General features: G+C 42.2%; 3 protein-coding genes and 1 long non-coding RNA gene across 7 annotated transcripts; 3 read left to right on the top strand and 1 right to left on the bottom strand.

The window, feature by feature from the left end:
- The first annotated feature begins 8,374 nt into the window (after positions 1–8,374).
- LOC106612712 (uncharacterized) lies at positions 8,375–42,467 on the top strand. Of its 2 annotated transcripts, none has more exons than XR_006771133.1 (5): positions 8,375–8,659; positions 30,075–30,247; positions 37,202–39,874; positions 40,532–40,830; positions 41,779–42,467. It is a non-coding gene; the product is annotated as an uncharacterized lncRNA (long non-coding RNA). The 2 variants fall into 2 exon arrangements; XR_001330353.2 differs by having other exon boundaries at positions 8,378–8,659; positions 40,746–40,830.
- An 11,186-nt stretch (positions 42,468–53,653) lies between these two features.
- Positions 53,654–69,360, top strand: LOC106612713 (HHIP-like protein 1). Its single transcript, XM_014214147.2, has 9 exons — positions 53,654–54,238; positions 58,512–59,158; positions 59,354–59,497; positions 65,558–65,886; positions 66,067–66,193; positions 66,422–66,567; positions 66,972–67,053; positions 67,467–67,549; positions 67,675–69,360. The coding sequence occupies exons 1-9, from the start codon at positions 53,951–53,953 to the stop codon at positions 68,799–68,801; spliced, it is 2,973 nt and encodes a 990-aa protein (XP_014069622.2). The 5' UTR covers positions 53,654–53,950; the 3' UTR covers positions 68,802–69,360.
- A 2,861-nt stretch (positions 69,361–72,221) lies between these two features.
- Positions 72,222–87,059, top strand: LOC100380764 (protein YIF1B). 3 transcript variants are annotated; one of them, XM_014214151.2, is made up of 8 exons: positions 72,222–72,392; positions 84,314–84,534; positions 84,647–84,751; positions 84,919–84,997; positions 85,100–85,157; positions 85,267–85,422; positions 85,604–85,697; positions 85,827–87,059. In XM_014214151.2, the coding sequence occupies exons 1-8, from the start codon at positions 72,350–72,352 to the stop codon at positions 85,980–85,982; spliced, it is 912 nt and encodes a 303-aa protein (XP_014069626.1). In that variant the 5' UTR covers positions 72,222–72,349; the 3' UTR covers positions 85,983–87,059. The 3 variants fall into 3 exon arrangements, with proteins under 3 accessions (XP_014069626.1, XP_014069628.1, XP_014069624.1); XM_014214153.2 differs by having other exon boundaries at positions 72,241–72,402; XM_014214149.2 differs by having other exon boundaries at positions 72,242–72,422.
- A 17,243-nt stretch (positions 87,060–104,302) lies between these two features.
- On the bottom strand, positions 104,303–116,527 carry LOC106612714 (uncharacterized). Its single transcript, XM_014214154.2, has 2 exons — positions 116,318–116,527; positions 104,303–106,401 (listed from the first exon to the last, which is right to left on the bottom strand). The coding sequence occupies exon 2, from the start codon at positions 106,362–106,364 to the stop codon at positions 105,051–105,053; it is 1,314 nt and encodes a 437-aa protein (XP_014069629.1). The 5' UTR covers positions 106,365–106,401; positions 116,318–116,527; the 3' UTR covers positions 104,303–105,050.
- Positions 116,528–144,179: the final 27,652 nt, after the last annotated feature.

Below are 144,179 nucleotides of genomic sequence, written 5' to 3'. Positions count from 1 at the left end.
ACTGTACAACACACTCTTTTCATCTTTGATCTCCAGCCATGCAACAATATGGCACAAGCTGGAGCAAAACACTGTTCAGTGCCATATAAAGATGGCATTTTGAACTTAGACAGAAATGTGGCCTTCCCAAGTGTCCCCTGCGATAGAAAATGTACATATTTACCTGGTTTATTTGATATTAATGGTTAACAATTAATATGTAACTAATAGTAAGACATTCTTATAGTAAGACTTCCTTACATCTGGGAAACTAAGTCAGGGGGGGGTTAAGACCTACAGGATGCAGATAACATGCAGATAACAACAGGATGAACCCAGAGTGGCTTATGATGCTCCTTGGTCTAAATAAAGGGGGGTTGAACCAACCATGACTGAGCATTGTTAGTGTCAGCTATATATAGTACTCTGCATTTGTGTAAAGGTTAGGTTACTCGGTCCTACACTCAAGGGTGGGGGGTTGACCAGCCTCATTATTGCAATAATTAATCGATGTTGAATAAAGATGATTGTTTGAATAATTGTCCAAGTCCTCCTCAAGAACCTCCTCAAGCACTTGTCCCAGTCCAGACTCGGGTGCGAAGGTGTAGCGCTTTCCTGCAGTCAAATTACCTAATGAGCTCATGGGTGGAATGTTATTAATATTTTTCAGAATGAATAAACATTCTTTCAAAAAAGCCGCCGAAAAGCTGGTGTTTCTACGGCAAACGGTTTTGTTTCAGTCTTCTGAGATGTGTATGTAAAGTCTAATATTTGGATGCAAAATCAGTATTTTATACATTTGAACTCTATCTGACATGGTACAGGTGTCTTCTTTTTTTTAAAGCCCATAAGCATGTGTGTGAGGTGTATACTTTTGTTTCAAAGTAGATTTGTTTAAGACTACCAAGAAACACTTTTGTGTGACCCTGATTTAGCCCACTGCAGTTAAAGGTTAAACATCTGTTGGCTAGGGGAGTGTGTGGTGATTGAGGCAGGTTCGTACCTATTACGGTTTGCCTGCCAATGTATGTGTTTAATCATATGACGCATAAGCTGCCGGGCATCCACGCATCCCACACAGTACCATTATGAATGCTGTGACTGTGATAGAGTGCAGTGAGGTCATCCCCTTGGAGTCTAGTAATTCATGACATACAGTAGAGAGAAGAGTTGTGATTTGTTGTCATATACTATTGGTATAATAATATGTGTAGTACTGTAATAGTACATAAGGAGCAGCACTGATACACATTATCTATAGTACTACAGTAGTACTAATAGTAGTAGTTCATTCGTATTGGTGGGTGTAACAATGTGTTTGACTAAATAGGGAATATGTACTAATGAAAACTCAACAAACAGTATATACGGAATACTACTGTTTGCCAAAGGGGAAGTCCATCCTAATTTGCCCTGTGACGCTCACTCCTACTTTAGGGATACAGTGCCCTTGGCACAGAGCTTAAGGACAGATATCGATTCAGGTTTTAATGAGTTTGACCCGAATCCCATTCATCTTAGACAGAAAGGGAGATACAGATGATGGCAAGAGAAGAGGTCTAAAGCTGTGGCTGACACACTCTGACAGACTCCATCTCAAGTATCTAAACATTGGCAAAATACTGTATTTCAATTGGATGTCAAGACTAGAAGCAGCAGCACAGTGTGTTACGTGTGTTACAGGAAATTGAAGCGAATACTTTTATTTTGGCTCTATACTTTTGATCAAATGTTACATATGAGGAGACAGTACAGAATGTCCAATTTTTGGGGGGTGTTTTCATACGACTAGTTCATTTCCCTAGTTAAATAAAGGTTAAATAAAATAAATAAATAAATCAAATACATATCTGTTTTACCATTTAGAAATGAAAGCACTTGATGTATCTAGTCCCTCAATTTGAAGAAGTCATAAGTATCTGGACAAATTCACTTAAATGTGCATTAAAGTAGTCAAAATTGTAGTTTTTGATCCCATTTTTCTAGCACTCAATAACTAGATCAAGCTTGTCTACTCTGCAAACTTGTTGGATGCATTTGCAGTTTGTTTTGGTTGTATTTCAGATTACATTGTGGCCAATAGAAATGAATGGTAAATAATATATTGTCATTTTGGAGTCACTTATATTCTAAATAAGAATAGAATATGTTCATGTGGATGCTACCATGATTATGGATAATCATGAATGAATTGTAAATGACTGAGAAATGCTAACCTTCCCTGTTATTGGGAATGATGAGAGGTTAGCATGTCTTGGGGGTATGATCTTTGTGCCTCTAACTTTCTCACTCATCATTATTCCCAATTCTTTTAGGATTATCTGTAATAATGGTAGCATCCACATGAATATAGAAGTGTTCAAAATCTTATTATTGTCACGTCTGCTCCTGCTCCTCCCCTCCGGCGTACAACGTTGCCAGAGTACTAACCCCCGGTCCTGGGATTCATCATTATGCACACATGTACTCCATTACTTTCATAATTTCCTCCCCTTTATATGTCACTCTCCCATGTTCACTCATCAGTTGGTATTGTTCTGTGTATCAGGCGTACTGCCTTATGTTAGTGCTGTGGTCTTGGTTTTGTTGTTTTATTAAAACGTTGCACCTGCTTCCGACTCACCGCTCCATCATTACAGAATACCAACTCAAAATATGGAAGCAGCAGGACAACCGGACATCTCCCAGATGATCAATGAACAAGGTGACCTTCTTCATCAACACCATGATCAGTTGGCTCAACTGGGGACTGCCATGCAAGATGTTCTCCTCAGTCTACAACGTCTCAACAGCGGAGGATATTCTAGAGCCAGTCTACCCAACGAGTCAGCACACCAGCCCATTCAGCAACCCGCTCAGGTCAGCGACGCCCGTCTATCCCGCCCGGAGAATATGACGGGACACCATCCAAATGCCGTGGCTTCCTCCTTCAGTGCTCCCTCTATTTCGCACATCAGATGGGAGCTCCCACCACGATAGGTCTAAGGTTGCCACGGTTATTTCTCTGCTGACTGGGCGAGCATTGGAATGGGCTACGGCCGTCTGGGAGAGAGGAGGAGCTTGAGTCTTATAAGGGGTTCATGGCTCTATTTAAATGAATGGATTATGCCTAGTTAGTGGCGCAGGTTTTTGATGTCACTGTCAGATGGGGGGGAGGGGGGGGGCCTAGCTACATAAAGTGCTTTAGTTTCTAAATGGTAAATCAGATATGAACAACAATGCCCTCCAATGAAAGGGGACATTCTGTGCTGTCCCCTCTGATGAAACATTTGATCTCAAATCCAAAATACTGGAGTATAGAGACAAATGAAAAGTTTCATCTTCACTGTCCAAATAAATACGTAGGGTAGTGTAACTTCAATGTGTGTCGTTCCTGGTATTTGCTCAGTGGAGCATCACCTGCACGAACAAAAATGACAGTGACATCAAAAACCTGCGCCACTAACTAGGCCAAATCCATTCAGTCATCGTGATCTAGTGTGGAGATTCTGTCGCTTAATCATGAACCTTACCTGGAACGAGGAGATAGACCGTGGCATGTCACCAAGCCATACTAGGCCTACCGGGAATCAGGTCATTGAAGTTACAGTAGTTCTGAGAACATGCGACATTACCTTCCAAACCTTTCTACCAATGCCAAAGGGGCCAAATTTACACATCACACATCAAATCAAATCAAATGTATTTGTCACATACACATGGTTAGCAGGTGTTAATGCAAGTGTAGCGAAATGCTTGTGCTTCTAGTTCCGACTATGCAGTAATATCTAACAAGTAATATAACCTAACAATTTCAAAACAACTACCACCTTATACAAAGAAGTGTAAAGGAATGAATACGAATATGTACATAAAAATATATAAATGAGTGATGGCCGAACGGCATTGGCAAGATGCAGTAGATGGTATAGGGTACAGTATATACATATGAGATGAGTAATGTAGGGTATGAAAACATATAAAGCGGCATTGTTTAAAGTGGCTAGTGATACATTACATCAAGATGGCAAGATGCAGTAGATGGTATAGCGTACAGTGTATACATATGAGATGACCAGCTTATTGTTTGTTTTTGATTACCATGTATTCTTGTGGGAGAAGCATCTCATTTGGAAGTGAGAGAGGCAATCTATCTGCCAATAAAAACATTTGAGTGTCCTGGCAGTTTTTAATAATGTTCTGTTCATAGATTCAGTCAGGTGCCACATGCAGCGTCCTCCTCTAATAATCCAAAGTCAGTCAATGCTTGTCCAAATCCAAACATAAATCTAAAGGTACAACTTATTGAGGGCAGACATGACTAATAAATTGCTAGAGGTGTAAGCTCTTTCTGAAGAGAAACTCTACTAATATGTCATTGTGCGCTAGATGGACAGATCTGTTTTTGAAAATCACTGAAGCATTCACCAGTTTCCCTGTGGACAATAATAGGATTCATGTAAGAAATATTTTAGGCAGAAACGGAGAGGCTTTTTATGACCAATTTCTCTTTTGAAATGAAAAGCTAAGGGGGGTGAATGAGTAAAGACTCCTTTTGAATAGCCACTGAAAACTGTACACTGGGCATCTGGGCTTCAGGGAAGGTGGCCATCATTATTATCTAACGTGGAGGCAAGTGCAAAGGGGGTGAAAACAACAAAACAAAAAAATATTACTATATTTAGGCGTTGGTTCATGCAGTGATAATTTCAATTCAGGAAAGTTAATGGGTAGCTATTACGACAAGCTTTGTAAGTTACCCAAGGCTTCTTTTTAAAACAATTCCATTCCCAAATTGAAAAGTTGAATAAGAACAATGACTACCCAAATGTTAAATCTGTTTTGAAAGGGTGATATGCTTCTGAATCTTCAGAGGATTTCTCTAGATGTCATCATTTCATCGACAGGGGAAAGCTTTACCCTCTCATCAAAGTAACTCCAAGAGGAATGTTTTGTATACTCAAGAGGTCATCTTTCTCTTACCTTAGTGTAGAGTGTGATTCCTCATGAAACTCAGACCAAATAATACCATGATTTTCACAAAATGTAATGCATTGAATAGTCCTTTGGAGGTAGGAGTGTTGACATATATCTGACATTTTTGTATCTAAACGCATAATTGAGAAATAATCGAAGTTTGCACATATATTGCATTTTGACTTCATAATGTTTCATCTTTATCTTTAGAATAAGAATGAAAATACATGTCTATTGCATATATACTGAAAAATATAAACGCAACATGCAACAATTTCAAATACTTTACGGATTTATAATTCATATAAGGAAATCAGTCAATTGAAATACATTCATTAGATCCTATTCTATGGATTTCACATGACTGGGAATACAGACACTAAATAAACTTCAGTTAGTGCTAAATACGGCTGCTAGAATCCTGACTAGAACCAAAAAATTTGATCATATTACTCCAGTGCTAGCCTCCCTACACTGGCTTCCTGTTAAGGCAAGGGCTGATTTCAAGGTTTTACTGCTAACCTACAAAGCATTACATGGGCTTGCTCCTACCTATCTTTCCGATTTGGTCCTGCCGTACATACCTACACGTACGCTACGGTCACAAGACGCAGGCCTCCTAATTGTCCCTAGAATTTCTAAGCAAACGGCTGGAGGTAGGGCTTTCTCCTATAGAGCTCCATTTTTATGGAATGGTCTGCCTACCAATGTGAGAGACGCAGACTCAGTCTCAACCTTTAAGTCTTTACTGAAGACTTATCTCTTCAGTAGGTCCTATGATTAAGTATAGTCTGGCCCAGGAGTGTGAAGGTGAACGGAAAGGCTGGAGCAACGAACCGCCCTTGCTGTCTCTGCCTTGCCGGTTCCCCTCTTTCCACTGGGATTCTCTGCCTCTAACCCTTTTACAGGGGCTGAGTCACTGGCCTACTGGTGTTCTTCCATGCCGTCCATGGGAGGGGTGCGTCACTTGAGTGGGTTGAGTCACTGACGTGGTCTTCCTGTCTGGGTTGGCGCCCCCCCCTTGGGTTGTGCCATGGCGGAGATCGTTGTGGGCTATACTCGGCCTTGTCTTAGGACGGTAAGTTGGTGGTTGGAGACATCCCTCTAGTGGTGTGGGGGCTGTGCTTTGGCAAAGTGGGTGGGGTTATATCCTGCCTGTTTGGCCCTGTCCGGGGTATCATCGGATGGGGCCACAGTGTCTTCTGATCCCTCCTGTCTCAGCCTCCAGTATTTATGCTGCAGTAGTTTATGTGTCGGGGGCTAGGGTCAGTCTGTTACATCTGGAGTATTTCTCTTGTCTTATCCGGTGTCCTGTGTGAATTTAAATATGGTCTCTCTAATTCTCTCTTTCTCTCATTCTGTCTTTCTCTCGGAGGACCTGAGCCCTAGGACCATGCCTCAGGACTACCTGGTATGATGACTCCTTGCTGTCCCCAGTCCACCTGGCCGTGCTGCTGCTCCAGTTTCAACTGTTCTGCCTGCGGCTATGGAACCCTGACCTGTTCACCGGACGTGCTTGTTGCACCCTCGACAACTACTATGATTATTATTATTTGACCATGCTGGTCATTTATGAACATTTTAACATTTTAACATTTTGACCATGTTCTGTTATAATATCCACCCTGCACAGCCAGAAGAGGACTGGCCACCCCTCATAGCCTGGTTCCTCTCTAGGTTTCTTCCTAGGTTTTTGGCCTTTCTAGGGAGTTTTTCATAGGGAGTTTTTCCTAGCCACCGTGCTTCTTTCACATGCTTTGCTTGCTGTTTGGGGTTTTAGGCTGGGTTTCTGTACAGCACTTTGAGAATATCAGCTGATGTACGAAGGGCTATATAAAAATAAATTTGATTTGATTTTAGAGATACTCTCAATGATTGGCTATGAAAAGCCAACTGACATTTACTCTTGAAGTGCTGACTTGTTACACCCTCGACAACTGTGAATATTATTATTTGACCATGCTGGTCATTTATGAACATTTGAACATCTTGGCCATATTCTGTTATAATCTCCACCCGGCACAGCCAAAAGAGGACTGGCCACCCCTCATAGCCTGGTTCCTCTCTAGGTTTCTTCCTAGGTTTTGGCCTTTCTAGGGAGTTTTTCCTACACCTGCATTGCTTGCTGTTTGGGGTTTTAGGCTGGGTAGCTGTACAGCACTTTGAGAGATCAGCTGATGTAAGAAGGGCTATATAAATACATTTGATTTGATTTGATTTGGCCTGCAATTTCTGAGGCTGGTAACTCTAATTAACTTATCCTGCAGTAGAGGTAACTCTGGGTCTTTCATTCCAGTGGTGGTCCTCATGAGAGCGTTTCATCATAGTGCTTGATGGTTTTTGGGACTACACTTGAAGAAACTTTCAAAGTTCTTGAAATTTTCCGTATTGACTGACCTTCATGTCTTAAAGTAATGATGGACTGTCATTTTCCTTTGCTTATTTGAGCTGTTCTTGCCATTATGGACTTGGTCTTTTACCAAATAGGGCTATATTAGGTATTACCCCCCCCCCTCTTGTCACAACACAACAGATTGGCTCAAATGCATTGAGAAGGAAATAAATTCCACAAATTAACTTTTAAGAAGGCACACCTGTTAATTGAAATGCATTACAGGCGACTACCTCATGAAGCTGGTTGAGAAAATGTAAATAGTGTGCAAAGCTGTCGTCAAGGCAAAGGGTGGCTTCTTTGAATAATCTCAACTATAAAATATATTTGATTTGTTTAACACTTTTTTGGTTATTACATGATTGCATATGTGTTAGTTTTGATGTTTTCACTATTATTCTACAATGTAAAAATCCTTTGAATGAGTAGGTGTTCTAAAACTTTTCATGTAACACGTACTTTTGGGTGTCAGTGAAAATGTATGGAGTAAAAAGTACATTATTTTCTTTAGGAATGTAGTGAAGTAAAAGTTGTCAAAAATATAAAAAGTAAAGTACAGATACCCAAGAAAACTACTTAAGTAGTACTTTAAAGTATTTTTACTTAAGTACTTTACACCACTGCCATCAACATGTTTTCTGTCTGAGTTAGAATCAGGGGCGGACTGGGAGCAATAAGAATCTCTGGCATTTCTGACAAATGGGCCAATTCTTTCCCCCCTTGAGGCCCCCACACTGGCCCATTTTGTTCCTTGAGGACCCGATTATTAGCCAGATAATGATCATTTTGTGCAAAAAAAACAAAACAAGTTAAGACAGGCCTATTAGGCTAAAAATGGAGCAGCCCATCTGGCATTTGCACGAAATGCCAATGGCCAGTCCAATCCTGTTTACAAGGGGGAATAACAGAGCTTGCCTATCTTGTGTCAATGAACTCAAACATAAATACATAATTCAAGTATCCATCTCCAATAGAATGTCCTCCCCTCAAAACATATGAGGGAAAAGAGGAAGGGGATGTAGTGAGTAGAAGTGTCAAAGAGTTTAACTGTCAAAGGCAAACTTGCATCAATAATTCTGCAAGGTTGCCTTGCATGCCTGCAGCACGAATCCACTGGGTGGGCTTTTCCATTAAGTGCGTTTAGACGAATCAAGATCGTGCTGTTCCAGCGAAGCGTAGTAGTGTGCACCACGGATGAGACGTCGCTGAATACGAAGCTTTCGTACTCAATCTTACATTTTACACACTGTTAGTGTATTGAATTTTCTAACAGCCTGCCGATTTCCGAACCCCATTAACCCAATGATGGAGTTATCCTTGATGTCAGCGCAGGTAAGAAACCTTCAACGACATCACGGTTTTAAGGCTACAATTACGCTAATCAAGTAATGTAGTGAACACTTATTATGAGATTTCGGACAGACTACTGTTTTTCAAAGTATGCTACTGTTTTTCAAGGTAGCCTACGTCATAGCACGTGTGGCGCAACAGTAGCCTGCAGTGTCTCACTTACTTCAGCACAGGTGGATGGCATTTGGATGCAGACAGGTGACCAACATGGTGCGCGCTGTTGTGTCGGGTAGGCTATCAGGTGCAGCATAGGGTCTGAAAGGGATTAGGCTATTTCTTGCTGTTGGTAAATTAATGACTGCGGAAAATGATCACCTCTGGCAAATTGTTCCATTAGGAATATTGTGCTTTTTTTGTTGTTGAGTATAAACCTGGTAACTTAGTACTTTTACTAGCCTACCTCAACCTCCACCACTACTAATAACAGCCTAATAATAAGCATAATCATTGTCATCCATTTATAATGAGATGGAAATTATAGCCTAATTATCATGCAGATTTGTCACTGAGTTTACCTTTCACTGACATCCATGTGTGTACATACCCAGTGCTATTGCATTATTCCTTTTAAATTGAGAGGTTTCCTGGACTCCTGCTGGTTATTGCAACAATTTACATTACCCACTTCATCATTTTTTGAAAGGTTATGTACACGGAACAAACATAAACACAACATGCAACAATTTCAAATATTTTACAGCATTACAGTTCATATAAGGAAACCAGTCAATTTAAATAAATTCATTAGGCCCTGATCTATGGATTTCACATGAGTGGGAATACAGACATACATCTGTTGGTCACAGATACCTTGAAAAAAGAAGTAGGGGCGTGGATTAGAAAACCCAGTCAGTATGAACCTTATGCAGCGTGACACATCTCCTTTGCATAGAGTTGATCAGGCTGTTGATTGTGGAATGTTGTCCCACTCCTCTTCAATGGCTGTGTGAAGTTATTGGTGGGAACTGGAACACGCTGTTGTACACGACAATCCAGAGCATCCCAAAAATGCTCAATCAATAGGTGACGTATCTGGTGAGTATACTGGCCATGGAAGAACTGGGACATTTTCAGCTTCCTGGAAATGTGTATAGATCTTTGCGACATGGGCCCGTGCATTATCATGCTGAAACATGAGGTGATGATGGCGGATGAATGGTACGACAATGGGCTTCAGGTTCTCGTCACAGTATCTCTGTGCATTCAAATTGCTTATGCCTGCCCATACCATAACCCCACCGTCAGCATGGGGCACTCTGTTCACAACATTATCTGCAAACCCCTCGCCCACACAACTCCATACATGCTGTTTGTCGTCTGCCCAGTACTGTTAAAACCTGGATTAATCCGTGAAGAACACACATCTCCAGCATACCAGTGGCCATCGAAGGTGAGCATTTGCCCACTGAAGTCTCTTACGACGTCGAACTGCAGTCAGGTCAAGACCCTGGTGAGGACGACGAGCGGGCAGATGAGCTTCCCTGAGACGGTTTCTGACAGTTTGTGCAGAAATTCTTCAGTTGTGCAAACCCACAGTTTTATCAGCTGTCCGGGTGGCTGGTCTCAGACGATCCCACAGGTGAAGAAGCTGGATGTGGACGTCCTGGGCTGGTGTGGTTACAAGTGGTCTGCAGTTTTAAGGCTGGTTGGACGTACTGACAAATTCTCTAAAATGACGTTGGAGGTGGCTTATGGTAGAGAAATGAACATTAAATTCTCTGGCAACCGCTCTGGTGGACATTCCTGCAGTTAGCATGCCAGTTGCACACTCCCTCAACTTGAGACATCTGTGGCCTTGTGTTGTGACAAAACTGCACATTTTAGAGTGGCCTTTTATTGTCCCCAGCACAAGGTAATCAACTTCTTGATATGCCACACCTGTGAGGTGGATGGATTTTCTTGACAAAGGAGAAATGCTCACTAACAGGAATGTAAACAAATTTGTGCAAAATTTGAGAGGAATAAGCTTTTTGTGCGTCTGGAAAATTTCTGCAATATTTTGTAAAAACAAATATATATACTACCGTTCAAAAGTTTGGGGTCACTTAGAAATGTCCTTGTTTTTGAAAGAAAGGCACATTTTTTATCCATTAAAATAACATCAAATTGATCAGAAATACAGTGTAGACATTGTTAATGTTGTAACTGACTATTGTAGCTGGAAACGGCTCACAAGTCCTCAACTGGCAGCTTCATTAAATAGTACCCGCAAAACACCAGTCTCAACGTCAACAGTGAAGAGGCGATTCCGGGATGCTGGCCTTCGAGGCAGAGTTCCTCTGTCCAGTGTCTGTATTCTTTTGTCCATCTTCATCTTTTCTTTTTATTTTTTGGCCAGTCTGAGATATGGCTTTTTCTTTGCAACTCTGCCTAGAAGGCCAGCATCCCGGAGTCGCCTCTTCACTGTTGACGTTGAGACTGGTGTTTTGCGGGTACTATTTAATGAAGCTGCCAGTTATCATTTATTTTCCTGAGGCCCCTTTTGTCATTGAAATGTTCATTCTTATTGTGTGGGCGTGTTGATAAAAATGTTAAATACTTACATAAACAGCCCTGATTTGCAGATCATCTAGACTCTACAGCCTACCCCGCTAACCCCTTCAAAGTGGGAGGATACATAAGCAAATAAAAGATGACTGGTCATTAGTCAGAATAATCAGATCTGATTGGGATGTCATGCTGTGGGTCAAAAACTTCACTCCCACCTAAACAGTCTGAAATTCCAGGCAAAAAAAATGTAATAAAATATCCTACACTAAAAGGGCATTATCATAATTTTAACAATTTCAGTGTTATTTCAACCTCCTAGTGCGGAAATATCGTTAAAAAAGCATTGACTGCACTGCTCATACTTAGGCCTATTGCATTCTCAATTATTTTCTTTGAATCACATTTCATGTTAGATGCTAACATCCTAAACCGATAGAAAGGCACGTCATTTAAAAACATACTTTGTTTTTACAGCTTTTTCCTTAGTTTGTACATGTACATTCTACACACATTTTTACATTCATGGCACTTTTTTGATTTTACGGTAGTTACAGCAAAAATAAAGTATTTGATGTTTTGATGTAATGTACATCTAGATATGACTGAAAACATGATTTATAATGTATAAGTACTAACTATTATACAGTGCATTCAGAAAGTATTCATACTCCTTTTCCACATTTTGTTACATTACAGCCTTATTCTAAAATTGATTAAATATTTTTTTTCATCATCAATCTACACATAATACGCCATAATGACAAAGTAAAAACATTTTTATAAATGTATATAAAAAAATGAAAACACGTTCACATAAGTATGTATTCAGACCCTTTACTCAGTACTTTGTTGAAGCACCTTTGGCAGCGATTACAGCCTCGAGTCTTCTTGGGTATGGCGCTACAGGCTTGGCACACCTGTATTTGGGGAGTTTCTTCCATTCTCTGCAGATCCTCTCAAGCTCTGTCAGGTTGGATGGGGAGTGTCGCTGCACAGCTATTTTCAGGTCTCTCCAGAGATGTTCGATTGGGTTCAAGTCCGGAATTATGTATTCCATTTCAGAATAAGGCTGCAACGTAACAAAATGTGGAAAAGTCAAGGGGTCTGAATACTTTCCGAATGCACTGTAACTTTAACCCATTGTATATCAGATTCTCTAAAACTTGAAATACTCCAGGTATTTATATATAAATTCTAGTTGTACTTCAGAATCTGCTATGAATACCAGACCTGGTTCCCTAGAGTGATCTATTGTTTCAAGTACTTGTCTTATATTATCGTCAATGTATCTTCCATGTAAAAAACCTGTCTGATCAGGATGAATAATATCCGACAACAACTTTTTTAATTTGATATGCTATGCATTTTGCGAGGATGTTTGCATTACAACACTGAAGTGGCCTCCAGGTGTTTTTGACTGTATCTTTATACTTACCACCTCCGTACTGTTTCAGTAATAGTGAAATCAAACCTTCTTGCTGAGTACCTGATAGTTTACCATTTTATAGCAGTGGTTAAAACATGCTAATAGTGGATCTTTGAGTAGATCAAAAAAGGTTTCATATATCTCAACTGGTATGCCATCCAGCCCTGGATTTTCCCCTGGCCTAAAGGCTTTAATTGCATCAAGAAGTTCCTCCCCTGCAATTTGGCCCTCACACAAGTCTTTCAGTATAGGTGTTAATTTTACACTATTATTAGGAAAAAAATCCTTACAGTTAACTATAGTTAGTGGAAATGGAGGAGGCTGAAAAGAGAACATATGCTTAAAGTACTTTGCTTCTTCTTTTAAAATAATTTCTTGCTTTGATAAACGTTATGTAAAAGTTTAGAATTTTCTAAAGTTAACCTCTCTGGGGTTTGTAGGATGCTCGCCAACAGCCAGTGAAATAGCAGGGCGCCAAATTCAAAACAACAAAAATCTCATAATCAAAATTTCTCAAACATACAAGTATAATACACCATTTTAAAGATAAACTTATCGTTAATCCAACCACAGTGTCCGATTTCAAAAAGGCTTTACGGCGAAAGCATACCATTAGATTATGTTAGGACAGCACCTAGACAAGAAAAACCACACAGCCATTTTCCAAGCAAGGAGAGGCGTCACAAAAACCAGAAATACAGCTAAAATTAATCACTAACCTTTGACGATCTTCTTCAGATGACACTCCCAGGACTCAATGTTACACAATACATGTATGTTTTGCTCGATAAAGTTCATATTTATATCCAAAAACCCCATTTTACATTGGCGTGTAATGTTCAGAAATGTTTTGCCTCCAAAACTGCCGGTGAATGAGCACATCAATTTACAGAAATACTCATCATAAACGTTGATAAAATATACAAGTGTTATGCATAGAATTAAAGATAATCTTCTCCTTAATGCAACCGCTGTGTCAGATTTCAAAAAAGCTTTACGGCGAAAGCACACCTTGCAATAATCTGAGTACAGCGCTCAGTCACCAAAACAAGCCATACAGATACCCGCCATGTTGTGGAGTCAACAAAAGTCAGAAATAGCATTGTAAATATTCACTTACCTTTGATGATCTTCATTGGAATGCACTCCCAGGAATCCCAGTTCCACAATAAATGTTTGTTTTGTTTCGATAAAGTCCATATTTATGTCCAAATACCTCCTTTTTGTTCACGCGTTCAGTTCACTATTCCAAATGCAAAATGCGCGAGCACTAAGTTCAGACGAAAAGTCAAAAAAGTTCTATTACAGTTCGTAGAAACATGTCAAACGATGTATAGAATCAATCTTTAGGATGTTTTTATCATAAATCTTCAATAATATTCCAACCGGACAATTCCTTTGTCTTTACAAATGAAAAGGAACTCAGCTCGCTCTCATGGCCGCATGCGTGACTGAGCTCATGGCATTTTTCCAGACACCTGGTTCAAATAGCTCTTATTCTCTCCCCATTCACAGTAGAATCCTGAAACAACGTTCTAAAGACTGTTGACATCTAGTGGAAGCCTTAGGAAGTGCAATATGACCCCACAGACAGTGTATATTGGATAGGCAATCACTTGAAAAACTACAACCTCAGATTTCCCACTTCCTGGTTGGATTTTTCTCAGGTTTTCGCCTGCCATATGAGTTCTGTTATACTCACAGACATCATTCAAACAGTTTTAGAAACTTCAGAGTGTTTTCTATCCAAATCTACTATACTATACTATACTATACTATGCATATCCTAGCTTCTGGACCTGAGTAGCAGGCAGTTTACTCTGGGCACGCTTTTCATCCGGTCGTGAAAATACTGCCCCCTACCCCAAAGAAGTTAAGGCATATAAACTCAAACAATCTCCTCCATTATTTGGATTATTTTACAGCTGAGTGAACTTGATGGAAGGGCATAAGCAGCTGGTAATAGTTTAATTAACTTCTTTATTTAGCATTTTTTTTAATCAAGTGCCAGAATGAAGTAGGGCACAGGCTTGCATGTACTGAGCATCTCCTCCATTGCCAAGCTGGTATAGTTATACTGTAGAAACACAATGTTTGACAGTAAAAGCCATCGAGTGCTATGCTTATTAAATGTCTATAGACACAATTTCAAACTGATTTAGTATATAGTCCTCAATCTTGAACTGGAAGTGAGGAAATTTTTAACAAGTTTTTTCAACATGTTTTTCTCCACGTGTGCACACGAGGAACAGTGGCATTGTTTTGTGTTGACAAATTGTGCTTGTATTGACAGATCATGCCAAAGTGTGATGGAAGGAAGGAAGGAACAAAGTTGAGCCAAAGAGTTTCACCATAATGTCTGTGGCACAACAAGGCACACAGTAGATAAAGGTGGAGGATGATGGTAACTGACAGAGACTGTCAAGTGCAGCGACTCCACTGCACTTGAAATGTACTAGGTCATCCTCTTTCAAGAGATTTACTGTCACAGGCCAACAATCCCCTTCAGAATGTGCGTGCGTGCATAGATGCTTGCATTTGCGTGTATGTACATGCATGTGACAAAATAAGTGCGTGAGAGTGCAGAGCATATGTGAGTGAGGTTGAGTAAATAAGAAAGCAACAGTGAGGATGTGTATGTTTCAGTGTGCCCTTATCTCTCGGGTTTATGTGAACTTCTGGTCAGCTTCATCTGTCGTTAGTTCTCAGTCCTCTGGCCATCGCAGCAGATGGAGAGTCAATTATTGTGGCTTACAAGCATTGGACCAGACATCCCTGTTTTTTTGTGTGTTTTTTTTTTTACCATATACATCCTCTGTCCAGACTGTAATTCCTCTATGCTCCATGGACTTTTGGATGGGGGGCATAATTGAGAGGGTGGGGGACTGGGGGTGGAGAGGGTGATGAAGCGTTAATAATGGAACAAAATTAGTCACATTGCAGCTGAGAAGGATTGGGATACATAGTGGCTAAACTACTGTTATCCTAATGGCCATGTAACCGGGACTCTTGAGTTAGTCATAACACCTAATACAAATGCATCAGGGGGTGGGTTACAAGATCATAGAAATGTTTAGTGTCCACATTAACAGTGGAAATGTTCGCTTGTGGTATTATCCTACTTTAAAAAATAATAATTTATTCTTCATGGTCCAGTTTGACAACGACACATCCGAGTCTCCATAGAAAGTGTAATTGGTTGCACTTTAAATGCTTCCGCAAGCTAATCTCATGCAAAATGACTCAGATGTTCCTATAATAACTTTAGTAAAAGAGAGCTTTGCTACTTTCAACTCGATTTGGTTAATGTCTTTGTTTTCTGGGAGCTGAACCAAGGCCATTTCCAATTTGAATAATAATGAAAAGTAAACCGCTTACGGCAATCTAACAAATCAGCCAATACAATTTTTATATTCTACCTTTTGGGAACTGTTTTATCTGAGAGTTTAACGTCTCCAGAGAATTTGTAGTGGATAAAATGGTCAGATAACTTCTTAAATCGAAAAAGAATGTCTGAAAGTTGTGTATTATCCACTGACTCGCTGGAGAAGGGTTGGGTAACTTTGATGGGAGTGGGGGGCCACAAAAAATCTGAACTCGTCATGAGGGGCTGTAGTGGCTTGCTAGTTCTGCGTACCCACATCCATACCCACACATGCTGTCAGAGCCAGCCCTACCCTTTTGGGGGCCCTAATCCCCAAGAGTGACCAAAAAAAATGGGTTCCCCCAGTCGGTAATTCGACCATGATTGCTACAAGTTTAGATTAGAGGTCGACCGATTATGATTTTTCAACGTCGATACCGATACCAATTATTGGAGGGCCAAAAAAGACCGATACCGATTAATTGGCCGATTTTTATATATATACAGTGGGGAGAACAAGTATTTGATACACTGCCGATTTTTCAGGTTTTCCTACTTACAAAGCATGTAGAGGTCTGTAATGTTTTATCATAGGTACACTTTAACTGTGAGAGACGGAATCTAAAACAAAAATCCAGAAAATCACATTGTATGATTTTTAAGTAATTAATTTGCATTTTATTGCATGACATAAGTATTTGATACATCAGAAAAGCAGAACTTAATATTTGGTACAGAAACCTTTGTTTGCAATTACAGAGATCATACGTTTCCTGTAGTTCTTACCAGGTTTGCACACACTGCAGCAAGGATTTTGGCCCACTCCTCCATACAGACCTTCTCCAGATCCTGCAGGTTTTGGGGCTGTCGCTGGGCAATACGGACTTTCAGCTCCCTCCAAAGATTTTCTATTGGGTTCAGGTCTGGAGACTGGCTAGGCCACTCCAGGACCTTGAGATGCTTCTTACGGAGCCACTTCTTAGTTGCCCTGGCTGTGTGTTTCAGGTCGTTGTCATGCTGGGAGACCCAGCCACGACCCATCTTCAATGCTCTCACTGAGGGAAGGAGGTTGTTGGCAAGTAGTTAAAGAGCAGCAGTAAAATAACAATAGCAAGACTATATACAGGGGGTACCGGTACAGAGTCAATGTGCGGGGGCACCATTTAGTAGAGGTAATTGAGGTAATATGTACATATTGGTATAGTTATTAAAATGACTGCATAGATAATAACAGAGAGTAGCAGCGGCGTAAAAGAGGGGGGGGGGGGGGCAATGCAAATAGTCTTGGTAGCCATTTGATTAGATGTTCAGGAGTCTTATGGCTTTGGGGTAGAAGCTGTTTAGAAGCCTCTTGGACCTAGACTTGGTGCTCCGCTTGCTGTGTTGTAGCAGAGAGAACAGTCTATGACTAGGGTGGCTGGAGACTTTGACAATTTTTAGGGCCTTCCTCTTGCACCGCCTGGTCTAGAGGTCCTGGATGGCACAAAGCTTGGCCCTAGTGATGTACTGGGCCATACGCACTACCCTCTGTAGTGCCTTGCGGTCGGAGGCCGAGCAGTTGCCATACCAGGCAGTGTGCTTGGACCATGTTAGTTTGTTGGTGATGTGGACACCAAGGAACTTGAAGCTCTCTAAAGCTCACTAAAGCCCCATCGATGAGAATGGGGGCGTGCTCAGTCCTCCTTTTTCTGTAGTCCACAATCATCTCCTTTGTCTTGATCACGTTGAGAGAGAGGTTGTTGTCTTGGCACCACATGGCCAGGTCTCTGACCTCCTTCCTATAGGCTGTCTCGTCGTTGTCAGTGATCAGGTCTGCCACTGTTGTGTCATCGGCAAACTTAATGATGGTGTTGGAGTCGTGCCTGGCTGTGCAGTCATGAGTGAACAAGGAGTACAGGAGGGGACTGAGCACGCACCCCTGAGGGGCCCCTGTGTTGAGGATCAGCGTGACAGATGTTGTTACCTACCCTAACCACCTGTGGGTGTCCCGTCAGGAAGTCCAGGATCCAGTTACAGAGGGAGGTGTTTAGTCCCAGGGTCCTTAGCTTATTGATGAACTTTGAGGGCACCATGGTGTTGAACGATGAGCTGTAGTCAGGGCAGTGTGGAGTGCAATAGAGATTGCATCATCTGTGGATCTGTTGTGGCGGTATGCAAATTGGAGTGGGTCTAGGGTTTCTGGAAAAATGGTGTTGATGTACAGTATATATTGTTTTCCCTTTTTTGGGATTTTGATCCGCGGGCCAACAAAAGGGGGGCATGGCCCGCAGGCCGCCAGTTGCCATCCCTACACTAGAGGAACCAAAGGAGACATGCAAAGTACCTTCCTCCCCTAAGCCACCCAGTGAGAAGAGCCCTGTACCATCTTACCTCCAGGGGCACTGGCGCATCCGAGTTTGACGGATCCTGTCACTTTGGGATCCAAACAATGGCAATCAAATAAATGTGCTCTCTCATGTCATCTGGGACGATAGCATGGCAAACCTGTCCAATTAATAGGGGATAACATAGAGGAGCAGATGAAGTTACTTATATAACCCAGAGCCCTGTTTTGAGGAGATGACAAACCCCCGTGTTAACAAAAATAATCTACAGTTAATTCCCACACGAAAAAAGGGATCATCGTCCACACACACACCAGATAATCTGACAGTGGTGAAGTAATGGACACAATGCTTTGTGCTGCTCACTGGGATGAGAGGAGAGATGGAGGATTTAAGAGCTATTCAGGCGTTGAAAAGATGAGGGTGCATTAGGGGAATCTGATGCCCTCAGAATGGACATTCTATCCCAGTGCTTAATACTGACCATAGGTTTACATACACACCAATAATCGAGGAGAGCTACTTTAGTACAAGAGAATCACCATGGTTATCCACCATCACATGGAACAACAATTGGACATCATCACATCCTCCTTTTGAACGCACAACGCCTCCTGACCTGAAATCAAGGGACTGTAGTGTTCCGTTCAATTATGACTAGATGAAACTCAAAACGATGCTTGTGTAGCGGCCTCATCTCCCACCAATGAAATGTATACATGTATACAAATAAGTTTCATGCTGTCACGACTTCCGCCGAAGTCGGCTCCTCTCCTTGTTCAGGCGGCGCTCTGCGGTCGACGTCACCGGCTTTCTAGCCATCGCCGCTCCATTTTTCATTGATCCATTTGTTTTGTCTTGTTCCCTGCACACCTGGATTACATTCCCCAATCACACTGCATGTATTTATTCCTCTGTTCCCCCTCATGTCTTTGTGTGATATTGTTTGTGTTACATGTTATTTGTGACGCGCTAGACTGGTGTTCTTATATTCCGTGTTGTTCACGAGGTATGTTTATTTGTTAAACAATATTTTTGTGACTGCGTTTTTGCACTTTTGCCAATTGGCTGGAGGTTTTGACGCTGTTGCGTCCGTCTGTTGGTTTCTCCTGCCTCAATAAAGTGTGTGCCTGTTCACAACCCTCTGCTCTCCTTCACCTGATTTCGCTACCAGTACGCACACCGTTGACACATGCGATGCTCTCAACTCAGCAGTTCTCTCAAGCATGATGAACATGCATGTGTGGAAAAGCTTAACAGTGCTGACATGTCAATTCAACAGAGGAGGGTGTAAGCAAATTGAGCTGAATAGACCATGTTCAGGGCATGCATGATCAAAGTGAGTGGAAAGACTGTGTTTGTGTGCGTGTGCAGAGAGAGTACTGTGAGTGTGTGTGTGTGTGTGTGTGTGTGTGTGTGTGTGTGTGTGTGTGTGTGTGTGTGTGTGTGTGTGTGTGTGTGTGTGTGTGTGTGTGTGTGTGTGTGTGTGTGTGTGGGTGTGCAGTTGAAGTCCACTGTATAGCACAGTGAGTTTTTAGAAGTGGGGTAAAGCAAGTCAGACAGTTAGCACTGTGTACCCCTTCCTTTCTCCCCTCGCTCCAGGCCAAATCCAGCCACTTTTCATGTTCATAGTGCATTTCTCTTCAACTTGTCAGGGGCTCTTCAATAAAAGAGAACACACGTCCATTTTATTGTTTTTGTCAATGAATGTTCTGAAAAGAAATTGCAGACAATATGGCTCACTACAAGAGTAGGCCATACACAAGACATAGACGGACATGCCTTAACAGTGAGTTTGGACTTTAAGTGGATGGGGAGACTGGTGTGATGTAGAAAAGCCCATTGTTGTGTCTGTCTGTCACCTCATGAAGACAATCTTTCATCCCCAGGGATAATAAGATGGACAATTATAATCCCCCCAAAATCAGTTTAGATCAGAGTTGGAAACTCATCACTCCGTATAGTACTTTAGACTTGTGATCTGGGGTAATCTATCTGAAGGAAACGTTGTTATGAATATAACTTCTGTTCCCTGAAGTAGGGAATGAGGTACAGTATAACATATTATGGGAAGTCAACGACCAATCATATTCACCTGAAGATGGGCCAATGGATGCCGAGCCCGCCCTCGGAAGCCCCATCTTCCTGGCCAAACCCCTTGATGGTGCGGGGCCAAAATGTGTTATACCTCATTCCCTTCAGGGAACAGTAGTTATATTCATAACTGATGTTCCCTTTCAGTTGGTCACTCTGTATAACATACTATGTGGACATACAATCACGCCCCATGATGGCTCAGAGGCTACCAAACTAGGAGGCCCACGGCAGCCCAAGCACACACAGTTTCCACCGGCTCCAAAAAGGGTTTTACAGAAGACACCTTTTTCCCTAATACTCACCCAAGAAGCCTGAACTGTCAGAGCCTCATATAGGGAACCAGAACCTGCTGCTTCATGGCTATACGCACTGACAAGCTGCCAATAGACCCCACTGTTCCAAGAACATTACTTACCTCGCGAACCGGAAATGTCAGAACTTATACAAGGAACCACAAGTCCAAAATAACAGAACTCCTGACTTGGTGAAGTGCACGGCAGCCCGAGGCTCAAACCCACTGGAAACCCACTGGAAACCTGCAGTAACCCAGAAACTGTGTACTCACACGTTGCCACGACAGCCCAAGGCTCAAACCCACAGGAAACTGTGGTAACCCTGATAATGCACACTTTACGCTGTGCCGCACCTCAAGTCAGCCCAAGGCGCAAATCCACAGGGAACTGTGGTAACCCAGACAAGTCCGCAACCTGGACGCTGCCTAACACCCACTTCCGGACTCAGCCATAAGAACACTATGAGCCACACTGGGAGCAGTTACATTCAAGCGATAAAATCTCACAAAGGTATGTGGGGGATCACCAATCGTCAGGCCCCTGAACAATGCCCAATAAGCCACCACACCCCAAGTGGAGTGGGCACGCACACTGCTAGGCAACCTTTGTCCTTTGCTGTCACGTGACAGGGAGATAGCCTCCACAATCCAATGAGAAAGTGCCCTACCCCGAGCTGGATTAGCGAAACAGACAAAAAGCTGGGCACAAACGTAGATATCCTTGTTCCTATCTATATACATGCGTAAAGCGCTCACCGGACACAGGCCATGCAACCTCGGTTGTTCACTGGAAGCAAACGGAGGGGTGGGAAAGGGAACATCTTGACAGTCAGGGACCTGTAAGACATAGCTATAATCTTGGGAACAAAAGCTGGATTAGGAAGTAACATCACTTTGAAGTTGCCAGGCGCGAACTCCAAACAGGAAGCGTGTACTGATAGTGTTGAAATATATGGAGATTCCCAACGTTCTTGGCCGACACCAAGGCCATGAGCAGGGCAGTTTTGAAGGAAAGGACCTTTAGGTCCACAGACTCCAATGGTTCAAACGGAGGCTCACACAGAGCGTCCAGCACCAAAGCCAGGTCCCAGGTCAGTGCCATAGGCTTAGACACTGGTCTGAGCCGACGAACACCTTTCAGAAACCAGACCACCAGAGGATGAGTCCCTGGGGTAGAGCCATCAAGCCCAGCATGACACGCCGAGATGGCTGCCATATAAAACTTCAATGTGGAAAAAGAAAGGCCCTGCTCAAAAAGCTCTCGCAAGAACGTCAACATTACCACCAAAGTGCTCTGAAAATGAGAAACGCCTTTAACCTAACACCAACCCTCAAACGTGCACCACTTTTATATAAATACTAGCCTCTCGTAGAGGGTGCGCACGTTGACTGTGTAGCCTTAATCACATTCCAGGGTAAACCCATAGCCATCAAATTCAACCTCTCAGGGAAAATGTTTTTCTGAGAGTTTTATGTCTCCAGAGAAATTGTAGTGGAGTAAATGGTCAGATGACGTCTTAAATCGAAAAAGAATGTCTGAAAGTTGTATATTATCCACTGACTCACTGGAGCAGGGACGGGCAACTTTGATGGGGGTGAGAGGGCCACAAAAAATCTGAACTGATCACGAGGGGTCGCAGTGGCTCGCGGGTTCTGTGTACCCACATCTATACCCACATATGCAGTCAGAGCCTTTTGGGGGCCCTAAGTGGGCAAAACCTTTTCGCCCCTGTCTCCTGAGGTGAGGTTGACAAAAAAATATATATATGGGTACCCCCCAGTCGGTAATTCAACAATGATCTCTACAAGATTAGATAGCTGGCTAGACTAATTTTCCAATCTAAAAATGTTTTGCTGACATAAGCTAATAGAGTGACTGTTAGTGGCAACAAGAGAAACTGCTGATACACAACCAAATTTCGATATTGAACCTGTGCGTTCTGCTATTCTAACTCTAAGTAAGTTGAGACCCCAATTTAGCTTCAATAAAAACATTTATATACTCTGTGTGTGTATGTATATACAGTACCAGTCAAAAGTTTGGACACACCTACTCATTCAAAGGTTTTTATTTATTTTTACTATTTTCTACATTGTAGAATAAAAGTGAAGACATCAAAACTATGAAATAACACATGGAATCATGTAGTAACCAAAAAAGTGTGAAACAAATCTAAATATATTTTAGATTCTTCAAAGTAGCCACCCTTTGCATTGATGACAGCTTTGCACACTTGGCATTCTCTCAACCAGCTTCATGAGGTAGTCACCTGGAATGCATTTCAATTAACAGGTGTGTCTTGTTAAAAGTTAATTTGTGGAATTTCCTTTCTTAATGCAATTGAGCCAATCAGCTGTGTTGTGACAAGGTAGGGTTGGTATACAGAAGATAGCCCTATTTGGTAAAAGACCAAGTCCATATTATGGCAAGAACAGCTCAAATAAGCAAAGAAAATTGACAGTCCATCATTACTTTAAAACATGAAAGTCAGTCAATCCGGAAAATTTAAAACACTTTGAAAATTTCTTCAAGTGCAGTCGCAAAAACCATCAAGCGCTATGATGAAACTGGCTCTCATGAGGACCGACACAGGAAAGGAAGACCCAGATTTACCTCTGCTGCAGATAAGTTCATTAGAGTTACCAGCCTCAGAAATTGCAGCCCAAATAAATGCTTCACAGAGTTCAAGTAACAGACACATCTCAACCTCAACTGTTCAGAGGAGACTGTGTGAATCAGGCCTTCATGGTCGAATTGCTGCAAAGAAACCACTACTTAAGGACATCGATAAGAAAGAGACTTGCTTGGGCCAAGAAACACAAGCAATAACATTAGACCGGTGGAAATCTGTCCTTTGGTCTGATGAGTCCAAATTTGAGATTTTTAGTTCCAACTGCCGTTTCTTTGTGAGACGCAGAGTAGGTGAACGGATTATCTCTGCATGTGTAGTTTCCACCATAAAACATGGAGGAGGAGGGGTGGGGGTGCTTTGCTGGTGACGCTGTCTGTGATTTATTTAGAATTCAAGGCACACTTAACCAGCATGGCTACCACAGCATTCTGCAGCGATACGCCATCCCATCTGATTTGCGTTTAGTGGGACTATCATTTGTTTTTCAAAAGGACAATGACCAAGAAGGAGAGTGATGGAGGGCTGCATCAGATGACCTGCCTCCACAATCACCCAACCTCAAACCAGTTGAGATAGTTTGGAATGAGTTGGACCGCAGAGTGAAGGAAAAGCAGCCAACAAGTGCTCAGCAAATGTGGAACTACTTAAAGACTGTTGGAAAAACATTCCTCATGAAGCTGATTGAGGGAATGCGAAGAGTGTGCAAAGCTGTCATCAAGGCAAAGTGTGGCCAGAATCTAAAATATATTATCATTTGTTTAACACTTTTTTGGTTACTACATGTTTCCATTTGTGATATTTCATAGTGTTGATGTCTTCACTATTATTCTACAATGTAGAAAATAGTAAAAATAAAGAAAAACCTTGAATCAGTAGGTATGTCCAAACTTTTAACTGGTACTATATATATATATATTTTTGGTGGCCTACAAAAGGGGGGCATGGCCCCGGCCCACCACTTGCCCATCCCTATACTCGAGGAACCAAAGGAGACTTAGATCCCTGTAGTCTTATTGAAAACAGTCAGATGATGTGCTCAGTCCCTAAGCCACCCAGTAAGAAATGAAGAGCCTTGTAGCATCTTACCTCCTGTGGCACTGGCGTATCAGTTTGATGGATCCCATCCCAACAATGGCGGGGCGAATTGACTCTGCTTGTTCTCATTGGATTTGCATGGCAATAAAATAAATGCCCTCTCTCATGTCATCGGCAAACCAGTCCAATTAATAGGGGATAACATAGAGGAGCAGATGAAGTTACTTATATAACCCAGAGCCCTGTTTTGAGGAGATGACAAACCCCCGTGTTAACAAAACAAATATACGGTTCATTCCCACACGTAAAAAAGGGATCATCCGTCCACACACACACCAGATAATCTGACAGTGGTGGAGTAATGGACACAATGCTTTGTGCTGCTCACTCGGATGAGAGGAGAGATGGAGGATTTAAGAGCTATTCAGGCATTGAAAAGATGAGGGTGCATTAGGGGAATCTGATGCCCTCAGAATGGACATTCTATCCCAGTGCTTAATACTGACCATAGGTTTACATACACACCAATAATTGAGGAGAGCTACTTTAGTACAGGAGAATCACCATGGTTATCCACCATCACATGGAACAACCATTGCAACAACCAAATGCAGTAAAATCTATAGTATTTTGCTCTGACTACATGTTCAGAACATTTATTATATTAATGTGAGGCTTAGGTTTTAGTGCTGTAGTGTTCCATAAAAAATGACTAGATGAAACTCAAAACGATGCTTGCGTAGCGCCCTCATCTCCCACCAATGAAATGTATACATGTATACAAATACGTCTCATGCGATGCTCTCAACTCAGCACTTCTCTCAAGCGTGATGAACATGCATGTGTAGAAAAGCTTAACAGTGCTGGTATGTCAGTTCAACAGGGGAGGGTGTAAGCAAATTGAGCTGAATAGAGTGAGTAGAAAGATGTGTGTGTGTGTGTGTGTGTGTGTGTGTGTGTGTGTGTGTGTGTGTGTGTGTGTTAAGAGCAGTGGTTGAAAAAGTATGTTGGAGGTAAAGATACCTTAATAGAAAATGACTCAAGTATAAGTGAAGGTAATCCAATAAAAAGTCTAAAAGTATTTGGTTTTAAATATACTTAAGTATCAAAAGTAAATGTAATTGCAAAAATATACTTAGGTATCAAAAGTAAACGTAAAAGTATAAATAATTTCAAATTGCTAATATTAAGCAAACCAGACGACACAATTTTCTTGTTCTTTATTTATTTACGGATAGCCGGCGAGACACTGCAACACTCAGACATAATTTACAAACAAAGCATTTGTGTTTAGTGAGTCCACCAGATCAGAGGCAGTATGGATGAGCAGAGGTGTTAATTTGATAAGTGATGAATTGGACCATTTTCCTGTCCTGTTAAGCATTGAAAATGTAATGAGTACTTTTGAGTGTCAGGGAAAATGTATGCAGTAAAAAGTACATTTATTTTCTTTAGGAATGTGGTGAAGTAAAAGTTGTCCAAAATATAAATAGTAAAGTACAGATACCTCAACAAAATACTTACAGTTGAAGTCTGAAGTTTACATACACTTAGGTTGGAGTCATTAAAACTCGTTTTTCAACCACGCCACAAATTTCTTGTTAACAAACTATAATTTTGGAAGGTCGGTTAGGACATCTACTTTGTGCATGACACAAGTAATTTTTCCAACAATTGTTTACAGACAGATTATTTCACTTCTAATTTGCTGTATCACAATTCCAGTGGGTCAGAAATGTACATACACTAAGTTGACTGTGCCTTTAAACAGCTTGGAAAGTTCCAGAAAATGATGTCATGGCTTTAGAAGCTTCTGATAGGCTAATTGACATCATTTGAATCAATTGGAGGTGTACATGTGGATGTATTTCAAGGCCTACCTTCAAACTCAGTGTCTCTTTGCTTGACATCATGGGAAAATCAAAAGAAATCAGCCAAGACCTAAGAAAATAAATTGTAGACCTCCACAAGTCTGGTTCATCCTTGGGAGCAATTTCCAAACGCCTGAAGGTACCACGTTCATCTGTACAAAAAATAGTACGCAAGTATAAACACCATGGGACCACGCAGCCGTCATACCGCTCAGGAAGGAGATGCATTCTGTCTCCTAGAGATGAATGTACTTTGGTGTGAAAAGTGCAAATCAATCCCAGAACGACAGCAAAGGACCTTGTGAAGATGCTGGAGGAAACCGGTACAAAAGTATCTATATCCACAGTAAAACGAGTCCTATATCGACATAACCTGAAAGGCCGCTCAGCAAGGAAGAAGCCACTGCTCCAAAACCGCCATAAAAAAGCCAGACTATGGTTTGCAACTGCACATGGGGACAAAGATTGTGCTTTTTGGAGAAATGTCCTCTGGTCTGATGAAACAAAAATAGAACTGTTTGGCCATAATGACCATTGTTATGTTTGGAGGAAAAAGGGGGATGCTTGCAAGCCGAAGAACACCATCCCAATCATGAAGCACGTGGGTGTCAGCATCATGTTGTGGGGGTACTTTGCTGCAGGAGGGACTGGTGCACTTCACAAAATAGATGGCATCATGAGGAAATAAAATTATGTGGATATATTGAAGCAACATCTCAAGACGTCAGTCAGGAAGTTAAAGCTTGGTCACAAATGGGTCTTCCAAATGGACAATGACCCCGAAGCATACTTTCAAAGTTGTGGCAAAATGGCTTAAGGACAACAAAGTCAAGTTATTGGAGTGACCATCACAAAGCACTGACCTCAATCCTATAGAAAATGTGTGTGCAGAACTGAAAAAGCGTGTGCAAGCAAGAAGGCCTACAAACCTAACTCACTTACACTAGCTCTGTCAGGAGGAATGGGCCAAAATTCACCTAACTTATTGTGGTAAGCTTGTGGAAGGCTACCTGAAACGTTTGACCCAAGTTAAACAATTTAAAGGCAATGCTACCAAATACTAATTGAGTGTATGTAAACTTCTGACCCACTGGGAATGTGATGAGAGATAAAAAAGCTGAAATAAATCATTCTCTCTACTATTATTCTAACATTTCACATTCTTAAAATAAAGTGTTGATCCTAACTGACCTAAAACAGGGAATTTTTACTAGGATTAAATGTCATGAATTGTGAAATACTGAGTTTAAATGTATTTGGCTAAGGTGTATGTAAACTTCCGACTTCAACTGTAAGTAGTACTTTAAAGTAATTTAACTTAAGTACATTACACCACTGACTGTGTGTGTGTGTGTGTGTGTGTGTGTGTGTGTGTGTGTGTGTGTGTGTGTGTGTGTGTGTGTGTGTGTGTGTGTGTGAGTGTGCAGTTGACATTTTTAGAAGTGGGGTAAAACAAGTCTGTGTACCCCATCCTTTCTCCCCTCGCTCCAGGCCAAATCCAGCCACTTGTCATGTTCCGAGTGCATTTCCCTGGTCAGGGGCTCTTCAATAAAAGATAACACACGTCCATTTTATTTCCTGTACGTTTTTGTCAGTGAATGTTCTGAAAACAAATTGTGGACAATATGGCTCACCTCAAGAGTAGGCTACACACCGAGACATGCCAAATCAGTGAGATTGGACTTTAAGTGGGTGGATAGACTGGTGTGTTGTAGAAAAGCCCATTGTTGTCTCTGTCACTTCATGAAGACATCCTTTCACCCTCAAGGATGTTTAGATGGACAATTATAATCCTCCCAAAATCTGTTTAGGTCAATGTTGGAAACTCATCACTACATATAGTACTTTACACTTGTCATCTGGGGTAATCTATCTGTAGAAAACTGGGTCAGCGCTTTTCCCTATTTGTTTTGTGTATACTTTCTGTCACATTGACAGTTTAGACAACAGAACGCCACACTTTTCGCCCCACGGCTCATCTTTTTCTAGCTGAAGCTGCATGAAAACATACAATATTTATATTCCACATTTATTTTTTTAACAATAAATATGCCCAAGACTCTATTGTGGACTGATGCCTTTTCTCTTGCTGATGCTCTTACCTTTTAAATGTGTCCACCACTTTGTTTTGAGGTGTACTACTAAAATGGGACAAACAGTAAAGTTCTGCAACTGATTACCTATCGCTCAGACAGATGTTACAGAGGGGAGAAACATCTGCAGGGGAGACAAGCCACAGCCCCTTCAATTTCTTCTACATAACAGCACTTTAGAGCTGGCTAATTGCACTGTAAAATGTCTGGTCTCGGTAAAAGGGCTCTGTACTGTAACAAATTGGGCTTGTTTTTGTGCTTGCCGATGTATTTTTAACACTCGCCCTGTCATAAATGTATGACGGGTAGAAGGAGCTGTGATGATGCTGTTAACATGTGAGAGAGTTGGTCCATTGTTTCCCAACGTAGAATGTCATTACATAATTGGTACCTTGAATATTTTAGCTTCTTTGTGACGGCATCCATAATTCATGTTAATGCAGGCGCAACAGGCTGGTGGTTACATGTAAAAGTCCTTATTTTCCTTTCTCTCATCTTTCCTTGTTTTTCTTCTCTCCCTCTTTTAAACACAATGCTGACTAAATAATAGTAAAATATTTACAAAATACAATTAAAATGTACCCTAAAGCCTAATGTATCAAAATAAAATACAAAATACTTTTGCAAGTACAGTAACTATTTTCAAAATATATTAGCAATTTCCCCCCTTAACCTCAAAAACATTCTCAGTAATGGTAACAAAAATGTTTGACTTGCTATGACTGTGATCTGTGGTTGTTTATCTACTTTAGTTGAATGCACTGAATGTAAATCGCTCTGGATGCTAAATTACCTAAATGTAAAAATGACCACTTGCAAAGCATGTTGGGTATTATTATTCTAATGAGCTCCACCCCCAAATAAGACCACGTTTGAATGACTAGAGATGGGCAAAGATAAATCTAAATGTATCTTATAAAATACCGTAAAGAACGATACATTTTTAAAATACAGAAAATATATTTAAAGTAGACAACAACAAAAAAAGAGAGACTATTTAAGTAAAATATCCTCTGCAGTTGTAAATGGTGTGAATACCATTTTTTCAATTTCAACTTATTTTATAAATAGGCCATATATAATTTTTTTTATCAGGACTGTTGAAAAGTTTTTAGAAAATACGAAATACAGTTCTCTAGAGTATATTGTTACAAAATACACTGAACTGTAGTTCAAGCCAGTGAAAGAAAAATTGCAAAATACTCAAGTTATTTAAATACGTATTTCAAATACATGTAGCATAATACTCCCAATCTCTGATAAGTATGACCCTTGGTTAAGATGAGCTCCCTTCGTCCCCCGATTCACGATCGGCTCTTTTCATGTGTCTCCATCTCCTCTTAACCAAGTAATAATATCATAATGCAACTACCGCTCCATTGCCTGATTAGCCACCTTCTCTCCCCTTCCCTGAATGGAGCAGAGAGTTTAAACTTATTAGTCCATCAGAGCCAAGGCCCACAGCAATGTCAGGATTCCATCGTGTCAACTGTCTTTGCAGGGCTTTACACATTAGTGTAATAATGATATTATTTGCAAAGGGGGTGGGGGCTGCTGGGGAAATGGTGACTTAGTGTGGCTGTACACATGTCAGATCCAAGGTTGGGACTGGGACCAGGTGGACTGTGTTTGTTGGGGCTTTAGATTCCCAGAGAGTTAGCTCTAAGCGACCACATCATTGTAGATTGACCTTAATCTGTTTACTGAAATCCCACTGCTAAATGATAGACTCACCCCTGTTCCTCTGCATCCCTTGCCCCTCCCTCATGCAGACCAGACCAACACAACCATGACTTAGTCTCTCTGCACTGGTCCAATCGCTGCTCAGTGCCGTCTGAGTCCAGCGCTCTCCTTTTAAATCCCCTCTCTGTGGTGAATCAGCACTCGCAGCGCAGCCCTCCGGTGATACAGCAAGTGGTAGAGAAGTCTACTGAAACAGCCTACAGTAGGTACTCACTCCTTCTCTCTCTTCTTTTTCCCACTCTCTCCCCCTCCTCAAATATTACGTGTCGTCCCCATCACCCGTTCCCCTGGGTCGACTCTCGACTTTGTGTGTCTTCCGTTGTCCCTGCATCCTCTAACATAACTCAACTTTGTACTTTGCTTGTTTGGCTGACAGCGTGGCATATGCGGTTCACCGTGCAGTCAGTTTCACTTGAAGCGGCTCTTGCGCTTTCAATCACTCTGCCTAGTGATTGTAATGCACATTGAAGCACGGACACATGGGCAGAGCATGTTTGGGACATGCTAAACAAAGTACGATTGGTGCATGTGAATTGTGAAATGCATTGGAAAGTTAGTGGTGCATGGCAAAATGACCTAGGCTTTTAGCCTTCTGAGCTGGTTGACTAATGACCTGACTCTCATGACTTTACATGGTGGTATTACCATTTAAGCTGATATAATCATCACTTTCATTTTGGCTGGGTTGACAACGGTCCCATTTATGTCAGTCATTTCTCTCCCGTGAGAGTGGAGACGTGGTAAATAAATCATTAGACCAGGGATTGCGTGTTGATCTTTAAATGTTGTTCTCAGGATTATTCTGAGACATCCCTATGTCTTAAGATGTTTGGAATTAGAGGCATGACTTTGCATACAAAATGTAAACAAACAAGACCAACAGGTCACAACTGCTAGCTGTCTTACTCATTGATGTTGGGATACAATGCGGGGTAATGAGGATAGATAGTTAAACTACAACCATATATAGATATTTAGTTATTTCTGCCTCAGTCTTTACTACGAAAACAAAAAGGGGAACTACAGGCACTCAAATCTCTTAAACGGCCTTCCTTTATTCTCAGAAAAATCTTGGCATTTTAATAAAAAAATACATTTTAAGAGGTTTATGGAGATTTCTTTGCTTTTTTACAACCAATTCAAAATGTTTATGTAAATGGTATGTTATACAAGGGTCCAAAAATAGTTTTTTGCAATTTCACTTGTTTTTGAGAAACTTACCCACAACCAGCAATACATTTTCTCTTCCTCGTTGTGGGTTATGGGGGCTCTGAAAAAACATGAACAAAGGCTCCAAAAACACCCAAATACACCTCATTCAAAAAAGCTCTCAATATAGTGATGCAGGTCTTTACATGTTGTTCACATTAAATTGTGTCATTCCAAACATTTTCCGCAATGTTATATCCATTTGTGCGACGCAAGCCGTTACCTTTATCCAGCTGTCCATTCTCAGAGTAACCTGCTGCTACAGGTAACTGCCAAAATAAAGGAAACACCAACATGAAGAGTCATAATACGTTGGGCCACCATGAGCTACGTTGGGCCACCATGAGTTCATGGGCTATCAGAACAGCTTCAATGTGCCTTGGCATCGATTCTACAAATGTCTGGAACTTCCTGTGTGGATGCGCCTGCTTTTAATATACTTTGTATCCCTCATTTACTCAAGTGTTTCCTTTATTTTGGCAGTAACCTGTAGACTGAATTGAATATAACGTTGCGGATAAGGTTTGTAATGACACAATTTCATGTGTACAACATCTAAAGATCTGCATCACTATACTGAGAGTGTTTCCATTTCTAAAATGACGTATTTGGGTGTTTTTGGAGCATTTGTTTATGTCTTTTCAGAGCCTCCGTATATGAGGAAATGAATCGCTGGTTAGGGTAAGTTCCTGAAATACAAGTGAAAGCAACAACAACAAAAAGTGTCTGGACCCCTCATTTACTCAATTGTTTCCTTTATTTTGGCAGTTACCTGTAGACTGAATGGAGAGGTATTGCTCGAGTCCCAACAAAAATAGAAATGTGGTAGTGAAAAAGCAAACGTCTCCTTTAAAGGTTGCTTAGAAATGATTGTTCCTAGTCTAAATTGCATTTTAGTTCTTCTTCTTCCCTTTCATCGCTATTGGAAGAAAGAGTATCTGGAGCATAGCTTTGAGTGGAGACAGATGATGAACCTCTGTGCTAAGAGATCACTATGACGTTCAGGATGTTTCATAGATATGTTCCGTCATCCTTCACACAGGCCTCCTCTGTGTGACCATGTGAGTTGATATTTTCTATTCTCTCTTAGAAGATGACACCTAAACCATCCAACCACCATATTGGATTATGGATATCAAGCAATCCATATCGGATATTGCCTTGGATATTATCTTGCATAATACAAATAATTTTCCACTGTGAGAAAGGTCCTTGTTTAGAACTTTCGCTTTGACACCATGGGCTGTACCCGAGCCTTAAATTAGGTTTCGTTATCTGCACTGATAATTGGTGAGGTGAGGGTGACTTTATCAGACCTACTGATCATTAAAAGAAGAATTGAACGGTGAACTCTCACCCTGCCTCCACTTCAGTGACAACGTCCTCGGACAACTCTTCAATCCAAACGCGACAGGGAACATCACCTCTGGTTGCTTTTAAACCAAGTTAAGGAGTAAGGTCTTTAGGACCTTCATGTACAGTATATAGCTCATGTATGGATGGAATGACACCTTCAGAAGCCTCCCTGGAACCTAAGCTGGTTATTATCTCTGCTGAAAGGAGTTGCTATGTATATCCAGTGTCCTACTCTTTATGGGTTTCTGAATGCTGTGGAGTATCACCAGAGCTTTATTTGGGACCCAGATGTTTGTTGACTGTGATATATGTTTTGGTGGACAGTTCGTCTTTAGTTGCCTCAGTGGAACACATTTTTGACACAAACTTCAGCACACCTGATACCATCAACTGTAATCAACTGTAATCACACTGCATTGCAGTGCTAGAGGCATCACTACAGACACTGGTTCGTTCCCAGGCTGTGTCACAACCGGCCGTGTTCGGGATTCCCATAGGGCGGCGCACAATTGGCCCAGCATCATCTGGGTTAGGGGAGGGTTTGGCCGGGGTAGGCTGTCATTTTAAATAAGAATTTGTTCTTAACCTTTATTTAACTAGGCAAGTCAGTTAAGTAAAATCATGCAAAACAACACAGCCGCGGGGCCTGTATGTTATTAACTTCAATATTTATTGTCCCTGTCATGACACCACACCTCTCTGGTGGCCCTGGGGTGCCCTTACCTGTGTGTTCCTCCCAGGGTTTAATAGCACACTGAAATAGAACTGGAATGACACATTCAAAGACATGATTTTTATTTAGCTGGGATCTCCTCTCGTGTTGTGACAGGAAACAGAAGCTTGTCAGTTAGGCTCCCCAGCCTGCCAGTGAATGCTTGGCTCTTTTCCCATTGCCTTGTTAGAGAGTATTAATTACAACTCCTAACAGCGATCGCTATTGATGAACCTCAAGTCTTAATTTTCTCCTTCCTTCTGTCTGTTTCAATGGGTTTCTCATTGGCCTCTAGGGACAGACAGAGCTCATTGTGAGCCAATCAAAGTAATTTGTGTCATTCCCTCACTGGGCCTGTGTCTCTGCAGTCTTTCACAGTAGCTCAGTGCCTTAGACACATCCTCACCATTGAGAGGCATTGGGCAGGTTTCCATTAACCCAGGTTTATTTGACAAAAGCAATCATTGCGACCTGTGTAATGGAAACGGCAGATATAGGAGACATTTTCTAAAGATTGACAACATTTTTATCCTTTCCACAGGGGTGGATTTGTTGTCTAACTATTTATTGCGACAAATTATAATGGAAACTGATTTTCGAATAAATGATGATTGTCAAATACTTTTGAAGGTAGGTTGGGCATGTGATGTCATAACATAATTATAAGCAAATTTACCAGATATTGAAAACCAGTCAATATCTGGTGTGACCAACATTTGCCTCATGCAGCACGACTCATATCCTTTGCATAGAGTTGATCAGGCTGTTGATTGTGGCCTGTGGAACGTTGTCCCGTTCCTCCAAATAACAACAGGGACACTCGTCTGGTGACTCCGTTTCAATGGCTCTGCGAAGTTTCTGGATATTGGCGGGAACTGGAACACGCTGTTGTACACGTCGATTCAGAGCATCCCAAACATACTCAATGAGTGACATGTCCAGTGAGTACAGTGGCTTGCGAAAGTATTCACCCCCTTGGCATTTTTCCTATTTTGTTGCCTTACAACCTGGAATTAAAATGTATTTTTGGGAGGTTTGTAATCATTTGATTTATACAACATGCCTACCACTTTTAAGATGCAAAATATTTTTTATTGTGAAACAAACAAGAAATAAGACAAAAAAATTGAAAACTTGAGCGTGCATAACTATTCACCCCCCCCAAAAGTCAATACTTTGAAGAGCCACCTGTTGCAGCAATTACAGCTGCAAGTCTCTTGGGGTATGAGTCTCTAGACTGAAACAGGTTTCCCCCAAGAATTTCCGTGTATTTAGCATCATCCATCATTTTTTCAATTCTGACCAGTTTCCCAGTCTCTGCAGATGAAAAACATCCCCACAGCATGATGCTGCAACCACCATGCTTTACTGTGGGGATGTTATTCTCGGGGTGATGAGAGGTGTTGGGTTTGCTCCAGACATAGCGTTTTCCTTAATGGCCAAAAAGCTCAATTTTAGTCTCATTTGACCAGAGTACCTTCTTCCATATGTTTGGGGAGTCTCCCACATGCCTTTTGGCGAACACCAAACGTGTTTGCCTATTTCTTTCTTTAAGCAATGGCTTTTTTCTGGCCACTCTTCCGTTAAGCCCAGCTCTGTGGAGTGTACGGCTTAAAGTGGTCCTATGGACAGATACTCCAATCTCCGCTGTGGAGCTTTGCAGCTCCTTCAGGGTTATCTTTGGTCTCTTTGTTACCTCTCTGATTAATGCCCTCCTTGCCTAGTCCGTGAGTTTTGGTGGGCGGCCCTCTCATGGCAGGTTAGTTGTGGTGCCATATTCTTTCAATTTTTTAATAATGGATTTAATGGTGCTCCATGGGGTGTTCAAAGTTTTGGATATTTTTTTATAACCAAACCCTGATCTGTACTTCTCCACAACTTTGTCCCTGACTTGTTTGGAGAGCTCCTTCGTCTTCATGGTGCCCCTTGCTTAGTGGTGTTGCAGACTCTCGGGCTTTTCAGAACAGGTGTATATATACTGAGATCATGTGACACTTAGATTGCACACAGGTGGACTTTATTTATCTAATTATGTGACTTCTGAAGGTAATTGGTTGCACCAGATCTTATTTAGGGGCTTCATAGCAAAGGGGGTGAATACATATGCACCACCACTTTTCCGTTTTTAATGATTTATAATTTTTTTAAACAAGTTATTTTTTTCATTTCACTTCACCAATTTGGACTATTTTGTGTATGTCCATTACATAAAATAAAAATTAAAATCTATTTAAATTACAGGTTGTAATGCAACAAAATACTAAAAACTCCAAGGGGGATGAATACTTTTGCAAGGCACTGTATGCAGGCCATGGAAGAACTGGGACATTTTGAGCTACCAGGAATTGTGTACAGATCCTTGCGACATGGGGCAATGCTTTATCATGCTGAGGTGTTGGCGACAGATGAATGGCACGACAATGGGCCTCAGGATCTCGTCACGGTATCTCTGTGCATTCAAATTGCCATCGATAAAATGCTATCGTGTACTTTGTCCATAGCTTATGCCTGCCCATACCATAACCCCATCGATCATGGGGCACTCTGTTCACAACGTTGAAGTTGATTCATCCTTAAAAAGCACACTTCACTAGCGTGCCAGTGGCAATCGAAGGTGAGCATTTGCGCACATAAGTCAGTTACGACACCAAACTGCATTCAAGTCAAGATCCTGGTGAGGACAACGAGCACGCAGATGAGCTTCCCTGATACGGTTTCTGACAGTTTGTGACAACACTACACAACTTTAATTGTTGTTCAATTGAAACTTTGGTGCACACCAAGTTCTCCCTGATCACTCTTCCTGATAGGAGGTGTAGTGGAGGTAGTCCGGTGGTTCCTCCTTGTTCCTCTCTCTTCTTATCAGTGGCAGATGGGAGTAAGAGAATGATGACAGTGTCCCCTCCTGATGGATCGAGCCTGTCCCTGTGGAGACGGTGGGGGCAATGAGGCGCGGGGACAAGGAACAGCTAAATGATTGAGCCATCACTACGTGCAGTTGTCCCGTCTGGCTGGTCCAGCCATATGTTAAGAGCTGGGTGGGCCAACTCAGACTTAGCTGATAAATGGATGTGTGTTTTAAGCCAGGCAAGGTGAAGAGGGGTGAAGAAAACAAACCTGTCCGTGTCCTCCGAACGTTCCTCCAAATAACAACAGGGACACTCTCGTCTGGTGACTCATTTAGCTAGTTCAAGGCTGCACATTTGCAAGAATCACAAAAAAAAAGCCACAGCAAATACATTTTCTTATCATATTGTATGTGTATGTGTATGTATGTATGAAATCCTTTAGGTGGTTAACTGCACCTTTTAAATTGTTCATGGGTTTTAATCGTGAGTATTATAGTTTGACTCGGTAAGTTATTTGAGGACATCTTCTGTACAAACACTGGTGAGTCCCATAGGAGAGAGGGAGACAGTGCCTGACTGTGTTGTATAATATAGGTCATGCAGCTGTGATCGTCAGAATAGGACACAGGGTAGAAACGCCACAGTGACTAACCAGATGCTCTGGATTGTTCTTGTTCCCCCGGCTGCCCTCACAGCACTGAGGGTATTTCCGTTCACATCATACAGTTCACGTTGTACATGGGATGTTCCCAAGTACCTACATGCACATGTCTCTCCGACGTGTTTCTATTCTCATCTCCCTCTATCGATTCCACTTGATATACCCTTTTAAAACACATTTAGTGTTCAGTACTTCATTAACTGAGTGGTGGACCATTTTATCAACCTTATGATACCTGTTACCCTCCAGATGCTGTTTTTAGACAAAGGGTTTACAGAGCTACTGTACATATAGTCTATCTCTGATATGCTATTATCCTGGCCTCGATCCAAGTCATCTTCTCATCTCTCTCCTTCTTTTGTCCCTCAGCATTTTCCGGCTGTGAGTGGGGCCTTCATGGATTCCCCGTACAATGGCAACACGTCCCTCCAGACCTCCACCTCCAACCTCAATGCCAACTTCTCCCGGCCGACTGAGGCGGAAGAGGAGGGCAAGTACTCCAGCGACGCCATCTGGCTTTGGGTAGCCGTCATTGCAACCATCGGCAACATAGTAGTGGTAGCAGTGGTTTGCGCCTGTGCCTTCTAAGACCCGTTAGTTACAAGCACACAGCCGAACCTCCCTCTTGCCACCTTTTTCCCCTCCACTTTAACCTATCCCTGTATTCATTTTCATCTTGTATGTGTCCATCCATAATATTAAAGCCAAGGCCCTGTTCTGAGGGTCAACGGAATATGATAGTGTAAATATAGGGATTGGTTTAACTGATGTTCTGTAGGACTGTGAATGCGTTTATAAGTCTAGGAATGAGAGAGAGACAATCCTCTGGAGTTACCATACTGTATCTTACCTAAAGCCTATGTCTCTGTGTTACTATTTTTTTTAATGATAAACAGGGAAGTGAGCTGATGTGGGCTGTGCCTTTGTATAATGAACATTTTGTAAATGAGTTATGGAAATGGACATGATCTAAAGCAGCTGAGTGAGCCTCCCTGATCACCAGAGGTCAGTTTAAAGGATTAGTGTACAGCTGTGAGATCCCCTCTGCCTATGAACCTGAACAGAACACCACACCATATATCTTTGTCTGGTTGATGTCATGTGACTGTTTGTCTGGAATGAATGTGCTGATGCTGCTGTCTTGGTCCAGGTCTCTCTTGAAAATTCGATTTTTATCTCAATGAGACTAACCTGGTTAAATAAGGGTGATATAATTAAACACCAAATCAGCAGTTCTCGTTGTGGTTGGCCACTGTCTCGGAGACCAGTAGAGAGATATGTGACAGATGGTGGCTGGTAGGGGCGCCGAGGGGACAGCGGAGGGGCCCGGGGCAGACTTGGCAGTACCCCCAGTACTCGGTGTTCTTTCCTGTGACTGCTGCACCCCTGCACTACCATTCACCATTACTGCTCTGTCCTGTCCTCATCAGCCTCTGTGATAGAAATCTCCCCAAGCACTTTATAAAACCCAATAAACTGGGGAGTTTTCTTCCATTTTAACTGCAGTGTTCAGTGCCCACCTGTTGCATCTCTGCAGTGGCTGTAGACCTGTGCCAGTTTAACTATGCAGTGATGACATCCCACTGAGCACACACTGGTTGAATTAAAGTTGTTGCCACGTCATTTCAATGAAATGTTCCCAGTGGGATAGCTGTGGATAATGTTTATAAGTGAGACCGATGTATACAAACACAGTATCACCCACAAGCCAAATGAGGGAATTAAGTTGTCAGCACAAATCTTTTGTTATACCACCCCTGCTGACATTATCTGCAATTACGGAGCCACCAATTACATCGCACTAAATCATTGAGCCGCCCACCATAACCAGACTATCCCAAATGACCAGACCGCCGCTACGAAGGCCCCAAGCTGTTGAGCTAGCAATTAAATGATTTTGCTCCTGTCATAAGAAACCCCATTGCGGTTAACGTTAGTTTTTTGTTGTTGTTGTGCCAGGCAGGCAGAATCTCACATTCACCTCAGATTGTCTCTCAGTAGACTAGTGTGTGTAAGTGGCAGCAGCCCCAGTAGTTCTGTGCTGTGCTGTCTCCCATGCACCCAGGGGAGTGGGGCCACAGACTTGTCAAACGGCAGGGCTGTAATGAGATGTAATGCCTCTCTCTCTTTCCTAAAGCGAACACTGACCTCCCCGTTGCGCTGCGGTGATCAGAGCAGATCTGATCCCTGCTGCACTCGGCTGCACTGAACAAAGATAGTGCTTCAAAGTGCATTTTTAGAGTGTGACTTCCTCATTTAATCAGCACCCGTTGTGATTGAAAGGGAGAGGAGGGGGAGAGAGGAGTGACTGCATGGGATTTGATTTATAACAGCCAACTTCCATGTCATCGCTTTGAATTACAGGACTTTTTTTGAAGTACAATGGAATCTTTTTAATTTTTTTTTATTGAAACCAACGAAGTGGAATAAAAGGTTTTAAGATGGAGAGATTTAGGATCAAAAGTCTGGCTGAGACATCACTCCACACAGCTAATTGCCCTGATCTCACTGTACAGTAGAGTTAATGAAAACAAGAGACAGATTCATCATGGCATCTCTGAGCAGTCCTTTTCAGGTTCCTTAGAGAGCTTAGTCAGAAGAAACCTGTGGGAACAGTAATGCATTGTCTCTTACAATAAACAACAACAAATTAAAAAAAACGTTTTTTTTTATTGCACAGTATGGGGTCATAAGTATCTGCTGGCAATAACTCAAGATGACGCTAACAAGTTAGTATTATACATCCTCACTATATGTAGTTGCTTTAATACAGTAACTATTCTGAAGCAACATTCATATGAACTAGGTGAGGAATCCCAGTTAGCTACAATATGAATTTCTTCTACCCTTGTGTCGGCTGTGTGCTTTGACATGGGACTGGTTAAGGCTCAGGTGCCCACTGTCTACGGCTCGAATTATGTGCCTGAACTGACTTACACAACTCCTACCCATCAACTGCTTATTGACCGTGGACGCCCCTTGACCACCATGGATGATGGTCCTCCTACACACGACAAGACGTCATCACAGCCTCAAGCCCAGGTACCGTATGAACCAGTTTGCAACGTCACTTAGGCGCGGTTCACCGGACACGGACGAATAAAGCTAATCCTGGACTCCAAAAAAAAAAACATTCAGATGGAGATTCTCTATTGAGCCTAATGTTTATTCCAAGACTAGGCTTAACCCGTGTCCGGGAAACTGCCCTTTACTGTTTAAGATTTGTTGTTAATTACCGCCTCCAGGTAAAAAGTGAATTGTTGTGCTATACAGTATGCATCTGCCTGTTAAAGGAAACAGTTATTTGTTTTAGTATTGGGGAACCTGGAGGGATGCTTCATTCATAATCATATTTGTTTTTATGTACTGTTTCTTTATTTCTACAAGTCAACATTACTTCATTCGTACTAAGTCTACTGTAGATCTTGAGTTTAAACATTCCGTTAAGCATGTCATCTCCTTATTCGTTCTAATGGATTAATAGTACCTCTCAATAAGGTGTTAACTGAGAGCCTGTGTAGACTTGTCATGTATCCTCTACTGCATTATGATAAATGTCCCATTCATACAGAAATACTACTATGACAAAACTCTTGTAGACCCCGCCAGTTACAGCTGTTAAATGGGGGAGACGTGGCCATAGGGCGCTCCCTCCACCAACAGATGTATTTCACCACGTTTGACTTCCTCCCTCCATAGGCCCAGAGGGGACTGCTTAATTACACCCCATAGAGCACTGCACGTTCCATCCTCCTTCTCCTTTCCCCTTTTCTCTCTCCTTCCACCCCATCCCCCATCCCTCCATCCATCCATCCATCCATCCATGCAGAGCACTAGACCGTGGTGTCTGCGTTGGCACTGACCTCTGACTCGAGGCAGGGCACCTCATGCCCACATGCCTCTTCCTTCCCAGGCAGCAAGAAATAGTCCGGCCGTTGCTGGGGAAATGGACGAGTCACTCCTACGAGAGGAGAATTGTAGGAGCAAGGAGCAGCTGGGTATATAAGCGAACACACACACAATGTAAATGTGCCTTTCCGTAACATGGTTGTGATGACAATGCTATGATGTCATTATGTGCTCTCAGGGTTTGTATTTGTTCGTATCTTTCAATACATTTTAAATGTTTTACACCATTTTTCTCACCATGGTTATAATTAGCAAATGAAAAAAATGTATAGGGGCCATTAAAAGTGGAGCTAGTCTTCCTGGGCTAAATTACTTACGCTTCAATTTTGGGCTCTATTCAATCTTTATCTCTGAAGCGGTACAGATTGCGCAATAGAAATGTAAAGGTAATTTCCATATGAGCCGACGTATGCAGCCTTTACCAAGAATGCAGTCTCCACTAACATTGCCTTTAAATTTCAATCACACTGCAACGCTGAACTTCCTCGATACGGATTGAATAGAGCCCTGAGGCTAATATTCTCTCCAATTACACTAGTTATAATTTAGCTTGAATTAATAAGCACTGTATTGCCTAATGTCATAGTTATTCACACACTAGACTATGTTACATAAATATGCTGCCCCACACTAACTTGGAAGTTCTATAATTCATAAGCATGATAGTCTTTGTAAATATTTAATAGCTTATGAATGCAACATTTCACATATTGTGATATACCCATGTATGAATTGACAAATGACCTAGCGGGGTAATAAAAATATAGTCAGACTTCCGTGGGTGTCTCTATATGTTGTTGCTATGGTAACACCCTCCATAGATCACCTCACTTTTGTGGTGTTCTATCGCTCTGGGTCCTAAGCATCCCAGCTCTCGGCGGAGTGTTGCATTACGAGGCTACGCTGCATGTTTGGTTAGTCGGAGATATGAGAATGCTTCTTGACTTTAATGCTGCCGGACATCATATGCACTCCCTTCCCTCCTGATTTACAGCGGCTCCCTATAACCCGTGGCTTGTTTGTGTTTGTCTCTGCAGACTCCCAGGAATTGTCCATCCTTCCTCTGCCCCCAGGAACATATAGGCTCATTAAAGCAGACTTCCTGTATCCTCAGTACAGCAGAGACAGTATGGGTGACTAGGGACTGTGACTTTTATAAAAGCACCTACAGGGAACACATAAAGACTACATGGGGGCTAGGAGGGATATTATGGAAGAGGTGGGACTTGAGAGGTAACAGACATCGTATTCATGACTTCAACACATAATATCATATCTTATCCAAGGTTACTTGTAGTTGACTTTATTTGGAATGTGCTGTGACTCATAACACTCAAAGAACATAGAAAGTGAAACCACACTAGGAAAAGAGCAACATCCTTCTGGAGTCCTGTACGTCTTGTTTCGAAATGGATTTCTGACAGCGATTCACACATTCATTGCAATGAATGAATGGATATACATCGACTTTGTTGACTCTGAACACTTGGATTCTACTTTTCTGTGCATCCAGTTGCAGGGTTGTACGTTCTGATACCTCCCTGTAGGTGTCAGGGTTACCGCTATGAAATACTGATTATCAAAAGGCTATTGGCTAAATACAGTCACCGTGTTAGTTAAATTCATTCTCAATGTTCATTCACAAAAGCATTCTATAACAATTACTTCATACAAAATACTGCACAGAGTCACATTACTGCAATGTGTTTTAAATGACATTTCTAGGGGGGGGAGATACTTATTGTCTTGACTTTCCATAAATATATGACCTACATTCCTTGTTTAAAAAAGGAAATGAAACATTTTGGGATTTCTTTTCATTTCAGTGTGTGTAATCATGATTGCAGTGTACAGTATAAGCACTATGAAAGTTATTGAAACCAGTTTTATTTTGAACCTGATATTTGAGGCTCGTTATTATTTTGTTCCCATGCTAGATTAACCAAAACACACACACACACACATTGTGGCTTGCATTACAGGAGCCAGGATTCAATACGTGTACCTTATAAGGATAATGGTTGTGTACACGTCAGTAAATTAGACCAGCTCTGTTGTTCATATGCTCCTCATTAGTCCCAACATCCAAGCCATGTGTGCATGCTCATTGGAAATACATCTTAATATGGGAAACACTTAAATGCAGCTGGTGCGAGACCACATGACAGTTCAACAATGATCATTTTCTTGTGTTTTCAGTTTCTATTGTGATATTTTCATTTAGTATAAGCTTACTTACCTAGCTTGTTTGCATGTGTTGGATTACTTCCATTCCAACATTTTGTTAGTTGACTACTCTGCAAGCTGCGTTCCAGTAAGGGATAAATAATGTAAAATTCATGATCTTATTTTATGGAATATTGCTAAATGATTATTTACTTTGTACATGAACAAATATGTAGAACTAATGTTTATTCGTTTAAGGAATATTTTCTTGTAAACTTTTTATCGATCGTGTACTTTTTCCCCAATGTTTTAGTAATTCAGTCAGTGCAGAAACATTGCTGCTAAAAGTGTTGATGTATTTATTTTTTATTTTTACACACTCTTGCAAGCGAACAGAAAAAGCTTAGAAGTAAACGTGTTTTTACCTGCATAATAAAAAATCTATATTGTCTGTTAACCTCATGATTTACCATCCTTTATGATTCAATTAAATTGCTAAGAATGAAAATGATGGGCTGTCCTGTCAGGTTATTATTCTTCATTTGAATGTGAATGAATAATATTATGCTATCACAAATCTGTCAATGTCATGCTCATATGGGGTTGAATCCACAGTGGACTAATTTCACCCTTTGAACAAATGTTTTTCCCCAAACTCATTGGAATGGTTTACTCATCAGAATTTAACGAGGGGACTTTCTCTTGCTCTTTCAGAATTAGCTCTGAAATGGCAACTCCAGTTCAAAACTGAAATCAGCTTATTCATTCTGGCACATCCACACTCAAGTGGCCTTCTGGAGATATGGAGTGTTATAATGCAATATGAAATTAATGTGGCTTTTTCGATTTCTCATATATACAATTAAAACGGCAATCAATTAGTGTCAGTAGCAATTTGACTGAAAATTAAATCCTGGGCTTTTTCATGGCCATTTGTGCATTTGTCAAATATTTTTTCTATGAGAGCAACTGGGGTAAATCACGAGGTAAAAGCACTAATCCAACTGAAGTTTTAGAGCTGGAACAACCTTGGATTGTGGGAACTAACTTTGCTTGGCTGATATGTTACATAATATGTCAGGAAATGGATTTACATAGGAATTAGGAATATTAATGTAAAAGTATTGGTGTCGGCCTGATCCTGTTAGTACACTGGAAAACCAGTAAATCATCAGGATAAAGGCTAATATTAATTTGGCAACAATATCTCGATAGGTGGTAAGAATGTACAGAGTGTATATTAGATTTGAAATGCATGCTTGGATAGTTTTATAGTATGGTAAGCAATTGATGTGTATACTTAAGAGACACTGGGTGTGTGTTTTGTACTGTTTGGGATGTTTTGGCTCCTGGCAATCCATGATATGATATATGTAGTCACGCCATGATGTGTCTTTGGGGAGAGAATACGCACACATTGGGAATACCCCTCTCTGTTAGCCCACTGGGAATTCTAAAGCTTAACAAAACATGTTCATTTGCTGCCATCCCCATGATGTCACAGCAATGTACTGTAGAGTGCCATCCTCAATCCTCAATACAGTCTCCACTGGTCCACAATGAAATATCTGTCCTTTTATTGATTTTACCACTGAAAGATACCTTGTAATTCAGGTCAGAGTATTTGGATTGCTATAGTCTACACAGACACAGTAAAACCATATGTAGCTAAAATGTTCAGTCGCTGGAGCCGGGTTCGAGTCCCTGTCGGAGCTACTCCCGAATTCGCTACATTGATGTCAGAAGTCGGGATGGTGCCTGGGAGGCCATCGCAGAGGCGTGTTCACGTGAAGGACTTGGTATAGAGAAGCGTGGGGACACAGTCTCTGGAAGGAAGGGGGGGTAATGTAGTATGATTGATCGACACAAAAATGAACTCTAAAGGTTAATACAGTCAGTCGTCTCATACGTTTTTATCACCACTTTTATCAAGTTTTGGAATTGCGTAACAATCATGCAGTCACTGTTAATCAAACCAAAATGTAACTTCATAAGAAATAATTCTTAGTGATGCTAAACTAAAGGGTGGATTTGGCTGTGTTTCATTCTGAAAGAGCAGCGCAGTATACTGGTTACCCCTGAACGACCCCAGACACTCATGACTTTCCTGTGCGAGCCGAATGCACCCTCTCCCTCCTTCACTCACACGGTCTGGCTCTTAGGTTGGAGATGGAGGGAAGCGTCAGAGCATGAAATGCACTGCTCCAGCGTTGTCTCCGGAGTTAATGGATACTCAACCCTGAGATGATACTCTGAGGCAGGCAGGCAAGGAGAGGAAGAGGGCGATAGCAAGATATAGACTGAGGGTAGAAAACATTAGGAACACCTTCCTAATATTGAAATGCACACCCTTTTGGCCTCAGATCAGCCTCAATTCGTCAGTGCATGGACTCTAGAATGTGTTGAAAGTGTTCCACAGGGATGCTGGCCCATGTTGACTCCAATGCTTCCCACAATTGTGTCAAGTTGTCTGGATGTCCTTTGGGTTGTGGACTATTCTTGATACACACTGGAAACTGTTGGGTATGAAAAATCCAGCAGTGTTGCAATTCTTAACACAAACTGGTGCACCTGGCACCTTCTACCATATCCCATTCAAAGGCACTTACATCTTTTGTCTTGCCCATTCACCCTCTGAATGGCACACATATACCATCCATGTCCCAATTGTCTCGAGGATTAAAAATTCTCATTGTTTTACATTTTTTTATATGTTTATTATTTTCCAATAGATTACCGGCCCAAAAAATCCTTCTTTAACCTGTCTCCTCCCCTTCATCTACACTGATTGAAGTGGATTTAATAAGTGACAATAAGGGATCATAGCTTTCACCTGGATTCAGCTGGTCAGTCTATGTCATGGAAAGAGCAGGTGTTCTTAATGTTTTGTACGCTTCAGGGCAGTTTTGAGCCCCACCTGTTTAGCAAAAAAATAAAACATTATAATAATAATTGTTTACCTGTTATTTTGCCATTAATACGTGTCACATATCAGTTTGCAAACAATGAACATTGAGTTAATAAAGCCGCATACAAACTTGGTCTCTTTTTTGTTTTCTTGAGTAAGGCAGCTCCAAAATGGCGGTGTTTCAGCCTAGCTCAGTGCTTTCTGTGGTTGTGGGGCAGCCAGCGGAAAATATGTAGTGTAGGGGTTGGTAAAATTCTCTACTTGCGCCGTGATTGGCTCAGTATTCTGTCACTCATGGGGACACTACATCACCGTAAAATCTATGTGTAGAGCTAAACAAATTCAAGCAAATTCAAGCCCCACAGATAAAATGATCACATTATAACTACAGTAGATTTGATTGGAATGATCATGTCAACATCATACTTCCAAAATCTTAGCTAGCAAGCTACCAGTTATCATGAATCAAGTCAACAATCTACTGGCAAATCCTTTTCAATCCTTTTCATATGATGAGAAATAATTAAGTTAAATGATAGATAAAACGAATCCGTGCTTATCGGCCATTGAACATAAACATTACACAAGTTGGAAATGGCAAATTCAACAATTAGTGGTTTGGAAGGAATCAGTGGCTAACTGCAAGCATCGCAAAGCAATTACTAGGCTGCTTTTCAGTGCAGTGGGTGTGTGGTCCAAGTCTGGGTTTAAGGGTCTCTTTTCCAAGCTTAAAAGGAAAAACAGTCAACATTGGCCATGCTGTCAATCCAGCATGACTTCTGCCTCGCTCAAAACAACTGGAAACTCAGAACTGGGAAATGTCGGACCTTAGTGAGTTCAAGACATCTGGGAACTCTGAAAAAAACGAGTTCCGACTGGGAAAATACGTTTTGAACGGTCATCCAACTCGGAATTGCAAGTCGGGGACTCGGGCCTCTTTCTAGAGCTCTGATCACTGACGTCATCATGATTCAACCTTGTTTTTTTCAGAGTTCCCAATTGTCCCTGCCTTTTTTACACCCCCCTTTGTTGCTATAACAGCCTCCACTCTTCTGGGAAGGCTTTCCACTAGATGTTGGAACATTACTGCGGGACGTGCTTCCATTATTCCTCCTCTACCAAACTTTATAGTTGGCACTATGCATTGGGGCAAGTTACGTTGTCCTGGCATCCGCAAACTTAGATTCGTCCGTCGGACTTCGTCCGTCAGACTGCCAGGTGGTGAAACGTGATAAAACACTCCAGAGAACACGTTTCCACTGCTCCAGATTCCAATGGCGGCGAGCTTTACACCACACCAGCCGATGCTTGGCATTGCACATGGTGATCTTAGGCTTGTGTGTGGCTGCTTGGCCATGGAAACACATTTCATGAAGCTCCCGACGAACAGTTCTCATGCTGACCTTGCTTCCAGAGGCAGTTTGGAACTCAGTGGTGAGTGTTGCAACCAGAGACAGACAACTTTTACACACTACCTGCTTCAGCACTCAGCAGTCCAGTTCTGTGAGCTTGCGTGACCTACCACTTCGTGGCTGAGCCATTGTTGCTCCTAGACATTTCCACTTCACAATAACAGCACTTACAGTTTATCAGGGCAGCTCTAGCAGGGAAGAAATTTGATGAACTGACCTGTTGGAAAGGTGGAATCCTATGACGGTGCCATGTTGAAGGCCACTAAGCTCTTCAGTATGGCCATTCTACTGCCAATGTTTGTCTATGGAGATTGCATGTCTGTATGCTCGATTTTATACACCTGTCAGCAACGGGTATGGCTGAAATAGCCGAATCCACTAATTTGAAGGGGTGTCTACATACTTTTGTGTGTATATACAGTACCAGTTAAAAGTTTGGACACACCACTCACACCTACACATTTACTATTTTATACATTGTAGAATAATAGTGAAGACATCAAAACTTTGAAATAACACATGGAATCATGTAGTAACAAAAAAGTGTTAAACAAATCAAAATATATTTTATATTTGAGATTGTTCGAAGTAGCCACCCTTTGCCTTGATGACAGCTTTGCACACTCTTGGCATTCTCTCAACCAGCTTCACCTGGAATGCTTTTCCAACAGTCTTGAAGGAGTTCCCACATATGCTGAGCACTTAAAGCTACCAGTGTTCAATGACTATGTACAGTGCCTTCATAAAGTATTTACACCGTTTGAATTTTGTTGTGTTACAGCCTGAATTTAAAATCAAATAAATACAGTATATCACAAAAGTGAGTACACCCTTCACATTTTTGTAAATATTTGAGTATATCTTTTCATGTGACAACACTGAAGAATGTAAAGTAGTGAGTGTACAGCTTGTATAACAGTGTAAATCTGCTGTCCCCTCAAAATAACTCAACACACAGCCATTAATGTCTAAACCGCTGGCAACAAAAGTGAGTACACCCCTAAGTGAAAATGTCCAAATTGGGCCCAATTAGCCATTTTCCCTCCCCGGTGTCATGTGACTCGTTAGTGTTACAAGGTCTCAGGTGTGAATGGGGAGCAGGTGTGTTAAATTTGGTGTCATCGCTCTCACACTCCCTCATACTGACTGGTCACTGGAAGTTCAACATGGCACTTAGGGGGCAAAGAACTCTCTGAGGATCTGAAAAAAATAATTGTTGCTCTACATAAAAATGGCCTGGGCTATAAGAAGATTGCCAAGACCCTGAAACTGAGCTGCAGCACGGTGGCCAAGACTATACAGTGGTTTAACAGGACAGGTTCCACTCAGAACAGGCCTCGCCATGGTCGACCAAAGAAGTTGAGTGCACATACTCAGCGTCATATCCAGGGGTTGTCTTTGGGAAATAGACGTATGAGTGCTGCCAGCATTGCTGCAGAGGTTGAAGGGGTGGGGGGTCAGCCTGTCAGTGCTCAGACCATACGCCGCACACTGCATCAAATTGGTCTGCATGGCTGTCGTCCCAGAAGGAAGCCTCTTCTAAAGATGATGCACAAGAAAGCCCGCAAACAGTTTGCTGAAGACAAGCAGACTAAGGACATGGATTACTGGAACCATGTCCTGTGGTCTGATGAGACCAAGATAAACTTATTTGGTTCAGATGGTGTCAAGCGTGTGTGACGGCAACCAGGTGAGGAGTACAAAGACAAGTGTGTCTTGCCTACAGTCAAGCATGGTGGTGGGAGTGTCAGGGTCTGGGGCTGCATGAGTGCTGCCGGCACTGGGGAGCTACAGTTCATTGAGGGAACCATGAATGCCAACATGTACTGTGACATACTGAAGCAGAGCATGATCCCCTCCCTTCGGAGACTGGGCCGCAGGGCAATATTCCAACATGATAACGACCCCAAACACACCTCCAAGACGACCACTGCCTTGCTAAAGAAGCTGAGGGTAAAGGTGATGGACTGGCCAAGCATGTCTCCAGACCTAAACCCTATTGAGCATCTGTGGGGCATCCTCAAACGGAAGGTGGAGGAGTGCAAGGTGGAAGAGGAGTGGAAGAGGACTCCAGTGGCAACCTTTTTTGTTTGTTTTTACGTTAACCCAAGAGGGTTAAGGCAGTGCTGGAAAATGATGGTGGCCACACAAAATATTGACACTTGGGCCCAATTTGGATATTTTCACTTAGGGGAGTACTCACTTTTGTTGCCAGCGGTTTAGACATTAATGGCTGTGTGTTGTTATTTTGAGGGGACAGCAAATTTACTCTGTTATACAAGGAGTACACTCACTACTTTACGTTGTAGCAAAGTGTCATTTCTTCAGTGTTGTCACATGAAAAGATATACTCAAATATTTACAAAAATGTGAGGGGTGTACTCACTTTAGTGATATACTGTATATATATTTTTGCCACTGGCCAACACACAATACCCCATAATGTCAAATTGGAATTATGTTTTTCATTTTTTTTTAAATAAATTAATAAAAAATGAAAAGCTGAAATGTCTTGAGTCAATATGCATTAAACCCCTTTGTTATGTCATGCCTAAATAAATTCAGGAGTACAAATTTGCTTAACGAGTCACATAATAAATTGCATGGACTCTGTGTGCAATTATAGGGTTTTACATGGTTTTTGAAGGATTACCTCATCCTACCCACACATACAATTATCTGTAAAAAATATATATAGATATTGAATATCCCTTTGAGCATGGTGGAGTTATTAATTACACTTTGGATGGTGGATCAATACACCCAGTCCCTACAAAGATACAGGCGTTCTTCCAAACTGATTCGCTTGAGAGGAAGGAAACCGCTCATAGATTACACCATAAGGCCAATGGTGACTTCAAAACAGTTACAGAGTTTAATGTTTGTGATAAGAGAAAACTGAGGATGGATCAACAACATTGTAGTTATTCCACAATACCAGTGGTTTAAAGTACTTGAGTAAAAATAATTGAAAGTACTACTTACTAGTACTTAAGTGTGTTTCTTGTTTTGTTCATTTATTTATTAAATGTATTCACTCCCTGAACTTACTTCCTGGCTCTCTGCGTACATCGTTACAGATGTACTATTTACTCCATATATTTTCCCTGACACTCAAAAGTGCTCATTACATTTTGAATGCATAGTTGGACAATAAAATGGTCTAATTCACACACTTATCAAAAGAACATCCCTGGTCATCCCTACAACCAATTATCTCGCGAACTCACTAAACACATTTTATTTTTATTTTTTTAACACATGCTTTGTTTGTAAATTATGTCTGAGTGTTGGAGCATGCCCATGGCGATCCATAAATAAAAAAAACAAGAAAACGATGCAGCCTGGTTTGCTTACTATGAGGACTTTGAAATGATTTATACTTTTACATTTGATACTTAAGTATATAATACTTTTAGACTTTTACTCAAGTAGCATTTTACTGGGTGACTTTCACTTTTACTTGAGTCATTTTATATTAAGGTATCTTTACTTTTACTCAAGTATGGCAATTGGCTACTTTTTACACCACTGCACAATACTAACCTGATTGACAGAGTGAAACGGAGGAAGCTTATACAGAGTAAAAATATTCCAAAACATGCATCCTGTATGCAACAAAGCACTAAAGTAATACTGCAAAAAATGTGGCAAAGCAATTGACTTTTTGCCCTAAATACAAAGTGTTATGTTTGGGGTGTCGTGTCTTTGGCTATGCCGGATTAAGTGATATGACATGCTAACCTATAAAATTCTCTCTGTAATTAATATTGCCTGATTAAGCTAATCATGTAAATGTAATTAACTAGAAAGTCGGGGCACCACGGAAGAACGTTTATAGAGCCGTTATCTTCCGAATAAACTCTTAAAATACTTAGTAATATTTTACATCGATAGCAGTCAATATTAACCCTTATCTTATTTTCAGTCTCATAATGAAAGTTGTAAATTCTTGGCTATCTTCACGAACCCTGGCTAACAAGTTGAATCAGCAATACAAAATTGGGTTTAATTATTTATTTACTAAATACCTAAACTAATCACACAGAATTACAAATACACAGAATACAAATGATGTCATACAGAAAACGTCCCGGTGGACGGAACAGATGTGACGGCTGGTTACACAAAGGAAAGGGGGTTGGGCTTGAATGAAAGAGCGGGAAGACTTAGGAACAAACAAACAGCAGCTATGCTATCGTAAATTCATTATCTTATGCATTCTAAATTACCGCCCATTTGGAAAAGGAAAATGCAATAAATATTTACTCTGAGCTGCGCTTCGGTAGATTGGTCGTAGATGCTGGCCGGGTTGGCCAACAGATCTTCCTGTCCTCGGAAGAATGTCTCTGGTGGTAAATTGGATACGTGGTGGTATCTTCGTCCGTCTGTTAGACTGGATCCGTCGTCCGTCCTTTCCTAGCCCACGTCTACAGCGGCCGCTGCTAACTCAACAGCTAGGAAGTATCACTTCTGTAGTGAATAAGCTCAAAGTTCATACCATTCGCCACCAAAGCTCACGCCGAGGTTGGCTTAGTTCTGTACTTGACGTGTGTCCTTCTAACGTAGAGGCTGCATACCTCACGTACTGGAACAACGGTTATCTTTTCGTCAAAGGCTTATATAGTGGAGAGGGGGAAGGATGTGTTTCATCGTTTATAACCCCTGTCTCTTCACAGGGGTGGGCCACTGATCAAGCAGGGCATTTTCCTTATGAAAACCCAATTCTCTCATTTGGAAGCTAAAATTACATTTAATCTCCTAACAAACAATTTCAATATCAAACATTTCAATTGCATAACAATTCCATGTTACTCTGATAACTAGAGGGTGTATACTTTCTCAGGTACAGTTTATGTCGTCCTGTCATCAGTCATAATGTCTCAGATGACAACCGAACTGACATCCATACTCATTACGTTCCCAAGCATATTTCCAACTGGTTTTATTACCAAAATATGGTTCCTTTTCCCCATTTGTTTGATGTTCCCAGACTCTCTATATTTAACACAGGCTATTCAAGTCCTTCAGTAGGGTCAGAAAGAGAGGGGAAGGGAGAAAGGTATTTATGGGGGGGTCATAAACCTTACCCACAGGCCAACGTCATGACAGGGGCAAATCCAATAAGACACATTACTGAGTACCACTCTCCATATTTTTATTAATAGTGGTGGCTGCATCATGTTATGGGTAAGCTTGTAATTGTTAAGAACTGGGGAGTTTTTCAGGATAAAAAAGAAACAGAATGGAGCTAAGCTCAGGCAAAATCCTAGAGGAAAACCTGGTTCAGTCTGCTTTCCACCAGACACCTTTCAGCAGGACAATAACCTAAAACACGAGGCCAAATCTACACTGGAGTTGTGTACCAAGAAGACTGTGCCTGTTCCTGAGTGGAAGAGTTACAGTTTTGACTTAAATCTGCTTGAAAATATATGGCAAGACCTGAAAATGCTTGTCTAGCAATGATCAAACAACCAATTTGACAGACCTTGAATCATTTTGAAACGAATAAGGATGAGACATTACTTTTTCTCTTTCTCTAAAAATAGCATACTGTAGTATTTAACTAATTACCAGAAAGCAGATGAACTCACTTACTCTGGCTCACAGCCGTTTCACCTCAATAAAGCACTAAACACGGACAACAATGCAAGATCTGAAAACATCCTAGAAGGAATTAAAAATGATAGCGATTTGAATAACCAATATTTGATTAATGAGCTTGTTATCCAGACTTTCCTCTAATAATATGGGGCTGTATTTATTTCTTGGGATGCATATGGTTAAATATCCATATTTTCAAAATGTGTAATTGAAAGAGGAAATATAAACAGTTCCTAAGTTGTTACCAGAGTGTGCTCTGCAATGTGTCACATCTGAAGCCAAGTACATGGGAGGGAGGTGGTTGAGTCGAAATGAAAGACATACGACAGTGGTATTTGTATACCCTGTAGGTCTAGGACACAACACTTAGGAACTGTAGCAAGTCAATTCAAAGGCTGTCATGCCTCTTATCGTTCGCCTCAATTCACTTTAGGGTGGATTTTCAGTTGATCTCTATTGGTTTTAGAGACATTTCATATCACCAAGTGGTTCACAAATGCCTGTTGAATAACGGCAGAAGCCTATATCAAACAGCGTTATCCATGTGTACTCCATCGTATATATACTGTTTCGTATAGGCTATGCCATTGTTTGTGGTGTGTGGAGGATCCATTGCTCTCCTCTTTCAGCACAAGGTCCTGAGTCATTCAACCACACTCACCCCTAGTCTATTCCCCTCAGTGAGGCAGGGTAGAGAGGTGTGTGGGAAGTAGAGAAAAGGCGGAGTATGTCGAGGGGGAGGAGAGCTTCAGCAGGGTGATATAGACAGGCTGCAATGGGAAAGAATGCCATGTGTCTGTGGAGGACAGACAGAGAGCGAGGGAGAGTAAGGGGAGGAGGGAGCAGAGGGAGGGAGCAGAGGGAGGGATGGGAATAGGATCTGAGTGGAGAGTGGAAGCAGCGTGGCTGGCTGGGGCTGACTGCTGAATGAAAGGGCCTGTTGCTCTCCACCACCGTTCGTTTTTTGTCCCACAAAAGAGCACATGTCCAGAGCAAACATAGGAAGGCTCTCCAACAGTCAAGCACCAGGGGGAAGGGACAGAATCACCACTATACACTTGGAATTCTGCATCACTCCATTACTTAGCCCTACAGGTGGCAGGGTGAACTACCATTGCTATGAGCGGGGTAAGTGTAAAGGGAGTTGAGCTGCTGTCCCAGTGGCTGTTGGTCCTACTGGTCCTACTTGCACCCCGACATGGGAACACACACCCCCAGTGCTTGGATTACAAGCCCCCCTTCCAGCCACGGGAGCCTCTGGTCTTCTGTAAGGAGTACGCCAAGTTTGGTTGCTGTGACCTGGAAAAAGATGACAAGATCTCCCAGAACTTCTACAAGATCATGGACTACTTTGACTACTCGGGTTACGTGACCTGTGCGAAATACATACGCACCATCCTCTGTCAGGTAAATTGAAGTCTGTTAGTAGTCAGATGTTAGCTAATGACTCCTTATCTTAAACAGTCCACAAAATTGCAGGATATTTGTAGAATGGATTATCTTCTTGCATGGCTTTAAAACCTTTTCACTTGTTATAAAATTCTAATTCATCACAGGACATAAAAAAATGTATACAGATTAAGCTATCACATTTCATGAAACTATATTTCATTCAGATTTGTACACCCCTGCACTGCTGAAATGTACGTGGACATCATGATAATGACATACCCCAGGCCTTTCCAAATGTGCGTGCTGTAGATTGGAACAAATTATAGTTGGAGGTATTATGGAAGACCTTGACTTGACTGTTCGAGCATGAGATACGACAGCACTGTTAACAATGGTGGATTTTGGGTCGTGAACCACAGTACCACAACATCACTACTGTAAATGGATGGCTTGGTTCTCCTCTCCAATGATGAGAATCGCAGCCCATGTGAATGTGTCCTCAGCTTTGTTTGGTTTTGGATCCAGTGGAAGTCACAGGAGGTTGGTGGCACCTTAGCTGGGGAGGACGGGATGGTGGGAATGGCTGGAATTAGTGGAATGGTATCAAATACATGGTTTCCATGTGCTTGATGCCATTCCATTTACTCCGTTCCAGCCATTATTATGAGTCGTCCTCCCCGCAGCAGCCTCCGTTGGTGGAAGTGAGCTGTTGTGCTCGGCTCAGCTCTCCTATCAGCCATGCTGAGATACAGGCAGTGTGGTCAGTGGCTGGAGACCCAATGCCTACGGCCACTTAGCCAGGGTAAACTCTGCTCAATGATGCCCTTTGTCAGAACAGTTATCATAGATACAGGGGGCTGCTTGTGATCTGTCAAGAGGTCCACTGACCACCAGAGAAACATTGATTTCCTGTCTGGCCACTGAACAGGATATAGAGTATCATATTTTCACTGGAGGGAGGGAGGGCAGGGAGGGAGATGGAGGTGAGGAGTTGAATCCAGCCGAAGTAGTTGAAGGAACTACAACTTCTACTTGTGGTGGGATTAAGGCTGACTATTGGGATAAAAACCATTAGTATCATTGATGTCAACCATTTAACTCAATATAGCCTATCCAATACCTCCCTCCCAACGTTGGAAGCTGATAAGTCTCACATTTACATTGATCATGGCAATGTGGAACTCTGAAGGTTTGTCCTATACGATGTGGTACATGTGCACTCTCTCATTACCGCCCACCCCTTTTGGAAGGAGGGCCTTTTTAGAGTGTTCTTTGAGTGTATTTATGTTGACTTTGGTGACTTATGGAGGAAAGGAAACCAACACACACAGCTTTAACCCTACCAGCTCACCTTGCACTGTGTAGTTAACCTTGTTTACAATCACAGTGTTTGTGGGTGTGCTAGTCTAGGGTTGTTTCCACGCTACACTGTACAAATTCTAACACCACATCTGGTTGCCATTTCTGTGAACAAAAGGCACATGGATTTAAGTTTGACGGATTGCTGTTGTCGGAGCTCCCTATCTCATCCAACGCCAGCCTAAATTACAGTATTTCCAAAGGATTTAAACAGAACGTTATAGTTGGCTAAGTGACTGCATTATCAGGGCTGCCTACAGTAGAGGCCAGAGGAGTCAACACCCATTTGATAAAATGAGATGAAACAGGGCAAAGAACAATGACCAGGGTGCAGTTTTTCAAAAGTTACCTATCTGGTTTAGGATTACATGTATAGAAATAGAATGGCTAGAACTGTCAAATCATTGACTTGAATGTGGACTCCCGTTCTGCTCATTGTATTTTATATGCATTGAATTTTTCTATATGCATTTAACATTTTTGAAAAACTTGGCCCTGTTGATTTTGGGCTGAATTACACAATAAATTATATGGTTAAGGGTAGCGCTGGTATGTTTATTACAGACGGTCATAGAAGGGTAATTGCCACCTAGAGGTTTGTGTCTACAGTGCCTTGCAAAATATTCGTTTTTGGCGTTTTTCCTATTTTGTTGCATTATAACCTGTAATTTAAATTGATTTTTATTTGGATTTTATGTAATGGACATACACAAAATAGTCCAAATTGGTGAAGTGAAATTTAAAAAATGATTTGTTTAAAAAAGAAATGAAAAAAATTTTAAACGGAAAAGTGGTGGTGCATATGTATTCACCCCCTTTGCTATGAAGCCCCTAAATAAGATCTGGTGCAACCAATTACCTTCAGAAGTCACAATTAAATAAACTCCACCTGTGTGCTATCTAGGTGTCACATGATCTCAGTATATATACACACCTGTTCTGAAAGGCCCCAGAGTCTGCAACACCACCAAGCAAGCGACACCATGAAGACCAAGGAGCTCGCCAAACAGGCCAGGGACAAAGTTGTGGAGAAGTACAGATGAGAGTTGGGTTATAAAAAATATCTGAAGCTTTGAATATCCCACGGAGCACCATTAAATCCATTATTAAAAAATGGAAAGAATATGGTACCACAACAAACCTGCCATGAGAGGGCCGCCCACCAAAACTTACGGACCAAGCAAGGAGGGCATTAATCAGAGGGGCAATAAAGCCCAGACCTCACTCAAATTGAGAATCTGTGGTATGACTTAAAGATTACTGTATACCAGCGGAACCCATCCAACTTGAAGGAGCTGGAGCAGTTTTGCCTTGAAGAATGGCAAAAATCCCAGTGGCTAGATGTGCCAAGCTTATAGAGACATACCCCAAGAGACTTGCAGCTGTAGTTGCTGCAAAAGGTGGCTCTACAAAGTATTGACTTTTGGGGTGGTGAATAGTTATGCACGCTCAAGTTTTCTTTTTTTTTTGTTTTTCACAATAAAAAAGATTTTGCATCTTCAAAGTGGTAGGCATGTTGTGTAAATCAAATCATACAACCCCCCCCAAAAAATCTATTTTAATTCCAGGTCGTAAGGCAACAAAATAGGAAAGGGGGGTGAATAAATTCGCAAGCCACTGTATGTTTGGTGTAGTTCAATAGCATCTTACATTCAGACTCAGAGATTCCCTTTTTCACCTTGGGATGCAATTTAACCAAATAAGCATGGCATGATATCAATCCTGCTTTACTTAGCTTCACTGAACACTGGGCTCTTTTGATACAATTTCTCTGGATAGTTCCATTACATGTACAAAGGAAATGGGACTCAGCATGGCTGGGTTTGTTTGTAAAGACTTGAAAGGGGTGGCACCCTGCTGGGAGACATCTGGGAAACTATTTAAGATCTGCAGAAACAAGTGAACCCCTCAAGAGCCAAATCTAGATATTTTAAGATCTAACAGAAATGATGTAAGTAAAAAATAAACATTTACCCCAAGGTGCTATGATGTGATATATCTTACATTTTGTATATAATCAAGGCATGTCATGCATGCTTTTATGTTCTTTTTAGTGGCTATATGCCCACATTTGTCAGCTCTTACCTACTAGTTTTTACTGTACCCCCAACTCAGACACATAGTGTGGCTGTGCATAACACATACCACCTCCAGATTGCCCAATTTTTGTTTACATCACTGCCTAACAATCATGTGACTGCATAATCCACCTAACAATTTATGGTCAGCAAAGGATTTCAGCCCAGAGTTGGCCAGTGCTGTTGATGTTAAAAGCTTTGATGTTGAGTTTTTGAGCAGTGGTTTGATGGTACCTTTGAGAGAGCATATCCCAGATTTAAATATAAAGAAGTAAAAAAAATACTCAGAACTCCAGAACACATTATGCTCACTTTGCCTTAGACTTGGAATCGTATATATTCTATATCATTAATCAGAGTCTTTGTAACAGAATTGTCTTTTTCAGTACCAGTCATTACAGTGGTTTATATGTTTTGCATAATTGTCCCAACGGTTTACCAGTGTCAAAATGAGTGTAATTTTGTGTCTTTGACTTAATAAGGGATTGGACGTTCCAAGATGCATTTAAACAGGCCTTATTTATTTCTAGAATAGTTATTACTAGCTGATCTGGTTAGTACTGGGATGAGAAGATGACATGCTGAATTACAAATGTTTTCAAGCTTAGGGAGAGTACATCGTGAAAATAGCTGCACAGTATCATGAACAGACATGGCATAGTATTAACCTGTGGACTATACTTTTGAAGATTATATACGACATTACACAAATCAAGTGGCTATAGCCTACAGCTTAAGTGGTAGCTCATTATCAGCCGATAATGTAGGTCTACTGATCATGAAGTTTTGCTCATAGGCGTGTGTCGTCCGAGCCCCAAACCTTTTCAAACAAGGTTTCCTTATCCTTACAGGAGTGCTCTCCCTACTCTGCCCACCTGTATGATGCTGAGGATGCCAACACGCCCATGAGGGAGCTGCCAGGCCTGTGCGGAGACTACTGCTCTGAGTTCTGGCACCAGTGCCGCTACACCATTAGCCTGCTCACCGACAACAACGCCACGGCGGGCATAGAGGAGGACCGCAATAAGTTTTGTAACTTCCTGGAACTCAAAGACAGGGAGTACTGCTACCCCAACGTGCTCTCCGACGACAAGCTCAATGCCAACCTGGGAGATGTTTGGGCGGACCCCGAGGGCTGTCTGCAGCTGTGTCTGCAGGAGGTGGCCAACGGCCTGAGGAACCCGGTGGCAATGGTCCATGCCGATGACGGGACCCACCGCTTCTTTGTGGCTGAGCAGCTGGGCTATGTGTGGGCATACCTGGCCAACGGCTCCCGTATTGACCGGCCCTTCCTCAACCTGACCAAGGCAGTGCTCACCTCGCCCTGGGCGGGGGATGAGAGAGGCTTCCTCTGCATGGCCCTCCACCCGCACTTCACGGTGGTGCGGAAGGCCTATGTCTACTACTCTGTGTCTGTGAAGAAGGAGGAGAGGATCCGCATTAGTGAGTTTACACTGTCCGCTGATGATATGAACCAACTAGACCACTCCTCAGAGAGGTAAGAGAAGTATCACCAAATGACATGGACTGAATCAGAACCTGTGGTGTCATCGGCTCCATTCACATGAATGCATTTGACATTTTGAAACAAATCTGTACGAACCAGCAGATTTGAAATAGAGATCTGCAACTACACTCATCCTATCAGATTTCTAATTTAGTAATGTTTAGTCATGAGTGGTTTTCTTTGTAGAACTATTTTGGAAGTGGTGGAACCTGCCTCGAACCACAACGGGGGCCAACTTCTCTTCGGGCACGATGGCTACCTCTATATCTTCATCGGCGATGGCGGAAGAGCAGGGGACCCCTTTGGCAAGTTTGGGAACTCCCAGAATAAGTGAGTCACTGCGCTCTATACATTTCAAAAACATTCAGGGGAAACAAATTAGGGGGTGACATATAATAATTTAGTGTATTTCTAGCCTTCACCCCATGTTGATGTTTTTTGAAGGTCAGAATGATATGTTCGCTTCAGAGACATACATTTTTAAAGTGTTGACGATATAGTTATCATTCAACTAAGGACACCTAAACAGTAGTGTTGAGCTAGTAGAGCTAGGAGAGGACGGAAACACTTAATCTGATGTGCTGGCTCTTTAAACTATACTTATCTACAGACAAAAAATTACAGGAAAAATAAGGGTTCAAAACATTCAACCTATAGCGTGACATCTTTTTTTTATGCCATGAGAGATCTAAGCTACAGTAAAGGGACCATAGGGCACAATTAGTATTTTTGTGTGTTTGTAAACTGTAGTACTCAACTCTCACACTATGTGACCTTCTCATATGACAGTATAGTGATACATGGTTCTATAATTAGGGCTAGGGGTCCCGCTAGCGGGAAAACTTCCGATGAAACTGGAGGGCGCGCAATTCAAATAAATAATCATAAAAATGATGGATATTAAACATTTAGGTATATACAAGTGTCGTATATAGGTTGAAAGCTTGAAGTCTTGTTAATCTAACTGCACTGTCCGATTTACAGTCGCTATTACAGCGAAAGCATGCCATGCGATTGTTTGAGGATGGCGCCCCACATCAAAATATTTTTCAACCGGCACAGGTTTCATAAATTCACAAATAGTGATTAAATATTCACTTACTTTTTGAAAATCTTCCTCTGACTTGTCATCCAAAGGGTCCCAGCTATAACATGTAGTGTCGTTTTGTTAGATAAAATCCTTCTTTATATCCCAAAAAGTCATTTTAATTGGCGCCATCGATTTGAGTAATCCACTCGTTCAACCTGCAGAGAAAGGAATCCGAAAATCTACCACTGAACTTTGTTTCAAAAAGTGAAAATGCATTTCTATTTACTCCTCAGATTCCCTAAAATGTAATCAAACTATAATATTTCTTACGGAAAAAAGTATGTTCAATAGGAAACCAATTTTAGCAGGTGCGTCTTGTCTTCATGGCGTGCCCAAACACGAATTTCCAAGATTGTGTCCCTGTACTAAAACTGATATTTCTTATTCGTTTTGGAAGTTAAAAGCATGAAACCTTGAACATAGACTGCTGACACCCTGTGGAAGCAATATGAATTGCATAATGGGAGCTAGAATTCAGTATGCCCCTATACTTTCCATCTCCTACCATATCTATTGTGTTATATTCTCCTACATTATTTCAACATTTCTACAAACTTCAAAGTGTTTTCTTTCCAATCATACCAATTATATGCATATCCTGGCTTCAGGGCCTGAGCAACAGGAAGTTTACTTTGGACACGTCATTCAGGCGGAAATTGAGAAAAAAGGGGCCTAGCCCAAAGAAGTTTTTTAAAGAATGGAAAATCCTGTTGCCATGGTAAATGTCTAGTAATTATTATATTTATGGTTGACTAATACACGTCATAGATTAACTTTATGTGTGAGTTGTCACAAGTTTAATATTACAGAAGATTCATTGACTCCAGAGGGTAGAAGAATCTTTTACTATAAACTTTGACTAGAAATTTCTCTAGACATTGAGGGAGTGACACATTTATGGATTTAAGCTCAACGTTTTCCACTTATATTTATATAGGACCTTCAGCAATGCCACTCAGCAACTATTCATGAAAGTGCGATTTTATGACCGTACTTGTCAGTGGTGCCAACGCTTTGGCAACATTGGGAGAGAATCGCCATGTATGACCTCAACCCCCGAGCATTTGACATGAAAAACATTCAGTTCAACGCTATGTGTACATTTATGCAGACAGAGACGGTACAGTTGTTCACAATATTAGCCTTGGCACTGTAGGTTTAGCTTTCTCCTGGCAGGGGCAGGAGTTGGCAGTGCCCAGAATCTACAGAGTGTCACAGGGCCATTCAGAAATGACTCAAAGCCTCTATAGTTATAACACAATGGCAGAATTGTACACACAGTGATATTATGAAAAAAACATCACTGAGCTTTGGACAGTCTGTGTCTTAGAATGCCTTTTTATTTTGAACCATGGGCAAGGACAGGGCATAACATTGCCAGTCAGGTTTTAAGTGAGTGCCACCCCCACAGCGTATTGGTCAGTGGCCAGAGTCTGGACCTGCAGTGCCAGGCCAAAAGTAATACTTATGGGGGATGTTGTCGGACAATGTCTGGCCTTTTCGTACCATGTGATAATCACTACAGTCTTGTGTAGTTGAGCTTTAAAAGGGACCTGAGTGGAGGTAAAATATCTGCTACTCTGTTCAGAATATTACGATGTAAATGTGGTGCAGAGGAGGCTGGTGGGAGGAGCTATAGGAGGATGGGCTCATTGTAATGGCTGGAATGGAATAAATGGAACAGTATCAAACAAATCATAAAAAATATGGAAAATGCATGATTGATTCCAGCCATAACAATGAGCTCATCCTCATATCTTCAACAGCAGCAAGACGTAAAGTAAGAGCAGGTGCTCTAAATCAAACCTTGCTATGCGTTATTCTCAGAAGAGGGTTATGTCTAGTTTATCGTTGGGGAGCTCTAGTGTATAGTAGAATTCATGCATGCGGAAATAGGGATCTTTACATCACAGCTTTACCCCGGGGGTGGTACTTACGGTAAAGGCATTCTATTGAGTTCCATTGGGTGGAAACATCCCTTTCAGTTCATCGCAGGAGAAGAAAGATGAGCAGAGGGTTTCTTGACAGCCAATGAATGGGAGGCCAGGGATATGAGGGTTGTGGAACCTGCCAAGGCTAATATTTACACAAGACGCGACGCTGTGGGCTGCATAATAGTATGTGTATATATGAGAGAGAGAGAGAGAGAGAGAGAGAGAGAGAGAGAGAGAGAGAGAGAGAGAGAACACTATATATACATAATATGACATTTGTAATGTCTTGATTCTTTTGGAACTTCTGTGAGTGTAATGTTTACTGTTCATTTTAATTGTTTATTATCTACTTCACTTGCTTTGGCAATGTCAACATATGTTTCCCATGCCAATAAAGCCCCTTGAATTGAAAGTGAATTGGAGAGAGAGAGAAATTCCACTACGTATTTATTTGGACAATGAAGTTAAAAAGATTCATTTGGCTCTAAACGCCAGAATTTTGGATTTGAGATTAAATGTTTTATATGAGGTGACAGTACAGAATGTCACCTTTTATTTGAGGGTATTTTCATACATATCTGTTTTATCATTTAGAAATGCAAGCACTTTATGCACTTTATGTATTTAGTCATAAGTATTTGGATACATTCACTTATAGTGTATTAAATATAGTAAAAAGTTTAATATTAGGTCCCATTTTCCTAGCACACAATGACTACATCAAAGTTGTCTACTCTACAACCTTGTTGGATGCATTTGCAGTTAGTTTTGGTTGTGTTTCAGATGATGTTGTGGTCAATAGAAATGAATGGTAAATAATACAGAAATAATTATTGTAAATAAGAATAGAATATTTTCTGAACACTTCTACATTAATGTGGATGTTTCCATGATTACGGATAATCATGAATGAATTGTGAATAAGAGTGGGAAAGTCACGGAGGCATAAATATCATTCCCCAAAAAATGCTTTAGGGTCATGTGCATCTATAACGTACTCACTCATCATTAAACATAAATGTCTTTGATGACTATTGTGATACACTAGCCTGGTCTCGTAGACTAGACGTAACATAGTAAACAGAAATCTGGGACACTCAAATTAGCATGATATGTTACATTTCGTATGGTTACATAAGACAGATGGTTACTTAAAGCAAGAAGTATGGCCGTATGTATGATGCGAAAGTCTAGCAACCCAAAGGTTGTGAGTTTAAATCTCATCATGGACAACTTCAGCATTTTTGCTAATTAGCAACAATTCAACTACTTACTACTTTTTCAGCTACTTTGCAACTACTTAGCATGTTAGCTAACCCTTTCCCTAACCCCAACCTTAACCCTTTTAGCTAACCCTTCCCCTAACACTAACCCTAACCCTTGTCCGTGATGAATTTGAATCTCATCACGGATAACTTCAGCATTTTAGCTAATTAGCAACTTTTCAAATACTTACTACTTTTCTTTCTACTTTGCAACTACTTAGCATGTTAGCTAACCCTTCCCCTAACCCTAACACTTTTAGCTAACCCTAACCCTAGCCTTAACCCTTTAACCCAACTCCTAAACTTAACCCTAAACCCTAGCCTAGCTAATGTTAGCCAGCTAGCTAATGTTAGCCACCTAGCTAGAATTCATAATATATCATACATTTTGCAAATTCGTAACATATTGTACATTTTGCAAATTCACAACATAATGTACATTTAGCAAATTCATAACATATAATGCAAATTGTAATTCGTAACATACCATATGAAATGAGTGATGAACAAATTAATACATACCATATGAAATGTAACATACAGTGCCTTGAAAAAGTATTCACCCCCTTGGCATTTTTCCTATTTTGTTGCATTACAACCTGTAATTTAAATTGATTTTTATTTGGATTTCATGTAATGGACATACACAAAATAGTCCAAATTGGTGAAGTGAAATTAAAAAAATAACTTGTTTCAAAAATAAAATCTAAATTTTAAACGGAAAAGTGGTGCGTGCATATGTATTCACCCCCTTTACTATGAAGCCCCTAAATAAGACCTGGTGCAACCAATTACCTTCATAAGTCACATAATTAGTTAAATAAAGTCCACCTGTGTGCAATCTAAGTGTCACATGATCTGTCACATGATCTCATTATGTATACACCTGTTCTGAAAGGCCCCAGAGTCTGCAACACCACTAAGAAAGGGGCACCAACAAGCGAGCGGCACCATAAAGACCAAGGAGCTCTCCAAACACGTCAGGGACAAAGTTGTGGAGAAGTACAGATCAGGGTTGGGTTATAAAAAAATATTTGAAACTTTGAACATCCCACGGAGCACCATTAAATCCATTATTAAAAAATGGAAAGAATATGGCACCACAACAAACCTGCCAAGAGAGGGCCGCCCACTAAAACTCATGGATCAGGCAAGGAGGGCATTAATCAGAGAGGCAACAAAGAGACCAAAGATAACCCTGAAGAAGCTGCAAAGCTCCACAGCGGAGATTGGAGTGTCTGTCCATAAGACCACTTTAAGCCGTACAATCCACAGAGCTGGGCTTTACGAAAGAGTGGCTAGACAAAAGCCATTGCTTAAAGACAAAAATAAGCAAAACGTTTGGTGTTCGCCAAAAGGCATGTGGGAGACTCCCCAAACACATTGAAGAAGGTACTCTGGTCAGATGAGACTAAAATGTAGCTTTTTGGCCATCAAGAAAAACACTATGTCTGGCGCAAACCCAACACCTCTCATCACCCCAAGATTACCATCCCCACAGTGAAGCATGGTGGTGGCAGCATCATGCTGTGGGGATGTTTTTCATCGGCAGGGACTGGGAAACTGGTCAGAATTGAAGGACTGATGGATGGCACTAATTACACGGAAATTCTTGAGGGAAACCTGTTTCAGTCTTCAAGAGATTTGAGACTGGGACGGAGGTTCATCTTCCAGTGGGACAATGACCCTAAGCATACTTCTAAAGCGACACTCGAGTGGTTTGAGGGGAAACATTTAAATGTCTTGCAATGGCCTAGTCAAAGCCCAGACCTCAATCCAATTGAGAATCCGTGGTTTGACTTAAAGATTGCTGTACAACAGCGGAATGTTGTGTAAATCAAATGATACAAACCCCCCTAAAAATATATTTTAATTCCAGGTTGTAAGGAAACAAAATAGGAAAAATGACAAGGGGGGTGAATACTTTCGCAAGCCACTGTATCATACTGGAGTGTCTCAGATTTACAAAATGGTCTGAGACCAGGTTGGATACACAAACACAAATGAAAAACAACGACAAAAGCACACAAAACAATGACAGAAGCACACACTAAAACGCTCGTACATTTTCCTATGAATAAATTCCACCCCATGTGTGTAGGTCCACTCTGTTGGGCAAGGTGCTGCGTCTCGATGTGGACAACAACGATGACATGGACCCCTACAGTATCCCGTCGGACAATCCTTTCCTGGGGGAGAAGGGCTCGCTGCCTGAGATCTATGCCTACGGGGTGCGTAACATGTGGCGCTGCTCCATCGACCGGGGCGACCCCATCACCGGGCAGGGCCGTGGCCGACTGTTCTGCGGGGACGTGGGGCAGAACAAGTTTGAAGAGGTGGACCTCATCATCAAGGGTGGCAACTATGGCTGGAGAGCCAAGGAGGGCTTCTCCTGCTATGACAACAGGCTGTGTCGCAACTCCTCTCTTGGTGAGTAGGCTATTCCTCCTACTGGCTTGGTAGAAGTGGCAGGCTGATTCTCTATCAAGCATCAGTTCATTATTTGGTGAAAAGGGTTCAGATATTTATTAAATCCCTTAAGCAGTGTAAAATTCTTGCAGCATGTTTCCAAAGCGAGATGTATTGTTGTATTACATTTTTTCTCCTCAGATGACATCCTGCCTATTTTCGCTTACCCCCACAAACTGGGGAAGTCTGTCACTGGAGGCTACATATACCGCGGTTGCCAGATGCCTAATCTCAATGGCCTCTACATATTCGGGGATTTTATGAGTGGGTGTGTGTTTATACAACATAACCTACATTTATCCAATGTTATACTGATTAATAATATGCTTAAAATGTTCCATTGATTGTCATGCCTCGAAAAGGAGTTGATAGACAAATGTTAACATTGAAAGATCCAAATGTTTCAAATGCATAAAAACAATAGCATTACAATAGTTTTTTTGCCCTAAAACTCACTTGACACATGCAGAATCTGAGTGACTCCTTGTCTGCCTAGGCGCCTAATGTCACTGAAGGAGAACCAAAGCACTAGGAAGTGGGAGTACAAGGAGATCTGTATGGGAAAAGGCCAGACGTGCCGATTCCCCAAACTCATCAACAGCTATTACAAATACATAATCTCATTTGCCGAAGATGAGGCAGGTAACCTTGACAACTAGCTTTGCATGTTTTTGTGTCTCTTTGTGTTTTGTTCGTACTGATCCGTACTTGAAAAGGCCATTAGGGGATGCATGCTGCTTGTGAATTCACTCACCCAAGGCAACCATGAAAAATTGCTTCTCTGAGTTATTTCATGATGAGCGTCTGCTGCTTTTGAACAGCAATAAAGAAATAAAACACCCAGTTCAAACCCAGTGGTGCACCACTTAGTGCATGCTCTTTAACTTCAGATAAGTTTCAAAAAGCAATCTTGTTCAGAATTCCTGACTTCAAAGCTGATTATAGTGGGAAGGGGTTCAAAAGAAACGGTCTGTCTTCATTTCACTTTGAAAGTGTTGCATATCTTTGTGCTGGGTCTTAGATCCTATTTTCCCTATTGTTTCTAGGGGAGCTGTACTTCCTGGCAACGGGAGCTCCCAGTGCGTCTGCCAGAGCGGGGGTGATCTATAAGATAGTGGATCCATCCAGGTATTAAACTAGGGCCCCAATGTCCCAACAGCCAGGGGGCTCTGGGAATTCATCTCGAATTAATGGCAGATTCCCAAAACAGACATACCTTTGCCAGATATACTAATGTCTATTGTCCATCCAATTATGTATGTGGTCTTCAATCCTACTGTGTTTGTTTAGTACATCTCTTACTTTAACTATGTAATCACAAATGTAATCGCTCTGTCACGCTAAAGGAATATCTGCTAAATCCTTTACCCTGAAATGCAATTTACTGAATATAATGTGCTTATCTATGATAGAATTGTTTTTTCATGTGGTTATGATAACGTATGATTACAATCACACAATACTGTATTAGTAGGAGATAGAGTTGTCATGAGCAGCATTGGAACAAATGGATTGTTTGATGGATTTCTCTCACCATCTAGGAGAGCACCTCCAGGCAAGTGCAGCTTCAAGCCCACTCTTGTCAAGATTAAGGGCAAGCTGATTCACTTCCACCCGACGGAGGGTAAGTGACACCACAAACACGCGCTGCTCTGTGTTTGCAGGCTATCATGAGTCATAGCGCAACACATCTCGGTCAGTTGGCGTGCTCTAAAGGACTGTTTCTCTCGCTTGACTTCCTTTCTACAGAGTTTGTCATTGACAAGAAGCCGATGACCACCGCTGTGCCCACTACTACGGCTAGAACAACAGCTACTACCACGCTCCGTACTCCTCCGACCACCATGCGCTCTACGACGACGAGACCTACCTACAGACCGCCAACTACAACCCTGAAGGCTACCGCTAAACCTGCAACGACGCGGGCTACAGTGAAACCTTCAACGATGAGGGCTACTATTAAACCTCTAACAACGCGGGCTACAGTGAAACCTTCAACGATGAGGGCTACTATTAAACCTCTAACGACGCGGGCTACTGTTAAAACTGCAGCAACACCTTCCAACCCCACCTCAATACAGCAGAGGCCTACTGGTACCGCTACACCTGCCCTGACCACCTCATGGAGGCAGGTAATGACGGCCAGGCCAGGTCATGCCACCACTCTTTCCCGGCAGAGAACGTCGTTGTCCTACACCAGGCCCACTGTTACCCCGAAGTCCCGACCACTGTTGACAACTGGAGCCAGAAGACCCTCTCCACCAACAGCACGACCCTTGACCCGACCACAACCACACGACACGGTCAGACCCCCACCACTAGGGGTTACGACCAACCGGCCCCAGACCACACCAAGGCCCATGTACTGTACAGCTTCAACAAAGCCCATCACTCAGAGGCCCAACTTCACCCTCTCAAAGGCCCAGGACAAGCTCCTGAAAGGCCAGAGTGACAAGATAGACCATTCCACAAGGAACCGGGTCAACAAGAAGGACCGGGGCTCCAAACCTGGGAAGCAGCGGCGCCGGAAGCACCGGGCTGGGTCCGTGAGGCTCATCAGTGCAGAGCAGCTATCGGACCGTGGGCGGGTGGAGATTTACATACGGGGGGAGTGGGGTACAGTGTGTGATGACTTGTTTAGTAGTAAAGCGGCTACGGTGGTGTGCCAGCAACTAGGCTTCCCTGTAGCCCTGCGTGTGGCTAAACGGGCAGAGTTGGGGGGCGGCAGTGGCAGTATCCTGCTAGATGATGTGGAGTGTGAAGGCACAGAGAGGACGTTACTGGACTGCAAACGGGCAAAGGTGGGCAAGCACAACTGTGTACACGATGAGGATGTGGGGGTGGTGTGTGGCTACCACCACGACGAGGATAAATAATGAGCCAAAAGACGTCTGACTGGGGGATCATTGCTACTCTCCTGTGCATGAACAGAATCTTCCTCTATGTACTGTACTTCAGGGCACAAACTGTGGTCAGACACATCTGACCCCTCTACTCCCTCTCACATACTCACACACAGTGCGAATTCAAGATGATTAACAACAATTGTTGATTGTAGACTAGACTTTCTGATACTGTACTTCAGAGGCAGAATCCCTTTCTTTCCCTTGCCTCCCTTCCAGAAAAAAAGTGTATCACTTTACAATACTGCCCTCTGCTGGAAGAAATGGCATATATTTTGTTGAAATTATATTTTTTACATTGTATGAATTGATAATCACATCTATATATATAATTATATGTGTTTTCTTTTTCATAAAAAAAATTCTACATGTGAAGAAGTGATGTCAGTCAAAATAATAATAATAATAATGATATAAGTGAGGAAAATGCTGGACATTGTGTGCTTTATTATTGTAAAATTTGACTGATTATATACAGTATGTAAATTGTTTTTAAGGCCATTAAGACAAATAAACTGAGATTTCAATTTAATTCTTGCTCCTCATTTCTACTCAAGCAAGCATATTGCATCACCCATGGACAACCAGATAAAACGTAACTGTTATTCAGAGGACTAATGCTGCGTTCACATGCTAGTCAGGAACTAGGAAACTCAGAAATGTCCGACTTGCTAATGGGTTGTAGTTATACATGTGCCGCGTTTAACCAGTTAGCATGTCAACATATCCAAGATTTCTAGTTCCCGACTAGCATGTGAACGCAGCATTAGTTTCATGTGGTCAAGGTAAATGGGAAACTGGGAAGTCTAAGTCCGACATGAAAGCACCATTTTCTTGTTTTTATTTAACAATAGCCAGGGGCACACTGCAAGATCAGAAGCAGTAGGGATGACCATGGAGGTTCTCTTGATAAGTGCTTGAATTTGACAATTGTTCTGTCCTGCTAAGCATTCAAAATGTAAAGAGTACTTTTGGGTGTCAGGAAAATGTATGGAGTAAAACGTACAGTATTTTCTTTAGGAATGTAGTTAAGTAAAAGTTTACATAATGGTCCCTGGAGGAAAATGGGGGAGGGTCATGCTTTCTCAACTTCAGTCAACGGGAGGGTTTAGGATATCGTTTTTTTCTAGTCCAGGGGAGGGTCATGTAATTTGCAATTGATTACTTTTTCTATTTCTCTGTGTTTTAGAATTAGTTGCTTATTAGGCTATATATCGATGTGTGCCCAATGCCGACCCTCATCTCTGATTCTCTGCTGGGTGGACAATATCAAGTGCGCCTATAGGCTAGTGTGGTCTCAACCAAATTATCCATAGCCCATAAACTATATGCTACGAAATGCATGCTTGGAAAAGCACAGAGCAAAGTTATATTTCTAAGATGGCTGCTGGGATTGTGTAAATAAAACTAGGCTGCATTACACACTGCAATGGATATTCCAACACTGAGCCCCCGCCTGCTCTGCTCTTGTTGATCAAAAAGTTGTTGTGTTTTGCCTAACCAATGGCTGTCCTGTGTATGCATATAGTGGCAGTTCAGGAGAGTCAAAGGCTTTAAAAAAATGTTTAGGCCTATGGCCTAGCCTATAGCCTATGTTCTGTTCAGTTTGAGAAAGAGAGCAGGAAGATGAGAAGGAGGACCTGAGGTCAACTTTGATAGCTTGCTACTACTATAATTGATTTTATAAAAAGCAATATGTTTCTTGCCCATGTCAGCCTATTTATCAGAGTTATTGACCTCACAATAAGCCATATTTGAGTAATTTACATTGTGGTGCTGAAACTTGAAGCAGAAGCCACGGCACAATCAGTCGGAAATGGAAAGCTCATGGTGCTGAAAGTAGGCATAATTAATTTAATCCGTCTTCATTTTAATTAGATTTTACTAACAAGATTTTACTAGTTTAAGATTTTAAGAAAATAAAAAGGATGAGATTAAATAAAGTGATATTTAACATCGCTTTGGCCCGCGATGCTTTATATATAGGAACAAGCTGTAAAATACCCATGAAAGACATGAATCCGATGCATTTGGGGATATCATTGTTTCGTTTCTTGGATATTCAGAGGCTGAGCTACAACCTTCCATAGCCGAGTAGACAATACATTTACTTTGCTTGGGAAATAATCACATTCTGTCACTTTCAATTGAGTAAACTGTTTAAACCAAGACAGCTGGGTTTACTTGTGACCTCTCATTGGGTTAAGCCACGGAAGAAGAGTAGACCGCAATTAAAGCTTATATTTTTTCTGCGTTGGGGGGCCTACTCTGTTTGCGGTGGAAAGGTAGGCCTAACTTTTGAAAGTACAGCACCATGCTCAGATTTTATTATTTGCAAACAGGGACAGTTTCGTTGCAAACAAGACACACTGATTTGGCGTTGGAGAAATATGATAAAATGAACAGATGCCTAATCTCTCTGTCCATACTTATCTTGTAATTTCGGTAACGTGTCATATTAAAAAAAGTTTCCGCTATTATATAACAAAGTAGAATTGCATGAAATGTTTATAAAAGGCTATTTTCTATTTTACTATACAGGAGATCTTTCCACCCCTACTCTTGTCCATGGTAGTCTGCAAACCTACAACCGTTTGGCCCGCAGCACTGTGCGCTATCAAAATGGCCATGTAATGCTTACAGGACAAATACGTTTCTAAAACTGCATATCTAAGGCTCTGGTCTGTCCAATAAGTGATGGTAAATGGTAGACGTTCTCTCCTATGCACATGTTTTTAAAAGTATTTTGAGTATAGGGGAGGGTCACTTTTTTTTCAAGCATTCAGGGAGGGTTTAGGTAAAATATATATTTTATTGTTATGAATAACGTTACCTAATTTAAGTATATTTTAGCAATTACATTTACTTTGTATATTTAAAAAATATACTTTTACTCATGTAGTATTTTACTGGGTGACTTTAACTTCTACTTGAGTCATTTTCTATTTTAGGTATCTTTAACTTTTACTCAAGTATGACAATTAGGTACTTTTTTAACCACTGCTTGCAATTCCTATTTGGGGGGTCGTTCAAGTGAAATGTCTCACTGGGAACTAGGAGCTTCTGATAACTCGGATGGCAGATGAACGCGGCAAGAGACTAGAACACCATTCGTCATGAGAAATCGATTAACTTTCCCACTCTATATCAGAACCTGATGGAATCTAAATATCCGTACTAAGGGTGCAATATAGGTACACATTACCGTGCAAGAGATGCAGCGTGTCAAAAATATAGGTGAAAATCAGTGGTGTAAAGTACTTAAGTAAAAATACTGTTATGTACTGTAATTAATGACCGATTATTATGACCTTGCTGCCCCTGCAGAAATAAATAAATTATAGTGGATTATTTCGATTGGTCCATATTTTTCCTGGAACAACTTCGTCTTTTCTTTTACGATTCTATCATTGGCCAGTTGACACATGGGTGTGGCTGTGTACACATTTTGTAGGAAGCATATTGAATGGTTTCATATCAGCGTTTTTATAGACGATATCCGAAACTACCTGTAATAATTCATGGACATGGATTACACAGCAACCCAAAGTGTGTTTAGACAGCGTAAGTTAACGTACGTTGATCAAACTATTGGTAAGATGTCTGAACTTTTTGGCCTAGAAATGTAGCTAACCGGCATGCTAATACTATTAGTAATAGCTAGCTAACAAGCTAACCCACTCGATGGCTGCTCTTCAAGCCAAAGCTAAACTAACTACCTGGCAAATGTAGCTCGCTTACTTGCTTTTTTTTGTCATATGCGGTGTGTTATCAATCATGACAGCTAATTTCTTACTAATATGACTAGCTAACGCCATGTTGCACAAGACTGAGTTAGCTAGCTCGCTAGCTGGCTGTTAGCCACTTCATTAGATAAGCTATCTGGTGACGTTGTCATATTCCATGTAGACAGAGAATCTGAAACATGTCTGATCAGTTTCCGGTTACATTATTCAGGTGTAGGTTAGAAGGTCGCGCTATTCGCTCTTAAGAGTTACGATTTCAAGCCTTCACATATTACCGGTATTACATTGCTTCTAAATTGGGACATGGGACTGTGCCTCTTGTTTTGTTAGCTATCGTTAGCTTCTTGTTGGTCTCCGCCCAGTGTCCAATCAGAACTTGTTCCCAATACAGAGTAGTATTCATACATTACATTTACGTAATTTAGGACCCCTTGCTTGTTCCATAGTTTGTTGTGTTACATCCTGAATTCAAAATGGATTCAATATTTTTTTTCCACCCATCTACACACAATACCCCATAATGACAAAATTAATGCATGTTTCAAAGAAGCACCTTTGGTGGTGATTACAGCTGTGAGTCTTTTGGGGTAAGTCTCTAGGAGCTTTGCACACCTGGATTGTACAATATTTGCCCATTATTATTTGTTATATTCTTCAAGCTCTGTCAAGTTGATTGCTGCTAAACAGACATTTTCAAGTCTTGCCAAAACTGTAACTAGGCCACTCGGGGACATTCAAGTCAAATGTTTGTCGTCACATGCACCAAATACAACCGGTGTAGACCGTCCTTACAGTGAAATGCTTACTTACAAGCCCCTAACCAACAATGCAGTTAAAAAATAAAATAAAAGTAACAAGTAATTAAAGAGCAGCAGTAAAATAACAATAGCGAGACTATATACAGGGGTGTACATTTACATTACATTTGAGTCATTTAGCAGACGCTCTTATCCAGAGCGACTTACAGTAGTGAATGCATACATTTCATTTAATTTAATTTCATGCATTTTTTTTTAACTGGACCCCCGTGGGAATCGAACCCACAACCCTGGCGTTGCACACACCATGCTGGCGTTGCAAACACCATGCTCTACCAACTGAGCCACAGGGAAGTTCCGGTACAGAGTCAATGTGCGGGGGTACCGGTTATTTGAGGTAATATGCACATGTAGGTAGAGTTATTAAAGTGACTATGCATAGATAATAACAGAGAGTAGCAGCAGTGTTCTAGAAGGGGGGGGCTTCCTTTTAGGGCCTTCCTCTGACACTGCCTGGTATAGAGGTCCTGGATGGCAGGGAGCTTGGCCCCAGTGATGTACTGGGCCGTACACACAACCCTCTGTAGTGCCTTGCGGTCGGGGGCTGAGCAGTTGCCATACCAGGCAGTGATGCAACCAGTCAGGATGCTCTTGATGGTGCAGCTGTAGAACCTTTTGAGGATCTGAGGACCCATGCCAAATCTTTTCAGTCTCCTGAGGGGGAATAGGTTTTGTTTTGCCCTTTTCATGACTTTCTTGGCTACAGACGTGAGTGCTATGGGTCAGTATTCATTTAGGCAGGTTACCTTAGTGTTCTTGGGCACAGGGACTATGGTGGTCTGCTTAACATGTTGGTATTACAGACTCGGAGAGGTTGAAAATGTCAGTTGGTCAGCACATACTCGCAGTACACGTCCTGGTAATCCGTCTGGCCCTACGGCCTTGTGAATGTTGACCTGTTTAAAGGTCTTACTCACATCGGCTGCGGAGAGCGTGATCACACAATCTTCCAGAACAGCTGGTGCTCTCATGCATGTTTCAGTGTTATTTGCCTTGAAGCGAGCATAGAAGTAGTTTAGCTCGTCTGGTAGGCTCGTGTCACTGGGCATCTCTCGGCTGTGCTTCCCTTTGTAGTCTGTAATGGTTTGCAAGCCCTGCCAACATCCGATGAGCTTCAGAGCCGGTGTAGTACGATTTGATCTTAGTCCTGTATTGATGCTTTGCCTGTTTGATGGTTCGTCGGAGGGCATAGCGGGATTTCTTATAAGCTTCCGGGTTAGAGTACCGCTCCCTGAAAGTGGCAGCTCTAGCCTTTAGCTCAGTGCGGATGTTGCCTGTAATCCATGGCTTCTGGTTGGGGTATGTACGTACGGTACCTGTGGGGATGACATCATCGATGCGTTTATTGAAGAAGCCAATGACTGATGTGGTGTACTCCTCAATGCCATTGGAGGAATCCCGGAACATACAGTGCCTTGCAAAAGTATTCATCCCCCTTGGTGTTTTTCCTTTTGCATTACAACCTGTAATTTTAATTTCTTTTTATTTGGATTTCATGTAATGGACATACACAAAATAGTCAAAATTGGTGAAGTGAAATCAAAAAATAACTTGTTTCAAAAAATTTCAAAAACGGAAAAGTGGTGCGTGCATATGTATTCACCCTCTTTGCTATGAAGCCCCTAAATAAGATCTGGTGCAACAAATTACCTTCAGAAGTCACATAATTAGTTAAATAAAGTCCACCTGTGTGCAATCTAAATGTCACATGATCTGTCACATGATCTGAGTGAATATATGCATCTGTTCTGAAAGGCCCCAGAGTCTGCAACACCACTAAGCAAGGGGGACACCACCAAGCAAGCGGCACCATGAATTCCAAGGACCTCTCAAAACATGTCAGGGACCAAGTTGTGAAGTACAGACCAATGTGGATTATTAAAAAATATATTAAAAAATTGAACGTCCCATGGGGGAGCACCATTAAATCCATTATTAAAAAATTGAAAGAATGTGGCACCACAACAAACCTGCCAAGAGAGGGCCGCCCACCAAAACTCACAGACTAGGCAATGAGGGCATTAATCAGAGCAACAACAGAGACCAAAGATAACTCTGAAGGTGCTGCAAAGCTCCACAGCGGAGATTGGAGTATCTGTCCATGGGACCACTTTAAGCCGTACATGCCACAGAGCTGGGCTTTACGGAAGAGTGGCCAGAAAAAAAGCCATTGCTTAAAGAAAAGAATAAGCAAACACGTTTGGTGTTCGCCAAAAGGCATGTGGGAGACTCCCCAAACATATGGAAGAATGTACTCTGGTCAGATGAGACTAAAATTGAGCTTTTTGGCCATCAAGGAAAACGCAATGTCTGGCGCAAACCCAACACCTCTCATCACCCCAAGAACACCATCCCCACAGTGAAGCATGGTGGCAGCAACATGCTGTGGGTCTGTTTTTCAACGGCAGGAACTGGGAAACTGGTAAGAATTGAAGGAATGATGGATGGCGCTAAATACAGGGATATTCTTGAGGGAAACCTGTTTCAGTCTTCCAGAGATTTGAGACTGGGACGGAAGTTCACCTTCCAGAAGGACAATGACCCTAAGCTTACTGCTAAAGCATCCCTTGAGTGGTTTAAAGGGAAACATTTAAATGTCTTGGAATGGCCTAGTCAAAGCCCAGACCTCAATCCAATTGTGAATCTGTGGTATGACTTAAAGATAGCTGTACACTTGCGGAACCCCATCCAACTTGAAGGAGCTGGAGCAGTTTTGCCTTGAAGAATGGGCAAGAATCCCAGTGGCTAGATGTGCCAAGCTTATAGAGACTTACCCCAAGAGACTTGCATCTGTAGTTGCTGCAAAAGGTGTCTCTCTAAAAAGTATTGACTTTGGGGGGGGGTAGAATAGTTATGCACGCTCAAGAAAAAATATTTTGCATCTTCAAAGTGGTAGGCATGTTGTGTAAATCAAATTATGCAAACCCCCAAAAAATCTATTTTAATTCCAGGTTGTAAGGCAACAAAATAGGAAAAATGCCAAGGGGGTGAATACTTTTGCAAGCCACTGTATTCCAGTCTGTGCTAGGAAAACATTCCTGTAGCTTAGCATCTGCTTCATCTGACCACTTTTTTATTGATTGAGTCACTGGTACTTCCTGCGTTAGTTTTTGCTTGTAAGCAGGAATCAGAAGGATAGAATTATGGTCAGATTTGCCAAATGGAGGACGAGGGAGAGCTTTTGTATGCGTCTCCGTGTGTGGAGTAAAGGTGGTCCAGAGTTTTTTTTTTCTTTTTTGTTGTATTTTTTCCTCTGGTTGTACATTTAACATGCTGATAGAAATGTGTTAAGACGGATTTAAGTTTCCCTGCATTAACCTGTTAGGGCTAGGGGGCAGTATTGACACGGCTGGATAAAAAACATACCCGATTTAATCTGGTTACCACTCCTACCCAGTAACTAGAATATGCATATACTTATTACATATGGATAGAAAACACCCTACATTTTCTAAAACTGTTTGAATGGTGTCTGTGAGTATAACAGAACTCAAATGGCAGGTCAAAACCTGAGAGATTCCTTTACAGGAAGTGGCCTGTCTGACCATTTCTTGAACTTCTTTTCCATCTCTATCATTTACTAAGGATCTCTGCTCTAACGTGACACTTCCCACGTCGTCCATAGGCGCTCAGAGCCCGGGAAAAACAGAATGTCGTCATTCCAGCCCCAGGCTGAAACACATTATTGCCTTTCTCAAGTGGCCGATCAAGGGACACGGGCTTATGCGCGTGACCCCGACCGCCCCCGCCTTTGGGATTTTTTCCTCTGTTTGCCGAAAAGGAGATTCCCTGTCGGAATATTATCGCTTTTCTACGAGAAAAGTGTCGTAAAAATTGATTTTAAACAGCGGTTGACATGCTTCGAAGTACGGTAATGGAATATTTAGAATTTTATTGTCACGAATTGCGCCATGCGCGTGACACTTCTTTACTATTTCGGATAGTGTCTGGAACGCACACAACAAAACGCCGCTATTCGGATATAACGATGGATTATTTTGGACCAAACCAACATTTGTTATTGAAGTAGCAGTCCTGGGTGTGCATTCTGACGAAGACAACAAAAGGTAATCAAACTTTTATAATAGTAAATATGATTATGGTGAGTGCTAAACTTGCCGGGTGTCTAAATAGCGAGCCCGTGAAGCCTGGGCTATGTACTTAGAATATTGCAAAATGTGCTTTCACCAAAAAGCTATTTTAAAATCGGACATATCGAGTGCATAGAGGAGGTCTGTATCTATAATTCTTAAAATAATTGTTATGCTTTTTGTGAACGTTTATCGTGAGTAATTTAGTAAAATGTTAGCGAATTCCCCGGAAGTTTGCTAGTTCTGAACGTCACATGCTAATGTAAAAAGCTGTTTTTTGATATAAATATGAACTTGATTGAACAAAACATGCATGTATTGTATAACATAATGTCCTAGGGTTGTCATCTGATGAAGATCATCAAAGGTGAGTGCTGCATTTAGCTGTCTTCTGGGTTTTGGTGACATTATATTCTGGCTTGAAAAATGGGTGTCTGATTATTTCTGGCTTGGTACTCTGCTGACATAATCTAATGTTTTGCTTTCGTTGTAAAGCCTTTTTGAAATCGGACAGTGTGGTTAGATTAACGAGAGTCTTGTCTTTAAATGGCTGTAAAATAGTCATATGTTTGAGAAATTGAAGTAATAGGATTTTTAAGGTTTTGAAAATCGCGCCACAGGCTGGCAAGCGTCCCACCTAGCCCATAGAGGCTAAAGTCCCCGGCTACTAGGAGCTAGGGCTGGGCGATATGGCCAAAATATCATATATTGTATTTTTCCAATTTTTGACGGTATTTTATGTTTGATTAATTAAAGTTGTAAGTTTGCTTCATGAGTAGTGCGTGACCCTAGGGTGGCAACACATATATTCTAAATTATTTCAATGTGTCTTTCTCCATTCAGATTTGTTTTATACTGTTCAACTTCAACCTAAAATAATTTCCTGCATTTCCATACATTTTTGGATTTCCTGCACTCATTTGAGATCATTTCCACACTGCCATGATATGGGCATAAATACTAGGTCAATATTGCCATTGTGATTTAGATCAAAACATGTGGGTGAACTTTTGGAATCATGGAAATATAATGTTTCTTATAATTCTATAGTTAGAATATAAATAATAGTGGGCACTTTGAATACAGTGTTGTTTGACATGACAACGAATGAAAATCCCATGGATGAGTTATTGTGACAGGGTAGGAACCACAGTGATGTTCAGTGTTTTCTAGGGGACCCTATAATCTTTGGCTACATTAAATCTTTATTCATGCTTCGCCTATTTCTCTTTGCTTTAGAAGATACTGTTGCACAAAACAACATGCCGATTTTAGCCTCCACCAGTACTAGTATCAGGCTGTATTAGCTAGCTACATTTGCTCTGACTCAGTGCTTTTATTAGCTAGTTAGCTAGCAATTAGCAATAGTGGCTAACACAATTTAGCTTAACTTGCTAAGAAAATACAAACTAGCTGTTTGCAGATTTAAGAAACACAAACTAATGTTGTAATTATAGAACGCTTGTGGATTTCTATTAAGATCAAAGTGGAAACAACATCGTTGTCATCAACATTGTTGCATGTGCTGCATTGACCATGCAGACTGAATGAAAGTGACCCGTGGTCAAGCAAGAACAAATGCGCTCCTTGAGTGACAGGGTGGGACTAGGTCTGTGTGGAAAGCGGCATGGAGAGGGATGACTCAAGTAGCGGAGTAAACTATAAAAAATGGACGTTACACACAGCGTATCACATTTAACAAACCAAACAAACAAATCAAATACCGTTATAGAAGGTAAAGTAAAAACGCAAACCGGTCCGTGCATAAATACCGGTATATACATTTACATTACATTTACATTTAAGTCATTTAGCAGACGCTCTTATCCAGAGCGACTTACAAAATGGTGCATTCACCTTATGATATCCAGTGGAACAACCACTTTACAATAGTGCATCTAAATCTTTTAAGGGGGGGGGTTAGAAGGATTACTTTATCCTATCCTAGGTATTCCTTAAAGAGGTGGGGTTTCAGGTGTCTCCGGAAGGTGGTGATTGACTCCGCTGTCCTGGCGTCGTGAGGGAGCTTGTTCCACCATTGGGGTGCCAGAGCAGCGAACAGTTTTGACTGGGCTGAGCGGGAACTGTGCTTCCTCAGAGGTAGGGGGGCCAGCAGGCCAGTGGTGGATGAACGCAGTGCCCTTATTTGGGTGTAGGGCCTGATCAGAGCCTGAAGGTATGGAGGTGCCGTTCCCTTCACAGCTCCGTAGGCAATCACCATGGTCTTGTAGCGGATGCGAGCTTCAACTGGAAGCCAGTGGAGAGAGCAGAGGAGCGGGGTGACGTGAGAGAACTTGGGAAGGTTGAACACCAGACGGGCTGCGGCGTTCTGGATGAGTTGTAGGGGTTTAATGGCACAGGCAGGGAGCCCAGCCAACAGCGAGTTGCAGTAATCCAGACGGGAGATGACAAGTGCCTGGATTAGGACCTGCGCCGCTTCCTGTGTGAGGCAGGGTCGTACTCTGCGAATGTTGTAGAGCATGAACCTACAGGATCGGGTCACCGCCTTGATGTTAGTGGAGAACGACAGGGTGTTGTCCAGGATCACGCCAAGGTTCTTAGCACTCTGGGAGGAGGACACAAGGGAGTTGTCAACCGTGATGGCGAGATCATGGAACGGGCAGTCCTTCCCCGGGAGGAAGAGCAGCTCCGTCTTGCCGAGGTTCAGCTTGAGCTGGTGATCCGTCATCCACACTGATATGTCTGACAGACATGCAGAGATGCGATTCGCCGCCTGGTTATCAGAAGGGGGAAAGGAGAAGATTAATTGTGTGTCGTCTGCATAGCAATGATAGGAGAGACCATGTGAGGATATGACAGAGCCAAGTGACTTGGTGTATAGCGAGAATAGGAGAGGGCCTAGAACAGAGCCCTGGGGACACCAGTGGTGAGAGCGCATGGTGCGGAGACAGATTCTCGCCACGCCACCTGGTAGGAGCGACCTGTCAGGTAGGACGCAATCCAAGCGTGGGCCGCGCCGGAGATGCCCAACTCGGAGAGGGTGGAGAGGAGGATCTGATGGTTCACAGTATCAAAGGCAGCAGATAGGTTTAGAAGGATGAGAGCAGAGGAGAGAGAGTTAGCTTTAGCAGTGCGGAGAGCCTCCGTGACACAGAGAAGAGCAGTCTCAGTTGAATGCCCAGTCTTGAAACCTGACTGATTAGGATCAAGAAGGTCATTCTGAGAGAGATAGCAGGAGAGCTGGCCAAGGACGGCACGTTCAAGAGTTTTGGAGAGAAAAGAAAGAAGGGATACTGGTCTGTAGTTGTTGACATCGGAGGGATCGAGTGTAGGTTTTTTCAGAAGGGGTGCAACTCTCGCTCTCTTGAAGACGGAAGGGACGTAGCCAGCGGTCAAGGATGAGTTGATGAGCGAGGTGAGGAAGGGGAGAAGGTCTCCGGAAATGGTCTGGAGAAGAGAGGAGGGGATAGGGTCAAGTGGGCAGGTTGTTGGGCGGCCGGCCGTCACAAGACGCGAGTTTTCATCTGGAGAGAGAGGGGAGAAAGAGGTCAAAGCACAGGGTAGGGCAGTGTGAGCAGGACCAGCGGTGTCGTTTGACTTAGCAAACGAGGATCGGATATCGTCAACCTTCTTTTCAAAATGGTTGACGAAGTCATCCGCAGAGAGGGAGGAGGGGGGGAGGGGAGGAGGATTCAGGAGGGAGGAGAAGGTAGCAAAGAGCTTCCTAGGGTTAGAGGCAGATGCTTGGAATTTAGAGTGGTAGAAAGTGGCTTTAGCAGCAGAGACAGAAGATGAGAATGTAGAGAGGAGTGAGTGAAAGGATGCCAGGTCCGCAGGGAGGCGAGTTTTCCTCCATTTCCGCTCGGCTGCCCGGAGCCTTGTTCTGTGAGCTCGTAGTGAGTCGTCGAGCCACGGAGCAGGAGGGTATATATATACATATATATATATATATATGTATATATAGTCAAATACGGTATACTGCACAGCGCCGCCTCTGGGTGAGCGTTTTCCTGTTTGCTTATGGCAGAATACAGCTTATTCAGTGCGGTCTTAGTGCCAGCCTCAGTCTGTGGTGGTATGTAGGCAGCTACGAAAAATACAGATGAAAACTCTCAAGGTAGATAGTGTGGTCTACCACGTATCATGAGATACTCTACCTCAGGCAGGCAAAACCTTGAGACTTCCTTAGATATCGTGCACCAGCTGTTATTTACAAAAATACATAGTCCGCCGCCCCTTGTCTTACCATACACCGCTGTTCTATCCTGCCGATACAGCATATAACCAGCCAGCTGTATGTTGATAATGTTGTCGTTCAGCCACGACTCCGTGAAGCGTAAGATATTGCAGTTTTGAATGTCCCGTTTGGTAGTTTAATTTTCTGCATAGGTCATCAATTTTATTTTCCAAAGATTCCATGTTTGCTAGCAGAATGGAAGGAAGTGGGGGTTTATTTCCGATGGTAAAAGACCAAGTCCATATTATGACAAGAACAGCTCAAATAAGCAAAGAGAAACGACAGTCCATCATTACTTTAAGACATGAAGGTCAGTCAATACGGAACATTTCAAGAACTTTGTGCAGTCGCAAAAACAATCAAGTGCTATGATGAAACTGGCTCTCATGTGGACCTCCACAGGAAAGGAAGACCCAGAGTTACCTCTGCTGCAGAGGATAAGTTCATTAGAGTTAACTGCACCTCCAGAAAGTGCAGCCCAAATAAATGCTTCAGAGTTCAAGTAACAGACACATCTCAACATCAACTGTTCAGAGGAGACTGTGTGAATCAGGCCTTCATGGTTGAATTGCTACAAAGAAACCACTACTAAAGGACACCAATAAGTAGTAGAGACTTGCTTGGGCCAAGAAACACAAACAATGGACATTAGACTGGTGGAAATCTGTCCTTGGGTCTGATGAGTCCAAATTTGAGATTTTTGGTTCCAACCGCCGTGTCTTTGTGAGACGCAGAGTAGGTGAACGAATGATCTCCGCATGTGTGGTTCCCACCGTGAACCATGGAGGAGGTGGTGTGATGGTGTGGGGGTGCTTTGCTGGTGACACTGTCGGTGATTATTCATTTTTTTATTCAAGGCACACTTAACCAGCATGGCTACCACAGCATTCTGCAGCGACACGCCATCTCAGCTGGTTTGCCTTTAGAGGGACTATCTTTTGTTTTTCAACAGGACAATGACCCAACACACCTCCAGGCTGTGTAAGGGCTATTTGACCAAGAGGGAGAGTGATGGGAGTGCTGCATCAGATGACCTGGCCTCCACAATCACCCGACCTCAACTCAATTGAGATGGTTTGGGATGACTTGGACCGCAGAGTGAAGGAAAAGCAGCCAACAAGTGCTCAGCGTATGTGGGAACTCCTTCAAGACTGTTGGAAAAGCATTCCTCATGAAGCTGGTTGAGAGAATGCCAAGTGTGCAAAGCTGTCATCAAGGCAAAGGTTGGCTACTTTGAAGAATCAAAAATGTAAAATATATTTGAACACGTTTGGTTACTGCATGATTCCACATGTTATTTCATAGTTTCCAGCTGGATCGCATATTTCTCAAAATACAGCCAGGTGCAACTTTTCTAAACTGTGTACAGTAAGTGTATCTTTTGTATTAGAAAAGTGATTTCTCACATATATGGAGGTTCAGTTCCAAATGTTTCCAAAACCATAACGCAAGTGAGCCGTATTTGCAATTAGACAGAGCATTTAGGAAGTGTCGGAGCTACGGGCCATTTCACTCACAAGGCAAAATGGGACGTGGCTTGGCACCACTGTAATGGAATGGAATTGTAGTCATGAGAACGGCTAAGAGTACCATGGTAAACTTACTGATTTGGTGAAGGATATGAAACATTAGGCCTACCCATTTAAATAGGTCAGAAATAGAGATTCAGAGATGTGCTTCTAATGAATAACAAACATTGCATTTCATTATTTAGGCCTGTAGGCTTTTTTGACACAGACTAGAGCTGGATGATATGGACAAAAATCTATATCATGATAAATTGACTCAATTGTCACAATAATGAGAAATTGAATAACTTTAAAACAGTGTGCACCAGTTACTTTTGTTATATGACGCTTAACTACTGCTACTTGTAATATTGTACCATTTGTCCAGTTAGCAATAGCCCATATTAGCAGAGTTATTTAATTTCAATCTTCACATTCCTCTACTTTAAAGTTATTGATATCTGTAAAATCCTTGGTTTGCTTGGTATCGATAATCTTTGGTTTATCGTCCCAGCTCCACAGTAGACCACAAGTGGAGATCTTTAAGTGTGTATGTTTGAAGTTTCATTGTTTCATTTTGAAATAGAGCCTACTTGTCCTGGCTGACTTCTAGCCAGATCTCTCTCTCTTTGAGAAAGAGGTTCCTAATCTCAATTGATCTCGTTGTTAAGTATTAGTAAAAAGATTAGTCTACAGTGCAGGCCAATGGATGTCTGTGAAAGGACAAAGCATCATTTGATAGGAAAGCGGCTGGGGTGACGTAAGGGTGTCCATCTGCTTAGTGCGTGATGTGACCATTCTGCACTCGGGATAAAACACACCCAGAATTGATGACTGAGAACAGGGTTTATCTTACACATGGAGTGAAGAGACCCTGTTAGAGGCACTGTCTGCTTAGGCTAGGTTATTTGTTGAATTGTGTCAATGTGCACGGCATAGCTCCTCCTTTTGCAGCTACATTTTGGTTGTCCTTCAAATGCATTGTAAGTTTGCAGTTCGTCACCTCACAACTTCACATAACATCACAAGTATTAACAATGCATGCTTGTGTTGCACAGTACTTGCAGTCTGTATTCCCCACTCCACTGACCAGAATGTGCTTTCATCCGCCTCTTGTGTGACAGATCCCGAAATGAGGAACACGTCAATGGACGGGACAGACCCCAGCCAGCTGTTTGATGACACCAGTGCAGCGCCGGGGGTGCAGCCCACTGGGTTCCAGGGCCAGGGTGTTGGGACGATGGGCCACCCCGGCCGGACCCTCCTCTCAGACCCTATGTCCAACTTGGCCATGGCTTATGGGAGCAGCCTGGCCAGCCAGGGCAAAGACTTGGTGGACAAAAATGTAAGACTCATGGTAGTGATGGTACATAGTTGTGGTACCAGTTAGTAAGTAGCAACATGAGTGTCATTAAGTGTGCCTAAATTGTCTTGGTTTTGCTCCATTTAATCTATAGCTGGATCGTTTCCTCCCCATCTCTAAGCTGAAATATTACTTTGCTGTGGACACAGTTTACGTGGGCAAGAAACTCGGCCTGCTAGTCTTCCCCTACATGCACCAGGTACTGATGCCCTGTCACCCTGTGTTACTATGGTCACCATCTGTTGGTATTGCTTGTGTCCATGTCCAGACTCAGAGCTACCAAGCTGATACTGAACTTATGCCCTAGGATGACTCTCATTGATTGGGTGACTAAAGAAGGTGTATATTTTTTTTATTTTTTATTAGAACTGGGAAGTGAGCTACCAACAGGACACCCCAGTGGCTCCACGCTTTGATATCAACGCTCCTGACTTGTACATTCCAGGTAAAGGAGATTTGGTCAGCTCTACCACCCTGACTGAACCAAACAAATAAAACCTGCAACTAGCCTATTATTGTTTTAACATTGCTTTATATTATTTTGCAGCAATGGGTTTTATCACATACATCCTGGTGGCTGGGTTAGCGCTCGGAACACAGAACAGGTAAACTGGTCCACTTTGCACCTTCAGTTTTCTGTATAAAGAGTATCCTGAAACTTGTATCTCTAAAATCTAAACCTAAACTCTAAACCCTCATCTCCCCTCTCTCTAGGTTTACCCCTGAGATCCTGGGCATGCAGGCCAGCTCAGCCCTGGTGTGGCTCATCATGGAGGTGCTGGTTGTCCTCCTCAGTCTCTACCTGGTCACAGTCAACACAGACCTCACCACCATCGATCTTGTGGCCTTCTCTGGATACAAATATGTGGGGTACGGCTGGTCTCTCTCGCTCTCTCTGACATGATTAGTATGACCTTGCGATTTATGGTTCTGGATTTCCCTGTCTTTCAACATGGAAGTTGTCTTAATTATATATATTTTTTAAGTTGTAAAGACATGATGACACATCAACTACTCGGATGAATTGTGAAAGATTCCCTTGTGTGTGCAGGATGATTGTAGGGGTTGTGGCAGGGTTACTATTTGGTCGAACGGGATATTACCTAACGCTGCTGTGGTGCTGTATATCCATCTTTGTCTTCATGGTGAGTAGCAGGAAGAGCAGGCTATAGAATCGGATTTACTCCACCCAATGTCCCCTGCTAGCGCCTTGACTACTGTACGTAGGTTCACAAGCTTGATTTTGGCTCCCTCTGTCTTGGTCCTCTCTTCAGATCCGCACGTTGAGACTAAAGCTCCTGTCTGAGGCAGCAGCCCAAGGCGTGTTGGTTCACGGGGCCAGGAACCAGCTGAGGATGTACCTGACCATGTCCATCGCAGCCGCCCAGCCCATATTCATGTACTGGTTGACCTACCACCTGGTCAGGTAAGACCACGAGCTGACCAGGAGTGTTTCATCTGACAAGACACTACCTCTCTATGGAAAGACAAGACTGTTCACTGACCATCACCTCTCCCCACCATTCGCTGCAGAGGTGCGGGACACATACACGGATAAATAAAACCACACACAAATGGCATTGTAGAATTAGCATTGCCAAGTCTCACAGTACAAGTGTAACAGTAGTGTTGACCTGTCTTTTGTATTGTTTTTTTGTATGTAATTGTCTAAGAAGGATAATTGACTGGCTTGCCATGTTTTGTACACTGTAATTAGTTAGTTATGTTTTCTAAGTATTTGTGAACATATGGTTGAATATTAGCAATCTAGCTTGGGTCCTCAATCGCAAAAGCTTAGACTGAGCCAAGGATGGAAGCACAGTTAAGGCAAAATCATAGCCTACGTAAGTAGGGAACGAAATTAGCTTCGTAAAATGGCTGTCCTGCAGAATTGCATTGCAGAATTTGCAGCCCAAAATGTGTAATGTGTCACAACTACGCAGGGAAGTAATTTCATGTGGCTAATTGTGTTCTTGCATTACATAGTTACGTTGACTAAAAGGCTTTAGCATAATTTGCCTGCGCCGTCCAGTGAGCACAAAAAAAAGCGCTCCTAATGTCCTTAATCATAGGATGATGTATGTAAACAGATTTGTGGATGTGTGTTTGTAAATACAGAAAAGGCTTTTTGTACATGTCTGGTGTCTTGATGCCACGAACTGAAGCCCAATCAAAGGCTTTCTATCATGTAACAAAGTCTTTAAGTGATCTTAAATTACAGCTGATGCTTTTTTAAACAAGCTTGACAAAAATACATGAGCATATGACACTGTAATTGATTTTCAGGTTTCAAACTGGAAAAGGGGAAAAATATTTAATGGTTTAGATGTTCAATTACTAGCTTCCATTTGAAATGTAGACCTAATTACTAGAAATATCACGCTAAAATGGTGTTGCTTTGCCACGCCTCAGTTGCTTTTATGAATATTTGATATACAGAGGCGGAATAACATGGATCCTCTTATGCTCTCTACAACTTGATAAATAAACTGAAACTGGAGTACAAATTTGCTATGGCTTTTTTTAATTTAACTGTTATGAAGCTGAATATTTCTCGTCCAGTATCACTAACATACACTCAAGCTTTGTTTTCTATTGATACAATTTTTTTCCAACATGAAATAAGCTTTAATGGACTAAGGCTACGTTGTATCTGTAAGATTAACACCTTAGCCCTTTCCCTCTCTGCCCCAAGTTAGGATGATATGATAATCAATAAGGAAAGCCAGTGTGTATGATAAAGCCTGCTTACCTTGACATTCACAGATGTATTTGTCAGATATTCCTGTCAATCTTGATCCAACACTCCTGCTCTGTCCCCACTGTCACATGGCACAATCAGATAACAGAAGTTGTGGTTTACACCTTGGATTAACATGTGGTTGTCATCAGATCTTGATCGGATTGAGATTTGTTGCGTTACACATGGTAATAAAATGTGTCTTATCCATGGTCCCTCCCTGTATACAAATTAATTCAACCTGTCTTGGACCTCCCGTTATGAAACAAGCTGTATAAATTGAAAGGAAACAGCACGTTTTGTTTTATACTCATTACAGCCTACTTTTTTATCCAATGATTTAAGACTGGCCATAATAGCCTACTGTCCCGATTAACCTTGACCTGTCCACGGCCATACAAATAAATATTCTGAGAATCTCTCCCATCCCTAAAAAAGTCACCACACAAACGAGCTGAGTATCTGGATATGTGTACAAAATATATTGAACAGTATAAATAGAAATGACACGTAGGCGCTAATGCCCACAGTAAAAACCGAAACAAGTTAGTTAAAGTAGGCTACAAAGTGCATCTCAGAATGGCGCAAAGCATTATCCAAACAGATTTGGACAGGGTTGTTCTTTACGCATGGATGTTGTCTTTATATTATTGTAATCTTGTATTGTAAATAACTCCTATATAGGCCTAAAAAGCAACAAATTAAAAAAGCGACAGGCTGGGAGGACAACCGTGGTTTAGTTTCCTCCAAATAATTGATCAGCGATAAATCGCTAACGGAACTTGAATATGACAACCTATAGCGAGACGTGGTCAAATTATGAAAATGCTTGGATAAAAGCTGCAATCGATATATTGGACAGTGGCCTTGTTCATGCTTACAGAAAACTGTGACTTATAAATAATAAAATCAAAAAAGGATTGGATTGTAATACCAATGTATTATTTTCATATCTGATAGGCCAATAGCAACTGGAATGGACTTCACTACCCGCTAACCTTTCATTCTGGCTAGATTTAAATGTACAGGTGGAACATTTGGCCTACACATTATACTTTGCCATATACAGTACTTGTCATGCACTGAGCTTTTCTGCTGCGACCCAAAGATTGTAGTTGTATTATTGTTTTGTATATATTGTATCTTTTAACATTGTGTTATATTTAAACTGTGCTACTTTAGGATTTTACTATTTGTTAATAATCTATGATTGAATATTTATTTACAATTTAGTCTTTGAATGCGAGAAACCAATAAAATCTACTTACACTACAACATGGGTTTCTGACAATGTTCTGAGAAAGACCAATCTACATATTTCAGGTGACCTCCGTATAAAACTATTATTTGGTATTATGTTTACAATTCAACCACTCAATTCAATGTGTAAAATGAGATCAGTTATGTCACTCATGAAGATGGCTGTCTATAGTCTGATTTGGGTAGCGACAATATAGAAGAAAGACATCTGGTTTGAAGTTATTTCCTTTGAGTTCTCAAAGAAAATAGACAAGTGGTGCCAAGTATTGCAAGACAATGTATTTCCAGATTCATATGTTCAAATTCAGACCCCTTCACTTTTTCCACATTTTGTTAGCCTTATTCTAACATGCATTTAAAAACAAATCTACACATTACACCATAATAATAAAGCGAAAATAGGTTCAGAAATGTTTGCAATACCTTATTTACATAAGGATTCAGACGCTTTGCTAGGAGACTCGAAATTGAGCTCAGATGCATCCTGTTTCCATTGATCATCCTTGATGTTTTTATAAACTTGATTGGAGTGCACCTGAGAAATTCAATTGATTGGACATGATTTGGAAAGGCATGACCTGTCTAATATAAGGTCCCACAGTTGACAGTGCATGTCAGAGCAAAAATCAAGCCGAGGTCGAAGGAATTGTCCGTAGAGCTCCGAGACAGGATTGTGATGAGGCACAGATCTGGGGAAGGGTACCAAAAAAATTATGCAGCATTGTAGGTCCCCCAAGAACACAGTGGCCTTGATCATTCTTAAATGGAAGTTTAGAACCACCAAGACTCTTCTAGAGCTGGCCTCCCTGCTAAACTGAGCAATTAGGGGAGAAGGGCCTTGGTCTGGGAGGTGACCAATAACCAGATGGTCACTCTGACTGCACTCCAGAGTTCCTCTGTGGAGATGGGAGAACCTTCTAGAAGGACAACCATCTATGCAGCACTCCACCTATCAAGCCTTTATGGTAGAGTGGCCAGACGGAAGCCACTCCTCAGTAAAAGGCACTACAGCCCGCTCAGAGTTTGCCAAAAGACACCTAAAGGACTCTCAGACCATGAGAAACAAGACACTCTAGTCTGATGAAACCAAGATTGAACTCTTTGGCCTCAATGCCAAGCATCACATCTGGAGGAAACCAGGCACCGCTCATCACCTGGCCAAAACCATCCCTACCGTGAAGCATGGTGGTGGCAGCATCATGTTGTGGGGATGTTTTTCAGTGGCGTGAACTGGGAGACTAGTCAAGATCGAGGTAAAGATGAACGGTGCAAAGTACAGCGAGATCCTTGAAGACCTGCTCCAGAGCGCACAGGACCTCCGACTGGGGTGTAGGTTCACCTTCCAACGGGACAACAACCCTAAGCTCACAGCCAAGACAACGTAGGAGGTGCTTGTAACGTCATAACCAAGATTTGATGCTGTAATCGCTGCCAAAGGTCCTTCAACAAAGTACTGAGTAAAGGGTCTGAATCCTTATGTAAATGTGATTTATTTTTTTATTTGTAAAACATTTGCAAAAAATTCTAAACCTGTTTTTGCTTTGTCATTATGGGGTACCGTGTGTAGTTTGAGGGGGGAAAAAAACAATTTAATTTCAGAATAAGGCTGTAACGTAACAAAATGTGGAAAAAGTCAAGGGGTCTGAATACTTTCCCGAAGGCACTGTATGTAGTATGCCATGGGGACACTTTGGCAAGGATACATTCTGGACAGTATACATTGAGTGTACAAAACATTAAGAACATCTTCCTAATATCCTACTTTCGGTTTTTGTTCAAAGTTGAAAATACTTTTTTCTGGTCGTTTCAATGACTTGAAAACAAAGTAATTTCAATGTAGTTTCATACAAATGGACACAGTATCAAATTGGTCTATGAACAATTGTATTAATAATCATACATCAATTCAGTAATTGCACAGTATTGATTAAGAACATTCAAGTGCTAATTGTTTTTATTCCACTACTGAAGAAGCATGATTCAAATCACCTGCTCATATTTCAAATATCCAGTGTGAGAAAAGATACATGTATTATTCTATGCCTCGCCATTAAGTGAATTATTGCCAATACATATTAACATAGGGGTTTTCATTTAGATATTTCTTATTTACATTTCATGTAACCAACAATTTATTTGTACAATTATGTTGTTTACAAACAATGGAGTAAAACAAGCTTATATTTTGGGGTGGACATTGCATCCTGTTCTTAATCAACATATTTGAAAACCAATGAACCGACCCATCAACCAACTCTTGCAAAACCAATGAACAAATATGTGAAAAAGCAACATCTTAGTATGAAAAACAGTATAAATTCAGTATGTATCATCCACCTTGTCAAAATTGTGCATGGTATGTACACTAAGTGTACAAAACGTTGCGGACACCATGACAGACTGACAGGTAAATCCAGGTGAACGCTATGATCCCTTATTGATGTTAAATCCTTGAGACATGGATTGTGTATGTGTGCCATTCAGAGGGTGAATGGCCAAGGCAAAAGATTAAAATTCCTTTGAACGGGGTATGGTAGTAGGTGCCAGGCACACCGGTTTGTGTCAAGAACTGCAATGCTGCTGGATTTTTCACGCTCACAGGGTTCGTACAGACAGTGGCAAGTCAAATTCAAGGACTTTCAAGCACTAATATTTATTTTCAAGGATCATCAATTTGTAATAGTTCCTATTATGCAAATGTTTAGTCACCACCAGATTGCAGTATATCAACCACATGAAAAAAAATACATACTATTCATCACTACCTTACAAGTTCTACTCAATAATACGTTTCACTACTTATTTAGTACAAAAGAGTGGTAAGTCAGTACTGATGATGTTGACTGATTTTCTCATATGAATTAACTCAGTATAATCTTTGAAATTGTTGCATTTATATTTTTGTTCAGTGTACATGATAATAATATTTAAATTGTCTTTATAATTCAACATTTGGGTCCCAGAAGCTGTCCCAACACAACGACATGAAAGTGAATTCGGACAGTGTAAAATGCCCTTCCTTTAGTTGACTCTAAAATGTTGCATTCTATACCCATTTGAAGAGATACAAGTTATTAATGTGTTTAATAATATTAAGGACTCTCTCAGGTGACCCTATTTAAAATTTAGGGGACCCCAAGTTTGGGTACAACTGTAATACTGTCCTCTCTCCCTGTTTGCTTCAATGCTTCCTCTTTGGATCTTCCTTTGCCTCCATAGCAGCCTGACTTATCGCTGTCTGTCTCACTACTCTCTGTAAATAAAATGTATTTTGTTATGAGAAATTATTGTAGCACATCTTTTGATTATAGCTATCTTAATTTCAGTCAACTGCTCCTGCTGAGGTCAGGCTCCGTTCGACGTTTGCATCCTTCTAGTCAGCTAGTTATAGCTAGCTACTTGGCTAATAGCCAGAGTCCTAGCACTACCGAGCTAGCTCGACATCTGACTGAAATGTCAGCGACTATTTACCAGTTGCACACTCATTCTCTGAGAGTCAGGGGTTTTATTTCGTTTTGGGGATGTCTGTTGACACCGCAGGAGTCGAGGGATGTTAAAAAAATCCCCGCTGTCAGCGGCGTCTGACACTTGCCACTGTCTGGGTTGAGTTAGTTCCTTTCACCTCTCCGCCTATGTCGTGGGCGGAATTTTCTCTTGGACAGAGTAGGCAATGAATGAGCTGCCTTCAAGGCAAATCCGGGGAGCAGACGAACATAACGAACATACATGAATCACTCATGATTCCACTCGTTCGCAGAGGTAGGCGCAATTAGAACTATGATCAAAAATCCTGAGCGTTGATCAATGCTGGTAACGTAATGTAACGACCCGGTATTGTGTTCTGTGTTTGTGTTATGGTTCTCATGGCTACTAGCAGGGGTTAAATATGTCAGGACAGAGGGAAAGGTTGGGGGGTATGATGGGTAATCCCGCGGGATTTGGAAATGCATAAATAGGGATTACTGTCTCATCTTCTCTTTCTTTTCTGTTCGGGGCCTTGATCTGTTCCTATGGGAGTGACCCTTAACTCGACAAGGTATAATTGTGTACGTTCGGCATTTAGCGGCGTGGGCTGTGGCCTGAACAATAGCCCAGTTTAGGAATAAACCTGTGTTCTGACCTGCACACCTAGAGTCCGTCTCTTTTCCCTTTATGACCCAGCCGGGTCATTACAGTAATAATAAGTGGGTAAACAATAATTAACTAAATCAAAAATGGTGAGTAAACGCTATTTCACAAGTAAAAATGTGCGTAAACGGCGTTTACCCTCCACTACATCCCTGGTTGTCTGGCAAAACCCATTCATTAACATCAATATCCTGCCAGGCAGGAATAAATCTACATTTGCCCGGCATTTTAGCTATCGATGTGATGTTTGGCGACGCTTAATCAATCAATTCTGTACCTGCCTGGCTGAGTGCCATTGTGGTGAAAGGATCGGAAAACACGTAAGGAAATAACATCATTGGTTCATACAAACACAGGACAGGGACATAGAGCCTAGTTATTACAACATTACTGTAGAGAGAAATAGAAATGGCATCTTTTTGTAGGCACTAACTCTACCATGGTTCGTTGGACAAGGCTATAGGGAAATGAATGGCGTTTTTGGAGGGTTTTTGGATAAACACCGAAAATAAGGTCTGTGGTCAACACAGGCTTAGGAGATCTTATGTGTTTCGCTCTATGAGATAATCTTCATCAGTTAATCTAACTTTTTGTGAATTTTGAAGCATTTATGTTTTTTAGGACTACAAGTTGGCGAGCTCTATACCATGCCTTCTTAACTGCCCGTGGGAAGATTCATTAAGTTGTAATGATTTGAATTAAATATACAACTTCAGTCTCACAGACAACATTATGTTAATAAATGTAGTGTATAACAAGAGTCTGGGTCAGCTCCTGATTTCTGGGCCACTGAAGCAGCCTGGGATGGTATAGTCTGCCCTTTGACCTTGAGGACGAGCCAATCTGTCATCAAGCGGCTCCGTTTCTTCATCAGAAAGTGGAGTCATCAGTCAGAGCAGCTCCTTGGTCTCCTCATCCTGAGGGAAAGAAACACTGAACACACACCCTTCCCTGTGTCCTACACATTAATCATAATAAGGCAGGCAACGCCTATTGTAGGGGTGCACTTCAATAGTCTACAGTGGCTTCCTCTATTTCCTTTCTTTCATTTGCACTGATCTGAACAGCAGATAGCTGAAAGCATTATGGTATTTGTTTTCACCCGTCCAGTTCATTCAGAGCAGTATGAGCAGAGAACAGAATATAAGCCACTTCAAACTATTGAGATGCACCCAAAAGGTGCCATACTGTAGTATACCTCGAATTTGAGCTTAGCTCTGTTGATGTCCATGTAGGAGCGGAGACACTCCCCAACCACCATGCCCCTCACATGCACTACCCTGCTATCCAGGTGGCTCTGTATCCCTCCCAGCATGAACTGCAGTAACTCTGACAGGGGAAAAGACATTAGAGTTGTGATCATTAGTCACAAAACAGAAGAAAACAGACTTCAACAAGGTGGGACTACATGGACACTTCCCATAACAAAATGTTTATCGTAATTTTCCTAGTAAAAATGAATATAACTCAAGCGGCGGACAGGTCAGAAAGTAGTATGAACATCTCTGATCGTGTGACAATACTGTGCCGTAGTATTAGGGGTGTTACCTGAGCGTAGCTACTGTAGCTCTGCATCACTCAGTCACACACAGCAGCAGAGCCCGGCTCACATAGAGCTGCTGCTCCAGAGGGGGTTGGCTCAGGCCTGGCACAGCAACCGCAGCACCTGGACACACACGCAGTCACACACACAATCAACATTGTCATGAAAATACACACATATCATCACAACACAAAAGACTCTGTTGTACACTCACCTGTATAAGTAGTGGCCTCTCCCTGTCCTGAGCCGGGTAGCCCAGAAGAATCCTCAAAACAAGAGTGAAGTTGAAGAGTTCAGCTATAGCAACAGCTTTTTAAGTGGACTTTCTGTCCTTCAACACCAGGTTCCCCATGATCCTGGACCTCTGTCAGGCTTAGAGGAAAAATAACACTTGCATTACGTAGTGTGTTGCACACATCTCAGGAGGGATTTTGTCCCACTCCTCTTTGCAGATCGTCTCCAAGTCTTTAAGGTTTCGAGGCTGACATTTGGCAACTCGAACCATCAGCTCCCTCCACAGATTTTCTATGGGATTAAGGTCTGGAGACTGGCTAGGCCACTCCAGGACCTTAATGTGCTTCTTCAAGAGCCACTCCTTTGTTGCCTTGGCCGTGTGTTTTGGGTCATTGTCATACTGGAATACCCATCCACGACCCATTTTCAATGCCCTGGCTGAGGGAAGGAGGTTCTCACCCAAGATTTGACGGTACATGGCCCCGTCCATCGTCCCTTTGATGCGGTGAAGTTGTCCTGTCCCCTTAGCAGAAAAACACCCCCAAAGCATAATGTTTCCACCTCCATGTTTGACGGTGGAGATGGTGTTCTTGAGGTCATAGGCAGCATTCCTCCTCCTCCAAACACAGCGAGTTGAGTTGATGTCAAAGAGCTCCATTTTGGTCTCATCTGACCACAACACTTTCACCAGTTGTCCTCTGAGTCATTCAGATGTTCATTGGCAGACTTCATATGGGCCTGTATATGTATTCTTGAGCAGGGGGACCTTGCGTGCGCTGCAGGATTTCAGTCCTTCACGGCGTAGTGTGTTACCAATTGTTTTCTTGGTGACTATGGTCCCAGCTGCCTTGAGATCATTGACAAGATCCTCCTGTGTAGTTCTGGGCTGATTCCTCACCGTTCTCATGATCATTGCAACTCCACGAGGTGAGATCTTGCATGGAGCCCCAGGCCGAGGGATATTGACAGTTCTTTTGTGTTTCTTCCATTTGCGAATAATCGCACCAAATGTTGTCACCTTCTCACCAAGCTGCTTGGCGATGGTCTTGTAGCCCATTCCAGCCTTGTGTAGGTCTACAATCTTGTCCCTGACATCCTTGGAGAGCTCTTTGGTCTTGGCCATGGTGGAGAGTTTGGAATCTGATTGATTGATTGCTTCTGTGGACAGGTGTCTTTTTTACAGGTAACAAGCTGCGGTTAGGAGCACTCCCTTTAAGAGTGTGCTCCTAATCTCAGCTCGTTACCTGTATAAAAGACACCTGGGAGCCAGAAATCTTTCTGATTGAGAGGGGGTCAAATACTTATTTCCCTCATTAAAATGCTTATCAATTTATAACATTTTTGATATGCGTTTTTCTGGATATTTTTGTTGTTATTCTGTCTCTCACTGTTCAAATAAACCTACCATTAAAATTATAGACTGAAAATTTCTTTGCCAGTGGGCAAACATACAAAATCAGCAGGGGATCAAATACTTTCCCCCCCCACTGTAACGGCTGATGAACGGAAAAGTGTTGTGGTTGACAATCATCACTGCAGGAGGAACACATGTTGAGTGCAGCCTTTCTTAACACGGTGTCCCTGAACACAAGACTTTCCCAGGGCATGGCCCACAAAAGTCAGGGAGCAGTCTTTTCCATCTGGTAAGAGCAGTATATTTTATTCAGTGTTTTTTTTTAAATCTGATTTTACTGCTGGCGTGCAGTCTGTTCTGGACTTGGAACTGTGAAGAGACCTCTGCTGGCATGTCTTGTGGGGTATGCATAGGTGTCCGAGCTGTGTGCTAGTAGTTTAAACAGCTTGGTGCATTTAACATGTCAACACTTCTTACAAAAATAAGTAGTGATGAAGTCAATCTCTGCTCTACTTTGAGCCATGAGAGATTGACATGCATATTATTAATGTACATTTAAGGGCCAGCCGTGCCACCCTGTTCTGGGCCAGTTGTAATTTTCTCAAGTCCTTCTTTGTGGCAGCTGACCATATGACTGGGCAGTAGTCCAGGTGCTACAAAACTAAGGCCTGTAGGACATGCCTTGTTGATATTGTCGTCAAGGAGGCAGAGCAGCACTTTATTAAAACTGGCAAGTGTAGAGAGTATAGGGATATTGTTATCCATGTCGGCACCAACGATGTTAGAATGTAACAGTCAGAGGTAACCAAGCGCAACATAGCTTCAGTGTGTAAATCAAATAGAACAATGTGTCGGCATCGAGTAATTATCTCTGGCCCCTGCCAGTTAGGGGGAGTGAAGAGCTCAAAAGCCGAGTCTCACAACTCAATTGCTGGTTGAAAACGGTTTTCTGCCCCTCCCAAAAGACAGAATTTGGAGATAATTGGCCCCCTTTCTGGGACTCACCCACAAACAGGACCAAGCCTGGCCTGCTGAGGAGTGACGGACTCCATCCTAGCTGGAGGGGTGCTCTCATCTTATCTACGAACATAGATAGGGCTCTAACTCCCTTAGCTCCACAATGAAATAGGGTGCAGGCCAGGCAGCAGGCTGTTAGCCAGCCTGCCAGCTTAGTGGAGTCTGACACTAGCACAGCCAGTGTAGTCAGCTCAGCTATCCCCATTGAGACCGTGTCTGTGCCTCGATCTAGACATGGCGGCGTTCGCCTTAGCAATCTCATTGGAATAAAGACCTCCATTCCTGCCATTATTGAAAGAGGTTGTGATCTCACATCTCAAAATAGTGTTACTTAATGTTAGATCCCTCACTTCCCAAGGCAGTCATAGTCAATTAACTAATCACTGACCATAATCTTGATGTGATTGGCCTGACTGAAACATGGCTCACGCCTGATGAATTTACTGTGTTAAATGAGGCCTCTCCTCCTGGTTACACTAATGACCATATCCCTGCGCATCCCACAAAGGCGGAGGTGTTGCTAACATTTCCGACAGCAAATTATATTTCTTAATTTTTTTAAATAAATGACTGCGTTTTTGTCTTTTTAGCTTCTAGTCATGAAATCTATGCTGCCAACTCAATCACTTTTATAGCTACTGTTTACAGGCCTCCTGGGCCATATACAGTGTTCTTCACCGAGTTCCTTGAATTCTTATCGGACCTTGTAGTCATGGCAGATAATATTGAAATGTTTTATGACTTAATATTCCCATAGAAAAGTCCACAGACCCACTCCAAAAGGCTTTCGGAGCCATCATTTGTCCAACATGTCTCCGGACCAACTCATTGCCACTGTCATACCCTTGATCTAGTTTTGTCCCGTGGAATAAATATTGTGGATTTAAATGTTTTTCCTCAATCCTAGACTATCAAACCACCATCTTATTACGTTTGCAATCGCAACAAATAATCTGCTAAAACCCCAACCAAGGATCATCAAAAGTCGTGCTATAAATTCTTGGACAACACAAAAACAGTTGTCACAAGAAATTTGGTCCCTGGTACACAGAAAATACCAGAGCCCTGGAGCAAGCTTCCAGAAAATTGGAACAGATACAGCGCTCCACCAAACTGGAAGTCTTCCGACTACCTTGGAAAGACAGTACCGTGCATTATCGAACAGCCCTCATTGCTGCTCGATCATCCTATTTTTCTGACCTAACAGAGGAGAATAAGAACAATCCAAAATACATTTTTGATACTGTTGCAAAGCTAACTAGAAAGCAGCATTTCTAAGTGAGGATGGCTTTCACTTCAGCAGTGATGAATTCATGAACTTCTTTGATGAAAAGATCATGATCATTAGAAAGCAAATTACGGACAAATCTTTGAATCTGCGTATTTCCCCAAAACTCAGTTGTCCTGAGTCTGCACAGAACTGCCAGAACCTAGGATCAATGGAGTCACTCAAGTTTTTAAATCCTGTATCTCTTGACATATTCATGAAAATAGTCATGCCTCTAAACTGTCAAGCTGCATACTGGACACTACTTCCTTTACTTGGCCATCCTACGTTGAACATAATAAATGGCTCCCTATCCACCGGATGTGTACTAAAAATCACTAAAAATGACAGTAGTAAAACCTCTTGAGAAAGCCAAACCTTGACGCAAAAAACGAAATTGGCCTATATCGAATCTCTCGTTCCTCTCAAATTTTAGAAAAAGCTTTTGTGCAGCAACGCACTGCCTTCCTGAAGAAAAATCACGTATATGAAACGCTTCAGTCTGATTTTAAACCCCATCATAGCACTGAGACTGTACTGAAGGTGGTAAATTATCTTTTAATGGTGTCAGACCAAGACTCTGCATCTGTCCTCGTGCTACTAGACCACATTATTTTGGAGAGATTGGAAACCCTAATTGGTCTACCCGGACAAGTTCTTGCCTGGTTTAGATCTTATCTGTCGGAAAGATATAATTTTGTCTCTGTGGATGATTTGTCCTCTGACAAATCATTTGTAAGTTTCGGCGTTCCTCAACGTTCCGTTTTAGGATCACTATTGTTTTCACTATATATTCTACCTCTTGGTGATGTCATTCAGAAACACAATGTCAACTTTCATTGCTATGCAAATGACACACAGCTGTACATTTCGATGAAACATGGTGAAGCCGCAAAATTGCCTACCCTGGAAGCCTGTGTTTCAGACATAAGGAAGTGGATGGCAGCAAATGGTTTTACTTTTAAACTCTGACAAAACAGAGATGCTAGTTCTACTCTAGTTCTCAAGAAACAAAGAGGTATGCTGTTGGATCTTACAATTAATCTTGATGGTTGTACAATCATCTCAAATAAAACTGTGAAGTACCTCGGCGTTACTCTGGACCCTGATCTCTCTTCTGACGAACATATCAAAAACATTTCAAGGACAGCTTTTTTTCCATCTTTGTAACATTGCAAAAATCTTAAACTTTTTGTCCTAAAATGATACAGAAAAACTATCCATGCTTTTGTCACTTCTAGATTAGATTACCGCAATGCTCTACTCTCCGGCTACCCGGATAAAGCACTAAATAAACTTCATTTAGTGCCAAACACTGCTGCTAGAATCTTGACTAGAAATTGATCATATTACTCCAGTGCTAGCCTCTCTACACCGGCTTCTTGTTAAGGCTAGGGTTGATTTTCAGGTTTCACTGCTAACCTACAAAGCATTACATGGGCTTGCTCCTAACTATCTCTCCGATTTGGTCCTGCTGGACATACCTACACATATGCTACTGTCACAAGATGCAAGCCTCCTTATTGTCCCTCGGTCTCGACCTTTAAGCCTTTACTGAAGACTCATCTCTTCAGTAAGGTCCTATGATTGAGTATAGTATTGCCCAGGGGTGCAAAGTTGAACGGCAAAGCACTGGCACGACGAACCACCCTTGCGGTCTCTGCCTGGCTGGCTCCCCTCTCTCCACTGGGATTCTCTGCCTCTGACCCTATTACAGGGGCTGAGTCACTGGCTTACTAGTGCTCTTCCATGCCGTCCCTAGGGGGCTGCGTCACTTGAGTGGGTTGAGTCACAGACTTGATCTTCCTGTCCGGTTTTCCGGCTTGTGCGGTGGAGGAGATCTTCGCGGGCTATACTCAGCCTTGTCTCAGGGTAGTAAATTGGTGGTCTGTTGATATCCCTCTAGTGGTGTGGGGGCTGTGCTTTGGCAAAGTGTGTGGGGTTATATCCTGCCTGGTTGGCCCTGTCCGGGGGTATCGTCGGACGGGGCAACAGTGCCCCCCCCGAGTCTCAGCCTCCAGAATCTATGCTGCAATAGTCTATGTGCCGGGGGGCTAGGGTCAGACTGTTTAATCTGGTGTAATTCTCCCGTCTTATCTGGTGTCCTGTGTGATTTTAAGTACGCTCCCTCTAATTCTCAGTCATCAGGACTACCTGGCCGTCCCCAGTCCACCTGAGTATGCTGCTGCTCCAGTTTCAACTGCTCTGCCAGCGGCTATGGAACCCTGAACTGTTCACTGGACATGCTACCTTGTCCCGGACCTGCTGTTTTTGACTCTCTCTCTCTACGGCACCTGCTGTCCCGACCTCTCAATGACCATGCTGGTCATCTATGCACTGAACATCTTGAAGAATTATCTGGCCTTAATGGCCATGTACCATCTCCACCCGGCACAGCCAGAAGAGGACTGGCCACTCCTCAGAGCCTGGTTCCTCTCTAGGTTTCTTCCTAGGTTCCTACCTTCCTAGACAGTTTTTCCTTGCCACCGTGCTTCTACATCCGCATTGCTTGCTGTTTGGGGTTTTAGGCTGGGTTTCTGTATAGCACTTTGTGACATCGGCTGATGTAAAAAGGGCTTTATACATACATTTGATTGAATTGAAGTGGTAGGGTCTAGGGACTAGTTTGGAAATCAGCCCTAAACCCTGGTGCTCAGAGCACAGCAATCAGACTTAGCCTTCCGCCAGAAAATGCGAGTTTGAACTATTTTTAAACTAGTGGACAGTGCAACAGCCCGATAAGGGCATTAGCCAAAACAGTGACAGCTTAAGTTAATGTTTGAGTTGACAAGATTTAAATGTGTTGTTTGTAAACAGAGTATAATGCCTACTTACATGCTTCATTACCATCATCCTGCTCTTCACTCTCTGGTGTGCTGGATCTAAATTGGGACTTGTCAAGAAACACCGTGGAGCCACTGGAACTGCAGTGATAGTCATCAGTTAATGCATCACGGATGCTGTCGATCCAGATCCAAACTCCAAACTTCTCTTCTCCCATTCAGGTGTATGGCCCTTGATCTTCTTTCCAAGTGTAGCATCCTTGGGCTTTCTGCCCTTGGTCTTTTGAGGGGTCCGCACATTCTGTAATCTCTTCATCAATAGTCTGGAGACAGTTTCCTGTTAGGACACATATGTAATGTCTCCCTTTAAAGGGATACTTTGGGATTTTGGCAATGAGGCCCTTTATCTACATCCCCAGAGTCAAATGAACTTGTGGATAATATAATAGTATCCAATAGTTAATCTAACTCGGGGAAGTAGATAAAGGGCCTCATTGCCAAAATTCCTAAGTATCCCTTTAAATGCACATGACAACAATGCAGAGATTACTGCTGTTAATTACTAAATAGCAAAAGCCACAATGGTTAGACTAAAAGGAAGTGAACAAGATGATCACTCACCCATTCATATTTACAATGCACCGAATTGTCCCGCAGCACAGGGTAATATTCTACCAGTCGTTTGGCCATTGAATTTACTTCACGCTTCAATGGATACTTTAAGTCCTCCATTGTGGCTCGCATTATGGATATCATGTTGGTCATCGTGTTATGGAGTAGCCGACAGCGAAGTTCTTTTGAGAGTGTGTAATCTTGCTTTGGCCCAACGAGCTGCTTTTTAAAGTGATATATTCTGGCTTGTTCTAACTCGCTGTCTGTGTAGATGACATTCTGGCCTGGGTAACTTTATGATTTTGGAGGGACTCCTTTCGTGATCACTGAGCCTGGATGCAAAACAGAACCTGGGCTTGGAGGCACTGGGGTTACTGCCATTTGCTCTGGTGAAGGTATTTGGGTTACTGGATCAGGGACTACTGGGGTCACTGCCATTAGTTCTGTAGGTCCTGGGATTACTGGACCGGAGAGTGCTGGGGTCACAGGGTCTGGAGGTGCCTACCTTGTGCACGAGGACTCTTTATTTAGCTGATCTGAGTCTTGTTCCTGTAAACACATGCATCAGATAGACATTGCTTTCTAGGCAATAAATGCCCATTTATACTTTGTTCGCAATTTAAAAAGTATAAAATTAAGAGCTGCAAACATTTACACCAATATTAAGTGTACTAGCTGGTGTAAATTGAAATCCTACCTCATGATCCTGATGAGCAACTTGCCATATGGCTTTACTCCTTACGAAATGTCCTGGACCCAGTAAGAGATCCCTGATATCAAAGGAGAAGCTAAGACTGGGCAAAAGGAATGCATGGTGAAAGGTAGTGGCCTTACCATCAAAGACATATCCTTTCATTACATACCTTTAGTGAAAAGGTTGGCACAGCTAGTGTCACCCGAAAATACTAGCCAAGATTGAAGACGGACCTCAGAAATGCACGTATGGACTCTTATATGGCATTGTAGATGGGGACCTTATAAGATCACATCCATTGTTTTCATGAAACTCACTGCTTTACAGATGTTATATACACAGACAAAATGTAGCTGTGTAATCCTTTAGGCTCCCATGCCTCAAAGAACAAATGACTCATGGTTTATTATGTTGGGAAATATCAACCATAAATACAGATCCAAGCTGTCTGCTATCCAACTTGTTGCTATGCAACATCACATGACCTTTCTCAGTGTGGGGTTGATGAGATATTGAAAGTCATCAAGAGGACTTGGTTCTATTGTACAATGGAGTTCAAATTCAAACTTCCAATGGGGAGAGAGAAATATATGGTGCATTGGTTTCTCTCTACTGAGACACTTTAGCCCAACATGAGCTGTGGGGATTTAAAGAGGGGGTGGGGTTTAACAAATGTAGACAATGTGAATGTACTTTGACATTGATTGAGATGGTTAATATTATCCTGTTATTACTCAAACTGTATCAGATTTGAAATGTCTTATTGAGGAGTATTTGAAGTATGTGAAAAAGCTTTTCCCTGAAAACAATATTACATCAAAGCAACATTATTTGATTCATGTTCCATCTCAGATTAAATGATTGGTTCCAATGGTCAAAATACAGTGCATTCGTTAAGTATTCAGACCCCTTCACTTTTTCCAAATTTTGTTACGTTATAGACTTTCTAAAATGGATAAAATTATATATATTTTTTTTACATACAATATCCTATAATGACAAAGTGAAAACAGGTTTTTAGAATATATATGTTTTTACAAATTAAGTACTACATAGGTATTCAGACCTTTGTCATGAGACTCGAAATTGAGCTCAGGTGCATCCTGTTTCCATTGATCATCCTTGAGATGTTCCCACAACTTGATTGGAGTCCACCTGTGGTAAATGATTTGGAAAGGCCCACACCTATCTTATAAGGTCCCACAGTTGACAGTGCATGTCAGAACAAAAACCAAGCCATGAGGTCGAAGGAATTGTCTGTAGCACTCCGAAAGATTTAAGCAGCATTGAAGGTCCCCAAGACCACAGTGGCCTCCGTCATTTTAAATGGAAGAAGTTTGGAACTACCAAGACTCTTCCTAGTGCTGCCCGCCGGCCAAACTGAGCAATTGGGGGAGAAGGGACTTGGTCAGGGAGGTCACCAAGAAACTGATGGTCACTTTGACAGAACTCCAGAGTTCCTCTGTGGACATGAGAGAACCTTCCAGAAGGACAACCATCTCTGCAGCACTCCACCAATCAGTGCTTTATGGTAAAATGGCCAGAGGGAAGCCACTCCTCAGTAAAATGCACATGACAGCCTGTTTGGATTTTGCCCAAAGCCACCTGAAGGACCCTCATACCACGAGAAACAAGATTCTCTGGTCTGATGAAACCAAGATTGAACTTTTTGGCCTAAATGCCAAGCATCACGTCTGGAGGAAACCTGGCACCATCCCAACGTGAAGCATGATGTTGGCAGCATAATTTTGAGCGACAGGGACTGGGAGACTAGTCAGGATTGGGGGAAAGATTAACTGAGCAAAGTACAAAGAGATCCTTCATGAAAACCTGCTCAGGACCCCAGACTGGGGCGCAGGTTTGCCTTCCAACAGGACAAAAAAAAAAACGATTGAATCAATTTTAGAATAAGGCTGTAACATAAAATGTGGAAAAAGTGAAGGGGTCTGAATACTTTCCAAATGCACTGTATGTGTATGACGGTCCTCAAAGCTGAATTTCAGAAATGTATGAAAGTCTTTGATAAAACATAATCAAATGTTTGAATGTTGTCAGAATGCTAGACGGGTCACACTACCCTATTTTTTCCCCCAATGAGCGGGAGTTGGGACCAATGTCAGAGGTGAAGAATATGTAATATCTGTAAGCAAAAGTGAGGGATATCCTTGGGTGTGGTTCTTAAAAAACAAGAGAAACAATCCTGATTTAATATCATCAAAATTGATGGCATTACATGATAACTTGTTGATTGCCTAGTTGTGCTAGTTTCACATAAAATGCCTAGAATTAGATCTAATATCTAGACAACTCAAGACCAATTTTCTTAAAACAAGCTGAATAATCTAACATACAGTGCTTGGTAAAATGACTTACAGTATCTTATTGGGGGGGGATTTGATTTATTGCCTTGATGCAAGATTTATTTACTTCCTAGGATTTCATTTTTTGCAGTACATACGAGTTTATCATAAAGTTAGACTAAACATCGCATCAAAAATGTTGAGTAAGGTAAGTCACAGCAGGTGTCTGAACATTTTCCATTCAACAACATCCAATAATTCAGCACCTCTGACAAATGTGGCGTCTGTAAATCTCTATTGTGCAGATTCATGACTAGATTAGACAATTTTCCTTTTCTCACAACAGCATTATATTTCTTTCCTGATAAGAGGCACACCCAATGACGGTACATTCGTCTATGGTGAATGGGATATCTTAAGAAAAGTCTAATTGCTGACAGTCACGTTGCACAGTGAGGTTTGGGCTATTTAGCAATCAAATATCATGCAATGAATCAGCTTTAAACACCTAAATGAAGAACTGAAGAGAAACAATGATTAAATGTAGAGACACTAGACTAGAGCGTTTACAGTTTCTGGGAGGGCAGGTTCATTTTCCTGAGGGAGTGTGCTACCTTTCTGATCATTTGTGGGGCGAACCTCAACAGTCCCTCATCCCTGACTAAGTCTCTGCTCTTCAGCATGGCGTTCTTCCGCCGGCGGATATGATATAGCCTGCCGAGATGGGAAGACACCTCTACTGTCCGGCTGTTCTGCCTCTTCACGCCATGCACTGAGATCTCAAACACAGTCCTGGGGTTGATGATCAGCTTCCCCGTTTTGTAGTGGGATTTGAGAATGGGTTCTCGCAGGACATGCAGAAGGAAGTTAACGCCAGGGATGGTGGCCCACTCTGACAAGTTGAATCTGCTGCTTTCGTCAGTCTCCTCGATTGGGAAAACATTGTTTTCAAAGTAGAAGTTGGCCTCGTTGCCGTATTTGATCTCCAGAGTGCTCAGGAGCTCCACCCAGGTGCTGTTGTCCACGGGGAGGATGATCTCATCAGGGTCATGGAGGAGGAGATACTTGGTCTGGTACATGTTCCTGTACAGACAGTCGTTGAGAGCAGGGATCTGGCCATAGTAGTGCAGGTCACCGGGTGACTTGGTGGCAAGCCAGCTGGAGGACACCTTGATGTGGGTGTCAATTGGCCAGGGAACTACTTCCACCAGACCAACTTCGTCTTCATAGTAATGCAGTACCTCCTCCATGTCACGGCTGCAGTTGGTCTTATAGACCACCACCCTCTGGGCCCCCAGCAGGCGATACATCTCCATGGCCTGCACAAACTGCAGCACATTGTTGTACCCCCCGAACATGGTAGAGAGGCACACAGTGAAGTTGGCAGGAAAGCTGGACTCCCTTGGTACCCTGTTCAAGATTGGGACAAAGGTGACGTGCTCAGGATCAAAGTCCTCAGACACCAAGCCAGCGTGTGTGGGCTCACAGTCCTCCGGGATGTCACACAGGAAGTCCCCCGTGCCGTAAGGAAACCAGAAGTGGGAATGGTGGATAGTCCGCTTGGCCAAAGAGGTGAACAGACGGTCTTGGCAGCATAGTAAGCAGTGATGGATGGTCTTTTCTGGTCGCCACACGATGGAGATGAGACGAAGGCTCATGTTATAGGTCCTGTGCTCAAAGAAAGCATTCAGCACAAATGTTTTGGACCCTTGGATTGGTATGAAGGGGTCAGTGCTCAAATTTGTAAAGCAGGTGTCCATTGCCCAGTCTTTCCTCCAAAACAATTGCTCTACAGACCATTCCTGAGTAATAAAAATCATATATCCCATGGTGAACAGAGTCAAACCAAGAAATATCTTCATCAAATTCTTCTTTGTCATGGTTATGAGGGGCTGATGAGGGTCTCTCTGAAGAAAGCTGCAGAACACAAATAGCAATACCATCTTTCAGTTTTCCTGTACAATAAACACAAATATTTTGATGTCAAGGGTCAGAAATCAGTGTGCAAACAACAACATATTTAACGACGCAATCTGAGATTGGTACATCAATTGTTGACGTTGAAATTAATTATATATAACTCAGCAAAAAAAGAAACATCCTTTTTCAGGACCCTGTAATTCAACCATATTTGGATTTTTACGAATGAACTTCACAGATCTTCATTGTAAAGGGTTTAAACACTGTTTCCCATGCTTGTTCAATGACCCACAAATAATTAATGAACATGCACCTGTGGAATGGTCATTAAGACACTAACAGCTTAAGGTCACAGTTATGAAAACTTAGGACACTAAAGAGGCCTGTCTATGGACTCTGAAAAACACCAAAAGAAAGATGCCCAGGGTCCCTGTTCATATGTGTGAACGTGCCTTGGGCATGCTGCAAGGAGGCATGAGGACTGCAGATGTGGCCAGGTCAATAAATTGCCATGTCTGTACTGAGACGCCCAAGACAGAGCTACAGGGAGACGGGACGGACAGCTGGTCATCCTTGCAGTGGCAAACCACGTGTAACAACACCTGCACAGGATCGGTAGATCCAAACATGGCAACAACAACTGCCGAGTTACACCAGGAACACACAATCCCTCCATCAGTACTCAGACTGTCCGCAATAGGCTGAGAGAGGCTGGACTGAGGGCTTGTAGGCCTGTTGTAAGGCAGGTCCTCACCAGACATCACCGGCAACAACGTTGCCTATGGGCACAAACCCACCATCGCTGGACCAGACAGGACTGGCAAAAAGTGCTCTTCACTGACGAGTCACGGTTTTGTCTCACCAGGAATGATAGTCGGATTCGCATTTATCATCGAAGGAATGAGCGTTACACCGAGGCCTGTACTCTGGAGTGGGATCGATTTGGAGGTGGAGGGTCCGTCATGGTCTGGGGCGGTGTGTCACAGCATCATCGGACTGAGCTCGTTGTCATTGCAGGCAATCTCAACGATATGCATTACAGGGAAGACATCCTCCTCCCGCATGTGGTACCCTTCCGGCAGGCTCATCCTGACATGACCCTCCAGCATGACAAAGCCACCAGCCATACTGCTCGTTCTGTGCGTGATTTCCTGCAAGACAGGAATGTCAGTGTTCTGCCATGGCCAGTGAAGAGCCCGGATCTCAATCCCATTGAGCACGTTTGAGACCTGTTATATCGGAGGGTGAGGGCTAGGGCTATTCCCCCCAGAAATGTCCGGGAACTTGCAGGTGCCTTGGTGGAAGAGTGGGGTAACATCTCACAGCAAGAACTGGCTAATCTGGTGCAGTCCATGAGGAGATGCACTGCAGCACTTAATGCAGCTGGTGGCCACACCAGATACTGACTGTTACTTTTGATTTTGATCCCCCCCACCAACCCCCTTTGTTTAGGGACACATTATTCAATTTCTGTTAGTCACATGTCTGTGGAACTTGTTCAGTTTATGTCTCAGTTGTTGAATCTTGTTATGTTCATACAAATATTTACACATGTTAAGTTTGTTGAAAATAAACGCAGTTGACAGTGAGGATGTTTCTTTTTTTGCTGAGTTTATATATTAGTTGTTTTTTCATTTAAATTGGAACTGACAGCATTTTAACAACATAACATCTTATTCAAATCTGTACACACACCCAGGAAGAATGACACCTTTTTTTCTAACAAGTGAGCACTTACATATGGTGATTCACATTTTTATACTTTCATATGAATGTTTAGGAATAACATAGAGCAGCGTTTAACCTGTTGGGGGTAGTATTTGCACGTCCGGATAAAAAACGTACCCGATTTAATCTGGTTATTACTACTGCCCAGAAACTAGAATATGCATATAATTATTGGCTTTGGATAGAAAACACCCTAAAGTTTCTAAAACTGTTTGAATGGTGTCTGTGAGTATAACAGAACTCATATGGCAGGCAAAAACCTGAGAAGATTCCTTACAGGAAGTGACCTGTCTGACAAGTTCTTGTTCTTCTTGGCTCTGTTTATTGAAAACTGAGGATCTTTGCTGTAACGTGACACTTCCTACGGCTCCTATAGGCTCTCAGAAGGCGGGAAAAAGCTGAATGATGTAATTCCAGCCACTGGCTGAAAAACATTAGCGCTTTTGGTAAGTGCTCTATCAGAGGACAATGGGACGGAGGCGCGTGCACAAGTCGACCCCATGTTTTTATTTTCTCTCTCTTTGAACCTAAACACGCTTTCCCGGTCGGAATATTATCGCTTTTTTACGAGAAAAATTGCATAAAAATTGATTTTAAACAGCGGTTGACATACTTTGAAGTACGGTAATGGAATATTTAGAAAAATGTAGACATTTTTTTTTGTCACGAAATGCGTCGTGCGCGTCACCCTTCTTTACCATTCGGATAGTGTCTTGAACGCACGAACAAAAGAGGATATTTGAACATAACTATGGATTATTTGGAATCAAACCAACATTTGTTATTGAAGTAGAAGTCCTGGGAGTGCATTCTGACGAAGAACAGCAAAGGTAATAACATTTTTCTTATAGTAAATCTGACTTTGGTCTGGGCTAAACTTGGTGGGTGTCTAAATAGCTAGCCCTGTGATGCCGGGCTATCTACTTAGAATATTGCAAAATGTGCTTTCACCGAAAAGCTATTTTAAAATCGGACATAGCGAGTGCATAGAGGAGTTCTGTATCTATAATTCTTAAAATAATTGTTATGTTTTTTGTGAACGTTTATCGTGAGTAATTTAGTAAATTCACCGGCAGTGTTCGGTGGGAATGCTAGTCACATGCTAATGTAAAAAGCTGGTTTTTGATATAAATATGAACTTGATTGAACAAAACATGCATGTATTGTATAACATAATGTCCTAGGGTTGTCATCTGATGAAGATCATCAAAGGTTAGTGCTGCATTTAGCTGTGGTTTGGGTTTATGTGACATTATATGCCAGCTTGAAAAATGGGTGTCTGATTATTTCTGGCTGGGTACTCTGCTGACATAATCTAATGTTTTGCTTTCGTTGTAAAGCCTTTTTGAAATCGGACAGTGTGGTTAGATTAACGAGAGGCTTGTCTTTAAAATGGTGTAAAATAGTCATATGTTTGAGAAATTGAAGTAATAGCATTTCTAAGGTATTTGAATAACGCGCCACAGGATTCCACTGACTGTTACGTAGGTGGGACGATTTCGTCCCGCCGACCCTAGAGAGGTTAACAAACTAGGACCTCAGTACCCCAAGAGCTGCACGTTTAGATTTTTGGCCTAACACTACACAGCTGATTCAAATTACCAAAGCTTGATGATTAGTTGAATCAGCCATCTAGTGCTAGGGCAAAACACTAAAATGTGCACAGAGTTTGGGAAACCCTGAGTAAGGCATTTGTGAAAAATCTATGAGTGGGAAAATGTCTGTGCAATTGGACAACTAATAGACACTGCAGGAAATAAGACATCTCAGTCTTGTCTAGGGCCATACTTTACACAGACCCATGTACCATGGACAATTAGAGGCCTAAATTATATCCAAATAAGACACTTTCTACATGGGTCTTCCATCCTTGACTTTGAACTGGACTGTGTTTTTGCAGGCAGTATATCAACAGAGGGACTTTAGATCATTAGAAAGCATTTGCCAAAAGCCATAAAATACACCTGAATGGATTTCAGCAAATATGCAAATATCACTGGAGTTCTCCTACATTTGGGAACTTTACAGTCATATTGATAAAAAAAACATGAACAGGAAGGCTGTCTACCTCAGTTATATACATATCATCAACAACTAAACTAGCTAGAGCAGGTAATCCCAAACTGGGGCAAATAAATAAATAAATAATACAACAATAATACTTCACATTTTCCAACCGGGCTATACATTTAGGTGAGTTTTAGGTGCCAAAAATAAAATTAAACCATCTAGTGTTCAGCAAAATAACAACACAATGTCAAATACAGGTAGCCTAGTCAAATAATTAACATCCAATCACATTAACCGTTACTCTCTCGTGGGAAAATGGCGCCGGAGAAGAAGGCAGATGTTTTATGTGTCCCCAACCGATTGTGTTTTTTGTTTGTTTATTTGTATTTTTTGTAACTTCTTTTTTGTTTATTATGTACATACAGTCTTATGACCGAAAATAACTTCTGGACATCAGGACTAAGATTACTCACCACGGACTAGCAGAATCCTTTTTTTTCTATAACGAGTCTGACGCGAACAATATACTGCTTTCTCGGGAACAGGCCCAGATCCCCGTGATTTGCCTGAAGAGGCAGCGGAGAAAAAGGGGCCAAAGGGCAGGCTGCCTTCTGAGAATTCATAGGCAATCAAATAAACCCCCACTTCCTTCCATTCTGCTAGAAAACGTGCAATCTTTGGAGAATAAAATCGATGACCTACACGCAAGACTAAACTACCAACGGGACATTCAAAACTATAATATCTTATGCTTCAGAGTTGTGTCTGAACGACGACACTATCAACATTCAGCTGGCTGGTAATACGCTGTACCGGCAGGATAGAACAGTGGCATCTGGTAAGACAAGCGGCGGGCTATGTATTTCTGTAAATAACAGCTGGTGCACGATATCTAAGAAAGTCTCGACCTATTGCTCGCCTGAGGTAGAGTATCTCATGATAAGCTGTAGACCACACTATCTACCTAGAGGGTTTTCATCTGTATTTTTCGTAGCTATTTACATATCACCACAGTCAGAGGCTGGCACTAAGAACGCATTGAATGAGCTGTATTCCGCCATAAGCAAACAAGAAAACACTCACCCAGAAGCGGCGCTCCTAGTAGCCGGGGACTTTAATGCAGGGAAACATATCTGTTTTACCAAATTTCTATCAGCATGTTAAATGTGCAACTAGAAGGAGAGAAAAAAAAAAACCTCTGGACCACCTTTACTCCATAACACAGAGATGCATACAAAGCTGTCCCTCGCCCTCCATTTGGCAAATCTGACCATAATTCTATCCTCCTGATTCCTGCTTACAAGCACAAATTAAAGCAGGACGCACCAGTGACTAGATCAATAAAAAAAGTGGTCAGAAGAAGCAGATGCTAAACTACAGGACTGTTTTACTAGCACAGACTGGAATCTGTTCCGGGATTCCTCCGATGGCATTGAGGAGAACACCACATCAGTTTTTGGCTTCATCAATAAGTGCATCGATGACGTCGTCCCCACAGTGACCGTACGTACATACCCCAACCAGAAGCCATGGATTACTGGCAACATCCGCACTGAGCTAAAGGCTAGAGCTGCCGCTTTCAAGGAGCGGGACTCTATCCCGCAAGCTTCTAAGAAATCCCACTATGCCCTCCGATGAACCATCAAACAGGCAAAGTGTCAATACAGGACTAAGATCGAATTGTACTACACCGGCTCTGATGCTCGTCAGATGTGGCAGGACTTGCAAACCATTACAGACTACAAAGGGAAGCGCAGCTGAGAGCTGCCCAGTGACATGAGCCTACCGGACGAGCTGAACTACTTCTATGCTCGCTTCGAGGCAAATGGCACTGACACATGCATGAGAGCACCAGCTGTTCCGGAAGACTGCGTGATCACGGTCTCCGCAGCTGATGTGAGTAAGACCTTTAAACAGGTCAACATTCGTTCACAAGGCCGCAGGACCAGACGGATTACTAGGACGTGTACTGCGAGCATGCGCTGACCAACTGGCAACTGTCTTCACTGACATTTTCACCCTCTCCCTGTCCGAGTCTGTAATACCAACATGTTTTAAGCAGACCACCATAGTGCCTGTGCCCAAGAACACTAAGGTAACCTGCCTAAATGACTACCGACCCGTAGCACTCACATCTGTAGCCATGAAGTGTTTTGAAAGGCTGGTCATGGCTCACAACACCATTATCCCAGAAACCCTAGACCAACTCCAATTTTCATACCACCACAACAGATCCACAGATGATGCAATCTCTATTGCACTCCACACTGCCCTTTCCCACCTGGACAAAAGGAACACCTACGTGAGAATGATATTCATTGACTACAGCTCAGCGTTCAACACCATTGTGCCCTCAAAGCTCATCAATAAGCTAAGGACCCTGGGACTAAACACCTCCCTCTGCAACTGGGCTCTGGACTTCCTGACAGGCTGCCCCCAGGTGGTAAGGGTAGGTAACAACACATCCGCCATGCCGATCCTCAACACGTCCCCTCAGGGGTGCGTGTTCAGTCCCCTCCTGTACTCCCCGTTCACTCATGACTGCACGGCCAGGCATGACTCCAACACCATCATTAAGTTTGCCAATGACACAACAGTCGTAGGCCTGATCACCGACAACGACGAGACAGCCTATAGGGAGGAGGTCAGAGACCTGGCCGTGTGGTGCCAGGACAACAACCTCTCCCTCAATGTGATCAAGAAAAAGGAGATGATTGTGGACTACTGGAAAGAGGACCGAGCACACCCCCATTCTCATCGAAGGGGCTGCAGTGGAGCAGGTTGAGAGCTTCAAGTTCCTTGGTGTCCACATCACCAACAAACTAACATGGTCTAAGCACACCTAAGACAGTCGTGAAGAGGGCACGACAAAACCTATTCCCCCTCAGGAGACTGAAAAGATTTGGCATGTGTCCTCAGATCCTCAAAAGGTTCTACAGCTGCACCTTCGAGAGCATCCTGATTGGTTGCATCACTGCCTGGTATGGCAACTGCTCGGCCTCCGACCGCAAGGCACTACAGAGGGTCGTGCGAACGGCCCAGTACATCACTGGGGCCAAGCTCCCTGCCATCCAGGACCTCTATACCAGGCGGTGTCAGAAGAAGTCTAAAATTTGTCAGACTCCAGCCACCCTAGTCATAGACTGTTCTCTCTGCTACCGCATGGCAAGTCTAGGTCCAAGAGGCTTCTAAACAGCTTCTACCCCCAAGCCATAAGACTCCTGAACACCTAATCAAATGGCTACCCAGACTATTTGCATTGCCCCCCCCCTTTACGCCGCTGCTACTCTATGTTGTTATCATCTATGCATTATCACTTTAATGACTATCTACATGTACATATTACCTCAACTAACCTGTGCCACCGCACATTGATCCTTTACTGGTACCCCCCTGTATATAGTCTCGCTATTGTTATTTTACTGCTGCTTTTTAATTACTTGTTACTTTTATTTCTTATTCTTATCCGTATTTTTTAAAACTGCATTGTTGGTTAGGGGCTCGTCAGTAAGCATTTCACTGTACTGTTGTATTTGGCACATGTGACTAATAAAATTTGATTTGAATTCCACTAATGTCTGTATGAAGCCAAAACGTAGCAGCTGCTCATCAATTTTTTGAGCAAAAGGAATAAATGGTTAAAAAAAGTAAGGCCCGCGTCCATAGAGACACATACCAGCTCTACTGGTAATACTGCTACTACCAGCAGTACTACACCCGCATCTGGCGACGACACAAGTTGTTCTGCTTCCACGAGCACATCCAATGCTAACATCAGTAATTCTACATTTGTTAGCACAGCTAGCATGGACACTGACAGTTGTGAATCTGATGCAGCTGAAGAGCTACTGCCCCCTTACCTGGGAAAAGACCTTACAACAGACAGGGACGTTGGACCATCGAAGAGGCGTAAATATGATAAGAACTACATTGATTTGGGGTTCACTTATTTTGGGAGTATTGCCTTTCCTCAGCCACAGTGTGTTATATGTGCAAAAGTGTCTCACAACTCTATGAAACCTTCACTCTTGCGCAGACATTTAGAAACAAAACATGCCAATTTGAAAAATAAGCCACAGGAGTTTTTGAGCGAGAATTGACGACGACTTTCGAGTAGTAAGACATGTATAAAAGCAACAGATACCATTAATATGAAGGGGCTAGAAACGTCTTATATGGTGAGCTTCCGAGTGGCTAGGACAGGCAAGCCCCATACTATTGTGGAGGACTTAATTCTTCCTGCTGCCGCGGATATGGCTGGGACAATGCTGGGGGGAAAGGCCCCAAAAACTATACAGACAATGCCTTCAAACAACACTGTTAAACAACGCATCAGTGACATGGCAGGAGATGTTTGAAACAATTACTGCTTTGCATACAAGCCAATGAATTCTATGCGTTACAGTTGGATGAGTCAACAGACGTGGCGGGCCTGGCACAACCACTGGAAACCAGGACAACAGGAGAGGGTATTTTCAAGTACTGGACAGCTTTGTGACATCAAATGGACTTTGGCAGTCAAGGTGTTTTGGTATCTACACTGATGGGGCAAAGGTCATGACACGGAGACATAGTGGAGTGGTAACACGCGTGCAAGCAGTTGCTCCCGACGCCACTTGGGTACACTGCAGCATCCACCGAGAGGCTCTTGCTGCCTAAGGAATGCTTGACAGCTTGAAAAACGTTTTGGACACTACAGTGAAAATTGTTAACTTTGTTAAAGCAAAGCCCCTGAACTTGTGTATTTTCTGCACTATGCAATGATATGGGCAGCGACCATAACGCTTTTACAACATACAGAAATGCGATGGTTATCAAGGGGCAAAGTACTGACACGTTTTCTTTACTGACCATCATTTTCACTTGTCTGATCGCTTGCATGATGACAAGTTTCTCACACGACTGGCCTACCTGAATGATCTGAATCTAGCACTATAGGGACCCTCTGCAACTATATTCAATGTGAGGGACAAAATTGAGGCTATGATTAAGAAGTTGGAGCTCTTCTCTTTAACAAGAACAACACACAGGTCATTCCATCATTGTATGATTTTTGTGTGTGCAAATGAACTGAAGCTCAAGGACAATGTAAAATGTGATATAGCAAAGCACCCGAGTGAGTTGGGTGCGCAATTACTCAGGTACTTTCCCAAAAAGGATGACACAAACAACTGGATTCGTTATCCCTGTCATGCCCTGCCTCCAGTCCACTGACCAATATCTTAACAAGAGAGCCTCATAGAAATTGTAACAAGCGGTTCTGTGAAAATTGAATTGAATCAGAAGCCACTGACAGATTTCTGGATTGGGCTGCGCACAGAGTATCCTGCCTTGGCAAATCCACTGTTAAGACACTGATGCCATTTGCAACCATGTACCTATGTGAGAGTGGACTCTCTGCCCTCACTAGCATGAACACTAAATACAGGCACAGACTGTGTGTGTGGAAAATGATTTAAGACAGACTCTCTCCAATACAACCCAACATTGCAGAGTTATGTGCATCCTTTCAAGCACACCCTTCTCATTAACCTATGGTCATTCATCATTTTCAATTAACAAATAAAGTTTTATATGTAAGATGGCTAAATTAAGAGCAACATCATTGGTTATTATTATTTGTGCCCTGGTCGTATATGAGCTCTTTGTCACTTCCCACGAGCTGGGTTGTGACAAACTCACACTCATTCTTATGTTTAATAAGTCTATCTTATAGGTAGTGTGTGTGGCAGGCTTACAATGATGGCAAAAGAACAACATTTGAGAGTGCGCTGACCCTGGTGCTAGAGGGGGTACGCAGCTGGAGGTTGAATGTTTGAGGGGGTACGGGACTATAAAACATTTGGGAACCACTGAGCTAGAGCAAGATAAGCTAAAATCAAACGGGGGAACAGCTTGTAGTTGGCCGTCAAAATTGCACTGATAGATAATGACATCTGAATGGGAACTTGCCTGCTCGCCAATTTGATTGATGCCAAATACATTTCATGGACAAATAAGACATGCCAACAACAGTCGTTCAAGTTCAGCATAGCTAACTAGCTAGCAAAGTGATTCACATGTGTTCCTAACTAACCAAATGATAAGGTACAGTAATGAACCATGGTAGTTTGAGATTCGACAGACATTCAGACCTTCAAACTTCAATAGCTCATGAACGATTTGTGCTACATACCTCAAATTAGGCTCTTTATGGCGGTAAAAGTGTACAACATTGCACAGTTCTTATTTTTCCGATTCCAACCCGTTTCACAATTACATGGTAACTTAAAGGCAGCCTGATGCACAGTCAACGTGACTAGTTAGGGATCATCAACAAACTGCATAATCACAATATTCAAATTTAAAATGTGACTTAGCAACCTCATTTCAAAGGTCCATTATTCCTGACACAGAGAGGCAAGTTGAACATATATTTAAAATCACTTAAAATTAAATAGCTCCTTGACCATGTGACCTAGACACCTCAAACCAACTTTGAAATATTATTATTATTATTTTTAAATTAACCTTTATTTAACAAGGCAAGCCAGTTAAGAACAAATTCTTATTTTACAATGACGGCCTACTCCGGCCAAACCCGACGATGCTGGCCAATTGTGCGCAGCCCTATGGGACTCCCAATCACGGCCGGATGTGATGCAGCCTATTCACAGGGTAGGGACACAGATCACACACCCTTTGGTTTTCTGAGAAACGGTTTAATGTTCTTTTATCTTACTTCATTAGTTACATTTTGTACTTAGAATTTTAATACATCTTTGATCACATGACCTAGGCACCATAAACCAACTTTTTTTGTTCAAAGGTTACGGACACACATTGCACACCCTTTGGTTTTCCCATAAAGCAGTTACACGATTAATATAAATATATGAAACTTTAAAATATCATTAGCTCTTCAACCATGTAACTTAGCAGCCTCATTTCAACTGTCCATTATTCCTTATATATCTATGTGTGTAGTTCCAGTCAAAAGTTTGGACACACCAACTCATTAACTACATATGGACATATTATAAAGTATGAAAGACCACCCCCCCCAAGTTTTTTTTTTACTTTTCACAATATATATATATATATATATATATATATATAAATATATATATTTTATTATACTTTAATTGTGTACTACATCATATAGGTTGAAAACTACTACATTAATAAAATATTGCCCTCTTGCTACATTGGGCTCCCGAGTGGTGCAGCGGTCCTAGGCACTGCATCTCAGTGATAGAGGTGTCACTACAGACACCCTCGAATCCAGGCTGTATCACAATCGGCCATGATTGGGAGTCCCATAGGGCTGCTCACAATTGGCCTGGGTTTGGCCGGTGTAGGCTGTCATTGTAAATAAGAATTTGTTCTTAACTGACTTGCTTTCAGGTCATTGAAGTAGTAGCAAAAAGGCAGAACTAGACAACAACTGATTAAGACAACAATTGTACTTATCACTCCTGGAGATATCAGTGCCATCAGAAAGTATTCACAGCTCTTTACTTTTTCCAGATTTTGTTGTGTTACAGCCTGAACTTAAAATGGATTAAATTTAGTTTTTTCTTTAACTGGCCTACACACAATATCACATAATGTCAAAGTGGAATTATTATTATTATATATATATATATATATAATAATAATTCCACTTTGGCATTATGTGATATTGTGTGTAGGCCATTATTATATATATATATATATACACTGCTCAAAAAATAAAGGGAACACTTAAACAACACAATGTAACTCCAAGTCAATCACACTTCTGTGAAATCAAACTGTCCACTTAGGAAGCAACACCGATTAACAATACATTTCATATGCTGTTGTGCAAATGGAATAGACAACAGGTGGAAATTATAGGCAATTAGCAAGACACCCCCAATAAAGGAGTGGTTCTGCAGGTGGTGACCACAGACAACTTCTCAGTTCCTATGCTTCCTGGCTGATGTTTTGGTCACTTTTGAATGCTGGCGGTGCTTTCACTCTAGTGGTAGCATGAGACGGAGTCTACAACCCACACAAGTGGCTCAGGTAGTGCAGCTCATCCAGGATGGCACATCAATGCGAGCTGTGGCAAGAAGGTTTGCTGTGTCTGTCAGCGTAGTGTCCAGAGCATGGAGGCGCTACCAGGAGACAGGCCAGTACATCAGGAGATGTGTAGGAGGCCGTAGGAGGGCAACAACCCAGCAGCAGGACCGCTACCTCCGCCTTTGTGCAAGGAGGAGCAGGAGAAGCACTGCCAGAGACCTGCAAAATGACCTCCAGCAGGCCACGAATGTGCATGTGTCTGCTCAAACGGTCAGAAACAGACTCCATGAGGGTGGTATGTTGGCCCGACGTCCACAGGTGGGGGTTGTGCTTACAGCCCAACACCGTGCAGGACGTTTGGCATTTGCCAGAGAACACCAAGATTGGCAAATTCGCCACTGGCGCCCTGTGCTCTTCACAGATGAAAGCAGATTCACACTGAGCACGTGACAGACGTGACAGAGTCTGGAGACGCCGTGGAGAACGTTCTGCTGCCTGCAACATCCTCCAGCATGACCGGTTTGGCGGTGGGTCAGTCATGGTGTGGGGTGGCATTTCTTTGGGGGGCCGCACAGCCCTCCATGTGCTCGCCAGAGGTAGCCTGACTGCCATTAGGTACTGAGATGAGATCCTCAGACCCCTTGTGAGACCATATGCTGGTGCGGTTGGCCCTGGGTTCCTCCTAATGCAAGACAATGCTAGACCTCATGTGGCTGGAGTGTGTCAGCAGTTCCTGCAAGAGGAAGGCATTGATGCTATGGACTGGCCCGCCCGTTCCCCAGACCTGAATCCAATTGAGCACATCTGGGACATCATGTCTCGCTCCATCCACCAACGTCACGTTGCACCACAGACTGTCCAGGAGTTGGCGGATGCTTTAGTCCAGGTCTGGGAGGAGATCCCTCAGGAGACCATCTGCCACCTCATCAGGAGCATGCCCAGGCGTTGTAGGGAGGTCATACAGGCACGTGGAGGCCACACACACTACTGAGCCTCATTTTGACTTGTTTTAAGGACATTACATCAAAGTTGGATCAGCCTGTAGTGTGGTTTTCCACTTTAATTTTGAGTGTGACTCCAAATCCAGACCTCCATGGGTTGATAAATTGGATTTCCATTGATTATTTTTGTGTGATTTTGTTGTCAGCACATTCAACTATGTAAAGAAAAAAGTATTTAATAAGATTATTTCTTTCATTCAGATCTAGGATCTGTTGTTTAAGTGTTCCCTTTATTTTTTTGAGCAGTATATATATATATATATATATATTCCACTTTGACATTATGTGATATTGTGTGTAGGTCAGTTAAAGAAAAAACTAAATTTTATCCATTTTAAGTTCAGGCTGTAACACAACAAAATCTGGAAAAAGTCAAGAGCTGTGAATACTTTCTGATGGCACTGAGATATATATATATATATATATATATATTATTTATTTTTTGTGCTAATTAATAAAATAAAATAAAAAATTAAATGTCTTGATTCAATAAGTTTTCAACCCCTTTGTTGTGGCAAGCCTAAATAAGTTCAGGAGTAAAGATTTGCTTAATAATTCACAATAAGTTGCGTGGACACACTGTGCAATAACCATGTTTAACATGATTTTTGAAGGACTACTTCATCTCTGTACCCCACACAAACAATTATCTGTAAGGTCCCTCAGTCGAGCAGGGAATTTCATACAGAGATTCAATCACAAAGACAAGGGAGGTTTTCCAATGCCTAGATGGATAAAAAAAGACATTGAATATCCCTTTGAGCAAGTTATTAATAACACTTTTGATGGTGTATCAATACACCCAGTCACAACAAAGATACAGGAGTCCTTCCTAACCCAGTTGCCGGAGAGGAAGGAAACCACTCAGAGATTTCACCATGAGGCCAATGGCGACTTTAAAACAGTTGCAGAGTTTAATTGCTGTGATAGGAGAAAACTGAGGATGGATCAACAATATTGTACTTATTCCACAATACTAACCTAAATAACAGAGTGAAAAGAAGAAAGCCTGTACAGAATAAAAATATTACTAAACATGCATCCTAAAGTAATACTTTAAAGAATGTGTCAAAACAATTTACTTTTTGTCCTGAATAAAAAGTGTTATGCTTGGGGCAAATCCAATACGACACATTACTGAGTACCACTCTCCATATTTTCAAGCATAGTGGTTGCTGCATCATGTTATGGGTATGCTTGTAATCGTTAAGGACTGGGGATTTTTTCACGATAAAAAAGAAACGGAATGGAGTTAAGCATAGGAAAAATCCTAGAGGAAAACCTTCTTTAGTCTGCTTTCCACCAGACACTGGGGGATGAATTCACCTAAAACAATAATCTAAAACATAAGGCCAAATCTACACTAGAGTTGCTTACCAAGACAACCGTGAATGTTCCTGAATGGTCTAGTTACAATTTTGACTTAAATCTACTTGAAAAATGTTTATTATTTATTTTTATTTAACTGGGCAAGTCAGTTAAGAACAAATTCTTATTTACAATGACGGACTACCCCGTCCCTATGGGACTCCAAATCATGGCCAGGTGTGATACAGCCTGGATTCAAACCAGGGATTGTATCGACACCTCTTGCACTGAGTTGCAGTGCCTTTGACCGCTGCACCATTCGGGAGCCCAGTCTACATAAACTATGGCAAGACATGAAAATGGATGTCTAGCAATGATCAACAACCAATTTGAAAGAGTTTGAAGAATTACAAAAATAATAATGGGCAAATGTTGCACAATCTATACTTACCCAGAAAGATTCACAGCTTTAATCGCTGCTTCTACAAAGTATTGACTCGGAGGTGTGAAAACGTATGTAAATGAGATATTTCTGTATTTCATTTTCAATAAAATAGCAAAAATATCAACAACAAAAAATTGTAGGTATTCTGTGTAGATGGGTGAGAAAAAAAATGCAACGGAACAGTGGCGCGTGCATATGTATTCACTCCCTTTACTATGAAGCCCATAAATAAGACCTGGTGCAACCAATTACCTTCATAAGTCACATAATTAGTTATATAAAGTCCACCTGTGTGCAATCTAAATGTCACATGATCTGTCACATGATCTATATATACACCTGTTCTGAAAGGCCCCAGAGTAAGCAACACCACTAAGCAAGGAGGGCCACCAAGCAAGTGACACCATGAAGACCAAGGAGCTCTCCAAACAGGTCAGGGACCAAGTTGTGGAGAAGTACAGATCAGGGTAGGGTTATAAAAAAATATCCGAAACTTTGAACATCCCACGGAGCACCATTAAATCCATTATTCAAAAATGGAAAGAATATGGCACCACAACAAACCTGCCATGAGAGGGCCGCCCACCAAAACTCACGAACCAGGCAAGGAGGGCATTAACCAGAAAGGCAACAAAGAGACCAAAGATAACCCTGAAGGAGTTGCAAAGCTCCACAGCGGAGATTGGAGTATCTGTCCATAGAACCAATTTAAGCCGTACACTCCACAGACCTGGGTTTTACGGAAGAGTGGGCAGAAAAAAGCCATTGCTTAAAGAAAAATAAGGAAACACGTTTGGTGTTCGCCAAAAGGCATGTGGGAGACTACCCAAACGTATGGAAGAGGGTACTCTGGTCAGATGAGACTAAAATTGAGCATTTTGGCCATCAAGGAAAAGGCAATGTCTGGAGCAAACCCAACACGTCTCATCAGCCCGAGAACACCATCCCCACAATGAAGCATGGTAGTGGCAGCATCATGCTGTGGGGATGTTTTTCATCGGCAGGGACTGGGAAACTGGTCAGAATTGAAGGAATGATGGATGACGCTTAATACAGGGAAATTCTTGAGGGAAACCTGTTTCAGTTTTCTAGAGATTTGAGACTGGGATGGAGGTTCACCTTCCAGCAGGACAATGACCCTAAGCGTACTGCTAAAGCAACACTTGAGTGGTTTAAAGGGAAACATTTAAATGTCTTGGAATGGTCTAGTCAAAGCCCAGACCTCAATCCAATTGAGAATCTGTGGTATGACTTAAAGATTGCTGTACACCAGCGGAACCCATCCAACTTGAAGGAGCTGGAGCAGTTTTGCCTTGAAGAATGGGCAAAAATCCCAGTGGCTAGATGTGCCAAGCTTATGGAGACATACCCCAAGAGACTTGCAGCTGTAATTGCTGCAAAATGTGTCTCTACAAATTATTGACTTTTCTTTGGGGGGGGGGGGGGGGGGGTAAATAGTTATGCACGCTCAAGTTTTCTGTCTTATTTCTTGTTTGTTTCACAATAAAACATATTTTGCATCTTCAAAGTGGTAGGCATGTTGTGCAGATCAAATGATACAAACCCCCAATCCACTGTATTACACCTGTCATATTGTCACATACACCTGCCACCTGTTACATTCACAACCTGTGTGGCTTCTTTCTGAGCCTGCCCTCTGTTCTGATATACAACAGTACATACACCTAAATGAATGACCAACTGAAGCAGGGATAGCTTCATTACTACTGCCATCTGGCTACTCAATTAGGCCAAGGAACTATTGAAATTCAAAGTCAAACATTGAATTGCATCCACTTTTCCTGAATACCAAAGGGTGTGTAATGTATGACCCTACCATGTGAACATTCCAAATTTGGTTTGGGGTGTCTAGGTCACATGGTGAAGATTCTATTGAATTTTGAGTGTTTTTTTAAAATAAATATACCCTACCAGTCAAAATGTTGGACACACCTTCTCATTCAAGGGGTTTTCTTTACTTTTACTATTTTCTACATTGTAGAATAATAGTGAAGACATCAAAACTATGAAATAACACATGAAATCATGTAGTAACCAAAGAAGTGTTAAACAAATCAAAATAAATGTTATATTTGAGATTCTTCAACATAGCCACCCTTTGCCTTGATGACAGCTTTGCACACTCTTGGCAATCTCTCAACCAACTTCATGAGGTATTAACCTGAAATGCATTTCAATTAACAGGTGTGCCTTGTTAAAAGTTAATTTGTGGAATTTCTTTGCTTCCTAATGTGTTTGAGCCAATCAGGTGTGTTGTGACAAGGTAGGGGTGGTATACAGAAGATAGCCTTATTTGGTAAAACACCAAGTCCATATTATGGCAAGAACAGCTCAAATAAGCAAAGAGAAATGACAGTCCATCATGACTTTAAGACCTGAAGGTCAGTCAATGCGGAAAATGTCAAGAACTTTGAAAGTTTCCTCAAGTGCAGTCGCAAAAACAATCAAGTGCTATGATGAAAATGGACCGCCACAGGGAAGGAAGACCCAGAGTTACCTCTGTTGCAGAGGACAAGTTCACTACAGTTACCAGCCTCAGAAATTGCAGCCCAAATAAATTCTTCACAAAGTTCAAGTAGCAGACACATCTCAATATCAACTGTTCAGAAGAGACTGCTTGAATCAGACCTTCATGGTCGAATTGCTGCAAAGAAACCACTATTAAAGGACACCAATAATAAGCGGAGACATACTTGGGCCAAGAAACACTAGCAATGGACATTAGACCGGTGGAAATCTGTCCTTTGGTCTGATGAGCTGTACAGGGAAAATTACGTATTTACCTGCCTCGTTGAATATTGATAGGTACCAATTATATGCTTAACAATAGTAATAGATTTTTATAACTACCAATACTGTGCTTCTGTAAATGGATGGTTCCCCTCTAGCTCCCTGCAGCTGGTCTGTGTGTGTGTGTGTGTGTGTGTGTGTGTGTGTGTGTGTGTGTGTGTGTGTGTGTGTGTGTGTGTGTGTGTGTGTGTGTGTGTGTGTGTGTGTGTGTGTGTGTGTGAGGGGTGGGGTGGGGTGGGGGGACTGACATTTCTTGCAAACAATTATACATATATATGTTTTTAAAGGAAAATGGGGTTCTGAGGGAACTGACATTTGATGATGTCTGTGTTTGTTAGACTTGAAAAGACATGTTTATAATGGGGTTCTGAGGGAACTGCCATTTGGTGATGTCTGTGTTTTGTTAGACTTGAAAAGACATGTTTATAATGGGGTTCCGAGGGAACTGACATTTGGTGATGTCTGTGTTTGTTAGACTTGAAAAGACATGTTTATAATGGAGTTCTCAGCGAACTGCCGTTGACAAATATTTGTGTTACCGGCATCCGAATTTGTGGATTGGAGAAAAATGGAGCTCCGAGGGAACTGCCATCTGGTAATGTCTGTGCTTGTTAAACTTGAAAAAGCAAGTTTATAATGGGGTTCTGAGGGAACTGCCATTGACAAATATTTGTGTCACTAGCATCCGAATCTGTGGATTGGATGAAACCAGGATCTGTGTGAACTAGTTTGACTTTATAAAGCAAAGAATTCTGAGGGAATTCAAAGTCCTCGTGTGGACAGAGAGCGCTATAGAAATAAAAGAGAGTGCATTATACAAAAGTGTAAATAGTTATTTGGAGTCCTGCGTGGTACTGCCATATAATTAAAAAGACGGAGTCCTGCGTGGCACTGCCATAAGAGCTATGAAGTCCTGCGTGGTATAAAATGATATGGTATAAGATAGTAAGGTGCACCTGTATTTGGACATTTAAGAAAGGAAGACGTTCCTTAACAAATACTGTTTGTTTTATGTGTTTGTTTTGTTTCCTGAGTGTGTGTGTATTGAAGAGAGAACCGTGACAGATTAGGTGAAAATAGGAGGGCAACTAAGTAAATAAATGCCATAGGCTGGTGATTAAGTGAAGTGTTTTTGTTTCATAGAAGAAGGTAGATAGGATTTAAGTAAGACATTAAAATAGATTTGAACAACATTGTTAAAATAAAAATAATTTAAGAAATTGAATGATTGTAAAGGAACTTGAGTAAGAATGGGAGAACGTCGTAGTAAGATAGACAAGAAAAGACGCCAATGTTTTCGGTTGAAAAGAAATACTAAAATAATGTCTGTAAGAAAAGGTGAAGGATAACTGAACTCTTAGAACACGAAGCCTGAAGACTACTGGACGAATGAAAAATAATGACACTGATGAGGCGTGGAAATTGGTTGAAGGAGATTCTAAAAGTATGAAGGACTGACATAAATTGCGACTTAAAGAATTCTAAAACTATCAATCAAATGTATTTATAAAGCCCTTCTTACATCAGCTGATGTCACAAAGTGCTGTACAGAAACCCAGCCTAAAATCCCAAACAGCAAGCAATGCAGGTGTAGAAGCATGCTGGCTATGAAAAACTCCCTAGAAAAGGCCAGAACCTAGGAAGAAACCTAGAGAGGAACCAGGCTATGAGGAGTGGCCAGTCCTCTTCTGGCTGTGCCAGGTGGAGATTATAACAGAACATAGCCAAGACGTTCAAATGTTCATAGATGACCAGCAGGGTCAAATAATAATAATCACAGTGGTTGTAGAGGGTGCAACAGGTCAGCACCTCAGGAGTAAATGTCAGTTGGCTTTTCATAGCCGATCATTCAGAGTATCTCTACCGCTCCTGCTGTCTCTAGAGAGTTGAAAACATCAGGTCTGGGACAGGTAGCACATCCGGTGAACAGGTCAGGGTTCCATAGCCGCAGGCAGAACAGTTGAAACTGGAGCAGCAGCACAACCAGGTGGACTGGGGACAGCAAGGAGTCATCAGGCCAGGTTGTCCTGAGGCATGGTCCTAGGGCTCAGGTCCTCCGAAAGAACGAGAGAGAGAGAGAGAGAGAGAGAGAGAGAGAGAGAGAGAGAGAGAGAGAGAGAGAGAGAGAGAGAGAGAGAGAGAGAGAGAGAGAGAGAGAGAGAGAATACTTAAATTCACACAGGACACCGGATAAGACAGGAGAAATACTCCAGATATAACAGACTGACATTAGCACCCCGACACATAAACTATTGCAGCATAAATACTGGAGGCTGAGACAGGAGGTGTCGGGAGACACTGTGGCCCCGTCCGACAATACCCCCGGACAGGGCCAAACAAGCAGGATATAACCCCACCCATTTTGCTAAAGCACAGCCCCCACACCACTAGAGGGATATCTTCAACAACCAACTTACCATCTTGAGACAAGGCCGAGTATAGCCCTCGAAGATCTCCCCCATGGCACAAACCCAAGGGGGGTCATCAACCAGGACAGGAAGATCACGTCAGTGACTCAACCCACTCAATTGATGCACCCCTCCTAGGGACGGCATGGAAGAGCACCAGTAAGCCAGTGACCCTGCCCCTGTAACAGGGTTTGAGGCAGAGAATCCCAGTGGAGAGAGGGGAACCGGACAGGCAGAGACAGCAAGACCACTCTGGGAGTGGAACGCACAAAGCGAGAAAATATAATTATTTGGGCTATACTGTTGCATGATGAGCGAGGAAGAGGGCTGGTTAGCCTAATACATGGAAAAGAAGAAACTGCACTGGGCTGGCAGTGGAAGTTGCAGAGAGAAAGATGGACTTTGGATAATTAACGAGACAAGGACATGAGGCTTAAAGCTGAAGACGGATATCTCATTAACTAGGCTTGCGTGTGGACCTCCATTTACAATTACAAGATGACAGACTGAATTGGCTTGACTAAGTGAAATTTAGGAAATGTGTGGGTTTTGTGACAATCCTTCCCCAAGTTCCTGACCAAAAAGTATATGGCAAAGGTATGTAGAAAATTAGCATTAACAACTTAGTTGTTATAATTGTTTAAGGTTGCTTTAGATGTGATTTCATTTGATGATTGTTTTTGTAAGGGAAATGTACTGCTTTAAACACATTTACTGCTGTTAGTGGGTTTTAAGGTTGCTTCAGATGTGATTTATTTTGATGACTGTTTTGTAAGGGCGATGTACTGCTTGAAAAGCATTTCCTGCTGTTTTATATAAGATTGATGGAAAGTTATACTTTTTTTTAAATTGTCTTGAAATTATAGGTTTGAAGACGATTAGAAAATTAGCGTCGACCTATATGAAATTTGTTTAAGGCGAATTCATTTGGTATAGGAATCAATACGAGTACTGTTGTAACTCAGTAGACTCATTTAGACCTTCCTAAATTTAATAAGGTCTACAATTGTTGTATACTGTAGTTTTACAAAATTATAACTAAGCTACTGACTGAAGGAGTTATGACTGATTTCCAACAACACCATTTTCTGTCCGCCTGCTAGTTGTAACAGTATTGTAACCGCTAACCTTTGCTTTCACAGCACTATCAGTGAAGACTTTAGAGGTCAACGTTTTAAAAGTTAATGCTTTGAGCCGTGTGTAGAGAAGGTCTGTGTACACAATTTGAAAAGGTGTTCTTGATGTACGTTGATATGTGTAGTAAGAATACCTGAACTCTCGGGAACTGAATTTAAGTAGTGAGAATTGAGTTGACTGATCTTTGGAATTGAATTTAAAATAGGCCTGGAATTAGTTAACTGATTGATCTAAGAGTTGACTGCTGTTAAGAAATGTAGATACCGTTAAAAAACGGAACAAATAAAGAGGGGTACACCATGAATTACGGTGTGGACGGACACAATACCAGAATGATTGTGAATGAATGTTTAACACTGATCTCACCCATGGCCACTAGATGGCGAAGAATGACAAGATAAGGTGGACTCCTGAGGGTTTGCAGGCAGTTGACAAATTGCAACAGTTGCTAACCTCTTCACCTTGTTTAGGATTGCCTGATCACTCCAAATCTTTTAACCCTGTTTTTGGTGAAAATGTGCCAACTAACTGTTCATGTCCATCATGCTGTTCATGCTCTCATTTCACAGACACGAACTGCTCACTTCACCCCAGCAAGGCTGCTCCATTACCAGAATGTGCTGTTAACAATGTCTCATGTACCATCCTTAACGCTGCCACTCTTTACCAACTGACGATGATGGTGAGCCCAATGATTGTGCTGTCCTAGTTGACCAGGTCGGTAAGCCACACTCTGATTTATCTGACATACCTTTAATGAATGCTGATTTGGAACTATTTGTTGATGGTTGCGCTCAAAAGGCGAACCATTAGTGGCTCAAGGCGAACCTCAAGGCGAACCATTAGTGGCTCAAGGCGAACCTCAAGGCGAACCATTAGTGGCTTATGCAGTAACTATGGCTGCCACTACCTTAGAAAGTGCTAAACTACCACCCCATCTGTCAGCTTAGGCTAGGAAGAAAACTGTTATGATTTATGCTGACAGCAGGTATGCATTTGGGGTTGTGCATGCCTTTGGCACACTCTGGAAGGAATGTGGGTTCCTCACCTCATCTGGTAAGACAATTTCACATTCTAAATTGGTTGAAAACTTGGAGGCTATTTTGTTGCACTTGCTGTCTCTGTTAAAAACATGTTTTTCCCTACAGGATGTTTCTGATCTGCAATCAGGTGCAGGGCCTGGGGAAGTGAGATTGTCGAAAGAAGGTCAAGACCATGTGTCAAAGGGGGGAGTTGTAGAAATTGTATTTGAGGAGCAATTTTGTGTAAAATGTGTAAACCCCTTTTCCACAGAACAGATTGACCCTGATGGGCTGTGAAGACCAAATGGTAACCTATTGTGCTGAACTTAACAATGTTCTAAAGTCTATTTTCCCCAGGATAAAAGCGGCTTTGCCTGAAACAAAGGGAGGACAGCTCCATAAATTGTAGCCAGGAGATTGGGTGGTCATCAAGGACCTCTGCAGAAAGACTTGGCACCAACAGCGCTAGAATGGCCCATTCCAGGTGCTCCTGACGGTTGTGGGTTCACGCCTGCCACTGCAGGAGGGTGCCCCACAACCCAGATGATAGGCGACCCCAGTGGCCCTGGGAGGACCCAATGCATCATGTCGTTGCTTTCGTGGCCAGTATTGTCATTGCAGCTGTTGTATGGGCCTTGAGAGAAGTGGCCACAGTGCAACTGAAGAACACCAGCATAGTCCCACGATAGGACTTTATTTATAGCAGCTCCAGCACGAGCCAACGGCAGGCTCAGGACGGGAGTCCAGCAAACAATAACCCCATTGTTTAAGAAGACGGATATCGATACATCAACATGATGATTGTCCTCTTTGTACAGATGAAGAGTGTACTTCTGTATAACTTTTTAATTGTTTAAATGATTCCCTTAAGAATGTTTTGCACCATGGGAAGGTGAAGTTAATTGGAAAGTTAATTAGAAAGTAAGAATTCAAATTTTAAATGGTTTGGACTGATTACGATTTAGCAAAGTGAAATCGAACTAAATGTTTGTTATGAATATTTGTTAATGGTGTTAATACCGTGTTTGATTTATTGTGTGGGGACTTTTTTATTTTGGTTTTAGTGGATTATTCACAGGTTAGAAATGATACACCTTAAAGGGCACACAAATAGCATTTTCTGAAGTTTCTATTGCCAGAGTTTTGGTTGCACACATGTAAATTACAAAATGTTTGAAATGTCTTTAAATAATTTCTGAGGGTCCAGGATAGACACTAAAAAGTTTATAATTTAGCAATAGTCCTATGTTTGATTCGGACCATGACAAGGACAGAGAGAGTGCACTGCCCCTGGTTGAGGGACACCTGTCACTAATCAATTTTACTATTCCTAGAATGACCTTATGGGATACAATTAAGTTAAGGTAGGAGCAGATTAACCGCTTGTGGGAGTTCCCATAATGGTAAATATGACTATGCAAATGGGATTACCATTCTTAGTGGAGATACCATGTAACCCTGACCCCATGACATTCTCTGTATTACAGAACCACACAGGCCCACCGTCGTTTGCTAGGCCAGATAATACAAGGTTTGGAGGGTGGATCATGCAACTGTGTCTGACCATTTGTTTTTAGTCATTGTATTGATTTTGCTGCTCATCCATCATGTTGACGTTTTGCTGTATTATGTGTTTAAAACTGGTAACAAATGCAAGGCCAAATGTAATGTTAACGGTTGCCATGACCAGGGCCAGAATGCAGGATGTGAAGGATTAGCTGAGCCACCCTTTACTGCTGAAGACAGGGATGTTTGACCTGTTGCATATTTAGAAATGTGCCTGTTGTAGACAGATGTTTGCTCTCACAAAGTCGGCTCAGTGGGAGTGGAATATTGGCTGAACGCCCAGACTCTGTGATTGCCAGGTGTTCTCTCCTAAGCAGCCACACTCTGGGAGCAAATGCTTTGCTGAGAAAATATTCACTTGGCTATCTTTGTTATACCTAATCATCAGCAGACATTGGCAAGTTAGAACTGTATGTGGTATGTGTAGAAGGTAAAAACTCAATGGCACAACAGGAGCCATTTACAAAGATAATATACTAGTGTAAGAAAGCCCTCTCCTACAATGTTACATATTTGGCTTGAAGTTGACGTTCTGCTTAGATTATCACACAATTGGCTGACATTATGAATTATTGCTTACATGCACTGCTTTATGTATTAAATATTTGCTTGTCGATGTCTGTGAAGAGATAGCATTGAATCGTATAAACTGTATGCATCCTTGGTTCATTGAGGTGACTGGGTATCATGACCTTCTCCTTCTCAAACCAATTGGCAGAACGCCCAGAATATGTTTTAGAGGAGACAGTGCTCAGTTTCTTGGGAGGATGAGCATGCGCAAAACGACCAGATACATGCGGGAACCAATCCAATGAATTATTGCCTTTATGCTTCTTGATTTATGAACAATGTAGACACCCAAAGGAAGGTCTGTTACTATGGAAGATGTAATAGCATCTGGAAGGTTTTTATCTTTATAAAAGTGTTATAATATTTAAGTGCTTATGTATAACATTGTATACAGTTTAACGATCATTTTATAGGAGACTGAGTCTCCTAAGAGGGGAATGTACGGGAAAAATGACGTATTTACCTGCCTTGTTGAATATTGAGAGTTACCAATTATATGCTTAACAATAGTAAGAGATTTTCATAACTACCAATACTGTGCTTCCCCTCTAGCTCTCTAGAGGAACACGGGGTAGCTCATGATGCCCCGATCTTCTGGGGAGGGGTGGTACCAGCCATGACTAAGCATTTTTAGGTCTGCTATATAGGGCCTATGTTTTTTCTGTATTGTTGAGCTCTCTGCCTCACGCTCAAGAGTGTGGGGTTGACCAGCTTCATTATTGCAATTCTTATTAAATAAAGATGATTGTTTGAAGAAATGACAAAGTCTCACTCACTTGGTTAGAATTTCCACCACAGAGTCCACATTTGCGATTTTTGGTTCCAACAGCTGTGTCTTTGTGAGACGCAAAGTAGGTGAATGGATGATTTCTGCATGTGTGGTTCCCACCGAGAAGCATGGAGGAGGAGGTGTGATGGTATGGGGATACTTTGCTGGTGCTTTGCTGGTGACACTGTCTGTGATTTATTTAGTATTTAAGGCACACTTAACCAGCATGGCTACCACAGCATTCTGCAGCGATACACCATCCCTTCTGGTTTGCACTTAGTGGGACTATCATTTGCTTTTCAACAGGACAATGACCCAACACACCTCCAGGCTGTGTAAGGGCTATTTGACCAAGAAGGAGAGTGATGGAGTGCTGCATCAGATGACTTGGCCACCACAATCACCCGACCTCAACCCAATTGAGATGGTTTGGGATGAGTTGGACCACGGAGTGAAGGAAAATCAGCCAACAGTGCTCAGGATATGTGGGAACTCCTTCAAGACTGTTCAATCAATCAATCAGATGTATTTATAAAGCCCTTCTTACATCCCAGCCTAAAACCCCAAACAGCAAGCAATGCAGGTGTAGAAGCACTGTTGGAAAAGTATTCCAAGTGAAGCTGGTTGAGAGAATGCCAAGAGTGTGCAAAGCTGTCATCAAGGCAAAAGGTGGCTTCTTTGAAGAATCTCACATCTTAAACATATTTGATTTGTTTAACACTTTTTTAGTTACTACAAGATTCCATATGTGTTATTTCATAGTTTTGATATCTTCACTATTATTCTACAATGTAGAAAATAGTTAAAATAAAGAATAACCCTGGAATGAGTAGGTGTGTCCAAACGTTTGACTGGTACTGTATATATTTTTGGGGGACAAAACCTAGCCACCAAAAAAAAAAAATGTTCAGTGTGTGGGAGCTTCGACTGCATTTCGGATACACATGTATGTCGTAGTGGCCCATATCTCTCTTGTGTTATTCTATAATATAACAGTTTTTGATGTGTACGGCTACATTTCATATACATTTTTGTACATTTCAACAGCAGTAGGACCAATCTACCTTGTTTTATTAGGGCTCTAAAGTAATACTAGTTGTGCACCCCCATGGATTTAAAATCTCCCTCAGGCATGCCATCCTGGAGCTGGGCCTGACTCAATTTGAGCCAATGTCTTTTCTAAATCTGCATCCCCAAACATTGTCATTGTAGTATTATTGTTTTGTATATATTGTATATTTTAACATTGTATTATATTCAAATGATTATGCTACTTTAGGATTTAGCTATTTTGTTAAATCCATTTGAATTCAATCACTTTTGACGGCAACCCTTTTCACTTGAATGAAAACTTCCAGACGTATTTGCCCATTTGTAGAAGTGCTCAGAAAGTGACTTTTTGGACCTGAATACCAAGTCATTCAAGAGATAAAAGTGTTCAAAGTTGACCCCTGTTGCATACCCCACCATACCATGCCACATCCATGTCTTCATCACTGGAAAATATAAACGGTTGAGTTTTCTATCACTTAAAAACTTACAAACAGGGTTGGCGGGTGGCCTGTGGGTCATCCCCCAGAGATTTTTGCGGCATCTATAGCTAATTTCCTGCATTTTTACACAATCCAATCCAATAGGCAATAGGCACAATTGGATCCAATCCTATCCTAACAACTGAACAACTGTTCAAAAAATACAAAGACTTTTGATTGTGTTTATTAAGACATCCTCTATATTAAATTTCAGCCGGACCAGCCAGCCCAAGCCCCCTGCACTCAACTCTCACAATTTCCTTCCCAGTTCACACCTTTAGTTTCTTTAATTCCCAAGGAAAAGGTTTGTAAAAACAAATGCCACAGGTGACATGACAAACTGTCCACAGTCTGTCAGTCATTTGTACAAAACACCAGTGGATGATGATGCTAAGCAACATGCAATGATGTCCCTCGTGTTACAGTAAGAGAGAACACCTCACATAGCCTCTCAAAGACCTCCCGCTCTATCAGCGGTGTATTATGCTACCCCAGCTATATTAGCAGCAATACTCTCAAGCCAATTCTGCAATATTTTTTTTCAGCACTTTAGATACAGCAGGTACCAAACTGTCAACATATTGCAAGAGGCGTTGGTCTAGTATGTGCTGCTCCTGTGACAGGTCTGTTTTTACGGGCTTTCTGATATGGTAAATCCGGGCAGCGCTGCGGTCTACACAAACACTGCTCATCTTTGAGTGCAGAAGAGTGTGTACAGTGATACTAAACACGGCTCAAGGGTTCACATTGATCTTAAAGTTGTTGGACTCACTGGGGTTGTTGGGCTCTTCGATGTACAGTACAAAACCTGCCGATTTTGCAGGTTTTCCTACTTACAAAGCATGTAGAGGTCTGTCATTTTTATCATAGGTACACTTCAACTGTGAGAGACGGAATCTAAAACAAAAATCCAGAAAATCACATTGTATGATTTTTAAGTAATTAATTTGCATTTTATTGCATGACATAAGTATTTGATCACCTACACATCAGTAAGAATTCCGCCTCTTACAGACCTGTTAGTTTTTCTTTAAGAAGCCCTCCTGTTCTCCACTTATTACCTGTATTAACTGCACCTGTTTGAACTCGTTACCTGTATAAAAAGACACCTGTCCACACACTCAATCAAACAGACTCCAACCTCTCCACAATGGCCAAGACCAGAGAGCTGTGTAAGGACATCAGGGATAAAATTGTAGACCTGCACAAGGCTGGGATGGGCTACAGGACAATAGGCAAGCAGCTTGGTGAGAAGGCAACAACTGTTGGCGCAATTATTAGAAAATGGAACAAGTTCAAGATGACGGTCAATCACCCTCGGTCTGGTGCTCCATGCAAGATCTCACCTTGTGGGGCATCAATGATCATGAGGAAGGTGAGGGATCAACCCAGAACTACACGGCAGGACCTGGTCAATGACCTGAAGAGAGCTGAGACCACAGTCTCAAAGAAAACCATTAGTAACACACTACGCCGTCATGGATTAAAATCTTGCAGCGCACACAAGGTCCCCCTGCTCAAGCCAGCGTATGTCCAGGCCCGTCTGAAGTTTGCCAATGACCATCTGGATGATCCAGAGGAGGAATGGGAGAAGGTCATGTGGTCTGATGATACAAAAATAGAGCTTTTTGGTCTAAACTCCACTCGCCATGTTTGGAGGAAGAAGAAGGATGAGTACAACCCCAAGAACACCTTCCTACGGCTGCCATAGGTTCTCAGAAGGCGGCAAAATGCTGAATCGTGGCTTTGCAGGCTCTGGCTGAAACAAAGTAGCGCGTTTGGGTAGTGGCTGGTTACAGTACTGTGAGACTCAGGCTCGTGCCCGCGTCGACCGAAAGCTTTGTTTTCTTTCCTCTGTTTAGCTAAATGGACATTCCCGGTCGGAATATTATCGCTTTTTTACGAGAAAAATGGCATAAAAATGGATTTTAAACAGCGGTTGACATGCTTCGAAGTACGGTAATGGAATATTTAGATTTTTTTTGTCACGAATTGCGCCATGCGCGCGACCCTGATTTACCATTCCGGATAGTGTCTGGGACGCACAAACAAAACGCCGCTATTCGGATATAACGATGGATTATTTTGGACCAAACCAACATTTGTTATTGAATTAGCAGTCCTGGGAGTGCATTCTGACGAAGACAACAAAAGGTAATCAAACTTTTGTAATAGTAAATCTGATATTGGTGAGTGCTAAACTTGCCCGGGTGTCTAAATAGCTAGCCCGTGATGGCTGGGCTATGTACTTAGAATATTGCAAAATGTGCTTTCACCAAAAAGCTATTTTAAAATCGGACATATCGAGTGCATAGAGGAGTTCTGTATCTATAATTCTTAAAATAATTGTTATGCTTTTTGTGAACGTTTATCGTGAGTAATTTAGTAAATTGTTAGTGAATTCGCCGGAAGTTTGCTAGTTCTGAACGTCACATGCTAATGTAAAAAGCTGGTTTTTGATATAAATATGAACTTGATTGAACAAAACATGCATGTATTGTATAACATAATGTCCTAGGGTTGTCATCTGATGAAGATCATCAAAGGTGAGTGCTGCATTTAGCTGTCTTCTGGGTTTTGGTGACATTATATGCTGGCTTGAAAAATGGGTGTCTGATTATTTCTGGCTTGGTACTCTGCTGACATAATCTAATGTTTTGCTTTCGTTGTAAAGCCTTTTTGAAATCGGACAGTGTGGTTAGATTAACGAGAGTCTTGTCTTTAAATAGCTGTAAAATAGTCATATGTTTGAGAAATTGAAGTAATAGCATTTCAAAGGTTTTGAAAATCGCGCCACAGGATTCAACTGGCTGTTACGTAGGTGGGACGAATTCGTCCCGCCTGCCCCAGAGAGGATAAAATGCAAATTAATGACTTAAAAATCATACAATGTGATTTTCTGGATTGTATCAAATACTTGTTCTCCCTACTGTACATGCTCCAGTATATTGACCCCTGGGACCCCTTGCCAGTCTGTCCAAGTGGATTGGTCACTCTGTTTTACTGTGGAGGGGAACAAATTGCTTTCAAACAGAAAACCCACATCTGGGTCATATGCCATCTCAAGCTATGGCAGGAGTTCACCCTAGCTGTCCGTGCTGAGCGGCAGGATGAGCTTGTCATTGTCCTGTAAGGCCACATAGCGGCTCTGGTACATGTAGCTATAGATGCAGTCATTCAGTGCAGGGATCTGTCCATAATTGTGCAGGTCTCCCGGGGAATGGGACTGTTGCCACCCCTTGGACCCATTGAGGTATTAGGTCAGAGGCCAGTCAATGACCTCTATGAAGTCTCTCTCCACATAGTGGTCCAGGACTCTCTGAGCAGTTCTGCTGCAGCTGTTCCTGTAGATAGCCGTACACCAAACAGTCGAAACATCTCCAGGGTCTGCACCATCGGAAGGACATTGTCAAAGTAAAAAATGGTGGAGATGCAGACAGTGAACTCGTAGGGGAAAGACTCGTTCCTGGCCCTCAGGTTCAAGACTCGTATGAAAGGAGGCTCCTCATCTGGCAAGTCAATGTAAAGAGCTATGTGGTTGGGGACTAAATATCTATGAGGGACTGGGCACATGATGTCAGCTGTGCCGTGGTAAAATGTATAGTGGATGCTGTAAACAGTTGATGATTTGTATTTTTGTCCATCGCAGCAGAAGAGGCACTGAATGACTGCCTTCTCACTGCGGAGTACAATGGCGATTATTCAAATCTCTGGTTGGCCACTTCGGTGCTCAAAGTATGCTGATACCATAAATGCATGTGTGCTGCCAATGGCCATTAGGGGGGGCTTTCTTCACTGTTGAGCTACACACTGCCAAAGGTTGGTGGGGGGCTGTGGTTGTCAATCTTCCAGGCCTGGTTGACAGTTGATTTGAAGAGGACCCAAAGTTGGTTAAATAAGTTGCTACAGTTGAGGAGTCTGAGGAACAGTATGCTGACTATAAGGCTCAGGAGCCTCGGCATTATCTTGTTTAGTGAAAGACTTATTGCCACAGCTCCTCTTGAACCCCCTCCCTGAAATTAAGAACCAGGTGTAAGAACTCGGACACATAATAACATAACATTTTATGATACACCAATGGATTTGACATTTATGAAGAAAATGTAGTGTCAAAATTATGTTCATGAAACGCATGAAATTATGTTCATGAAACGCACAAGTACATGAACACTGATTATTCAGGATTGTCTATTCTTGTGTAAGCAGCCACAAAGAGATTGCAATATCCAATGTCTCAGTGCAACATTTACACTGAGTATACCAAACATTAGGAACACCTTCCTAATATTGAGTTGCACCCCCCCTTTTTCCCTCAGAACAGCCTCAATTTGTCAGGGCATGGACTCTACAAGGTGTCGAAAGCATCCCACAGGGATGCTGGCCCATGTTGACTTCAGTGCTTCCCACAGTTGTGTCATGTTGGCTGGATGTCCTTTGGGTGTTAGACCATTCTTGATACACATGGGAGACTGTTGAGCATGAAAAACCCAGCAGTGTTGCTAGATCAAATCCCCGAGCTGACAAGGTAAAAATCTGTCGTTCTGCCCCTGAACAAGGCAGTTAACGCACTGTTCCTAGGCCGTCATTGTAAATAAGAATTTGTTCTTAACTGACTTGCCTGGTTAAATAAAGGTTAAATAAAAAAACTTCCATACCCCGTTCAACGGCACTTAAATCTTTAGTCTTGCCCATTCACCCTCTGAATGGCACACATACACAATCCATGTCTCAATTGTCTCAAGGCTTAAAAATCCTTCTGGTCCTGGTCTCCCTTCATCCAGACTGACTGAAGTGAATTTAACAAGTGACATCTTCTTCTTCTAATATGAAATCATGGCGGTCTGCAAACAATCCTTTAAGTGCATGCCGCCACCTACTGTGCTGGAATGTACGATTAGCCAGGATCTGTCCAATTCTGTACTACCATGAAAATAACATCCAAAACCAAATAAATCCCTAACTTCTACCACCTCCCAAACCCCCTCCCCAACCCCATTAAACTTGATCTATATCATGCTGAAACACCCTTAGGACTGTTCAGCATGTCAACAACCATTTCAACAATAATATATCTCTTTTGCCATCTCCACAACATCCTTCAACCTGGAATTTCTGCTTTCCACAACTTGAGTCATATTGGTAACCTTACCAATAAAAGCAATGAAGTCAACTTTATTCATTATCAAAGTGTCCTTTGACACGGCACATTCATGAGCACAAGATATCTGAACAGGCCTCGAAACCATGCCAGAACCATCAGAATCTCCAGCCCCGACTTACTACAGGTACCACTTACTACAGGTACATCCATGTAAGCTCCATCAGTCCGCACTGTAGTTCCACTAATCTGTTTTACGGCCTCTGCATATGATACATCATGACTGATCCTATATCTCTGAGCCTCTCTAGCCTCTCTCTGTACCTGGCATCCACCAAATGCTGCACATTGTTCTCCCCCACAATTACAGCACTTAACCTTTACATTGCTTCCACATTCACTGTAATCATGTGCACATCCACACATATATATATTTTTTTTACATTGAGCAGCTACATGTCCCATTCTTTGGCATTTAAAACACCGCAGTGCATATGGGACAAATTCTCTAACATTGAAACTAAGGAATCCTGTCTGTACTTTTCCCGGCAAGACTTTCTCAAACCTCAGCATCACTGATAAGCTTTCACTTGTTTGACCCTTTTTCCTACTGATGAACCTTTTGGCCTCAATCACTCTGCCTCCCTTCACATTTTCTTTAATATCATCTGTGGACATAGATATTGGGACCCCAGTGATGACTCCCCTCAATCTAGCATAAGCACCAGGGACATGGCTTTTAATCTTCTTTCCATTAAGTTTTTCAATTTTCAGAATCTTCTCTTGCTGCGCCTGGCTACCACACAATATTAACAATCTACCAATTCCAAATAACCAAGCTAATTTCACTTCACCTACCTCTCTCTACAGCATTAGTTAGACGGATACGGTGTAAGTGAGAACCTGTGGTCTCATCAAACACTATCACCACTTTCCACTCCAACACATCACTACTCTTGCTTCCAACATTGGCCCTCTTTATGCTTTCTTTACTAGATGATCCACTGCTTCCTGTATCATGATCTCTTCTTCCTATGTCTTTCCACTACCGACCATTCTGGTCCTTGACCCTCATCCTTCCACTCCATAACATCAGAACTGACACCCATATTGTTCGCATTCGAGCACAGCTGTTGCTTCACCAACTTTTTCTCAATTTCCTCCATTTCATCCGCACTACTAGCCGCCATTTCCCATTAACCTCTTACCATATTTCTGCAATAGCGAAACAAGATTCAACGATATCAAACAACTCACTTGTGGTTAAACAATCGTTCTAATTGGTTTCTAGTCGCCTCCTTACACAGTTCAACCGAGAACGTGTCTTTCCTCCTGAAGCCTTCTTCAAAAGGAAGCCAGCAGGTTAAGCCATTGTAAGGCGCAGTGCTGCCACCTACAGTTCAATGTGTTAAACTCAACAAGTGACATCAATAAGGGATCATGGCTTTCACTTGGATTCACCTGGTCAATCTATGTCATGGAAAGAGCAGGGCCCTGTTTCAGAAAGCGGTTTAGTGAAAACTCAGAGTCAGTTGACTCAGAGTTTAAGGAAAATCTGGGTTTTCGGTTTCACGAAGCTAGTTCAGTTTAACGCTGAGTCAGTTACAATGGCAACATACTTTGTGAAACTAACCTGCTCGCTGTCAGGTTTTCTTCAACTAACCCTGAGTTTCTCCTCTTGTTTAACTGAAGCCTGCAGACTGAATGAGGTGTCAGACATGGCGTGGCCTTTTCTTGAAGAGCCAGTTGAAATTGAAGCACAAATACTCTGCAAAAATCTCCGTCGGGAGAAGGTGATCACACCCCGCTTGGATGTTTTATCATTCTCTGATTATCTGTTTGAGCGTTTCAGTTTTCCTGCACAATCGATCATTCATCTCAACAATATTCTCAGCCATCAAATCTTTCATATGACACATCGTGGACATGCTCTCAGATCGGGAAACAAATTATTTGTGTCGCACTTCGTTTTTTTGCTAACGGGAGTTTTCTATATAACATCGGTGACGCTGATCATAAACTTAGCAAAAAAAGAAACATCTATTTTCAGCAAACTTAACATGTGTAAATATTTGTAGGAACATAACAAGATTCAACAACTGAGACATAAACTGAACAAGTTCCACAGACATGTGACTAACAGAAATGGAATAATGTGTCCCTGAACAAAGGGGGGGGGGTCAAAATCAAAAGTAACAGTCAGTATCGGGTGTGGCCACCAACTGCATTAAGTACTGCAGTGCATCTCCTCCTCATGGACTGCACCAGATTTGCCAGTTCTTGCTGTAAGATGTTACCCCACTCTTCCACCAAGGCACCTGCAACTTCCAGGAAATTTCTGGGGGGAATGGCCCCAGCCCTCACCCTACGATCCAACAGGTCCCAGACGTGCTCAATGGAATTGAGATCCGGGCTCTTCGCTGGCCATGGCAGAACACTGGCATTCCTGTCTTGCAGGAAATCACGCACAGAACGAGCAGTATGGCTGGTGGCATTGTCATGCTGGAGGGTCATGTCAGGATGAGCCTGTAGGATAGGGTACCACATGAGGGAGGAGGATGTCTTCCCTGTAACGCACAGCGTTGAGATTGCTTGCAATGGCAACAAGCTCAGTTCGATGATCCTGTGATACACCGCCCCAGACCATGATGGACCCTCCACCTGCAAATCGATCCCCGCTCCAGAGTACAGGCCTCGGTGTAATGCTCAATCCTTCGACGATAAACGTGAATCCGACCATCACCCCTAGTGAGACAAAACTGCGACTCGTCAGTGAAGAGCACTTTTTGCCAGTCCTTTCTGGTCCAGCGACGGTGGGTTTGTGCCCATAGTAGGCAACGTTGTTGCCGGTGATGTCTGGTGAGGACCTGCCTTACAACAGGCCTACAAGCCCTCAGTCCAGTCTCTCTCAGCCTATTGCGGACAGTCTGAGCACTGATGGAGGGATTGTGCATTCCTGGTGTAACTCAGGCTGTTGTTGTTGCCATCCTGTACCGATCCTGTGCAGGTGTTATTACACGTGGTCTGCCACTGCGAGGACCATCAGCTGTCCATCCTGTAGCGCTGTCTTAGGCATCTCACAGTACGGACATTACAATTTATTGACCTGGCCACATCTGCAGTCTTCATGCTTCCTTGCAGCATGCCCAAGGCACGTTCACGCAGATGAGCAGAGACCCTGGACATCTTTCTTTTGGTGTTTTTCCAGAATCAGTAGAAAGGCCTCTTTAGTGTCCTAAGTTTTTATAACTGTGACCTTAATTGCCTACCGTCTGTAAGCCTTTAGTGTCTTAATGACCATTCCACAGGTGCATGTTCATTAATTGTTGGGAAACTGTTTAAACCCTTTACAATGAAGATCTGTGAAGTTATTTGGATTTTTACAAATTATTTTTGAAAGACAGGGTCCTGAAAAAGGGACGTTTCTTTTTTTGCTGAGTTTATTTCCAAGTCAACCGTCTGTTGGGCTGTCAGAAACGTGACTCTTGTACTGAAACGTTTACTGTACACTTGTGGTGTTCCGAAGTCACAGACCCACAAGACTCAAAGAAGAATTCCACGGAGTTGAAGGTATCAGTCTAAGCAATTATTTAGTATGGGTTTCCAGGTGTGATTGGCTGCATAGATGGCACTCATATTCCTATAATAGCTCCTTCAGTAAATGAAGGAGATTATGTAAATAGGAAGTCTTTCCACAGCAGGTACTGCAGGTGTCACGTCCTGACCAGCAGAGGGTGTTGTTGTGTCGTTTTGGTCAGGACGTGGCAGAGTATGTCTGTGGATGTGTGTTCTGGGTGTTGTATTTCTATGTGGGTCTGTGTGGCTCCCGATCAGGGACAGCTGGTGATCGTTTTTCCTGATTGGGAGTCATATAATTAGGAGTATGTTTGTCACTTGGGGTTGTTGAGTTAACACTGCTATTTGTTTTGTTCGTAAGTAGCATGTCGTGAGTGTTTATTGTTTTCTGTGTATACTTTACTTAATTATATTAAAAGATGAGTATCCACATTCCGCATGCAGTTTGGTCTCTTCAACACAGCTTCAATATTTGTGACAGTAGGCCAAAATACACTGCTCAAAAAATAAAGGGAACACTAAAATAACGCATCCTAGAACTGAATGAATGAAATAATCTTATTAAATACTTTTTTCTTTACATAGTTGAATGTGCTGACAACAAAATCACACAAAAATAATCAATGGAAATCCAATTTATCAACCCATGGAGGTCTGGATTTGGAGTCACACTCAAAATTAAAGTGGAAAACCACACTACAGGCTGATCCAACTTTGATGTAATGTCCTTAAAACAAGTCAAAATGAGGCTCAGTAGTGTGTGTGGCCTCCACGTGCCTGTATGACCTCCCTACAACGCCTGGGCATGCTCCTGATGAGGTGGCGGATGGTCTCCTGAGGGATCTCCTCCCAGACCTGGACTAAAGCATCCGCCAACTCCTGGACAGTCTGTGGTGCAACGTGGCGTTGGTGGATGGAGCGAGACATGATGTCCCAGATGTGCTCAATTGGATTCAGGTCTGGGGAACGGGCGGGCCAGTCCATAGCATCAATGCCTTCCTCTTGCAGGAACTGCTGACACACTCCAGCCACATGAGGTCTAGCATTGTCTTGCATTAGGAGGAACCCAGGGCCAACCGCACCAGCATATGGTCTCACAAGGGGTCTGAGGATCTCATCTCGGTACCTAATGGCAGTCAGGCTACCTCTGGCGAGCACATGGAAGGCTGTGCGGCCCCCCAAAGAAATGCCACCCCACACCATGACTGACCCACCGCCAAACCGGTCATGTTGGAGGATGTTGCAGGCAGCAGAACGTTCTCCACGGCGTCTCCAGACTCTGTCACGTCTGTCACATGTGCTCAGTGTGAACCTGCTTTCATCTGTGAAGAGCACAGGGTGCCAGTGGCGAATTTGCCAATCTTGGTGTTCTCTGGCAAATGCCAAACGTCCTGCACGGTGTTGGGCTGTAAGCACAACCCCCACCTGTGGACGTCGGGCCCTCATACCACCCTCATGGAGTCTGTTTCTGACCGTTTGAGCAGACACATGCACATTTGTGGCCTGCTGGAGGTCATTTTGCAGGGCTCTGGCAGTGCTCCTCCTGCTCCTCCTTGCACAAAGGCGGAGGTAGCGGTCCTGCTGCTAGGTTGTTGCCCTCCTACGGCCTCCTCCACGTCTCCTGATGTACTGGCCTGTCTCCTGGTAGCGCCTCCATGCTCTGGACACTACGCTGACAGACACAGCAAACCTTCTTGCCACAGCTCGCATTGATGTGCCATCCTGGATGAGCTGCACTTCCCTGAGCCACTTGTGTGGGTTGTAGACTCCGTCTCATGCTACCACTAGAGTGAAAGCACCACCAGCATTCAAAAGTGACCAAAACATCAGCCAGGAAGCATAGGAACTGAGAAGTGGTCTGTGGTCACCACCTGCAGAACCACTCCTTTATTGGGGGTGTCTTGCTAATTGCCTATAATTTCCACCTGTTGTCTATTCCATTTGCACAACAGCATGTGAAATTTATTGTCAATCAGTGTTGCTTCCTAAGTGGACAGTTTAATTTCACAGAAGTGTGATTGACTTGGAGTTACATTGTGTTGTTTAAGTGTTCCCTTTATTTTTTTGAGCAGTGTAGTAGCCTTTAGCATTCCAAATGAAAGATACTTCACAATACAGCTAGTTACTGTTCTGCACTGTGAAGATCATAATATATTACCACATCAGCAACGTGGAAGCAAAGTGGCCTGGGTCTGTACATGGCTGCCACATTTTTGGAGAGTTTACACAGTGCTAGACTTGCCCGTGGTGAGTTATATTGATTATAATAGGATGTATATTAATTTGCTCCTTTTGCAACTGAAAATGTAAACTGTATCCGTATTATCATAGGAGAGTTCGATGGTCACCTGCTCGGTGACAGAGGGTACCCCTGCCAGCCCTATTTGCTGACCCCTTACCCTGCTCCTGAGCCCGGCTCGCAGCAATGTTATAACTTGGCTCACTGCAGGACACGAGCCAGGGTAGAGATGACCATTGGGATCCTCAAGGCCTGGTTCCAGTGCCTTCTTAGGCTCAGGGCATGTGACATTATTGTGGCATATGTGATTCTCCACAACATTGCCACAATTAGAGGAGAACAATGTTCTACTCAAACAGTGAACGATCCTGATAACGATCCTGACCACCCCGCTGATGCACGAGAAGGAAGAGCAGTCAGACACAATATACCATCATTTCTGATTGACCCGTCACCTCCCCAGTGTCAAATAAAGACAACATGCCTTTCTTTTTATGAAGTCTTCTTTATTTCCTGCAAATACAAAT

This window comes from Salmo salar, chromosome ssa09 (genome assembly GCF_905237065.1).
Source record: "Salmo salar chromosome ssa09, Ssal_v3.1, whole genome shotgun sequence".
In the NCBI taxonomy this organism is placed as follows: Eukaryota; Metazoa; Chordata; class Actinopteri; order Salmoniformes; family Salmonidae; genus Salmo; species Salmo salar.
This window is presented reverse-complemented; position numbering and strand designations above follow the sequence as displayed.

Bases quoted from the DNA above. Each gene is read 5' to 3' on its own strand.
- LOC106612714 (XM_014214154.2), bottom strand. From the start codon at position 106,364: ATGACAAAGAAGAATTTGATGAAGATATTTCTTGGTTTGACTCTGTTC.
- LOC106612713 (XM_014214147.2), top strand. From the start codon at position 53,951: ATGAGCGGGGTAAGTGTAAAGGGAGTTGAGCTGCTGTCCCAGTGGCTG. The intron at 66,568-66,971 runs GTAACCTTGACA...TATTGTTTCTAG, and splicing joins ATTTGCCGAAGATGAGGCAG to GGGAGCTGTACTTCCTGGCA. The intron at 67,550-67,674 runs GTAAGTGACACC...TCCTTTCTACAG, and splicing joins TCACTTCCACCCGACGGAGG to AGTTTGTCATTGACAAGAAG.
- LOC100380764 (XM_014214149.2), top strand. From the start codon at position 72,350: ATGGACATGGATTACACAGCAACCCAAAGTGTGTTTAGACAGCGTAAG. The intron at 85,423-85,603 runs GTACGGCTGGTC...TTGTGTGTGCAG, and splicing joins TCTGGATACAAATATGTGGG to GATGATTGTAGGGGTTGTGG. The intron at 85,698-85,826 runs GTGAGTAGCAGG...TCCTCTCTTCAG, and splicing joins TATCCATCTTTGTCTTCATG to ATCCGCACGTTGAGACTAAA.